The 126,189-nt window shown below is 42.0% G+C and overlaps 1 protein-coding gene, 2 non-coding genes and 1 pseudogene across 6 annotated transcripts; 2 read left to right on the top strand and 2 right to left on the bottom strand.

Annotated features, from left to right (window-relative positions):
- Positions 1–2,753: 2,753 nt before the first annotated feature.
- On the bottom strand, positions 2,754–116,435 carry KLHL6 (kelch like family member 6). 4 transcript variants are annotated; one of them, XM_038583503.1, is made up of 8 exons: positions 116,310–116,435; positions 63,731–63,846; positions 39,968–40,133; positions 23,542–23,991; positions 15,464–15,701; positions 10,030–10,232; positions 8,068–8,281; positions 2,754–6,717 (listed from the first exon to the last, which is right to left on the bottom strand). In XM_038583503.1, the coding sequence occupies exons 3-8, from the start codon at positions 40,127–40,129 to the stop codon at positions 6,416–6,418; spliced, it is 1,569 nt and encodes a 522-aa protein (XP_038439431.1). In that variant the 5' UTR covers positions 40,130–40,133; positions 63,731–63,846; positions 116,310–116,435; the 3' UTR covers positions 2,754–6,415. The 4 variants fall into 4 exon arrangements, with proteins under 4 accessions (XP_038439431.1, XP_038439432.1, XP_038439430.1 ...); XM_038583504.1 differs by lacking the exon at positions 116,310–116,435 and adding an exon at positions 77,022–77,031; XM_038583502.1 differs by lacking the exon at positions 116,310–116,435 and having other exon boundaries at positions 63,731–64,144.
- On the bottom strand, positions 9,320–9,423 carry LOC119867577. The gene has a single exon (XR_005384092.1). It is a non-coding gene; the product is annotated as a small nucleolar RNA U13 (small nucleolar RNA).
- LOC488097 lies at positions 76,822–77,323 on the top strand (annotated as a pseudogene).
- On the top strand, positions 80,973–81,080 carry LOC119867576. Its single transcript, XR_005384091.1, has one exon. It is a non-coding gene; the product is annotated as a small nucleolar RNA U13 (small nucleolar RNA).
- Positions 116,436–126,189: the final 9,754 nt, after the last annotated feature.

Below are 126,189 nucleotides of genomic sequence, written 5' to 3' on the forward strand. Positions count from 1 at the left end.
TTCCTATAGCCCAGGAGTGTCTTTTCCAAGGACCTGATAAGCCATTCCTTTGAATCTATCTAGGAAGTAGAGGGCCTCTACCTGCCAGTCTCTGTGGGAGGACAGAACCCTAACATTGTCAGCTAGCAGACACAGCAGGGCTAATCACATTTACTGACCAATGCTTTATAATTTTTCACTTCTCTGCCTCTACTTCAATGCCCACCTGCTTTCTCTCCCCTGCTCTAGTCAGGGGTGCCTGGGTGGTTCAGTTGGTTAAATAGCTACTTTCAGCTCAGGTGATGATCCCAGGGGCCTGGGATTGAGCTCCAAATCAGGCTCCCTGCTCATCAGGGAGTCTGCTTCTTTGTCCCTCTGCTGCTCCCTGTGCTTGTGTGCTCTGTGATTGATAAATAAATACATAAACAAACAAACAAACAAATAAATAAAATATTTAAGAAAATAGCAGAATGGGGCTTGGCTCTTTATGTCAGTAGTTACTGGATAAAATCTGTTTTCTCTGCTTTAACTGTGTGTCTAGCTTTGTTTATTGTTGACAGTATGTACACACACACACACACACACACACACACACACACACTCCTCCTAAGGATAATGTTGCTCCTCAAAGACAGCTGAATCTTGTCATCCTCATTATCCAGAGTGTTGCTCCTGTTTATGCTTATTTCCATATGTCATCCCTAAGTCATTATTAGTAAAGTCTTATTCAACTGTTTCAGCCTGGTCTGTGATGTCCTTTGGGAAATTAAGAGCCACGTATAGGACTCTTTCCTTACAGAGATGAGAGTTCAGTCTATGAGATTCAACTCTCTGTCCCCACTGGGAATTTCTCCCTCTACTGCAAACTTGGGGGAATTGGGTTAGTTTTACCAGGGGAAAAGGAAAGTTTTCTTACACACGAACCTTTTTTAAAGAATTTATAGGGATGCCTGGGTGGCTTGGTGGTGGGCGTCTGCCTTCGGCTCAGGGGGTGATCCTGGAGTCCCAGGATTGAGTCCCACATTGGGCTCCCTACATGGAGCCTGTTTTTCCCTCTGCCTGTATCTCTGCCTCTCTCTCTCTCTCTGTGTCTCTCATGAATAAATAAAATCTTTAAAAAAAAAATAAAGGATTTGTAGTCAGGAAGTCTCCTATCTTCTTTTGCTCTTTCTCCAAACTTCAGAAATTAGGGGACCTGAGAAATACTAAGGTTCTAGGATAGCTAGAGGTCAACACAAGAAGGGTAAAGAGGTTTCTATGTTTGGAGACCCCAGGGGAGGCAGCAAGTTAGGGACCAGAGATGGGGCAAGCACGGGTGTCCAGGTAGCCTGCCGTGCAGGAATCAATAACAAAGGAGTTATCTGAGCATGCAAGAAAATGGAAATCCCTAGGAGTTAGAACAAACATGGAAGTGAAACCAGAGTGATTGGTAATTAGGCAGGCTGATACTGGGCAGTTTGGGAGTAGGGGGGACCTGACCCAAATTTGCCCCCAGCACCAAGGGTCTTGAATTATGGAAGCATACAAGAATAGAAAACGAGGGGTGTGTGGGTGGCTCAGTTGGTTAAGAGTCCAACTTCTGGTTTCGGCTCAGGTCATAATTGGAGGGTCATACGACTGCACCCACACTGGACTCTGCACTCAGCAGGGAGTCTGCTTGAGATTCTTTCCATCCTCACTTCCCTCTGTTCTTCCCACCGCTGGTGGTCTCTCTTAAATAAATAAATAAATAAACAAATAAATAAATAAAATCTTAAAAAAAAAAAAAAAGAACAGAAAATGTGGCTAGAGCCCACAGGAGGTAGGGGAGGACTGAGATCCTATCTAAAGGCCACATTTCCAGAGAAAAGGAGGCTGGTCCAGAGGATGGCACACAACAGCAGAGAGCACCAAGAGCAGGGAGAGGAGCCAAGGAAAGCGAGGCAGATGCCAGGCCTTGGCCAAGCAGCCCAGGCATCAGATTACCACTTAGTGGGGAAACTGAAGGGGTCGGCAGTGAATATAAGGTCAAAGCCCCATTTTGACTCATAGCCACACTGGCTGTCGCATCTATTGCCCAGGATTAACTCCAGAACACTTCCCACCAGTGAGATGGGGCTCTGCTTCCCATGGTTTCCCACCTAGAGTCCCCGGAGCAGAGGAGCCAGAACCTCTACTTCCAGCAAGGCCAGGATGAATGGTCTAAAGTTATCATGTGACCCTACACTTCTCTAAAACCTCAGGTTTTCCTTTTCAGTGGTGTAGGATCTTTGCAGTGTAATCCAAAACAAACTAAGTTGATGATAAGTCTTCCAGGGGCCAAGAACTCCAGCTCTCTGTCCCACGTGCCAAGTTCCACATGCCCTGATCTGAGAAACCAAGTCGGTTAAGGCTTCAGAGTGAAGTCGACAATGATGTCAGAGAAGGAAGGGTTAAGAGTCAGACCAGATATCAGAAACCTGGAAGGGGTCCTCCTGTAAGAAGGGGTAAGGCAGGGAGAATGACAGTCATGGTTTGTAGGTGGGTTGGTACCAGCATGCTCTCAGAGGCAAGGAGACTCCAGAGAGGGAGAAGCTATCTACCTCTTGCCATTCTGTAGACCACCTCAGGGAATTCTATCCTACAATTTTATTGAAACCCTCTTGAACCAACTGAAATGTTTTAAGTTTCCACCTTCTAAATTTATTTCTACTCAGATACTACTTACTCTATCAACTAAAACAAGCAAAACAAACAAACAAACAAAACTTACCTAGGGATGGTGTACAACATATTCTTACCTGTTCCACACGTTATAGAATAAATACAAACTTTATTTGTATATTTACGTTAAACAGTATCTTTAGTTTGATAGTTTAAAAAAATACAAATCCATGTAACCAAAATGCTTAAAGGATTTGGTCAACTGAGCATTGACTATTTTACCTATAAATATGAAAATTCGGCCTGTCAAGATGGTTTTGCAAGAGCCATATTTGAGATATTTGTGGATTTCTATGAAGGTTCACTCTTCAAACTATGAGATCTAATACAACACTCAAATCAGATATTAAGGGAAAAGTGATTTTGCAACCCCAAGTTAGGACCTTATATAAGATACACACTTGAAAAATTCTGAGTACTTATTCAAAATCAAGTAGGATATGTAAATAACAGTACCTCAAGTGCTTTTATAAATAGCAAACCTATACTTTCACAGCTATAAGCAAATGATATTTGTATTTCCCTGAGAGCATAGTTTGAGCTCAAGGGCAGTATGCAAGTGTGTGTGTGTGTTTCCTGAAGCCACAGATTGTAGACTGTGGTGAAGGCTAAGAAGAGAACATTATCTATTGATGTTCAGGTGAGCTTAGCTCCCTGCCCATTTCAGATCAGCTTTGGCAACTGGGGTTCCTTAGCCTCTCCTCCTACAGTTTTTATGCCATCAGAGCCTGTGGGCCTCATTCTATTTAGGTCCAGTAAAATAGGAGACTCAGCCAAGTAGCTCAGAGGCCCCCCAATAAGTGGGTCTGGTGGCCCCTCTTGTTCTAACTTGTGCCTATATTCTCCTGGAACCCACCTGCCTGAAGCACCTGTTCCTTATCTCCCTTTCCTTCTTGAGAATGGAGTCATGCTCACAAACTCAAGGGACCATGATATCATTTTCTAGATCTGGATCCTTAAACCTGACCTCCTCTTCCTCCTCCTATTTCATCCTCTTCCTCCCAGCCAGGGGCACTCTGTTCACTCACAGGACCTGCTTCAAAATCCAGTCTGCGGTGCCAGGATGTCTCACATGCCGCCCTCAGCCCAGGGCCCTTTGCCTCTGGCTGCTCCTGCACCTATCTGCCTCATCCCCCTGCAGGTGGTATTGGTTATGACAGCTACACAAACTAAAATTTTGATTATTTATCTATTAATGGAAACTAGATTTTAAGAGCTTCCCTCCCTGCCTAGTGCCTAGAAGCTTAAATCCTGAAATGCTTATAATGTTCCCCCAAATTACTTGGACTGTTTTCTTTCCCTCAAAGCTGGTGACTGGCAGCTTTAAGTGCAGAACTCTGTGTTTTAACAGGTGTAAACTGTCTGCCAACTCATGCCATTATTGAGAATTTCTATTTCTAGAGGGCCTGGCATCTGAGATTCTACAATTTACCTATCTGGTGAAATAAAAATCACATAGAATCCTTCTCTTGCCTTCATTTATATATTCTGAACTAGTCCTGAAACTTGGGTCCTGCAGTTACAACCAGATTTATAACACAGAGATCTTAAATCCTCATTTTCCCAGAGTAGGGCTGGTCCACTGAGGGTACAAAATTTGCTGATTGCTCTTATCAAAGGACTGCCATGACAAGGAACATTCTTTTTCCAAGGGAAGCTCTCTACACATGTCATTGATTTTGTCATTTGTTATCTTTTTGGAAGTTCTTCCCTGAAATTGTCTTTGTAAATGTTTCCTCCTATAGCTCATACGTGGTTTCTGAAGGTGATCTCAAAGAAAGTCAAGTATGTAAGCAATGGCCACATCATTGACCCAAGAGCACAGCTTTCCAAGATGACCATTGGAAGGGCAATAAAGACATGGATGTTATCGCATAACTTCACATATATTTCATTTTTCACTAACTTGATGAAAAGAAAAATTAAAATGTTGACTAGAGGCTTGTTTACCAGTTTATTGAGTGCTGGGGGGGGGGGTTTGTGTTTCTCATGGGTGTTCCCAAAGCTTGACAAACAGAACTCCTTGAATGTTTGCTAAATGGAACTAGATTAAATTGTTTCAGTTGAAAGCTTCATTAAGGTTATTAGTGCTCATGAGTACACTACTTACTGTAATGTGTTCTAAATTTCCACAAATATGTTCATATTTTCCCAATCTACTCTTCAGAGTAGGGAGCTCAACCTAACCTGACCCTCAGGCACAGAGCTTTTCACAGACTGACGTGTTTATATTTATCCTCAATGACCTACGTGTACATATAAATCTCATTTGTAATGTTCCAAGTCTTTTTTTAAAAATCAACTTTGAACTTTAGTTTCTTCTAATCATAATGTTTCTATGAAAATTCAACTCACTATCAACTCTAATACCTCTAACTTCCCAAACTACTCAGAATACAAGCACAATCTGCCACATCTAACCTGAAATAAAACTCGGTAAAGAGATTTGAAATCATATGATGAAAATAAAACACTCTGAGTAATGCAGTTACTATGTTGTTACCATTGTTGTTGCTTTTTAAGTACAGCATATGAAACAGGATCTCTTAATCTGTTTCCCCAATTTGGGGATTAGAATGAATTTCCAATGAGCTCATTTGAGAGCTCTACCTCTTAGAGTGAAGGACAGACCCTTTTTGAGTCAAAATAGTGCCAGACTGATCCAAAAACCAAAAAGAAGGGCTTAAAAAGATCCTGAAAACTAAGGTTCCAGGGAGGTGGGGCCTCAGGGACACAGACTCAAATCACAGTCTAAAAAAGTAGTAAGTATACAGTCAAGAAGAGTCAGTCATTCCTGCAGTGGCCAGCAATAGAGGGATGTTTACATTTATTTATTGATATATATCTCAATCATCCTGAGTCTCTGGAAAACCCTTTCTATATTGCAATAGAGGTGTTGGCCATGAAAAGGCCAGGGCACTGGTTTGTGCTGAAGGTACAATTTCATCTGACAATGACAGTTCTAGTCTGAAATGTACCTTCGTGATCATAAGAAATAGAGGTTTTGATGGGGGAACGCCTTTTATCTCTTTCAAAGCACATAGGTCCTCCCAGACCCATTTCCCAGTCCTGTCAGATGGAACAATATATGAGACACTCTTGACAAGGAGCCAAAGGCTCTAACACTAGGGATTCCATATGGTTTAAATGTAAGGAAAAAAGAAAAGAAAAAAAAAGAACTTTATTTCCCCCCCTTGCTGACTGAATCCTTTAGCAAACTTGTCAGAACAAAAAAATGAGCCAGTTTTTGTTTGTTTCCTACTTGGAGATAGACAGCATGACAGAACAGGACTGACTTGCAATGCAAAGACCTCAGTTTACACTCCTGGCTTAGCTACTTACAAACTGAGTGACTAGGGGCAAAGCACTAAGTCTTTCTGAAGCTCAGTTTCCTCACCTATAACACAGACATAATAATATCTGGTCACCAGGTTGTTACAATGGTTAAATGAACTGATATACAGAAGTGCCTGGCACAGAACCTGGCACAGAACAGGTGTGTCCTGAATGTTAAATATTCTTCTTTCCTCCTGAGGTAGGTCATGCAAACATTCCTGGCTGGTCTCAAGTATCCCAAAGCTGTGACTTCCAAGGAACCCCCCACGGGGAGCAGCAGGGAGCCCACGTGAATGGCCTGTAGCTCAAGCCCAGCCTGCTGTCTTTAGTGGGATGAACCTGAGCAAGAGGTGAGGAGGGAGGTCTCCTGGCACCCAGTCCAGAGCACCAGGGGCTCCCGTCCTGCGCCCTCCCACAGTCACACCGACACTGCTCCAGGCACGATCCTCCGGATATGGGTGTAAGATTTCCTGATGGTGACACTGCCATGGTGTGACACCCCCCGGGGCAGAACACACTCCTCCGTCAGTTTCTGGGCCTCTGGGTCCCAACATAGCACGGTGGCGATGACCTCGTTCTTCTCGTCCCGCCCCCCAGTGATGTAGAGCCGGTTGTTGCAGGGCGCGATGCCACAGCTGGCCCTCTCATGGCTGAGCTGGGTCACCAGGCACCAGATGTCCTCCAGAGGGCTGTAGGCGTATAGTGCTCTCATGGCCCCTCCTGAAGAGGAAGGGAAACACAGTGGGCATTCACTGTTTTTCTGGTTTTCTTCCCCTTTAACCACAAAAATCCTACTTCTGTTAGGTCAAATCTACCATCTTGCCAATAGAAAGAGTAGATTCATGGCTCTCCAGAAAGCTCGAATGGATTCCACCAGTCTAATGCTGGAAACAATTCAGAGCCCTTTAAACTTTGTGGCCAGGCATTAGGTTCTAAATGGACAATTAGCTTCACATCGTGCCAAAATGTACCCTAAGATTGCTCCCTAGAAGAAATACCATCTGGTGCATCAGGTGCATTTAGTTTGTAATCTCAGCTCTACCACTGTTTTTATTGTAACCATAAGCACGGATACTGTGGTGGTTTTAAGACATCAAAAGGGACCATGTGCATACAGCCCCTGCAGAAGGTCTGGTGCATAGAAACTATCAACACATGGCAGTGACTAGAGGTGGTGGCATCTTTTGTAGACTGAGCATGCCCTGGAGCACCAGTCCAAATTACTACCTGAAGATGAGCTTTGAAGTCATGAGGCTGACCATAAAGAATCAGGGAACCTGAAGCAAGGGCTTCCTTAATCCATCCCTGTATTTTGCCTCTGGGAAGCCTTCTCCAATTAGCTCTTACTTGCTGAAGTTACATATTTTTGGCATCTCCTAAAATCAGTGACTCTCAATTGTGGCTGCACAGGAAAACCACCTGCACATTAGAAACAACTAGGTGCCTCGTTAGCGCAGTAGGCAGCGCGTCAGTCTCATAGAAACAACTTGCACTGTTGGTCAGCATCCCGTCTCCTTGTGATGTCATTGGTCTGGGGTAAACCCCAGTTATGTGCATTTCTGTAAAAAGCTCCCTAAGTGATTCTCATGAATAGTCAGGATTGAGATCCATCATCCTTAACATTTACATGTCAACTGTGGTCTGGCCAGCGACCCTTTCTTTTTGGCTAAATGCAACTTTTTAGAGCCTTCATATCAAGTGGAAGGAGTAAAATTCTCATGGACACAAAATAAGAAATAATGATAGTTATCATTTATCGGTCACTTGATAAACTGTGCACATTTCAATTTCTGTACATTTCTAAAGTTTACAATACACTTTTTTTCCTGTAGCAACTTCTGGCTTCTCCACTGGGCCCCAGTGTCATGTCCCCTGAAAGTGGGCTGCTTCTGCATCCGGGACTGCCACGGTAAATTCCACCAAGGCCTGGACCAATCCCATCTCCTCTTCCTTTTCAACTTCACCCAAATCACCCGGAATCTGAGTTCCCAGGAGGACCTTATCTGATCTACCTGCATGGCTGCATGGGTGGGGAACCTCAGCTAAATAAGATGCCATTCATTCACTTACCAACAACATAGATGCGATCCCGGAAACTGACTGCATTGATGCATTTAGCCTCCACCGGCATGGATGACTTTAAATTCCATTTATTGGTTGAAGGGTCATAACACTGAGTCTTGTCTGTGGCCAGTTTCCCATTGGGCCCGCCCCCAATCACATAGAGCTTCTTCTTATGGCTTGTGGCTGCGAAGGAACTGACGTGGACAAGAAGGGGCGCTGCCTGCAGAGGCACAGGGCACCAGGAGAAGTTGTCAGTCACAAATTGATGATTGCTACAGTAGCTCACAGGACACAGGCCAGGAGCTAGAGGACATAAACCTGGGCATCCTCTGACTGAAGTCACAAGCCTGTGGAGAGGTCAAAACACACATTTCCCACCCTCCCTGTGGGCTCAGGACACAGACTAGAACAGGCTGAGGGATGGATGTTTCCAGCCTCTGTCTTCTACAGTCCAGCTAATCAGGAGAGGAAAAGTGTTTATAGGAATAATTGTTTCTACAGATGAAACCAGCCAATGTTGGAGGAAAATGCTTTCACAGACATGCATCTTTATATTCATTCATGTGTTCTTTCATTCAAAAAATATTTACTTAGTGCCTACTATGTGCTAGGCATTGTCCTTATTGCTTATGTCTATGAAGAAAAGCTGGTATAAGGGTTTCAGATGGCCATAAGTATGTGGACTCCCAGACTGGGGCAGCATGAAGATTTAGGTATTAAGCCAGACTTGTGCTTCCACCCTGTGAACTCTCTGGCACTCAAGCGGACTTCCAAGAGCCTCTTTTCCATTGATATGGCCCTCTTGAGTCATAGAGCAACTCTGTAATGGGACTTGACAAGTTGACAAGATCTGAGATACACTGCCATAAATATTAAGGGCTATACAGAACCCACAGGCATTAGTCCTCTCAATCCTCTAGAAGTTCCATTACATAATACTTCTGTTCTCTTAGGTTGACAGATCTTGGCTAGATGCCATGATGACCTGGCTACCTTTGCTTGTGTCTCTGATGACCATGTTTTACACTCCCCAAAGTGGAACATATTCTGACATATGATCTGATAGGAAGAAAGAAAATCAAAAAAAAAAAAAAAAGAAGAAGAAAGAAGAAAGAAAATCTGACATTGGGAATAACCTGGAAATATAGGAAGTGAGATCACTTTACTTTTATTACTACTACTACTACTACTACTACTACTACTACTATTACAAGGATACTCAATATGAGATCTACTCTCTTAGCAAATTTTTTTTCCATGTCAGTCAGGTAATGTGCCAAGATCATAACAAAGTTTGAGGGAGGCATATATCACACAATGGTGTGAACATTCTACTATCACACTTATACACTACAGAAGGATTTCTCTAAATAAAATTTTAAGCATAAAATGTAGTATTGTTATTTGTAGGCAGATCTCCAGAGCTTATTCACCTTGGATAATTGAAACTTTATGCCCACTGATTGGCAATGATATACAGCTGAGGTTGAATTGCTAAACAACATATATATGCAAGCAGCGTATAGATGGTTTATCATCAATAGGCAAATAAATAAGGGCTGACCTCTAAACACTACCATATAACTCTGACTCAGTAAACAGTGTAGTAAAGGGATCCCTGTATGCCCACTGTGGCGACAACAGGGCAGATGGCATCTGAGAAGACAAAGACTCTGAACTAAGACATGCAGACTGTGGTTAGGACCAAGCCTCCCCTCTAAATCTGGGGCTTTGGGCTGGATAGACAGGTGTCTACAAGAGCTTCCCCACCTCGAAGGAAGCTGTTTCTATGACCTGATCAGCAATGCCGTAGCAATGGCTCCTTTTAGGAGGGAAGCTCAGAGCCACCAACAATGTTCTCAGTGGGAGCACAGAGATAGAAAGCCATATACCTATATTGTCATATACTTTTTTTTAAAGCTTTGAAGTATTAATAGAAAGTTACTCATAGAAATAAACCTTCTATACCTCTGACCAACAGTTGTGGAAGGGATCATAGGTCTCCACATTGTTGATCCTCTGCAAGCCATCAAAACCTCCAATCACGTAGACCTTGCCACCTAACACCACCATCTTATGCCTCCAGCGGCCAATGTTCAAATACTCAATTTGAATCCATTTGTTGATTGAAGAATTATATTTCCAAACATCGTGCTGTGTTTCTTTGCCACCTAGAAGAGATACAGAACATTTAAGAAACCACCAGGTATGTCAGAAATAGAGCTTCTCCCATAATTTCCCATAGTCCTTAAGTGCTATATCCCCAGGCCAGCTCCCTCTAAACAAAAGAAATCATGAAGGCATGTGTGGTCTGGTTGGGGAGACAGAGCCAATACAGGGGAACAGAGAGAGCCAGTGTAAGGCTGGGGTGAATCATGTACCAGACCGTGTCATGTGTCACCTCTGTGCTCTGAGTTCAGAGAAGAGGTTGCTGAATGAGTTGGGTCCAGAGATGTCTTCAGGGAAGTGGCACCCAAGTCCACATGGGTGGATAGGGGACAACAGGAGCCTGGACTTGGTATCTGTGCAGCTTAGGGACAGGAATAAGGGCAGGACAGGTGAGGCTGGACTACTGTGGTGGGGATAGTAGGGCCTTGACCAGCAGCCAAATAAGAAGGCATCTTAAGTTCTGTTTGCTTATTTATTTAGATAAATACAAACCTGGAAAAATCACCAAGAAATCTTACAGAATTGTCTCAGTTCAAATCTCCAATCTATACAAAAACGTAAGTGGGATTTGTCCTATTGTTAAATAATTTTTATTATAAAAGAATGAGATGCTCACAATAGATAATTTGAGAATGAGCTGGTAAATATTTTTTTCAAAATCACTCTCTTAATAAACAGAAAATACATAATCCAGTTAGGGAAAGAGACCAACACAAAGGAGAACTGACCTTTTTTGGTGACTTTAATAAAATATTTTTACAGCTTTGTATTTCCATTTCCCATCAGCACAGAGTACCACCAACTACTTAGAGTAAAAGATGCACTTTTCAGACTTACAAATGTGCACGAGTGGGGCAATGTGTATCACTGACGATGCTCTGTGTCCTGGGTAAGTGTTTCTCTAGGATAAAGCCCAGAATTGAGATTTCTGTCAAGAGCCTGCTCACGTTGAATTTTTATAGGTGTTGCCAAAGAGCCTTCCATAGCTGTCCTGGTTGATCTTTCTCTACCCCACCCACAGCATATATTAAGAGCATTTTTCGTTTTGTTTTATAAGCTGATGGAGAAAAATAATGTCATAGTTTGGTTTTTCCTGGTTGCTAGGGAGACTAAGCTTCTTCCTCTTCCATGAAATGTTTGTTCATATAGTTTCAACATTTTTCCTTGGGTGTATAACTTTTAGAGGCCTCTATTCAAAATACCATGTGTGATATTGATCCCATTTAGGTAGTGTCAAAAATTATAAAATAGGGGCGCCTGGGTGACTCAATCGGTTAAGTGTTTGACTCTTGGTTTTGGCTCAGGTCATGGTCTCAGGCTTATGAGATAGAGTCCTGTGTTTGGGTTTCACACACAAGGGGGAATCTGCTTGAGAATCTCCCTCTGCCCCTTCCCCCACTCATGTGTGCTTGCTCTCTCTCTAATATAAATAAATAAAAAAATTTTTAAAAGTTATAAAATAACTATGTGCTTTCTTTTTTTAAAGATTTTATTTATTTACTCATGAGAGACACAGAGCAAGAGAGAGAGAGAGAGGCAGAGACACAGGCAGAGGGAGAAGCAGGCTCCATGCAGGGAGCCCGATGTGGGACTCGATCCCGGGACCCCAGGATCACACCCTGAGCCGAAGGCAGACACTTAACTGCTGAGCCACCCAGGCATCCCAACTATGTGCTTTCAAAGAAATATATGCACACTCTATTAAAAAGAAAAAAATCTATGATTTTTACTTCAAGATGTAAAGGAAGACCTGATTAAGTGGGACACGTATCATGTGCATAGATGAGACAACAAGTTATTGCAAAGATGTCAACCTTCCCCAAGTTAATCAATACATTCAGTGCCTTCAGGACTTTTCAAGGAGCTTGAAGAGGTTATTCTAACTTTCATTTGGAAGAGTAAATTTGGAAAAATTTCTAAGAAACTTTTCAAAAAGAATGAATGAGGCTTTTCCTAACAAATATTGAAATAGAAAGCTATGGTAATAAAAGCACTGTGGTACTGACATAAGATGAGACAAAATGATGAAAAACAAGAGTACAGAAGAGACTGAAAGATATAAGGATCATTAAATAAATGGTATAGAACAGCTGACTATTTGGAGAAAAATTGTTAGATCCTTCTTTCACATTACAGTTAAAATTTCAAAAGTAAATGGCATAAAAGTAACTGGAGAATATATAGGAGAAGATGTTGATGATCTTAGGGTGGGTAGGGGCTTTCTAAGCGTGACAGGAAATATAGAATCACACAGGAAAGAAAGTTACTATGTGAAATGTAAATCAAAGTTAAAAGATAACCATAGTCTGAGAGAAACTATTTTGCAATACAAATAGCAAAAGATATATATATTTATATAGATAATAATTTTATATATTTATATATATTTATATATATATTTAAAGATTTTTATTTATTTATTCATGAGAGACACAAAGAGAGGCAAAGACATAGGCAGAGGGAGAAACACGCTCCCCACAAGGAGCCCAATGTGGGACTCAACCCCAGACCCTGGGATTACACCCTAAGCCAAAGGCAGACGCTCTACCGTTGAGCCACCCAGGAGTCCCAAGCAAAAGATATGTAATAAGAGCTCCAAAAAATTAATAAGAAGTCAAACAATAGGGAAACATAGAGTAGGAATAGATGATTTTTAAAAAAAATAAAGTGTTGGCTAATAATATATGAAAATATGCTAACATCATTAATGATCCAATAATGCAAATGTAAATATTCTAAGCTATTAAAAAATTTAATTCACAATAAAAAATGTTAGCAAAGATGTAGAAAATGGGCACTGTCATTCAACACTGGTTGAACTGTAAATTGATTCAAACTTTCTGGAGAACAATTAAGCAATACCTATAATTCTAAACGGACATATCTTATGACTACCTCCAGGAATCTTGCCAAACAGCAGCAGCACAGGTTCATAAATATATGTGTATTAAAATGCCTGCTGCGGAATGCCTCAGTGACTCAATTAGTTGAATCTGACTTTTGATTTTAGTTCAGGTCATGATCTCAGGGATGTGGGAATGAGCCCCATGTTAGGCTCTGTGCTGAGTGCAGAGCCTGCTTGTCTTCCTCTTCCTTTGCTCCTCTCCTGACTTGTGCTCATGCTCTAAAATAAATAAAATCTTTAAAAAAAAAGTTTTAAAAAATAAAATAAAATGCCCATTGCAGCATTTTTTTCAGGGGGAATATAAAAGCTGAAAAAAAACCTGTGTTTTATTCATTCCATAGACTGCCATATAGCTGGTGAAAAGAGTGCCAGTATTGATGATGATGGATAACACTGCTGAGCTGTCCTGTGTGCTTGGGGACTGCACTTTACATGTATTACATCTCTTAATCTATATGATAGATCCATTATATCAACATGTAATGATGTCCAAAATAGATTGCTAGTTAAAGTACAATCTTCCATGATTTAACTGTGTATAACAAGCACACCTTCATGCATTGGTTGTATCATTTTTCTTTTTTTTTTAAAGATTTTATTTATTTATTCATAGAGACACACATAGAGGGAGAGAGGCAGAGACACAGGCAGAGGGAGAAGCAGGCTCCATGCAGAGAGCCTGACGTGGGACTCCATTCAGGGTCTCCAGGATCACGCCCTGGGCTGCAGGCGGCGCTAAACCGCTACGCCACCGGGGCTGCCCGGTTGTATCATTTTTCAACAGACAACAACAAATCTAAGTGAGGGGAAGGACAAGCTGTAAAATAACACAGGTAGTGTATGTGACAAAGACTGACTATGGTTACCAAACCCGTCTTTTCCTCCTGGGCACACAGGCAAACTAAATTTCCTAGTCCCCCTGTGTAGGGGCTGGCAGTGCAGGGGGAGCATGTGGCTAGTTCTTGCCAATAGAAAGTGAGCAGAGCGATGCCTCCTGTCCAGGCTGAGGCTATTATGAGCAGGTGTGCTTTACCTCTCAACTCCTTCAGCATCTCTCTTTCTGAAATGCATCCACCTTTGAAGGTTATGTGTGGAAAATGGCAGCATCATCAGTTGGAAGGAGCCTAGGTCCCTGAATGACTGAGTGAAGCAGATCCACTCTCCCCAGGGCCCACATTCTATTGCAATAAGTCACTATGATTTAGTGTTTGTTATACAAACTAGCATTACTTAGTCTAAGACAATATAAAACTATTTTGTAAAAAAGTTAAAGGTATAGTATTGTAATGGCACAGTTGAAACTGCCATATTTTACTTTATGCTCCCTATATTATTTGAATCTTCTACAACAATCAAAAAATATTTCTACATGATAAACAAAAAGCTATGGTATTAACATACCTAGGGAAGAGCTGATCTGCCCACGATTTTGGATGAAGCCAGTTCTGGGAAGAAGCTCTTCCCCAAACAACCTCAGATTAGACAAAGCCTCTGAGAGAGGGCTTGTCTCCTCCCTTGGGGCCCCAAAAAGAGCTGGGTGGCTTCTAATATCATGGGGAGAGCATGGGACTCAGAGAACCTGGACTGGAGCCCTCCTTGACATTTACCAGTCCCATAATCTTTCAGAGCCTGCGTTTTCTCCATTTGTAACTCTACGTTATAGAGTTGATGTGAGAAGCAAATGATTAAGTGCCACTAAAGTATAAATGCATCTACTGTGCTGTAAAGGTGGTAGAGACTTTGTTGCTTAATAAATATTTATTAAGCATTTACCATGTAGCCAGGTGCAGTGCAGGGTAATGGCAGGATGGTATTGACTCCCCTGGAATTTAAGGACTAATGGGAGTCACATAAAAGTATAATTGCAAATATGCAAATAACTTAGAAGTGAGAAATGACAAAGTACTGTGGCTACTGGAGCACTGAAAAGTATGACAGTAAACTTGAAGTGAGGCTTCAGGTTTGGGCAGAGGAACAGACATTTTTATTCATTACTGCATCCCCAGGGCCCAGTTCAGTGTCCTACATCTCTAGCAAATATCAGATAAATTCTACTATCACTTTCCTTCTTCCTTTTCCATGAAGTACCGGAACTGTCTTCCTGCTCCCCAGATCTCGTATAATACTGCTCACAGGTTAGTGTCCGTTAAGTAAGAATGTGCTTCCAAGATAAGACCACCTGAGCTCCTGGTTTCCACATGCTGACCCAGTCAGAGCTAGACCACTGCCATTCCCAGTAATTCTTCTAAGTTGGTTGCCTGGCTCTCACTCAGGAAAATACATAGTGCCACTGGGGGCTTACTTTGGCATCATGTGGCTCCTGCTTACCTGAGATGTAGACCTCATTTTTTAATGTCACGCATGCAAACTCCACCCACTTCTTATTCTCACTCTCCAGCTCATGCTCCGTCAAGGGGAGCTTGGCCACCTCCAGGCGGCTGCGCCTCAGGGGGTCCAGGCAGGTTACCTCCGCCACAAACCGTTCATCCTTCGTGCAGCCACCAATGATCATGAATACCTCAGACTGAAACTCATGCATCCTGGGCTTGGTGCGCTCCGAAATGATCTGGAAAACCAATGGGAGTATGTAAAGGCAGGAAGATACAGAGGTTCAGAGCCCAGGCTACAGAGCCAGACAGAGCAGAGCCCAGTTCCCAACTCTGCCACCATGTGACTTCACCTTGAAGTTCCATTATCTGTGTAATGGGGACTTTAGTGGTAACTGTCTCATAGGTTTGTGTGAGGATGAAATGATATCATATACGTAGTGTGCCTGGTCTGCAGGCAGGTATACATAGATAATAGATACTGAACAAAGATTACCTATTGTTGCTTTTGCCACTATCTTAGGAAGTCCAGGTTCATTTACCATCAAACGCACTTCCCACTTTACCCTTCCTGCCTGGTCTGAAGGCCTGAACTCTGGAATTTCATTTCTGGCCACCTTCCACTCCCTCCTGGTTTCCCCCCCTCCTCCTGGTTTCAATTTCTTGATGATATCCCAGACTTTGCCCACTACTAGACCTCTTCTGAAAGAGAAATCCTGATGGTAGGCACATAAGAGCACTTAGAGACTTAGGGGAAAAGAGCCAAAGAGAAGCACAGTATGGCTGGGGATGTTGAAGGACTAGACCCCTACATCAAAGATATGACCCTTCAGAGCCTTGAACAAGCAAAGAAATCCACACCACAGATATCTGAACCCAGCTGAAAGAACAGAGGTTTGAAAGTCAAGTACACCAGAGTTTGGTCCTTGTTTCACTACCTATGACTATGTGACCTTGGAGGAGCAACACAATATATGGCTGCAATCACTTCCTTTTTTTTTTTTTTTTTTTTTGCAATCACTTCTATGCCAACAAGTCATTGTGAGCATTCACTGAGGTTTGATGTAGAGGGATGAGCAGAGCACCTGGCATAAGCACAGCCCTTAATAGATAGTCACAGCAGTAGGAGCAGCTAGAGATGTCACATTGGCATTATTAGGGAAAAGGGAGAGCTGCCCTCCTCCTGGTTCCATCCACCCTCTGGACTCAGTGGGGAAGGTTCTGCAGGTGGGCTTGTGGGGAGAGAGCCAGCACCCATTTTCCAGATGACCAAAACAGCCTGCAAGCTGAGGCTGACCTAACACAGGCAATGAAACTTCAATCTTTTTTTTTTTTTTTTTCCGATGCAAACACACGAGGGTTTATTTACAAGCTCGAGCTTGGGTCCAAGTGTACCCGACACAGCGGAGCAGGGACTTGGACACCAAGCTGGGTTTCAGCTTAGTTTTATGGGCTGGTCTAGGGGACCTCCAGAAGCGGGGGGAGGAGGAATTTCTCAAGTTCTATTTACATTCTGATATGGGGCTTTCAGGGGCGTTAAGCTCTGTTCTCATTCTAATATGGGACTGAAACTTCAATCTTGACCACAGATGTGACAAACAAGTTACAGTAGCAAAAACTACCCCCCTCAAGTGGTGAATCTATATTTTTAAGATTTATTTATTTATTTATTCATGAGAAACACACACACACAGGTAGAGACACAGGCAGAGGGAGAAGCAGGCTCCATGTAAAGAGCCTGATGTGGGACTCGATCCCGGGTCTCCAGGATCACATCCTGGGCTGCAGGCGGTGCTAAACTGCTGCACCACCGGGGCTGCCCTCAAGTGGTGAATCTAATCAATGGTCACAAGAAAGCAGATCAGTCAACACCCAAACTCTACTTTTCCATAAGAGACTTTGGTTTTCTGTACCAAAGAGTCCGATACAGTAAATTTTGCATCCTCAATTCATGGCCATAAAGCTTGTCACAGGGCCCCCTTTTGGAGGTTAGCAGAAAGAAGTGGGGTGGGACTGTATGGGGCAATGGGCAGAATCTGAGGGTGTGGACAGTGGAGAAGACAGTTGGGGTAAGAGTGGGAGGGGCAATCCTAGGAACCGGGGGTACTGTGAGGACAGTGGCAAGACTGCCAAGGACAGGATCTGAGCAATGAGTTGGCACCAAAGACAAATTTTGCCACTCTGTGATTTTCTTTCCCACTATCTGCCCTGCTTCAAGGCTCTAAGTCTCTCTTCCCCACAGTTGAAATGCAACCCCCAACAGTAATCTGGTCCTTTCAAAAGGATTAGGGATTATGAAGCAATACTTAGAGGACAGCATTAGCCTTCCAAATTGGTCCCTGTGTGACCCTTATTCAAGCTCTGAAAGCCAGGTCTCTTCTTCACAGTGGCTACTCTCCTGCCTCAATAACCTGCTGGCCAATAGGGGACTGGACGAGTTGTGATCTTACTCCTGATTCCCAGGCTGGTACCCCGTTCCTGAGTCCTGGGTTTTGTGGAAGACTCTGCGCCCATTGACTGAAATCTCTGCATTCCTGCCTGCTATCTAGGTATTCCCACAATATCTGTCCTTGATTTCCCACACCACCTCCCCATCCACTTACCCTTTAAGTCACTGGCATTATTTGTAATGTCTTTTTGTCCTTTCCTCTAAGAAGCCATTCTTGACTTTCGACACATTTCCACAGCCCCGGATTTCCCCATCACAGTACTTTTCATACTTCCTTGTAATTTATTATAAGGTCCCTGGTGGCAGGGACAGCCTTTATTCTCCAATGAGCAAGTGCTTGGAGGTTGTGGGTTTCCACAAACATTTGTTGAATGAGTAAATGAATGAATGACTGGGAGAGCTAGGTAACCCAAGACTTGATATAGACTTTTTTTCCAGTCCAAATCACTGTTGTAACCAGCTTCCACAGTGGGACCCAGGAATTCTCACCTCAGGGTACTTATGTCTTCTGTTCCCCCCACAGTGTTCAGGGTTGGCCTCTATGCGAGTGGAATAAGGCAGAGGTGATGGTTTATCACTGCTGAAACTAGGCTATAAAAAGCACAATAGCTTTCATCTTGATTGCTCTCTCAGTCTTTCTGGGGCTATTTGCTCTGGAAAACCAGCTGCTATGGAGAGGCCCACATGGCAAGAAACTGAGGCTTCCAGCCAACAACCTGCAACAAACCTGTCAACGATCCTGTCAACAATCCTGTGAGTGAGCTTGGAAGTTGATCCTCCAACCTTATTTGAGCTTTGAGATGACTGTAGCCCCTGCCAACAGTTTGACTACAGCTTCATGAGAGATCCTGAGCCAGAACCACCCAACTAAATCATGCCTAGATTCCTGTGAGCTGTGATATAATAAGTATTTGTTGTCTTAAACTAATGAAGTTTGGGGATAATTTGTTATACAGCAATAGATAACTAATATAACCATCTAACTGATGGAATTGCTGGGTATTAAGATCTACCTTATCACTTGGCACCAAAGAACTCCCAGGTGGTCACCATTATCAAACTGTAAATTCAGCTACATCTGACAAAATATTAACCCCAAAGGCACAAGTGCCAGTCTGAAGTGAGATGTGCAAGTTTGTTGCAGACACATGGAAGTGTTTGCTAATGAATCATATGCAACAATCAGGCCTAACCAGTTTCTGTTCAGATTGTTAAAAATAGAACAGACAATTGCACCTTGCTGACTACTCATTAACAGGACTTACACTAGGGGACCAACAAAAGTGACTGTGTTGCTTCAACAAAGCTGTCTTTAGGGGTGAGCTTCTGCTCCACTCAGGAGTAAGAGCTACCACACATGTCAGAGCAGCCTTTGGTATAAATCAAGGTGGTTGCTGGAAATTTAAGAGGCAATAAAATAAAGGAGAAACTATCTCTTCTCCAGAAGACTTCTCCTTTTTTTAAAACATTAATTTAGGGATCCCTGGGTGGCGCAGTGGTTTGGCGCCTGCCTTTGGCCCAGGGCAGGATCCTGGAGACCCGGGGTCGAATCCCACGTCGGGCTCCCGGTGCATGGAGCCTGCTTCTCCCTCTGCCTATGTCTCTGCCTCTCTCTCTCTCTCTGTGTGTGACTATCATAAATAAATAAAAACTTTAAAAAAAATTAATTTATTTATTCATGAGAAACACAGAGAGAGAGATGGAGACACAGGCAGAGGGAGAAGCAGGCTCCATGCAGGGAGCCTGATGTGGGACTCAATCCCGGGTCTCCAGGATTACACCCTGGGCCAAAGGCAGGCGCTAAACCACCGAGCCACCCAGGGATCCCCAGAAGACTTCTCTTAATGAAGGTCCTCGCTACCACTCCTAAATCAAATGTAGATTGACATTTGCTTTTATTTCTCTTAAATATCCCACTATTGCCACCTCCATAAACTTAGAGGAGGAATAAGGTTAAAGGGGGGAGATGATGATAGGATAAAAAAGGTTTAATTTGGAAAAGGAAGGTTAAGGGGAGAAGTATAGTCAGAAAATAGCCTTCAGACTTACACTACTATTAACAGAAGTAAACCCAAGATCATTCAAGCAGTGAGCACACAGGGAGTTTCAGGGAATGAACTGGCAATTAGACCCCAATCAAAGATTACAGTGGTTGGTTGGTTCATTTACCAAGATTGTAAAAATGGAACGAGAAAGTGGCAGCAACCCTAGGACACAAAGAAAAGAGAAATCTTAGCTTCAGAGAAAGAAAATGCTTGGTTGTGTGAGATAAGCACCATAAAGGAACTGTGAAAGAATGAGAACAGTCTTTATTTGTGAGGCCTTACCATGTACCAGACAGGGTGCTAACCACATCTTATTCATTATCTTAGTGAATTCTCAAAACAATTGTATCAGTTGGTGGGCATTATTATCACCATGTTACAAGTCAGGAGGGAGCTTTCAAGCAGTTAAGTGTCTTACCCAAGGTCACACTGTCAGTAAATTGTGCAGTCAAGATTAAAACCTAGATCTGCCTAAATGCAAGCCCAGGTTCTTACCACTGGAAACTCTCCCAGATATCAGAATTCTCTCTTCTCCTAAATCCAAAACTCATAATCCCACTCTCCCCCACACTGCAAATACCAGAGTCAGAGCACATACTTCATAGCAGCAATTTTGCAGAAGGCATAGCAGAGATATTTTACATCAGCAGAAAATCTTTATCACCTGCATTTCGGGGACTTAGGAAACAGGAAGCAGAAATAAAAATAGCTAGAATACTGGAAGTGTAGTTGATCAAGACTCTGTACTTTAAATGCTGAACTGAGATCAGTTGCAGAGGTAGACACTATCTGCAGTTTTATGAGGGCTTTGCTACACAGTTCTGAGCCATCTGCCAGCAACCCATATACCCAGCATAGGGTAGGACTCATATGGTTGCCTGGATTCCCTCCATCAGTCTACTCATCACTGTTCATTTGCTTAGTATCTGGACTTCTCTGACAGACAATAAATTTCACAAGGCAGAGACTGTTTTTGTAGTGCCTGGTGCATATAGTTGGTATTCAGAATTTATTTGCAAAAAATACATACATAGTATAAGTATAGCTTATTAAAATATATGGGATACTGTTGAAGTAGTATAAGGGGGAAATTTATAGTACTACTGACAATACTAGAAAAAAAAGAAAAGTTCTCAAATCTATGACTTCAGCTTCCACTTAAAAAAAATAAAGGTAAACGAAAGTAAGCAGAGAAAAAATAATTCAAGATCAGAATATAGGGACATCTGGGTGGTTCAGTGGTTGAGCGTCTGTCTGTCTTTGGCTCAGGTCATGATCCCAGAGTTATGGGATCCTGCAGGGAGCCTGCTTTTCCCTCTGCCTATGTCTCTGCCTCTCTCTGTGTGTCTCTCATGAATAAAATACTTTAAAACATCAGAATACAAATAAATGAAATAAATCATAAAAACAAATGAAACCAAAAGCTGTTTCTTTGAAAAAACTGATAAAATTGATAAACCTCTAACTAGACTGATCAGAAAAAAGAGAGAGGAGACACAAACTATGAATATCTGGAGTGAGAGATGTGACATCACTATAGATCCTACAGATATCAAAAGGATAATAAAGGAATATTGTGAGCAACTTTATGCTAATAAATTCCACAACTTCTACGAAGCAGGGAAATTCTTTGAAAGACACAAACTACCAAAGTACATTCTAGAAGAAATAGATAGCCCTGTATCTATTAAAGAAATATAATTTGTAGTTAAAAACCTCATAAAGGAAACTCCTGGGATGCCTTGGTAGCTCAGTCAGTTGAGTGTTGGACTCTTGACATCGGCTGCAGTCATGATCTCAGGGTTTTAAGATCAAGCCCCATTTTGGGCTCCCCATTCCGTGTGAAGTCGGCTTGTTGCTCTCCCTCCCCTACTTGCATTCTCAATCTCTCTCTAAAGTAAGTAAATAAAATCTAAAAAAACAAAACAAAACAAAACTCTCCTGACTCTGATAGTATCACTGGTAAATTCTACCAAACATTTAAGGATATATTTGCAGAGTGAATTGATGACAAACACAGAACTGAATTGAGGACAACACAGAACTAGAAAAGGACACACAAGAAAAGGATGAGGCTCCAGGGGCCTCAGACAGACAATTCCTAAACCACTTGTGGCTAGGATTTCTATCAATATCTTAATGAAGGGATCCCTGGGTGGCGCAGCGGTTTAGCGCCTGCCTTTGGCCCAAGGCGTGATCCTGGAGACCCGGGATTGAATCCCACGTCAGGTTCCCTGCATGGAGCCTGCTTCTCCCTCTGTCTGTGTCTCTGCCTCTCTCTCTCTCTCTGTGACTATCATGAATAAATAAATAAAATCTTAAAAAAAATATATTAATGAAGGTTTGGTAGCCAATCTCAGAACTATTGTACAGTGCTATATAGGTGTGTATGTTCATGTGTATAAACTTAACACACTGTCCCTATATTATTATTTCCTGATGGGTTTGTTTCTCTCCACTAAGACTATTTTTGTCTTTATGAAGTTTTGAATAAAACATTTCTTCAGAAATTGTTAAGGAGAATCTGGTACATCCAAATGATATGTATATTCATCATCTTGGTACTCATTTATTCATTCAACAAACATTTACCAACTGCTTACTCTATACCAGGGAGTCTCCTAAGGTCTGGAGATGAAAAGTACAGTAAGACATATTTCTGACCATAACAAGCTCCCAGTATAAAGATGTTTATAAGGAAGGAAGTCAATGGTTACCATGTAGCGGTTGGTGCTATGATAGAGCAATGCACTAGGTACAATGAGAAAGAGAGAGATATAGCTGGAGTAGAAATCAACTAGATGAAGAGGGGAAAAAGGCACCTGAACAGCACCTGCATTAGTGGATAAAAAGGCACATTCACTTTGGGGAACTGCAAGGAGTTCATTAGTAGGAGCTTAGCAGGAGGGAAAGGTTGGAGATGGAGCTAGAGAAGTGGGTGGGAGGTGAAGTATTAAGACAAGGCTCTGGGAGCTCAGGCAGGAAGCGTGTGGGCTTTACCCTGAAAGTCAGGAGTCAGAGGGTAAGCCCAAGAAACAATAATTGGTCTGAGTTTTAGATCATCCAGTTGGTGAATGAATTGAAAGGAGGCCAGACTGAGGGCAGGAAGGTGAGTTTTGAGGACTTTTCAGAAATTCAGGAAGGAAATGACAGAACCAAGGTAACGTCACAGGATATCCATGAGACTTGAGGTTCTCCAGAGTGGGCAAAGTAGGAAAGCTACTCTGGAATGGCAACTGGACAGGGCACATTCTGTCCTGTGTGTCACCCCAACCAATCACCACCCTTATGCACTCGGAAGAGGATGATGTGCCAGGCATGGTGCTGAGTGAGATAGGGAATCACTCATGTCTTCATGAGAGATACAGAATTTCCTATCTCACTCCGTCCTCTCAGTAGCTGTTTATGATGTAGTAATTTTACAGATCAGAAATACAGGGCTTCTGGAACTGCCTGCCTCAAACCATAAACAGTACAGTGTCTTCTTCTCCATACCATAAGGATTGGTACACACCTATGCTTTGGTGAGGCCACTGTCTCCTTTACTTCACTGCTTAACTACAGTGTCACACTTTGTCAACTCACCTCATTGCCTGAAAGGTGATACATCCTGGCTTCCTGAAGCAGTGGGAAGACCTCTGGGCACTGCCTGATAAGAGGATCTGCCTCCACTGTCTCCACGAAGTACCATGGGTCCAGAAGTGGCAAGCGCACATTCTCAAGTACATAGGGGAGCAAGCAGAGCCGTTCTGACTGTTTGTGCCGGACCCAACTCATCACAGTCTCAAACACCTGAGCCTCTTCTGTCACATAAAGGTCATCACTCTTCAAGATGTGGTACAGAGTGTCCACGGGAAGTTCGAGGAACTCTTCAGAGTTCAGAATTTGCACAAAGTTTTGAATGATGTAATTTTGAACCTGCTTTTTCAGACTGTCCAAGGAGTGTGTGTCCGCCAGCCTTAGTATTCCCACACAGTTTTCTGGATTCAAGGCTTCTGTTAGGAAGCTGGCACAGGCATCCACCATCCGCAGGAACTAAAGGAACAGAAGGGAGGCAAATCAGGCCAGAAAACCATTAGTCCACAGGGAGCCTTGTCAGTGAGTTGTGTGAGTGGCAAAAAATTGGAACAACCCAAATGGCTGACGATAGCAGCTTGCTAAAGAAATGATGCTACATTCTTCTTTTCCACAACTTTGTAATCACTAATACAAGTAAAAAAGATTGTTAAAGGATATAGAAAATGTTCCTAATGTATTGAGAATGTATTGAGTTTAAGAATCTTACTGAATCTGACCAAGCCTCTAGATTTAATCAGCAATTTACAAGAAATATAGCAGAAAGAGGAGTATGTTAAATGACACCATGGGAATATACAATCAGCAAAATCTGGACTGTGAGAAACTTTACAGAATAACTAGTTCAGTTTCTTCAATAAGCACATCATAAGGGGAAAAGAGAGACAGGGAGGAGGAACCTAAAAGTGAAAAGACATGGAAGAGATACAACAAACTCGTGCAATGTATGGACCTTATTTGGATCCTTATTTGGATTATTATTCATTTTAAGTGTGATACTGGTATTGTGATTATGTTTCAAGAAGAATCCTTGTCTTTTAGAGATACATACTAAAATATTTGAAGATGAAATGAGAAAAGCACTTCATAAAATCATAGGTACACTATGATCTTATTTTTATAAAAAATATGGAACATAGGCATAGAAACAAGACTGAAGGGTACACACCAAAATACTGACAGGTATTATGTCTCGGTATATCAGGGATCTTAGGACAATTTATGCTGCAATAACAACCCCCACATCTCAGGTGCTGACGAGAATAAATGATTATGTCTCACTCACATTCCATGTCCTACAGGGATCTTCATTCTAAGACCCCGAATAACAGAAAATTTCTTAGCTGAGATATGCCAGTCTGGTGACATAGGGAGAAAAGAGATGGCAGAGCCACATAAGGCGTTTAATTTTAACACTTTAGCTCAGAAGTTGCACATGCCATCTCTACACACACTTAATTGGCCAGAGTAAGTTACATGGCAAAATTTATAGTCAAGGGAAAAATAATCCTCCCATAGAAACAGTCCTGCAGGGGTAGAAAGGGAAGACATTGCATAAGTAACATAAGGTACCATATTTTCTAATAAGACTGAGAATTTCCCTTACTTTTTTTTTTTTTACATACTTTAAAAATCCCCTAAAATGAGTAAGTAGCACTTTCGTAACTTAAACATTCATTTGTAAAAATTGTTGGCTCCTATGTCTTTACTTATTTTTATTTTTTAAAGATTTTATTTAGGGGGATCCCTGGGTGGCTCAGCGGTTTGGCGCCTGCCTTTGGCCCGGGGCGCGATCCTGGAGTCCCGGGATCGAGTCCCGCGTCGGGCTCCCGGCATGGAGCCTGCTTCTCCCTCTGCCTGTGTCTCTGCCTCTCTCTCTCTCTCTATCATAAATAAATCTTTAAAAAAAATAAAATAAAGATTTTATTTATTTAATCACACACAGAGAGAGGCAGAGACACAGGCAGAGGGAGAAGCAGGCTCCCTGCAAAGAGCCCAATTGGGACTCGATCCTGGATCCCAGGATCATGCTCTGAGGCGAAGGCAGACGCCCAACCACTGAGCCACCCAGGTGTCCCTATGTCTTTGTTTTAAATTATCATCATCCTCATGAAAATATAAGTCCCATATGCTTATATAGCATTTAACCGTTTACAAAGCACTGTCATGTCCATTATATTATTTAATATTCATTTTACAGTTGAGATGTCTAAAATCCATCAGTTCATTCTTTTATTGTTTTTAAATTTTAATTCCAATATAGTTAACATACAGTGTTTTACTAGTTTCAGTTGTACAATATTCAAATGCATCAGTTCATTCTTACTCATTGCTCTCTAGAGCTTAGCTTTGAACAAGTCCAACTTCCTATCCTCCCCCCTTGTCCCCTGGGCCAGTAAAGGGTCAAGTTCTCAGTGTTTGTGGGTTGATGAATTAACAGAAGGGAAAGAGGAAGGCTGAGTGGAGAGGACATGGTGGGGAGGGCTGGTCTGAAGGCAGGGCCCAGTGAGAATTTGGATGGGAAAGACCCACAACGGAAGGGGCACAGCCTGCAGAGGAAGCACTTCTATGATGACCTGAGGGTGGTATGGTTGTGGGGCCTGAAGGGTGGGGCAGGGCTGCTCTTAGAGTGAACCATATCGATTTAGGCTCTCACCTTCACTGCAGAGCATTCTAGGGGACCCACATCTCTGAACGTTGGGTGAATCCCAATTGCAACATATTATATTTCCATGTCAGAACACTGGTTCCAATAGTCGGTTTAAAAAACATTGACTGAGGGTCAATGAAATGTTAGAAAAGCTTGAATTCTGCCTCAGACTGCTGTGTCTCCTGGCCTCAGCCATTGCCTGCAGATATATTCCTCGCATGAACAACTGTAGAAACGGTTGAGACTGAGAATTCTAACATCTGTTTAGTTGTTTGCAGATTTTCAGTTCAAAGAGTAAAAATATACAACTGAGACGAAGCCTTGCTGAAGCCTCAGAACCTGTCACCAGAGCCCTATGTGGCCCTGCCCACAGAGACACCTATGAGCTCTAAAAGGGAACTCATTTTTAAGGCAGCCTCCAGGGCAAAGAGCAGGTATGCTATACCAATGTTTGGGTGAGAAGAAGATGATATGAAAATTAAATAGATTTTCTAAATATGTAAACTGTCTCTGGGAGACCACCTAAGAACCTGGTAACAGTGGCTGTCTCTGGGGAGGGCAGCTGGTAGCTGGGGACAGTGTAGAGAGGAAGACTTACTTTTCACCTATTTGTACTCCCTTGCATTGTGTGCCATGTGACAGAATCACCTATTTAAAATACAGTTTTCTCATAAATATAAATGAATAAAATAAATTTTTTTGTGAACAGAGAAAACACTAGAAGGTAACATATCAAAATACTATCCATGTTTATCTCAAATGCAGTTTTAGAGATAAAGTTATTAATTTGTCTTTTATAAACTTTGCTGTTTAGAATAAATGCTCTACACTGCATATGAAGTTTCTTTTTTATTTTTATTTTATTTATCTATTTATTTTTTTGGTAGAGAGAAAGCGCAGGAGTGGGGAGGGTGGGGGAAAGGGAGAGAGAGCATCCCAGGCAGGCTCTAGGCCCAGTGCAGATTCCAACACAGAGCATGAACCCATGACCCTGAGACCATGACCCAAGCCAAAATCAAGAGGTGGACGCCCAACCGAGTCACTCAAGCGCCCCAAAATGGGGTTGCTTTTAAAATCAGAAGAAAAAAAAAAAACCTCCTTGTGATTTTTCAAGTACACAATGAGAAAATTTTAAAAATGTAAAAAGCAAAGAACACTTCTTATATGCCAGCCCCTGTATATTACCCAGATAATTGAATCCTCACAATACTATAAAGTAGGTATTTATTATCATTCCTGTTTTATAGATAAGGAGTTGTCCAGAGAAGGGAGGTAATTTCCTCAGAAACTTATAGCTAACCAGAGGTAGAACTAAAATCTGAGCCAGTCTTATCCAATTCCCAAAATGCATGTTTTAGACCATTTCAAGCTACTTCAGGTAGCTTGTGTGTGCACAGGACAAGGGCTTAACAGACGCCAATGATGATTTGCACACTTCACCATGGAGAGCTCCAATAATCTGATCTGCCAAAGGAAGGCTTGGCCGACAAGGTGTTAATTCCTACCCTTGCTTGATGACTACTGATAAGCAAAAAAGGAAACCATGGAAAAGAATCAAAGCAAGTAATGGAGCTCACATTTGTTATAAACATTGTTCTAAAGTGTCCCTCCCCATCCAGAAACTGTTAATACCCTCTTTCATCCACCTGTTAATTTCCAGAATGTGGGGATGCCTGGGTGGCTCAATGGTTGGGAGTCTGCCTTTGGCTCAGGGCATGATTCTGAGGTCCTGGGATTGAGACCCACATCAGGCTCCCCATAGGGAGCCTGCTTCTCCCTCTGCCTATATTTCTGCCTCTCTCTGTGTGTCTCTCATGAATAAATATTTTTTAAAAAATTTCCAGAATGTGTACTGAACATCTGTTATGTAGCAGGCCATCAACCAGTGCTGGGAGTATAGAGGTGAGCAGAAAGAAATGCAGTGCCTGTGCTCATTGGACCTTACAGACAAGTGGGGAAGGCAGACGTTAATCAAATAATCACACAGTGCCAAATTATAACTGTGATAAATGCTATGTAGCAAAGTTCAGTGATTTCTCTGCTTAAAAGTGAAGATATAGCCTTATTCCTACCCCTGTGCACTGTCACCAGGACTCTCTCTGATATATACAGTCAACCTGTGTACTCACCTTTCCCCCAATATTCCTAAGCTTGCCTGTCCCTTTTTGTACTCATGCTGTTTCATCAGCCTGGACCAGCTTTCTCCTTCATCACTATCTGCCTAAAATCCTGTTCTCCTTGCCCAGGGAAGTTTGACTCCAGAGCTCCACTTTTTTTTTTTTTTTTTAAGATTTTATTTATTTATTTATTTATTTACTTACTTACTTATTTATTTATTTGAGAGAGAGAGAAAGAGAGAGAGAGAGAGAGAGAGAGAGAGAGTAAGCACACAAGCAGGGAGAGCTGCAGAGGGAGCAGGAGAAGCAGGCTCAATGTGGGGCTTGATCCCAGGACCCTAGGATTATGACCTGAGCTAAAGGCAGACACTTAACCGACTAAGCCATCCAGGTGCCCCCCAGAGCTCCACTTTTTAAGAAAGGACTCAGGATAGATCATCCTAATTTCAACCGAAAAGGCTCCTTTCAAGGTAAACTCAAAAAAAAAAAAAAAAAAAGAAAGAAAGAAAGAAAAGAAAAAAAAGAAAGGGGGGCACGGAAAGAGTACCATGACCATCACCTTATCTACACAGGGTTGCTTTCTTCATTCAAAGTGTTAAATCTGGGACTGACAGATGGGCTCCAGAGTCTGTGAAGCCCTATAATGGTTTGCAAACAGATGTTTACACATGTGGCAGTTTCTTTGAAATTGAGTTTGCAGGAGACACTGTGATCTGCTCTCTATTATCCATGAACCCAAGGAAAAAGCCAACATAAGAGCAAAAGCCAAGCTGACAAGACCAGAGAGTTCTAACTAGGCTGTGCTTTAAGCCTTCCCTGCTTTTAGACATTTTTAATTCTGGATCAATATCAATACTTGCTTAAGAACAAAAGAAGAGAATCAAAGAAGGGAAGGGAAAAGAAATGGAGAAATCCTACCTATTCATGAAGTTCTTTCTTAAGAGCTACTTCCTTTTTTTTTTTGGCTTCTCCAGTTGCCCAACATGGAATCAATTCCTCCTTCCTCTGTACTCCACTGAGCAACTTATTTGCCCCTCTGTGGAGCACTGATCACATTTTTCCCCTGTCAAGCATCTCAAGGGCAGATGCTAACAGCACCTAGCATAAACTCTGCCAAAAGAAGGAAAGAAAAGAGAGAGGAGGAAAATAGTTTTCAGGTACCTAGTATGTACCATGATCTGTGCTAGACACTTTCCCATCCATTTTTCAATTAAACTAATTTATTTTTTAATGAATATATTTTATTTAACAAGTTATAATAAGGTAGGTATTAGTACAGACTATTTGCGCAGAGGAAGAAACAGAATTCAAAGAGTGAAGTGCATTGCTTAAGATCATACAGCCAGTAGTTGGTACAGATGACACTCAGGGTCATGGCTAACTCACTCTTCTCACTGGCCATCACACTGTCTTTATAATGTCACAATGTTGAGCTAACAAACTTTCAGGAGAGTCTGAAGAGGCCTTATGAGGACAAAGGTAGTGGGGATCTCCAAGCTGCCTACATTTCCCCCAAAATATGCTTCAAGAAACACTTTTGAGTGTGAGGAGTATAGAGCAGCATCCTAACCAATGGCTTGGAAACTGATGTGTAAGACAATCATGGGAACAAGAATTTGTTTTCTTTAAAATATATAAGCTTTTTGTTTCTTCATATTCAAGATTACTTAGGACTTTAGCGTAAATTTTCTTTGTCAGCCTGTCCTAATGACACATGAACTTGTTTATTAAAGCAGAGCGATGACAGATAATGGCAACAGACAGCTAGCTTCCTGTTTGAGGGGACATGTGAGCAAAAGGTTACAGTCAGGCACCTGACTCTTGAATAGGGAGACTAAAAATACAATCAAAGAAACCACTTGAGACATGGCTGCAGTTCCCATGAGAAGTGTCTACCTCAATGAGAATATACCCCTGCTCCCCATCTTCACTGCCCCTCCTCAGCTTCCCGTCATGCTCTCCAGAATATGAAGTCTTAACAGATTTGACCAATGTAATTCCACATCTCCCTAGAGATGCCTTCAAATCCATTCAGGGAAACTGAAGCCCTATTTTGGCCCAAATCAGCAATTCCATTGACCAGAGTCCCTAAGTGACCATACAATTATTGCAAAGGGTGTATAAAGACATGGGTATTCTTACCTCCAAGTTCAACAAATCAGTGTATGTGAAAGGTATATGATTTGTTGATGAGATTAATAAATCAAAATCATTTGAAAGTGTTTGTGAATTCATGACCCATTGTCATCATTTTTCTTCTCAGATAATAGTTATGAAAAGTAAAGTTGTTCTCCTATGGGGTATGTACTGATTGTTAAAGAGAGGTCTTCAGAGGCATCCAAGTGGCTCAGCTGGTTAAGTGTCTGACTTGATTTCAGCTCGAGTCATAATCTTAGGGTTGTGAGATCAAGCCCCATGTATGGCTCTGCACTGGGTGTGAAGCCTGCTTAAGATTCTTTCTCTGTCACACACCCCCACCAGAAAAAGAGAAGTCTTCATACTTAAAAACTGTAAATTACTGCTGATCTGAATCTTCCATCCCTGCCCCTTTCCCTCTTTCTCAGGTGATATATCTACTTTAGAGCAAGGGGAATATGTGCCCCCAACTCCCAGGATGCCTTCTGCTCCCTCCAAACTTTCAGTCTTTGCTCTAGACTTGGCCAAGGGGTCTGCTGGTCCCTAGAAGCTCGGTGGGGTGGGTAGGAAGACCTGTAAAAGGCCTACTCACTAAGGTGGGGCAGGTGCTGGGGGACAGGTACAACTGTAGAGGTAGATTGACCTCAGAAGTGGAATCAGTGGGAAAGGAAAGGGTGTGGGAAGTTTGGTCAAGATTCAGGCAGCAGACAGCCTCTGAATTTGCAGAGGAGCTAGTGGGGCCCCCAACAGGCCAGCAGCACATAATGAAGGGGGAGACCACATAGGCCATACTAAGATTCAAGGGGCAAGTGCCAGAGCTGGAGCTGTGTGATTCATCCCAGGGACAGGATGAAGGCTAGGGAGGGATTAAATGGAATAACTGTGTCTGGGACATGTTTGATGCTCAGGATATGGGTTAGGGGGTGGTTACAGAAGCAGTAGGTCATCTAAGTAAAGCCACGTCCTGAGAAGCAGGTCCATGAGCAGACAGCTGTAATATATAAAGTAGCAGGTAGAGCAGGTGGAAACTTTAGTCTCTGCTTACAAGTCCTCTCTGCCTAGAATACGTTTCCTCCAACCCAGCTGCCATTTGTTAAAATCCTACCCATTTTATGAAGTCCAGTTCAATGCCACCTCCTTCAGAACCAGAACTTTTTTCCACTCCTACACTCTGCTCTGGGGTCTGGCTGGATTGCTCTGTGGTTTGAAAGCTCAGTGCAAATCCTTGCTTTTGAGGCTTTGGGGGTAATGGTGGGTGGCAGGTATGTTCTGGCTTAGGCCTCAGATCATAGCTTCACTCTTTGATGATCTGAACTCTCTGTGAGCCACAGTTTCCTCTTATGGAAAGTATTGAGAATAATAAAGCCCAAGCTCCCTATAGTTCCACATTGGCCCAGGAGAGTAAATGGAAGTTTCTTGTGTGTCCTTGATAAGGACACAAAAGTCGCTGAGAGGACTGGAAGTCCTGAGGAAGCCTTGCAAATGGGACAAAGAGAATGCAAAGTGACCCCACAGAGACTGAGGGCCAGAATCAGGTGGGCCTGAGGATTTTCAGCTGATGCAAGGGTGCAGGGGTGGGTGTCAACAATCAGAGGGAGACTGATGGAAACACAGATGCTCTACCAGGTGCCAGCATGCACCAGTGATGCAAATAACCATGGTAAGCCTGGACCAGATGCCTCTTTCTACTATGTCCTGGCATTCTGTAAAAACCCCTTGTAACTATGTAAGCAAGCCATATTCTAAGTTAATGAAGCTTTCCTGAAGTGAGATGCCTATAAGTTGACTACAATTTCTATCACTGGTAGAATGGGAAGCTCAGGATACAGATTAAGTTCAAAGTTAGAAAAATAGTAGGTTAGGGGCACCTTGGTGGCTCAGTGGTTGAGTGACTGCCTTTAGCTCAGGTTGTGGTCCCAGGGTCCAGGGATCGAGTCCTACCTCGGCCTCCCTACAGGGAGTCTGCTTCTCCCTCTGCCTATGTCTCTGACTCCCTCTATGTGTCTCTCATGAATAAATAAATAAAATCTTTAAAAATGGAAAAAGAATAGGTTAAGTCATGGCTTTATCTTTGCACACCTGGGTTTCTAACCTATGAGTTAGACCCTCTACTAATTAGAACTCAAGAACAATATGAAATTCAGACAGGCAAAACAAACGTGTGGTGACAGATGCTAGAGTGATAGTTATCCACGGGGAGGTACTACCTCAGGAGGGCACAGAGAACTTTCTGGGATGCCAAGGATGTTCTTGGACTTGATCTGGGTGGTGGTTACATGGCTCCAAACACGTGTAAAAAATAAAAAAAAACTATACACTTAAGATGCGTGCATTTTACTAAATGTAAGTTATACCTAAAAATAAAAGAGAGTAACCATTAAGCTTAAACACAGAACTGGGAAGACTAAAGAGGTCTCACGTGGACAGCAGCAGGCTCACTGTTGAGATGGGGACAGCTGGTGGCCTCAACAGTCCTAGTTTCCCCAGAGGGAGTTAGGCATGAGGGATGGCAGCTGTGCCAGTCTCACCCCCTAACGCAGTTACAGGGCCCAACTGGTTTCCAGATTTCCACTGGGCAGCCCTCTTTGAGGCTGCTGCCAGCCCCTGCTGCCTTCAGGATCACAACTTGTTTTATTTATTTATTTTTAAAGATTTTATTTATTTGTTCATGAGAGACAGAGAGAGAGAGAGAGAGAGAGGCAGAGACACAAGCAGAGGGAGAAGCAGGCTCCATGCAGGGAGCCCGACGTGGGACTCGATCCCAGGTCTCCAGGATCACACCCCGGGCTGCAGGCAGCACTAAACCGCTGTGCCACTGGGGCTGCCCTCATGGCTTATTTTAGGCCTAGCTCCAAGGAATGGATGCAATATATGTAGTGGAGAATACACCAGCTAGCATTAGCAGACAGGAGTGAAATTCAGGCCCCTCTCTCATTAGCCATGAAACCTTGAACATTTACTTTACATCACTGAATTGTATTTTTTTCTCTCTTTTTAAAATATTTTATTTATTTATTCATGAGAGAGACACAGAGAGAGGCAGAGACATAGGCAGAAGAAGAAGCAGGCTCCATACAGGGAGCCCGATGTGGGACTCAATCCGTGGACTCCGGGATCACGCCCTGAGCCAAAGGCAGAAGCTCAACCACTGAGCCACCCAGGTGTCCCTGAATTGTATTTCTCTTATCTCTAAATGGGGAGTAAAAATACCTACCTCATTTTAAATGAAACAGTACAGGCAAAAGAGTGGCCACATAGTGAATGTTCTGAAAGGCACAACAATCACTGTCATGGACTAGGAGATTAACCCTAATTTCTTATCACTTACAATGTCCAAAAGGCAACACTGGTATGCGGGAGACCATGCATCAGTCACAGATTGATTTTATCTAGATAATAGCAAAGAGGGGCAGTCTGGGTGGCTCAGCCATTTAGCGCTGCCTTCAGCCCAGGGTGTAACCCTGGAGACCCGGGGATCAAGTCCCACGTTGGGCTCCCTGCAAGGAGACCGCTTCTCCCTCTGCCTGTGTCTCTGCCTCTCTCTGTCTCTCCCATGAATAAATAAATAAAATCTTTAAAAAAATAAAAAATTTAAAAAGATAATAGCAAAGAAATAGTTGGGCTAGTTTCCTTGCTTAAATCAACTGACTATTCTGATATTCAGTAGATATAATCTGTGGGTCCCTGTCAATGACAACAGAAGTTCATCTATAACATATAGTAATGAGACCTGCTTTTGCTAGGTGCCTGGAATTTAGTTGGTGCTTAAAAATGAAACAATTATTAGTATTAACCTGTGGAATACTTCCTTCCTACAACATTTCTTAAAGCCAGGAGTGGGCTTCTGGTGTCCTCTTAAAGTAGGTCAGGCAATTTCTCAATGGGGTCTTGAGCAGTTTCTGAGGTAGTCTTCATACTCAGCTAGTAATGAAAAGGGGAACATATATACCTTCATTGATTCAAGAAATATTTATATACTATGATCCAGATATTAGTAAGCTCAGAAGCCAACCCAGCCATCAGGGTCAGCCACTGACCACATGGCTACCTCGTCCATACAGATCTCAGCCCAGAGTGTGTTGTGGTCTGTGTCTTCTCAGGCCCAGGCCAGATGAACAGGCTCCCACTCTGGCATCCCCCTATTTTCCCTCATGTCAGCCTACATGACTCACCTGATGTTCTTTCCTCTTTTAAGCTCCTTCTTCTAACCAGCTGCTCTCTTATTTTAGGTATCCTCTATCCCAAAACTAAATGAGGGGTGAGCCTGGTCTCCTTAATCTCACATCTTTTGCTTCCCTGCAGAAAAGCTCACAAGCCCTTATTCTTTCATGAGTTTTTAATAATAAAAATGAAAGTAATGAGTATGACAAAGTTCTCCAAATGAATGGGGCAGTTCTACAAAACTGAAAAATCTTACCAAGTTCTTATAGCCATTGTCCCATCATCTATAGTTTCTACAGTTTCTGACTGCCTTGTTCATCTAGAACCCAGGAGCCTGAAGTTCCAGCTAAGTTAAGTTCTCTGGGGCCCTCACTGGTTGACATTCACCTCAAAAACCCTGCTCCCCATGTGAAGGGTAATTCGGGCCTTTCCTTCTCTTACTCTTACCTTTCTAGAAATTACTTGGAGAAAATATATTTCTTCCCATAATTGACCAATAAATTATGGCTAGGTTATTGCAAAGTTCCTCTAGTGTGTAGTTCATTCAGTACTTGCCCCACCCTAACTTTTCTCCTAAAAGAAACTGTCCCACTCTGTGCTATAGGTGATTGCACCAATGACAACTGACCCCAGGGTTATCATTTTCATGAGGCCAGGAACTCATCAAGTTGCCTCTCATGAAAAGCTCTTTCAAACAGCAATAGTGGTGACTAGCTGGGTTAACTGAAAGATCTCTTTCTGGGAAATTCTGGTATAGAAGCAATCAGTAGATAATAGACCTGAAAAGAGAAGTAAAAAGTGAGGAAGCAGCTTAGGCATAATTATGGTGTGACAACTAAAAACTTTTACTATTGGATGGGATAGAGAACATCAAGATACTCTGATTCCCATTGATTTCAGTCCCACAGAGGTGGTATTGGCTTCTGTGGATGTTCTAAACAACAAATGCCAAATCTGGCACACTTTTCTCCATCTATAATTCTGAGTTAATCAAATACAGCACTAGTCCAGTCCATTCTACTAACCAAGTATCATATGAACATCATAAAACAAAACTTTAAATCATGGTCTCTTATAATACTAATCCAGGAAAAAGCAAAGAATGGGGGATGGCACAGGAGAATGTTCTCACAGCTCAATGCCAGCCCAGTTTATTCAAGGCACAAATTGTCCAAAGTAAAGTTAAAATGAATGGACATATGATGGGAAGGAAATTCCATCCAGCATCTATTATGTGCCAGGTATTTTACAAATAGCATCTCATTAAATCCTCATAATAAGTCTCCCTAAAAGGCAGGTATTGTTATCATCCTAATTTTACAAATAAGAAAGATGAGGCTCAGACAACCTCAGTAACTTGTCCACATCCACAGAGAAAAGAAATGACTGAACTGGAATTTAAACCCAGGTTATGCCTGACTCCAGCACCCATACTCTTTCAACTCTATCACTCTGCCTTATAAAAGACTATGAAGATCTTGACATGTTTCACTCCTCAGGAGAGTCCAACAACATTATGCAGCCATCAAGAAGGCTCTATGCAGGGGCACCTGGGTGGCTCTGTTGGTTAAGCGTCCTATTTGGTTTTGGCTTGGGGTGGGCTCTCAGGGTCATGAGATCAAGCCCCAGGTTGGGTTCTGTGCTCTGCAGAGAGTCTGCTTGGGAATCTTTTCCTCTCCCTCTCTCTGTGCTTGACTTGTGCTCAAGCACGTGCGTGCTCTCTCTCTCAAATAAATATTTTTTTTTAAAAGAAAAGGTTCTACACATTCTGATCTGTTAACAATCTCCAAAATATATTGTGAAGCAAAAAAGCAACATGTACAATAGGGTATAGAGTGTGCCAACATTCGTGTTTAAAAACCAGAAACAATGAGTGGGAGTGATATATGCACATGGACACAGGTGTGCATAAGATATGAAGGACAGTAACACAAGGTTTAAAGTGAACATGGCAAAATGTTCCACTGTCTCATTTTTTGTTTTTCTGAATTTGGAACAAAAGTATGTTCTATCCATTCAAATGAATACATACTTTTTTAAAACCACAAAGTGATTTCAACAACCTATAAACTTCTGTCCCTTGTGGTGCTTTCAAGCATGAAGATATTCCCAGTTTTCTACATCTGAGACTTTAAAGCAAGTCATTCAGAAGCAACAGAAATCAGAAAGTGTTTTTTTTTTAAAGATTTTATTTATTTATTCATCACACACACACACACACACACACACACACACACACACACACACAGGCAGAGACATAGACTGAAGGAGAAGCAGGCTCCCTGCAAGGAGCCCAATGTGGGACTGGATGCCAGATCCTGGGATCACGCCCCAGGCCAAAGGCAGACGCTCTACTGCTGAGCCACCCACGCGTCCCCCAGAAAGTGGTTAAACAGATACCCAGGCACCCAGAGCACTCTACTCTTGTTTTCGTAAGAATTAACACTCATTGGAAAATGAGTAAAATAGCCTCAGAGAGAAAACTTCGTATTTTTTGCCTACAAAGTGAACGAGATTTGGAAAAATTTTGAGGTGAGGGATTACCAGAATAGGGGAATCAATAATAAACAAAGCATGCTCTATGTCTCTTCTGTCTCTGTCTTCCTCTTCATTCCACCTCTGATTAAAATCCAAATCTCTTTTGAGGCTCACCACTTGAGAGAAAATGAGAAGGAGGAAGTGGAGGAGGAGGAGGACAAGGACAAGGAGAGACTTTATGCCAAAATAATTTCCAGATTCATGAAAGATTTAAGTATAAAGCTATGGAGATAGTAAGACTAAAAGAAATTATAAGTTGGTAAGTATATAAGTAGTGGGGAAGGTCTTTCTAAAAACATGTAACAAAGTTGGGGATCCCTGGGTGGCTCAGCGGTTCAGTGCCTGCCTTTGGCCCAGGGCGTGATCCTAGAGCCTAGAGTCCCAGGATCAATTCCCGCGTCCGGCTCCCAGCATGGAGCTTGCTTCTCCCTCTGCCTGTGTCTCTGCCTCTCTCTCTCTGTCTATCATGAATAAATAAATAAAATCTTTAAAAAGAAAACATATAACAAAGGCAAAAAACATAAGGAAATGATCAGTAGGTCTGACTAAACACAAATTTTAGATTTTGTACATAAAAATAGCCATAACCAAAAATTAACAGTCAAATAGCCAAAGGAAAATATTTGCTGCATTATTATAAAACTCTTTACTATCTAAAGAGTTTTTATAAAAATTACCCAAAACTGAAAGGAGAACAAGAAACAGAAACACAAACTCCCTCCTCCATGAAACCAGGAGTTATCAGTAACCCCAAACCACAGAATATGAAAACTGGCAAGTGGCTTTGTTGAGAGCAAAGAGATCAGACCAAGTACCTACACAGGAGTTTGTCCCTCAGAACCCCAGAAAGCAGGAATATTAAAGTCCCAGGGAAAGAGCTAGGCCAGGGCAGATGGGTTTAATAACAGGGATGGGTTTAAGAGCTTAAGCCTCCTGGGACTCCTCCCCACTTCTTGTGATCTAACAACTCCACTCTCGGAAAAGATTTATCCTCTGGAGAAACCAGACCAGAGAGGTTGTAGACTCAGGGACACCAGAAATTGAGGAAGACATGTGAGGACATCACACTGAAAATAAGGAGGCTAAGTAAAGATTTGCACATACACCCACACCCCCAGTGTAGAATCCTTGCAGCTGTCTTATAGCTCCCAGGCAAAAGCTGAACTAGATAGAGGCCCTATCTAATGTGGGAAAGATTTCCCTGAGGTCAGACTGTTGGAGCAGAGTGTGGGGGTGGCAGGTTGGATGAGACAGGGCTGCCGAGTGTGTGGTTGCTGAGTCCTTCCCTCCACAGAAAGAGGAGTAGTTATTTCCCTGCCAGTTAGTAAGGCTGAAAGGGTAAGCAGGTCAGGACAGAGAAGGGGGGAGGACTGTGGGAGGTGGGGGGGGCAGGGGGGGTGTTTACCAGAAGGCATGACCTGCCCTAACAGAAGTACCTTGCTCTGTATCTTTAAAATGCCCCGAGGAACCCGGGACAATAAAACTGGCAAACAATTATTCGGAACTCAGTGTTGTTTCATAGTTTCCTCCCTCTTTGTATTCTCCCTTCCTTGCTGGACTCCACAGGTCTTGCCTAGGCTTCAACATCCCATTGCCCCTGGTCTTGACTCATAGCCCCTCATTCCTCACCTTCCCAAACTTTGTTTTGTTTCCCATCAACTGCTGGCCTACTGAGGATCCAAAAGGACACCACCTCTCAAAGTCCCAAACCATACACAGGATCTGATGTTTGCCAGTTTGTGGGAATGACCGGGCTTGTCCCTGGACTCTGTCATAAATCTCAGTATCCTCAGGGAGACAATCTTTGCCTAACCTGGCAAAACAAACTCAAGGCATACTTTTAGGCCTAGGCAAAGATGGTAACCAGGGCTGGGACCCTACAATAACTATGGATGCATCTGACAGAATCGATGAGTCTAATTATTCTATGAAGCTAACTGTAATCAGATTGAAACAAACATAGTCAAATGGAAACAATAAAACTTAGTCCCCAGGGTTCTCTCTTTCATCTTCCCTATTACTCCTCATGAAAATGCTCTTCTTTCATACTCACCACAAAGTCCTAATCAGGCAAGGTCTTGTGGGCCTCCAAATCTAGACACTGCTCCCAGAGAGGCTGCAATGTACTGCAAGAATGTAGCTCCTGGACTCAGAAAGCCCAGGGTTCAAATACACCCTTCTCTGTGCCTGACTCTTCCCACCTATAAAGTGGGGAGAAGTAACTATGTCCCCAGGTTGTACTAAAGATTAGAAGTTACATATAAGAGAGGTGCCTGGGTGGCTCAGTTGGTTGAGCATCGGGCTCTTGGTTTCAGCTGGGGTTGTGCTCTCAGGGTCATGAGATGGAGCCCCCCCTGAGGCTCTGGGCTCAGTGTAGAGTCTGCTGGAGATTCTCTCCCTCTCCCTCTGCTCTTCCCCCTGCTCAAGCTCTCTTTCTCTTTCTCTCAAATAAATAAGATCTTTTTTTAAAAAAAGTTACACATACAAAAATGATGATTGGAACCCTGGCTCTAATTAGGCTTCTGCAAATTGTAGTCATTGCAGTCCAGAACTAAGTACAGATTCTAGACACCAAGCTGCCCTGGCTTGATGGTATTAAAGAGTCAATGCCACATTTCATCATCTCTCAAGAAATTTCCAAAGGAGCCTTTTCTGACTTTCAAGTAAGTAGAGGCCCAATTAAGAGAGAGAGAGAGTGTGTGTGTGTGTGTGTGTGTGTGTGTGTGTGCATGCGCACCAGATACAAGCTTGGAAGCCAGTCCAGGCAGATTTCTGAGGAGTTGCTGCTTTCCCCTGCTCCAGAGGAGAGCATCAAGATTGTTTGTTCACACACCTGGAAGAGGTTAGCAGCTTCCAGGACCCGTTGCACATTCTGCTTGGTGATCAGCGCCTTGCTGGTGTATGTGTAGTCCAGAAGAGTGTGCATGGTCTCAGCATCAACCCCTTTGATGATGATCCTCTTCTCGTACTTTTCCTTCAAATCATTGCAGAACATGGCCCTGGAAGAGAAAGGTGTGAATATGAGTCCTACCATGACTTAGTTTTGGGTCTAAACAGACCCCCTTCACATCCATCTGCCTCCATGGAACAGCGAGGTTCCTAAGATCAGGATCCTGGGATGATTGCTCTCTGTTCCTACAGCACCCACCACACACTAAACATTTAATCGATACTTACTGAACTGAACTGTCCTGCGTTGCTGTGCCCAACTGTGGTCCCTAAAGCAGTCCCAGGTCTGAAGGGACAGCAGGAGTCCTTCTGGCAAAGCTAGTGGGATCTAGAATTACTTTACTGGCCAAAAGAACTACTTTAATGGCTTCAAGTGCTGGAGATTCATCTGGGAGCATTATGGGGCCTCTCCCCTGCCCAGGCCTTCCTTGTACTTTCTCAACTACTAGTACCCAAAAACAGGATTTCTGACTTCATTCTCAGTCCTCATACCAGCTTTCCTCTGGCCTGGCCACTCAAATGCCCTCCAATAAGACAAAGAGATCCTGCCAGTGTCTCTCACTCCAGAGGCTGGACCTCTGTCTATCGGCTCCTGGTTGTAGCTGGGAGCCTCATATTGCCTTATCTCAGGACAGAACTCCCTAAGGCCATGACTCTGGTCTATGCCTTTTCCTCTCCAGGACTAGGCTTTAAGATATTTAGCCTCTATCCAGGAAGTAGGGGAACAAGATGGAAAAGATGTTGTTTTGACATGAGATAGACTAAGATTTGAACACCAACTCTACCAACTCAGAACTTAGAATGTTAATCTCCATGAGCTTCAGTTTTCTCATCTGTAATAGGAATTTTAATAGGAGTTTAAAAGTTTGTTGTAAGGATTATCTCAATAACTAATAGATAAGTAGAAATAAAGATGTGGTATCTAAACACAATGGAATATTGAGCCATCAAAAATGAAATCTTGCTATTTGCAATGACGTGGGTGGAACTACAGGGTATTATGCTAAGAGAAACAAGTCAGTCAGAGAAAGACAAATATCATATATCACTCATCTATGGAATTTAAGAAACAAAGATGAACACAGGGGAAGGGAAGGAAAAATAAGATGAAAAAAGAGGGAAACATACTATATGAGATTCTTATAGGCAACAAACTGAGGGTGGCTGGAGGGGAGGTTGGTAGGGGGATGGGGTAACTGGGGGATGCTCATGAAGGAGGGCACTTGATGGAATAAACACTGGGTGTTATATGCAACTGATAAATCACTAAATTCTACTTCTGAAACTAATAATGTACTATATGTTAATCAAATTGAATTTTTAAAAAGATTTATTTATTTATTCATTCAGAGAGAGAGAGAGCGAGAGAGAGGCAGAGACACAGGCAGAGGGAGCAGGCTCCATGCAGGAAGCCCGATGTGAGACTCGATTCCGGGTCTCCAGGATCACACCCCAGGCTGCAGGCGGCACTAAACCGCTGCGCCACCAGGGCTGCCAATCAAATTGAATTTAAATTAAAAAATAAAAATAAAGCATCTAACCAATAAAAAAAAGAAATACAGAGATTTTTTTTTCACCCCCTGCCAAGCTCATATGTGAATTTATCATGCTTCCTGGACTTCAATATTTGAACGGTTGATTCTTCTCAGGAAATGTATGAGCAATTTAATTTAATTTAATTTAATTTTTATTTCTTTGTTTTTAAAATGCATTTAAGCCTTACAATGTTTCTGAAAAGATTTTTGGAGTTTTGAAAATTTTAAAGGTATCTAAAATATAATGATTGCATAAATTATAAGCAGGGGGGAAAAGATAAAAAAAATATGAGTAGAGGAGTGCCTGGGTGGCTCAGTTGGTTAAGCATCGGACTCTTGATTTCAGCTCAGGTCTTGATCTCAGGGTTGTGAGTTCAAGTCCCATGTTGGGCTCCAAACTGGGTGTGAAGCCTACTTAGAAAAAATAAATATATATATATATATGAGTGGAGACATGAAGATTGCCTGAATGAGGCTAAAAGTGCCAACTGCAATGTCATTATGGGTGGGCCTCTCATTTGGCCAATGCAAAAAAAAATAGATCAGCTAGTCAGTTACACAATTTTATAAATATATATATATATAAATGCATATTTATATATATATTTATAGTTATATATTTTAAAACAAATCCAAATGCTCAGAAGAATTACTGTTTTCTTAGCACAAAAACTAGATGGAGTTTCTCTTATGAATGAACAGCAGCCTCACAACATTCTTACCATACTATGTTCATGAGTTTATCCTTAATAGTTGTAGTTGAGACAATCCCCTCAGTCCCATTCCCACAAAAGCCTGTTAACTCTCTCGCCCTCCCAATAGCTGTGAGACTCCAGTAGTCCCACAGGCTGGCACAGCATAGCTTACAAAAATGACTACTGAGAAGCTCTAGAATTCAATTTCTTTCAATGTACATGTATTTACTAAGTACCCTCTCTCCATAGGATACTGGGCTAAAGCTGGAAGGGATTTAAATATCAGGCAGTCTCTGGACTTAATTGTGTCCCTCTAAATTCATATATCGAAGCTCTAACCCACCAATATAGAGGCTTTTAGGAAGTAATTAAGGCTAAATGAGGTCATAATGGTGGGGTCCTAATCCAACAGGATTGGTGTCCTTAAAAAAAGAGGAAGAGACACCAAAACTCTCTCTCTCTCTCTCTCTTTCTGCTATATGAGTACACAGTGGCTGTCTGTAAACTGAGAGAGCCCTCACCAGAAGCCCACCATATTGGCACCCCGATCTTGGACTTTCAGCCTCTAAAATTATGAGAAAATAAATTTCTGTTGTTGAGCCACCGTCTATGGTACTTTTATATGACAGTCCGGGCTGACTAATATGGACAGTCTCTCCTCAGTCCCTATTACTTCAGAATCTAGCAGGTGCACATACGCACAAATAATAGTCTACAAGGGCCAAAAAAGACTCACAAAGTGCTATGGTGGCCAGGGATGGCTGCTCATGGAGAAGGAAAATGTTACTATGTACCAGCTATGGATAGGACTTACAGATACTAAACCACAGTAAGTCAATGCAAGAGTGTGGGGAATGCAGAGAATTTAGCAGGCACATGGTTTGGCTGGAGCCCAGGGACTATCAGCGAGGGTGGGGAGAAATCAGTCCAGACAGATAATCTGGGTTCTGATTGTGGGAGGTACTAGAGGCAGGCTCAGGAGTTGGGTTTTTATTCAGTGGGCAATGGGGAGCCATTGAAGGTTTATAAGCAAAAGCAGGACTCAAAAAGAACATTTTTAATAGATGTGTTCTCACTTTAGTTTGCTGGTAACAGGTGCCTTTGGAGTAAAGCATTTATTGCACCCAAACAGAGCTGGGAGGCTTGTGACAATGCCAAAGCCTTACCCCAGAAATACTAATTGAGGCAGTCGCCATACTGCTAAGCAACTGGACTTCCTGAAAGTCAGACACATGAACAGAGCCATTATCTCCCAACCGAGTCTTTGAAATGGGAAGGTCCCAGGGTTGAGCCCTGATGATAGCATGCATTTACCCAAGCTGGGACTTCCCTGCCAACACTGAGGGATTTACCTTTAGGGGTAAATGCTCCTCCTCCCTTCTCCACACCTCCTATTTATCTCTGGAAATCCCTCATCAATTTTTTCCCTCATTTCCTAATCTGCAAAACAAAGGTAACTGCTTCTGGTTTCCCAGGAACAATTATAAACATCAAAAGTCACAAATCCCCAGAAAGAAAGAGACTGAGAAAAAGAGAGAGAAATCACTTCACTAGATGACTTTTTGGAACTTTCTGTTTTAACCAACGAGATCTTCTTCCTCAAGTATCCTTGTGTCCTTTTTCCCAGATCCTTTTAATCCTCCAGTAATCCTTCCACCCTTCTCTCCCTTCTCTTCTCTTCCCTCAACTGGCCTCTTTCTCCTTAAGAATATGACAGCAAGAAAGAATAAATATGAATTCTGCAAAATTACTAAATCCCAACTTGGAAGCAGAAAGGCAATGATGTCATTTGGGCAGATGACTGATTTACAAGCCACTTATGTCAGCCATAAATCTTCTTGGCCAGAGACACACAGAGCCAACTGTAGAACCTCGTGCCTTTTAAAACAGTGTCACATACGACTCACCTTGCTGCCTTTTGATCCCATAAAGAACTCTGCCATCATAGCAAGTGCAGTTTCTTCCCAGCTCAGCCTGTCCAAGATTTGGACAACTTCACTTGCTAAACCTCCCTTTCTTTGAGTCCCTAGAGAAGCACTACCCAATAGAAATATAATGCAAGCCATATGTATAATTTCAGATTTTCTAATAACCATGTTTTTAAAAAGTGAAAGGAGATAAAATTAATTTTATTTAACCCAATATACCTCAAATGTTATTTCAACATGTAATAAATATTTTTAAATTATTGAGATAATCTACATTCTTTTTTCCACACTGAGATTTCAAAATCCCTCATGTACATTAAACACATCCCTTGGCCTGGGTGATCAGTTGATTAAGCATCTGCCTTTGGCTCAGGTCATGATCCCAGGGTCCTGGGATCAAGCCCCGTGTTAGGCTCCCTGCTAAGCTCCCTCTCCCTATTACTCCCCCTGCTTGTGCTTGCTCGCTCTCTCTGTCAAATAAATAAATAAAATCTTAAAAAAAAAAAAAAACCAAACACATCTCAATTCAGACCAGTCATAATTCAAATGTTCAATAGCTGCATGCAGTTAGTGGCACCTTGATTAAGGTAGCACAGCTCTAGAGCATTACCCAGATCTGTAATTGTCTCAGGAGGTAAAGTGAATATCACCCACATAAATATGGAAAACAGGACATTTGGCAGGAGACGATGGGCAGTGATGATAGGGTCAAATGAAGCTTCACAAACTAAGACAACATATTAACAGAGTCCTACCAAGGTAAAATTTAGAAATGCTATTTCACCTACAATGTGATTTTAAGATTAGGAAAAGGTGAATTTTGTTGAATCTACATGATCTCAAACATTCCAATGAAAATTGTAAAAGTCCACAAGAGAGATGTTTTTATATTAAGTAAGATAAGTATATACATTGTCTAATTCAGTGTCTTGCATTTTGAGGGGCTCTTGTGAAGCCTATGTATTTCTCATCTGACATAATTATTGGGGTCTCTGGGATCATCTGGACTCTTGATCAAGCTGTCACTCCTAGACACAGCTTCTGAATTCTCTCTTGGAATCAGTCACTGAATAACATCTTGCTCCAGCTCAGCCCATGCCCAAGTGGGAATTCTGATTACCCAGAAGCTGGCCCTTTTGAGCTAGTGATGTGTTAGGGGTATAAGAATAACAGACAGGGGGAGGGAGGAGACCAAGCAAGATGACAGTCATCCAGAAAGCAATTTCTGTCTGATACTGCACAGGACCGCTGGGGAACACACTCCAGAGTTGTCCCCATAAGAGACAAAGAGGCTGGTCTGTGATTCTCCAGCACCTGCTGACAGTCTTAGTTATGGGCTTCCCCACAAGTAGGTAAATTCTCAGACACTTCTGGCTTTCTGTGTGTGTGAGTGGATGTGCACATAAGCAAAGAGGTTCCAGGGGCCTAGAAGAGGGTAGAAGGAAGAGCGTGCAGGGCTGGCTATTGGAAGGCAAAGGGGGCTGTGGTCTAGTCTACGCTCTGACTTTGTACATGTGAGCAAACCTGTGTCCTCCCATGTAAAATGATATTATAATAGTCCCTACCTCACTGAGTTGTTGAGAAGAATAAGTAGGACAATATAAACAAAGTGGTTAGCACAATACCCAGCACTTACTAAGGGAAGGCGTTCTGGACCAGATCAGAGGAATCTTGGCAGACTAGTGAGAGATACTTGGAATAGGCAGGCCCATCACACTTTGCCTTGCAACTCTTGACTTGTCAGCATTTGGCCTGGTGCCTATTGGGTAAGTGGGTGTCAGTCACCTGCACTGCTGTCCTCCGCTCCTCCAGAATAGAGTTAGGGCTACAGCTACACACAGACTTGTCCAGAGACATTAGCATGGTGCCCGTCACATATTAGGAGCTCAGTAAATGTTCATGGGAGAGAGAAAGGAAGTACCCTAGAGACAGAGTCCTCTCTCTAGGGCTCTTTTTGCTTGCTTTAGCTCCCGAAGTCCCAACATTTCTCTGCTCTCCTCTAAGACTTTGTCACTGATTTTCCACCACTTAAATATACTCTCCTGGGCCACAATCATGCTGAATACAGACAGGTGAAGCTAGAAGAGATCTACATACTTCTCATAGACCAAACTCTCAGGCCTCCTGCTGCTCTTATGGGCAGTCCATGGAAACACTTAGGCCAAGTTGGGACCCCATGAACAGTATATAACCTCTGTAAGGTGGGTTACCCCTAGATTTCCACTTTAATAATAGTAATCTCTTACTGTTTATGTTTGTAGAACTTTGTAGGACAAACAATATATTTTCTTTGACTATTATACCCATTTTATAACTGATAGACTATAGAGGTAGAAGTTAAGTGAACTGCCCAAGGCCATACAGGTTGTCAGCAATAGAATGGAGATGACAATCTAGGACTTTGGGCTCTTATTCTGGAGCTCAACAGTGTACTTGAAACCAAAAAAATCAGCATGAGTTCAAGGCTCTCTTTGAGGGGGAACCGGACCAAGTTTCCCTCTCTGGAAACAAAGCGGAGTTTGTTTCTATTTACTCCTTGGCTTATACTCGAGATAAATAAAATTTCTGTGTAATAAAAAATACTTTCTAGACAGACACTGACCAATTCTCATGAGATTCTTGTAAAACAGAGGTAGCTATTAAGATCCTCATTTTATAATAGAAATAGTCTCAAGCAGGGAGCCAGTTGCCCAATACTCAGCAGTGAGTCACTACCAATCCCAAAATAGAGGTTGGGCGAGTGAGCTGTCTCCCACAATAGCCATAAAAACCTCCATAGGTTTTGGAATGAAGTCAGGGTGTGGTCCCAAACATAACTTGAGCCATACTCTTTTCCGAGCTCTGCCAGCCTTATTCCTCACACTTCATTCAAGTCTCTGCTCAGAAGTCACCTCCTCAGAGAGGCCCTCCCAGATGCTGCCCCAAATCTAGTCACTAATATCTTCACCTCCTTTATTTTTCTTTATAACCTGCCACAATCTGAAATTAACTAGTTTAGCAACTGTCTCCCCACTATAACATGAGCTGAGTGAGGGTACGGATTGTGCTGTGCTCACCTCTGTATCCCTGGGGCTAAAACAGTGCCTGGAGCCTAAAAGGACTCAGTAAATATTTGGGGAGAAAATGAATGACTAAATGAATGAGCAAATGAACTTGTCCTTCCTAATCCCTGTGTGTTTGCCTTAAACAAGAATCTGCCCCTCCAAAATTATCCAACACTCTTGGGAGAATCAGGCCAAGGAGACCAGTCTTATTGTGCCCTCCATCCCCATAGAGAACTCCCATCACACCCCCAAGTCCAGGGCCTGGAGCTTGAAAAGGACACAGCCACACTGGAATGTTTTACTTCGACCTCTGATGAGTGCTAACATGCCCCTGCAGTTCCTAAATGTTACCAACTTAGAATCTTTCACCCAGCCCAACATTACTATAGTTCACCCTTTCCATGGGCCTCCACACCTGCCTCTGAACCCCCTGCCTCCTATACCTCTAACTCCAATCACAGGCCCGTAGACCAATACCCCCTCAACCATCCCCATTATCTCATTCCTAGGCTAGCTCCCCACATGCTGCCCTCTCCTCTATACTTCCTCTAATCCTCTCACCAACCCATTTATATCTGAAACTAACTCTGCATCAATGAGACATTCGGCATTGGAATTGCTTTAACGTTGGTTGACTGAATTAAATTCTATTTAAGAATATAGATGTTGGGGCACCCAGGTGGCTTAGTCAGTTAAATGTCCAACTCTGATTTTGGCTCAGGTCACGATCTCAGGGTTGTGAGACAGAACCCCATTGTTGGGCTCCGTGCTGAGCATGGAGTCTGCTTAGGATTCTCACTTTCCCTCTCCCTCTGCTCACCACCCTCAAAAAAAAAAAAAAAAAAAAAAAAAGAATATAAATGTTGATGTGTATACAGCTGGTTAAAAAATTTTTTTAAATTAGTAATTATGAAAAAAAAACAAAAAAAAACAAAAAAAAAATAAATTAGTAATTATGTGCTGGTCAATGAACACTATTGTTAAGAAAAGATTATTTGGATATAAACCCAATTTGGATGGCCAAAGGGGTCTCTACTCTAAAAAAGTAGAGAGCAGATGCAGGGGTGACCTAGCATGGGATGACAACAGAAGTGTTGTCATCTTCTGATGGTCCCCAGGACCTCTAAGCTGAGAGCACAAACATTTTCACCTGCCACTCCTAACCAAGAAAAAGACATAAACATTTGGTTCAGCCTCATATCTGACCTCAAGGTCCTCACTAAGCCTTATGGTATTTTTTTTCTTTGAGAGAGAAAGAGCCTGTGAGCAGGTTTGAGGGAGGAGCAGAGGGAGGAGAGAGAGAATTTCAGACAGGCTCCATGCTCAGTGCGTAGCCCAATGCAGCGCTCAATCTCACAACCCTGAGATCATGACCTGAGCCGAAATCAAGAGTCTCTTTTCCGAGCTCTGCCAGCTCTGAGCTGCCAACTGCCATCCAAGTGTCCCCCAACACTGGAGTTATGCCCACATCCCTGGCCTGCAGACACTTAGCCTCAAAACCAGTGGGTCTCAAAGAATGTTCACTGGAGACCTGCATTGGAATTCCTGGGGTTAAGTATGCAGAATCCTGAACTCTACCCACTACAGACCCTACTGAATCAAAATCCCTGGCTATGGGGCTGGGAATATGAATTTTATTAGACTCCTCCAACCTCCACTCATAATTCTTTGGCAAACCAATGTTTAAGAACCAATGCCCTAGGAGAGGTCACCTCACTTTCTAACATAAGCTCCTTTGGCTGACCCTGAGGAGGAGGAGATTGCACAACATTCCATGTCAAAGAAATAACTAACTGTGGTGCTGGGACACACGTGCCCTTGAAAATCCTCCCTTGCTGGGCAGCCCGGGTGGCTCATCGGTTTAGTACCGCCTTCAGCCCAGGGCCTGATCCTGGAGAGACCCGGGATTGAGCCCCATGTCGGGCTCCCTGCATGGGGCCTGCTTCTCCCTCTGCCTGTGTCTCTGCCTCTCTCTCTCTCTCTCTGTCTCTCTCTCTGTCTCTCATGAATAAATAAAAAATCTTAAAAAGAAAAGAAAAGAAAAGAAAAGAAAAATCCTCCCTCCCTATAGATTCTCCCTTTCACCTTTTGAGATCTAACCCTCCTAGAATTCTGTGAGGCCTAAGGCTGCTCCCAAACTGGGGGTGGGGTGCGGCACACAGCCTCATATGGAAGCTAGCCTCATGCTGGCCTTTTAGGTCTTTCTCTAGATTAGCTGTATAGATATGGCCACTAGAGCTTATATTCAAGTAATAGTTCATTAGAGCTAGGAGTTCTGAAACAGAATGTGGTGCCAAAGCCCCATTAATAATAAACAGTGGACAATTCTCTGTTCTTATCTGCTGTTCACATGTGATTTGGGGGTTCATGGCCATTTCTAGAGACATGACTCACCACGTGCTGCCATCTCTACCTGGGGCCTGAAGTCAGCTGCCTGAGCCCCCAGCTGCTGGCTGAGGGTGCTCCAAACTGACAGAGGAGCTAGAACCCCAGAGATGCCCCCACTTGAATCTAAAAATCAAGTCCTGAAAGAACTGCATTCTGCCAAACACTTTGCTCAAGTTTAGCACTCCTCAAGGACATTGCACATGGACTCTTTGGGGACCAGAGCTCTAGCTATGTTTCTATAGAACCAGAGTTCCTCCCAGCCCCACTGGACCTTTGCTGAGGCCTCAGCATGCCATGTAACGCAGCCCATCCAAATGTATAACAGGAAGAAGGGCTTGTTCTGTCCTGCAAGATCAAGCAGGCTAGAACATCAATCACAAACATCATCAACAGCAAATGCTTACGGCCAGGATTCAGCAATGATTCAACTACAAGGTTATAACAAGCAGTTCTTATTTTCCCTGTCCAACATCATTCCTAATCTTCTTAGTAGGCATACCCAAATTTTCCTTTGGGAAACTATCCCTCTTCCGGTATCAGTCTAGGAGGTTTGGATGGAGCTAGCCCCACCTCTTAAACCAGGGGTGAGCAAAGTCCAAGTCACATACTAGTCTCCCATACTGCAGGGATCAGTTCACTGATGGGCAAAGGAAGAAGCCAGTCCAATTGAAGCCAATTCTAGAACTTTCTCTGAAACTACTGGGAAAGAGAATTCTCTGCTATCATGGCTGAGCTGGGAGAAATAAAAGTTTGGAGTTGCAGGATATTTTCTTGCCTCTATGTGTGAAGACCCTCCCTAAGAGAGAAACCAACACAGGAAAATAGAGACAAGAGACAGAGAAAAACTGAGTCCTGATGACATTCTGTGAACACAAGGATCAAATGAGACCTAAAATCAATACACTTGAACTTTTAAATTATGTGAGCAAATAAGTTCTTTTTTAAATATGCTTGAACCAGTTTGAACGGAGTATCTGCCATTTGCAATGAGGAGTCCTGACTGACACAATTAGACAAATGGATAATGAATAACAAATGGGCCCAAATGCTACAGATTGTATTTAAAATGCCCCAAGAAATGAAATGTTTATGTACTCTCAATATTGCCTTTCAAGGCCCTATCCCCTGAGGTAGCTATGCCCAACAACTAGCAGTTTCCAGCATGTGCCTCTGTTTACCTCAACACCCTTAGGCTAGACAGGCTTCTCAATGTACACTTTACATAGTTTTCTTTTTTTTTAGCATATTTTTTTAAGTAAGTTCTAGGCCCAACATGGGGTTTGAACTTAGAGCCCCAAGATCAAGAGTCATAAGCTCAACCAACTGAGCCACCCAGGCACCCCTATATAGCCTATTTTTAATAAGTCTTCTCCTCTATTAGATTTATAAGGCTCTGAAAGGCAAGGGCTAGATTTTACTTCTCTCTCAATTCTTATTTTTTTGGGTCATGGTAGACATTTAATATTTGTTGGGTGGTTGGGTAGATAGGTGGTTGGATGGATGGGTGGATGAGTGGATGGATGGATGTGTAAGTAAATAGAAGGAAGCTATGGGATGCCTGGGTGGCTCCGTGGCTGAGTGTCTGCCTTCGGCTCAGGGCGTGATCCTGGAGTCCCGGGGTTGAGTCCCACATCGGGCTCCCTAACATGGAGCCTGCTTCTCCCTCTGCCTGTGTCTCTGCCTCTCTCTCTCTCCCTGTCTCGAATGAATGAATGAATGAATGAATGAATAAATAAATAAATAAATAAATAAATAAATAAATAAATAAATAAATAAATAAAATAAAAAATAGAAGGAAGCTATGCATGCAGTGCCATTCTGTACTTGGTCCTGCAGGCCAAGGGAATTTGCCTATTTTACACCACGCTCTCCAAATCCACATTTCTCCTCTATGGGCCATTAGAATAAATAACAATGAGCTCCTAGAACAAAGTGTGTGTATAGAGAACTATATTATCTAGTGATTCTCTAAATTGGAACCCCAGACCTATGATGTCTAACCTAAGCCCTCCTACCTTAGATCTTACAGTATAAAACATGGTAGTTGTTCTTTACCTTGATTTGCTTTGGCACATCTTCCATCTCCTTGCCAGAGATGAAACCTGGCTTCCCCTAACAAAACACCACTTCCCTCTTCAATAAGGTCTTCTCTGATTCTCACTTCCCACTAGACCATGAGCATGGTCAGCATTTGTGCTTTACTGTCGTCCACTGACACATCCTGACCAAGCTGTTGTCCTGGAGGCTCCTTATCACCCCTTTTTCCAAACATGTTCCATCCCAACCCCCCAGGCTCCCATGCTGACTTCCTTAAGACCTCCATGTCATTATCCAGAAGTCAAGGATCAGCCTCTGTTTTGAGATTTTCCTGAGCATTCTCTTGTTCCGACCACTTGGAAATGTGAACTAGCACTGGCCCCAATCCTCACTCCAAGGAGTGAGGATCACTCTGTATTTGTGATACAGACCCAAAGGGAGAGGAGAGAGAAAATAGATCCTTCAGCTGGGAGTGGAGAGAAGTTTTAAAGCCAAAGGTAAAGAAGGAGCTACCATAGATTGGGCTACACTCAGTGTTACTCAGGTGCCAGAGTTGGGGTTGAAATCCAGCCCTTGTTACACTCTCTAAGCCTCTTATCCTACAGTGGATTGCAACAGTCCCCAAAGAACAGAACATCTATTTCTAATTGGTCTTCCCAAATAGAACTTTTAAAAATTCATATGAAGGTGCCCTAAAAGCTAGCAGTTGTCCAGGTCAGAGATGTAGATAAGAGAGAACAGATTTTAATTACCAGCTGTGGTGTGTATGTCCTTCAAGGTGTTCAAAAAATGGAAGTTCAGAGCTTGAGTTACTATGAAATGACTTGTGTTTCTGGACTTTGCTCTAAAATTGAATGACATGGATGGGTGAAGGATTCATACATAATGTTACTCCACCTTTGCTTTCTTTTATTAGTCCTGAAGCTCAGAGCTGGCCCTCAGCAAAAGTGTAGTTTGGCTTCCAGTTGAGTTTGTCTCCTAGCCTCCATAGCCTTGCCTCCTTCTTCCTCTTCTCACCAGTCAGGGGCTCCCCTCCTCGCAGCTCCTCTGTGGTCTAGCTGCCCTGAGGACTCCGCACGTCACTTGAGACTCAGAGAGGACTTGGAATGTCACTTGAGACTATCTCCCCAAACCCACTGGCTGGGCCACTGCCTGCAACCACCTGAAGGTCTTCCTGGATTGAGGGGGCCTCCACAACACAGCCCAAAGGGTTATTCTTAACAGAGATCTTGAATCCTTTCCTGTTTAAAAACTCTACCATGGCTTCTTGCTGCCTGAAAGATACATATCAAACTCTCACCCTAACCCAACAAAACCTTCATGGTCTGACCCTGCCCATCTTTCAGGCTTATTGGTCCAAGCATATCCTTACTCCAACCCTATTCATCCACCTCTGGTTCCCATGCTTACACTGCATGATACCTTACCAGATGCATTTCCTTTTGCCTGGAATGCTTCCCTCCTTTCTCTCCCTCACTTAGTGCCTTCTGGTCAATGGCGCCATCTTTTAAAACTGCTCAGATATCACCTTTCCCAGGAAGCCCTCTGATTGCTTCTTCCCCCAGTCTGATTTAATGCCCCTTCTGTAAGCAGAACTCCATCATAGTACTTATCACTCTGTACTGAAACACTGATTTGCCTCTCTCCTCTAATTGACTGATTTTGAAGTCAACAGGAAATCAGAATTCATTAATCTTTCTAAACTCAATATCTAGTAGAGTGGTTTAGTGAAATTCCATTTATCTATCCATTCATGTATTCATTCAATCAACCCAGAGTGCTGTGATCCCTAACCCCACCTTTCAAGAATTATTCACTGGGCATCTGCCCCTCCTCTTACGCCCCCACATAACAAAATGCCCTTGACATCTACCTCTGACAAGCCTGAGCTTGCTCTGCGTGACACATGATCTCTTGAATGTCAGTGAATTCTTACTAGACCCCGGACCTGATACATTATACGCAAACCTGCTGGTGGGTAATTTTTGTAGATCCTTGAGTGTCACCTCAGAAAGAACTATGATGCAACTTTTGGTTTGATCGTGTTTTAAAGTCAGAGCAGTATCAGCACTCCTGTAACTACTGTGGCCTTAAAGCTTTCCACAGAAGTTAGATGTAATAAAAGAATGCCTACTCTTACAGCTTGCAGAGGATAGGTAGGTTGCCTAAATGATATTTTTTCCATAGCAAGGAAGACTTATCTTTATGCAAAAGTGGCCTCTCTAGGGGCACTTGGCTGGCTGTCAGTAGAGCACGTGACTCTTGATCTCAGGGTTGTAGGTACAAATCCCACATTGAGTCTAGAGCTTGCTAAAAAAAAAAGCCTCTGCAAAAGAGCAAAAGAACTTAAAGTGGCTTATAATAAAGCTTCAGAGGTTATTATAAAATACAAACCAGTAACAACAAAAAGTAAGAAGATAAGATCTAAGTAATTAAAGTAGGAGAATGTATCACTGAAACCTAAGCTGAAGTAATAAGCTCATGCACTGAGCCTCCTGATAGCCAAAGCAAAGACAGAAGTACAATAAGTTAGCTAATAAAACAAAGTAAACTGGGATTTACTATCCCTCTTTAATGTACATTTATTTTTCCTTTTGTCTAATGCTTTCCCCTTCGGGGAAATGCTCTCTTGAGTCCCACTCAAATCATGTGGCTCAAATAGAAACTCTCAACTTTTTTACCAATATCTCTCCTCTTACTGCTCCCTCCCCATACCCTTTTTGGCCAACCTTGGATTCCTAAACTAAACTGGGCTGATCATTGCACCCCACTTCCCTGACATAGTGATTGGTCTAGGATTGGGTAATTGGATGGAGCTGAGCCAATCAGTCTTTCCAGTCTTTCCTTTTCAAACTGAAGCTAGCCCCTCAGTTTCTCTCTGGAACCAACCAAAGAGAAGTGAGTTTCAGAGCTGCCAAGAAGCAAGCCCCCAACCATGTGGCAGAAGTCCATCTGAGAAATCCCACCTGAGAAATAAGCCAAGCGAGGGTTGAAGAAACACTGACTACATTCAAGGCCCTAGTTCCTTTTCTATACAGTCTCTGCTGCATCCTGGCCCTTCGTATGAATTGGCTATGTGGCCAAATACCTTCCTCTTTTGCCCAAGCTGATTTGACCTCAGTTTCTATCCGTAGCAACCAAAAGATTGCTGACTAATATGGGAACATTGAGCAACGTGATGGATGGTGAGCTCCGAGGCAGTTTTACCAATGTTCTACATATGAACAACTCTTCTCGTGGACTGCTTGGTGTTTACAATATTAGAATCTATTACAAATCTGTATACTTGACATAGGGGTAAAGCTCAGAACTTGAGATGTGAATGATGAAAGTATTTCTCTGTTGTGTTGTAGTTGAGAGCTCCATGGAGCATTATTCAAAACAGGAGAAGAATGGATTTTCTGAACTTGACTGAAGGACAAGCCACACACCCCAGACACTAGGGGTGGAGATGACAGAAATGAATTTTTGTTGTTGTTGTTGTCAGGTAGGCTCCACACCAAGTGCAGAGCCCAACACAGGACTCGAACTCACTATCGTGAGACCAAGACCTGAACCAAGGTCAAGAGTCAGACATTCCACTGACTTTCAACCAATTGAGCCACCCAGGCACCCCGACATGATATTTTATTAAAAATTCAGGGGATCCCTGGGTGGCACAGCGGTTTAGCGCCTGCCTTTGGCCCAGGGCGCGATCCTGGAGACCTGGGATCGAGTCCCACGTCGGGCTCACGGTGCATGGAGCCTGCTTCTCCCTCTGCCTGTGTCTCTGCCTCTCTCTCTCTCTCACTGTGTGCCTATCATAAATAAATAAAATTTTAAAAAAATTAAAAATAAATAAATAAATAAAAATTCAAAGGACCCGACTACACTTCTACCCTGGGGCACCAACTCCTGTCCAGTACCTTCCAATGCTAAAAAAAAAAAAGGTCTGCAGGAATCACTATGTAGGCTTAGCACATTTGTGTCCAAATAGTCGTGTGAGTAAACTGTTAAATCCACAACATTCTGCTTTGACCAGGATGCTACCTAATTAGTGACAGAAACTGCAGGAGGAATATCAAGTTTTTATTGACATCAAATTTTACAAATTGTTTGCTGAATGCCAGCCATTGCAATGGTATCAAGGATTCTCTCATAGCTCATACTTTCAGCCAGTTTCTTGACCATGCATGATGGATGGTGTGTCTGCATGCCACACACTCTCACAGGTATACTGGGGGCTAAATATTTGAAGGGAGAAGAGAAGTAAAAAGTGCAAAATAATTTTTAAAAAAGATTTTATTTATTTATTCATGACAGAGAGAGACAGAGAGGCAGAAACATAGGCAGAAGAAAAAGCAGGCTCCACACAAGGAGCTCGACACGGGACTTGATCCTGGGACTCCAGGATGACGCCCTGAGCCAAAGGCAGATGCTCAACTGCTGAGCCACCCAGGTGTCCCAAAAAGTGCAAAATAATTGTCCTCTTGCCTGTAAGACCTCAGGATCCTTCCTCTGATGCATTTGAGACAAGAGTCATGGAATTCTCTAATACTTGGTATATTTTTCATGATACCTTAACCCTTATTCTGCACCTTATGTAGGCCTGGCACATAGTAGCTGCATGTAATGGACTCTTGCCAGCTTTTGGTTGCCCAGCATCTGAAGCCCTTCATAGGTATGGCAAACTCTACCTCTGAATGAGACACAGAGTGTGGCAGAGGCCGCAGAGGCCCAAGGCATGCTTTCCCAGCCTTTGTCACAGTTAATGAATTGGCATGTGTAACTCAGCCTTGACCAATCAGATAAACTAACTCCAGGCTAGGAACTGGGAGCTGGTAATGCAAAGAAGGAGGGACAGGGGAAAGCCCATTATGGTGGAGGCAGCAGAAGCATCAGCAGTCTCCAGTTTTCAGGAACTGCAAGGGCAACAGTGCCAGTGGCCAGAACTGTGTTAGCTTCCAGGATCCTGAGTAGCAGGAAAGTCCTCCCCACATGGATTCTGATTGGCTTTGGGCTGTGGTCCTGGCCACTGCCTGCTTTTTTCTAAGTTTGGCCTTCCGAGGGACTCTGCAAGTTACCTACATAAATCCAGTTGATTTCTCTTAAAATGAAGAAATCTGAGTTATTGTCATGCATAAAATGTTTAGGCAAATAAATTCATAAATAAATCAACTTTATTATGTGTATTTCATAAACTTACTGGGATAGCTATACATAAATCATTAGCTTCATTGTGTTGTCTAACAGCCCTGAGCAATAAAAAGGCCAAACAATTCCTCTAAGATGCACACAGCCAATAAATGGAAGGGTATAGACTCAAATGCCAATGACAAGATTTTAAGATGGTGTTTTCATTACACCAAGCAGTTACTGGTGCCTGCCTCAATGATGTCCTATAGGTTCTTGAGGCCCTATACTTTCAAAGTGTACTGTCTCTTCACTTCACCTCCTAACCTGCTTCCTTATTTTGTATTAAATCCCCTGACCAAGGCAACCCGGGTAGCTCAACGGTTTAGTGCCGTCTTCGGCCCAGGGCCTGATCCTGGAGACCTGGGATCGAGTTCCACATCAGGCTCCCGGCATGGAGCCTGCTTCTCCCTCTGCCTGTGTCTCTGCCTCTCTCTCTCTCTCTCTCTCTCTCTATCTGCCTCTCATGAATTAAAAAAAAAAAAAAACCCTGACCCAGACTGGTGTCCTAAGCTATGCTGAGTCTTTGCTGCTATGAGGGCATCTGTCAGATCAGGCCCCAGACACAAATTGGCTTGAATGTTCCCATAGTACTCTGCTTACCTGTGTGTGTGTGTGTGTAGGGTGGGGCTTACAGGCACAAAAAGGCAATTTTTACATTTTCTCCTCATTTTCAGCTTAGGTAGACCATACTAGTATGTGGTAGGGAAAAGGAATTAATGGTCTTACACAGGAAATGTCCCAACAGCCACATTTCTGCACCGTGGAAAGATCTGTTTTCAGTTTGGGTCACAATGGGGAAGCCATTCTTCCTATGAAGTGAGTTCCTTGGAGGGTAAAATTTTAGGAGACAATGTTATCTACTTGTTGTTACCTAATTGTTGACATTATGAAGATTAAACCAAATGAAAAAAAAATCCAGCAAAGTTCCTGGCATGCAGTAAATACTCAAAAAATGTTGGCCTTTCCAGACTGCAAATTGCAATAAATACTTAACACAAATACGGTTACTACCATATTATTTTTTAAAAAACCCAGAATATTAGAAGAAACCTGCATTCACAATGAGAGAATGATTTCCATACTATGCATCTATTAAAAATGGTAACAAAATAAATAGAGTCATGAAAACTATGGAGGAAAGATTATAATGAAAAAAGATACAGAGCAAGATGCAAAACTGCATGTAAACTATGTTTACAAGTATGTGAAATATTCCTGTGAAACAAGGTAGAAGAATAACACCAAAATGAAAACAAACTGTACCAGAAAGTTCCATAATCCATTACCCCCAAATCTTGCAGGCAGAGGTGCTCTGGCATTCAGAATTGTTTGGATATTACCATATCCTGAATATTAAATAGCACCCTCAGCACTCCTTAATCCAATGCACTCCTACTTCAGCAGGAATATATGGATAGTGGCCCTAAGTGGAATAAACAGACTCTAAGTAGCCTTCCCTCAGTTCAGGACAGATGTCTCCATCAGGCAAGAGCAGTTCAAGACACAGACTCATCCACAATAAGTTATAAAAATCTTTCCAATTATCAGCACTTTGAGGATTTTAGAATTGCAGATAAGAAATTACAGACCTAAAGTACGTAAATATCAGTCACCACATTGGTTCTGCCAAACGAACAATATTAAAAGCATAAAATGCTTGACTGGATGCTAGAAGTATAATCACCAGTTTGCTTGAGTTCACCACTACGGCAACAATAATCTTCAATGCTTTCACCATTAACCAGATTTCTAATCCAGATCCAGATGGCCTTAACTCGTTGTTTTCTTTTGCACTTATCTATTACCTGTGCTTACTGGCTCCTTTGTAGACACCTTACACTATTATGTAGAGAAAGCAAAGGCTTATAATGTTTACACATGGTTTAAGACTAGCCTCTCACCTCACTTTCTGCCTTACAGTAATTGGTTGATATATAACAATATATAATAATAATATTAATAGATTGGGCCCACAATGCCATTCCCATGCCTGACCTGTGCTTGCTTTTTGTAGCCAGTGGTCAAAGTCCCTTCACCATGGCCTCATAGAACGAAGTACAGAGGTACGAGACAGGAGCCAAGGTTCAGGCAGATTTGGGCTATCAGCAGCAACAAAGGAGTTTGCCGTTGACTTAGCCACAGCCTGTAAGTTTTTTTATACATGTAGGAAGGCCGGTCATCAGGTAGGACTGTGAGAAACCAGATGATCCCTCCCTACATCACCATTCCTCCTCTCAGCCATCCCTGGGACTCACAACATGATTGCCCTCAGGGGTCAACATCACTTATGGAGTGTGCGTATCCACTGTACCCTGCCCCCTAAAATGGTAAGAACCACTGGTTTAGATGGAGATCTTTGGGAGATGGGGTTCAGCATGCAGGATACACAACTGGTTCCAAAGACTTTGATCTGGGGACACGTCCAGAGGCATAACACAAATGGCAGCTTTCTTAGCAGTCTTATAAAAGACACTAGCAGTCTTATAGCATTTTAAAAAACATTACTATGAATGTTAAGTTACGCTTCCCTTGATATTCCTGCCATGAGAATATTCAGACACCTTGCCATTTGGTTGTTTGACATTTAATGTATGCCATGAGCTACTTTTAATAAAGCTTTCTTCTCCTTTGCCCTTAACTCAGCCTCAACACTGTGTATCTTCCCAAATTCCTCACTCCACTCAAGACTTTTAAATAGGTCCCCAAAGGGAACTATATTGTCTGAGTTACTAATACAGTCCCTGTTTATAGCCACTATGGCTACATATGCAGCTAGACAATAGCTAGGCAGTGGGTCCAAAGAACATGTATAAAATGATGTCAGTGAGCAAGATTCTGGGGGGGGGGGGCGCGGGGGAATGGAACTGGGAGATTCTTTGATTCACTTGACCACATGAAAGATCATTATAAGAGGCTGTGAGTGAAAGACAGCCCCCAAATTAAACAAATGGGGGATGCCTGGGCAGCTCAGTGGTTGAGTGTCTGCCTTTGGCCCAGGGCATGTGATCCTGGAGTCCTGGGATTGAGTCCCACATCAGGCTCCTTGCATGGAGCCTGCTGCTTCTCCCTCCACCTGTGTCTCTGCCTCTCTCTCTCTCTCTCTCTCTCTCTCTCTGTCTCTCATGAATAAATAAATAAAATCTTTAAAAAAATTAAGCAAATGGAAAAAGGAATGAACTATTAACTTCAGGAAAGATAAAAAGCTTTATAAGAAACAAAGTGTAACATTATCACACAACTTGGCTCAGCAGGAAACAATGTTTTCATGGACATAATGTAAATTCTTAGTACAAATTTCACCAAAAAAAAGTGATAACATTATATTGAGAGAGTGTAAGGAAGGGAAGTGTGCGGTAAGGGAGTTAGGTGTAAGGGCTAACTAAGTCCTTATCAGACATACAGGAAATCAATAAATGATGTAAAATTGAGAAATCAGGAAATAATAGTATAACCATATTTTGAAGAAATATAAATATTAATACCAGAAGAAACAGCTAAATGTCAAAAATGGTGGCTCTGACAAGGAAAACTGAAGGGTAGAGGAGGTGAAGAGGAACTTTTTTTGTTCATTATAAGCCTGTAATATTTGGCTCACTGTTAACTATCTGCACATAGTACTTTTATCAAAACAAATTTTAATTTTAAAAAATATACACGAAAATTTGAAAGGCTATGAAGAGAGGGTTCACAGAAAAAGAACTATAGATGATCCTTAAGCATATAGAAAGTTTTTTAAAAAAGATTTGTTATTTACTCGAGAGACACAGAGAGAGAGAGGCAGAGACATAGCCAGAGAGAGAAGCAGGCTATGTGCAAGGAGCCTGATGTGGGACTTGATCCTGGCACCCCAGGATCACGCCCTGAGCTGAAGGCAGATGTTCAACCGCGGAGCCACCCAGGCATCCCAAGAAAGATGTTTAAGCTTATTAAAAATAAGAGAAATACAGAGTGCCTGGGTGGCCCAGTTGGTTAAGTGTCTGACTCTTGGTTTAGGCTCAGGTCTTGATCTCAGGGTCATGGGATCGAGTCCCAGGCTTAAGCAGACTCCCTGCACTCAGCTTGAGATTCTCTCTTCCTCTCCCTCGGCCCTTCCCCACTCAAACAAATAAATCCTTTAAAAAAAAATTAAGGGAAATGCAAATTAAAACAAACTGAGATACTGTTTCTCATCTGTCTGGGAAAAATCCAAAACTTGGAAGCCATCTTCTTTTGGCAAGCCTATAAGGAGTGTAAAATGATCAAACCCCTATCAAGGAGATTCTGGCATATCCACTTAAACTGCAGGTACATTTCTCCTTGACTCAGCAAACCTTCTTCAAGAAATGCACCCCCAGGTACTCCTGCATGCATATAAAATGACATGTAGAAGGTTATTCATTATGACATCGGTGTATAGTAAAAGATAAGAAACAATCCAAATGTCGGTCAACAGAGGACTGGTTAAATACACTATGGTTCAATCATTCCATGGAAAATATTTATGTTTTCAATGAATAAAGAAAAAAAACCTTACATAATTTAACAGGCCCTCCCAAGCACAGAGGGCTGTGTCGGAAGCCTCTCAGACACAGCAGACTCTCTGCCCTTCCGAAGTGCAAGCATAAAAGGAACTTGGCTCCCAACCCCTTTCAAAACCTTAGAAACAAAAGCAAGACAGGCTGTGAGGCAATGTCTGATTTCATGTGAGTCCTAGGTCAAAATCCCACTTGGTCACTTTATGAGATACTCTGGGCTTTGGTTCCTCATCTGTAAGTGGGGATAAAACTACCCCACTCACAGGGTTGCTGTGGGATAGTGCATGTGACACAGATGGCACAAAACTTTGCTCACAGTAAGTGTTCAATGACAGAAATTATTCTTCAGAGCAGTACTAGAAAAAAGAATCCTGTCTCCAGGACTGTGTTTATTATAGGAGGAAAGTCATCTTAGAAATACCAAGATAAGAATCAAAAGTCACTGCTCTGAAGAAAAGAATAAAAGGAATTTCCCTCCATAACCAGGCAGTTTTGGAAGAGACGCTTCTTACACAGGCGTACATACCATGTATGCAGCCTCCAGCATCTCATTGTTACCAACTCCTCTGAGGACCAGTAGACACTTACCCTAAGTATCCCACATCAGCATGGTTGGAAGGACCTGGGCCCAAACACCTTCCAGTTAGGATGAGAAACCCAAGGACCAGAGGAACCGGTGATCTACTTGAGAGCACACAGTCAGTAGTCCTGTTCCATAAGCAGGACAAACCACTAACAAAATTGCTAATAGGGTATAACTTTGTGTGACAACCATTTTCCAGTGATTAAAAACAGAATGAATAAACCTAAAAATGGGTACTCAGGACATTGATCCAAGAAGCTGACTTTCATGTACTTCTGAAAGTGATTGTGATCGATATAAAGATATGCTCAAAACTGGTGGGCAAGTAATGTGTTTATCTGTGTCAACTTGTCTTTATGACTGTGCCTACACATTACCGTTTATATAGTTCCTATGGAATGAAGCCTCAAATATAGTGGCAATTTGTATTTTAGTAAAAACAAGGATTTCTAGAACATGCCCAATCCCTGCTCTAGCAATGATTACATATGTGAAGTTGGGTTTCCATTTCCTCATTCGTAAAAGGGAACATCAGCCACCTTTACCGCACTACTGCAAAAATAAAATCAGATAACTATGTCTGTCTGGCACATAGCAGGCACTACTTCTGCAAACCCAGGTGTCCCCTTGTCTTGTATACATATGGGATCTAATCATTCCACAACAATTCATTGACCCTGCTCTCTGAATTCCAAGGAAAAATTTCCCTCTAAGCATCTTAGAAAAATGAAAAAATAAAACACTTTCCATGATATTTACATCTGTAAATACTTTTTAATTTCCTCAGTCAGAACCAAGAGTTAAGAAAAATCTTATTAAAAAGAATGATAAAAAAACAAAAAGAATTATAAAGGTGTTTCTTTTTCAAGTTTTCCAAATACCTTCTTCATCCTCATTTCCCTTGGGGACTGGTTCCCACTATGTCTACACTGATCTGGAGAACTCTGAATCCAGCCCTGTTCACTTCATTCCTGATTCTTCCACATTCCTATCCCAGGCATTTGCTTGTGGTAAACACTCAATAAATGGTTCTAAGCTGAACCAAACAGAATGAGGTGAAGACTTTCAGCAGACATAGTGAGCATCTACTATACTGTAGGCACTGTGTAAGAGCCTTTTCCTTCTCATATTTAATGATCACAACCCAGAAAAGTAATCATCATTGTCCCCAGCTTACAGATGACAAAACTCAGAGCATGCAGTGACTTGCCTCAAATCCCAATGTCAGGAAGGGCAGGACAGGATGGAACCCAGGTTTCAGAGTGTGTTATAACTGGGAGCCCCTCACTGCTAAAGCACCTTTGTTACTGCTTTCTTTTCCAATCCACCCTCTAAGTTTCAGCAAGTCACTCATAACTCCCAGAGAGGGGCCACAACCTTTTCTCTACATCTACTGGTGAACAAAGACAACATCATGTTTCCAACACACTAGTCAGACCAAGGGGGAAGAAATCCCCATGACTTCAATAATTTTCCATCCTTTGGAACAAAGACACATATCCAGAAGATTCCCCATAACATATAAATATTGCTTTTAAATTATACCAATCTCTCTTTTAATATGCCTTAAACCCTAAAATCTATGGTTTAATAGCTTCCTTCCTTTTATCTTGAATAGACACACAAATGTAAATAGATATCCAAAATGTACATACAACAACAGCTACCTAGTTAGATCAGGCTCTCACATCAATACCCATTTTCTTTAAACCTGCACCCAATTTGACTGTAATCCTAGGCGCGCTGACCTGAAATAGTTGCTGGCTGCAGCAAGCACCACGCGGTGGCAGGAGAATTCCTGAATGTCCACACACAAGATGACATCTGTCAGAGCATTTTCCACACGGAGGGTGTCCAGGCCATTCTGCAGAATTAAGGAGAGTCCCGTGTCATCGAATTTTACCTTATCCCCATTTAAGATTTCTACCAGGTCTCCCCTTTTCTGGGAGGGCTCATTTGTAGAAGGTGCCAAGGGCTCTTCCAAACTCTTCTCTACCACGTCGCCCATGGTCCAGGAGCCCCTTTGTCCTGCCATCTACATCCAGACTGAAGGAGCGCCCAAGCTTCAGGCAGGTCACATTGCAGAAGCTGGGCGGATTTCCTGTGCAGAGCCCTCCACTTATCACCAGCTGTCACACACACACAACAGGAAGTCTTGTACTTTCTCATCCTGTTACTACAAACGCCAGTAACTTCTATTCTTCTTCTTTCTGTGAGTCAACAAAAGGTTAGAAATTACTTAGAAGGGTTGTGTAGAAAGGGGCTCCACGAGAGAAGGGGTAGCTTCTCAGAGTCTGCTATTAGTGCTGTGGGGTTATTTTGGTCCATCTCCCCCTCATATCCGTGAGCAGGAAGCCTCTGATTCTGGTTATTACATTTGTACCTCTGGCATTTTTATAACCCAAGTCCTCAATGATAGGATGGGCAGGGAACATTATGCAATCTTCCCCCTCCCTCTTGTCAGGAGTCTGAGACCCCACGATAAGCCCCCACCCAGTCCCTTGGGAACTCTGGAAAACCCACTTATTGCTGGCATTCTCATTTATATCAGCACCGCACATATTCTGCCCTTGTCTTCCTCCCTGCTCAGGGGAAAACAATGTCATAGCAAATATTAATGTTCTCCCCCCGCCCCAAGAAAGTCTATTGTTTCAGATATGTCTCTGGGGACAGAGAAAAAATGGTCTCCAGAAACTCCATCCCCAGGGTCTTCTCTCTTAGTAGACTAATCAGGGTAGGTCAACAACAGATTACCCTAGCGAGTCTCCAACTGGTCTGATCTCACTCAGCATCTATTGGTCATGCATCTGATGGTACACCACAAAGTGTCTTCAGTACCTCTGCAGGTCTCTGTTAAAGAATAATAACTACCTTTTCATAAACTCCCACTATATTACAGATTAAAGAAGTTAATTTATTTTAATGTATTTTAATCCTTGTAAGAACCCAAGGGGGCAAATATGATTTTCCTCATTTTACAGAGAAGGAAACTGAAGCTCTGCTCAAGTGAGTGGGAGAACCCAAAGCCCGTTTCTTCCACCATCATCAGGCTAAGAGAGCTGTAATATCATGTTGGTCCTGACTCCTAGATCTCCCACAGAGAACCACAGGCCTTTTCTGCCGTGGCTGCTCCAGTCCGCAGCATCTCCCCAAAGGGGCCTTCGAGGTCTGGTTCCTGCTCTCATGAACCATCTAGCAGTGGGAAACACTGGCTGCTCTGATCAAAAAGGAGTCCCAATCCTTTCTCTGCCCTGGTCAGTAACTGAGCCCTCTTCAGGGGTCCTGGTTCTGCCTCAGCTCTTCTTCTCTTCCATGGATACTTATTCCTAATGTCAGCATCTTTGTTAACTCCCCTCTACCAGACTTGTGCTATATCCAGAGCTCTGTCAATCAAGACAGTTTGGTCTCAATAACAGAAAAGCCCATCAAAAGTGGTTTAAACAATAGAAGTCTCACATTATAAGAAACCAGAGATATGGAGTCCCAGGTTAATCCAGAAACTCAGTAATGTCATCAAGGACACAGAATTTTTCCATTTTCCCATTCTGTCATATTCTCAATGTGATGGAGATGCCACCTCATGATGACATAATAGCTGCCACAATACCAAACAATCCAAAAGCAGGACAGGTCTCTTCCTTCATCTCTATCAGACTTCTCCTAAGTCACTTGACCACTCGGCCCAAGCTCCAGAAAATACAAATAAAATAATGTGATTGCCTTGCACCAAACATGATTCATCTACTGCCTCGATTCCACTTTCCCCAAGATCAAGGGTCTAATAGCCAAACAAAATCAGGGCCTCTTAGCACAGAGGAGGGGCAAGGGCTGGTGTGCAGTTAGCCTCCTGTGCCCACCACCAGGACATGCACAACCCTGACTCTTCCTGCAGGCCTCAACTAGGAGGAGCTCATCAGCACTTCCACCTCCATGACTCCAACTACCACCTCTGTTGCAACTAAGGAAACACATAACCCAATCTTTCTCATGGCATCTTGTCACCCAGAACCTCTCAAAGTTTAAACAACACTGATCATTCCAATTCACCCTCCAATAAAACAAAATAAAAATAAAACTCAATTTTCCATTTATGATGGATCCTGTTTACCAAGTTCCCTTATTATTTTTCATATACCTTCCAAGGCCACCCACCCCATTACCTTGACGTAAGCAGGTTAACTGTTACCTTGCCCCCACCCTTACATTTTCCTAGTAGGGATGCACACACAGACTTGTGGCATAGGTGTGATAATGCCTACAATTGGATTTAGTGCAAAGGTAAAAAACACAACCAGTTTGGCATCCAAGTCAACCTGGATATGCTCTGAGATTTTAGTATGAACTGATAAATATTCTTTATAGCTACAAACAAAATAACCCTGTTCTGTGGAAGTTTTATTTTCCCTACCAAGCAACAAAATGTACAAGCCACTGGCAAAAGCTTTAATACTGAGAAAACTATCTTAATTATATTTTACTAGGCCAGTTAGCTTTATAGTGCTTGAAAGGAATAGATTCTATTATTAGGCAAATGAGTGGCTTTACTCAAGGGAAATCTCTCTTCCTAAAACCAACAGGTTGCCCCTTCTAACCCTGTCAACTGTCTTCTCTGACACAACTTATAGTGTCAGAAGTAAGTCTTAAGTCCCCTACAAAAGAAGAGCCACTGTTCTGTCATGTTAACTTATTACTACTAAAGCTACCATTTACTGAGTATCAACTACATTTCAAGAACCGTGAGAGGCTCCTTGTGAAGCCTGATGCACTTCATCTTCCCACCAACCCAGGGCAGTTAGGTATTATGATCTCCATTTTAGAGACATGAAGACAGAGAAGATCACATAGTAGATATCATGTCCATGTCCCCTCGTCCGTCCTAGAGGTCACCCACAGATAGTTCCTATAAGCACACTAAAAGCATCACTGTGCCTGAGAGCATTCTCCAGCTACAAGAGCATGTGGGCTCATTAGAAGGGACCTGCAACTGAGAGCCAGGAGTTGACAGATAAAAATGCTGGCTTTCTGTCTCTTTGTGGGACAATGCTGAAGTGTGTTGTCCCCATCGAAGACTCTCAGAGGACTTAGCTCTAGTTGTCCACAGTAGTGGACACATTCATCATTCATCCTCTAAGGGAGGGAAGCCTCTGATACCATTTGTTTATATCTCAGGGTAGAAAAGGAAAAGTAAGGATTCCCCCCCTCCCCAGAAGATTTGTTTACATTCCAGAATAAAGATTTCTCTCTCAGGAGGAGGCCATGTGCCACCTGCCCTATATAAGCTCTAAGTCTCATAATTTCAGCATTCAACTTTTATGGTGCAACCCCATTGCACATTCAGGGTAACATCAGGCTTTCATCACATTATCTATAGATATAGGGACATAGGTAATTGGTAAGAAGATGGTCTGTGTGTAATAAATGATCTTTTCTCAGGTTCAGAGATTTTGTATTTCCTGTCAGAAAAAAATTTTGAAATGTATACATACATACACATTTAACATGCAATTCATTCTATTTATTTATTTATTTAAGAGCGGAGGAGGGGAGGGGCAGAGGGAGAGGGAGAGAAGGAAATTTAAACAGGTTTCACACTCAGCCTGGAGCCTGACACAGAGCTCCATCCCACAACCATAAGATCATAACCTGAGTCGAAAAGGTTGGAAACTTAGGGGAGCCTGGATGTCTCAATTAGTTGAACCTCTGACTATTGGTTTCAGATCAGGTCATGATCTCTCAAGTCCCACGTGGGGCTTTGCATTCAGTGTAGAGTCTGCTTCAAATTTTCTCTCTCTCTCTCTGTCAAATAAATAAATATTTAAAAAACCAGAAGTTGGAAGCTTAACCAACTGAGCCAGGTGCCCCAATGTGCAGTATATTTAACTTGATTTATCCAGAACGAGCAGCAAAAAAAAAAAGTGTGGGAGGGTAGAACCAGCAGAATGAACAAAGACTTGCTTTACTGTCTAAATGCAACTGAAGGAGATCTGCACTTCATACTTTCCTGCTGCCTGCAAAACTTATCCTTCAAGATAAGTGTCCTTCTCACCTTCATAAAGCTTCCCCAACATGCCTACACCTATTGCAAACCTTGCATGTGTACATACTGCACTGCTCACACTTCTGTGGATGCATTAAAGCACTATACTCTCATTATCTGGCTGCTCGTCTGTCTTCCCCAGTAAGCTCTGAGTTCACAAGTCAAGTCATATACCCCAGAAGCCCAATTACGTATGATTCAGTCAAGAAATATGGGGTAGATAGGGATCCCTGGGTGGCGCAGCGGTTCAGCGCCTGCCTTTGGCCCAGGGCGCGATCCTGGAGACTGGGATCGAATCCCATGTCGGGCTCCCGGTGCATGAAGCCTGCTTCTTCCTCTGCCTATGTCTATGCCTCTCTCTCTCTCTCTCTCTCTCTCTCTCTGTGTGTGTGTGTGACTATCATAAATAAATAAAAATTTTAAAAAATTAAAAAAAAAAGAAATATGGGGTAGATAGATGTCATGGTTGGATTAAAGAATAATCAAAAGCTGGAAGAAGAGCTCTGCCTTGGTAGCTAGTGGCTCTCTTAGCAGGAGTGCCGGCATGGCTGAGCTAATGTGTGAGTTGACCTGGGAGAACAAGAAGAATTTATGAGAGTAAAGGGAGAGGGTAAAGGCTTTCCAGGGAAAAGGAGTGAACACACCAAAGGGGTAAGGAACAAGGAGTATTTGGAGAACTATAAACCATTAGGTACAACTGGAAGACAAGGTGTGTGAATGGGATAAGGTTGGAAAATGGTGTACAACAGTAAGACACCAGGTCAGAGGGGGCTGCCCCTGCCCCCTAATCCCCTGCCAGTCGGGGTTCCTGAGCCACTGCAATGCAACCCCCACACCCCTGTGAACATGGTGGTATGAGCCTGAAGCCTGGGTACCACCTCCGCACCCACCAATCCTGGGGGCTCAAGGTAGGTGCCAGCTGGAGGCTGCTTGGGCTCCACTCTGCATTAGCTCCCAGACAAACATGAATGGATAGCAATGGAAAATGGTATTGGAACAGTGGGAATCAGCAATTTTGTACAGGAAGCTTCGGGGGATGTTATTTACTGTAGTCTGCCTAAAGTCGGGGCAAAACTGGACAAACAAGGTTAAGTTCAGTGTTTTGGAAAGTGTGAAAGCTGCTAGTGAATGCTATTTTCCTCTATAAGGAAAAGTAACTGAAATTAATGAAGTTCTTGAAGAAAATCCAAAGTTTATCAATAGATATTGTTATGAAGAATGTTGGCTGATCAAGATACATGCAGTAATCCTTCAGAACTGGATGAATTAATGAGCAAAGAAGCATATGAGAAATACATAATCTATTGAGTAAAAATGGAACCCCTAAATAAACTAGTATGAAACAACTTAATCTAGCATTGTTGTCTTAAATTAGTGATGGATAGGGGGATCCCTGGGTGGCTCAGCGGTTTCGCGCCTGCCTTTGGCCCAGGGCGCGATCCTGGAGTCCCGGGATTGAGTCCCGCGTCGGGCTCCCGGCATGGAGCCTGCTTCTCCCTCTGCCTGTGTCTCTGCCTCTCTCTCTGTCTATCATAAATAAATAAAAATAAATCTTTAAAAAGTTAGTGATGGATAGAGGATTTAAAATTGCAACTTCTAGCAGTGCCAATGGGTAAGAAACTACTTGTAACAATGTTCATGGAAGAAAATACCCCTTGACTTTCTAATGATTGCAGATAAATATAATATGCATCTTTTTTGCAACACTCTATGATTTTTAGGCTAGGCTCCAGTTATAATATTCAGAATCCTGAAATTATATGTGGTTAAAAACTAGTTATAAAAATTATGTAATTTAAGAATAACATTGTAATCTAAGCCTTAGGGAATACTGTAACTTGCTTACAACTATCCCTGTATTGGGGTCAAAATACTTAAATGATCTTTCCATTGGAAATAACTGGCAGGGTTGAAAAATTTGTTAGTTGTATAGTCTCAGATAAAGAACTATCTTAATTTTGCAATATACTGTGCTTGCTGGTGCTATTTTTATACAATGAGGCAACAGCCTTGCAAGAAGATAGTTTAATAATAAAACATTCAACTTCTTCCTTAGAGAGAGAGAGAGAGAGAGAGAGAGAGAGAGACCAGGCCAGTGAGGGGATCTGGACGCTTGCCCTCTGGCAATGATGCTGAAACTGGAGCATGCATCAGTATAATCTGGGCCCCAACCCTAGACCTTCTAATTTGGTGCGTCTAGAGTGGTGACTGAGAATTTGCATTTCTGACAAGCTCCAGGTGATACAGATGGTGCTGGTCCTGGTACCAGGTTCATTCTTTGAGAACCACTGTCATATGTGAATCTGTTGGAGGCTCTGCAGGTATTTAACAAAGGAAAAAAGGACTCTGATAAGGGATTTGAAAGGCCATCAGGTGGAAGAAACTAGAGGATGACTCCAGTGAATCAAATCAACAAAAAAGAGTTACAGGCAGGCCACTTGGAACCCAATATGAAGAATTCTCAAATCCTTAGTGTCATCTCAGGCCGGCCTCCAACTACTTCAAACAAATAATTTGTAGATCATGAAATAAACCCGGGTAATTAAGTGACTTCCCTAAAGTCACACAAGTAGTTAGTAGCCGAAATGGGGCAAGAATTCAAGACTTGCAGTTCCTGAGCCAGTGCTTTATCCACCCCAGGCCCAAGTAGCATGATCAAGACTTTGTATGTATCTTGCTTGTAAGTGGGAGATAACCGGAAATATCCACTCATCCCTCAAACAAGAGTACCTTACTTTCTGTTCTGTGATCTTCTTCCAGTTCCAGTTAATACATGAGGATCCAGAGGACAAAGAACCTCCAGCTTCTACTTCAGATCAGGTTCACCTGTGTATCCCCCCTCATGAGTGGAGCACCCCAGCCTACCCCAATCCCATCCTGCAGATACTGTGGCCTGGTCTCTCTTCCCTGCCCGATTCAAAGCTACCCAAGACTCCTAGACTCCTGCCCATCAAACACTAGCCCTGGGCCCCTGAAACCAACTCCCTAGACAACCTTGTCCCAGCTTAATAATAACAAAAGATAAATGCTTTCATAAAGAACAATGAGCTGGGGGCCTGCCTGCATCAGAAACAGGAAGTTGGGAAGTTGCATGAGAAGTAGCATAAGGCTGATCTAAGTGAGGAGCTCAGACACCAAAATCTGAGTATAAGGCCAAGTCCAGACCCAACTGCTTCATTTAATCTGGAGGTGATTATTTTTTAAAAGATGTGTCAAGGTTTTATTTTCTCTTACAAATGCCACATACAGAACTTCCCATAGCATAACTTCATTTTTTAGTCACCATATTGAAAGACTTGTCACATACTGGTTATGTTTTCCTATACTCTCTTCAGAGCCACCTAAACAGGTTTCCAAACATCACTCTGAAATGTCCTCTGCAGAATTCTGAACATAAAGGAAGGTCAGGTGTTCCTAAGACCCGCACCAGGTGGTTCTGAGCAACCTCTCTCTGAAACAATGTCCACAAAATAGGGAGTCAACATTTAGAAGTGAGCTCAACCAAACCTGCTGCAAGCCCCTGGGTGGATCCAGAGGCCAATGGCAAAAGTTAAGAATGACCTTCAACAAATGGCAAAATCAGAGAAGCTTACTCATAATACATCTGTCTATATCCTGCAGATTTCTATTTCTTTTTTAAAAAATAACTTTTGATACTTTTTTTCTGATTATAAAACAATCATAAACCAACTTCTTGAAAACTTGGAAAGTTCAGGAAAAAAATAAAAGTTAATATCTGGTGTGTTGGAATAGACTTAAACTGACTAGAGAGATAGAGTTGTATTTCTTCCCATCTTCAAGTTCAGTGATATTATGTTGATTGAAACTGGCCATAATAAGAGTATTTACACTACAGAAGTTGGTAAATGCTATAAATCATCACTTTTTTGTCTGAAATCCAGTTATGAAACATTTACCAACACACAACCAATGTACCACCTTCCCCTTTCACCTGTGGAGGTCCTGAAGTTACCTTGAATCTGGACCCCCCACCCCCAGCTCCAGTTAAGGCTCTACTACTGGATTTCAGAGAAATTCTGCCTAAAGCCCCCTTTTCTCAAGGTAGCCTGATTGATCCTCTGCTCCTTACATCCAAATGGGCTTCCCTGGAAGAGAAACAGCAGTACCAGGATGTTCCTCTCTCTGACCCTCACACTTACCAGCATATCACTCTTCCTCCACAGATGCTAATGTTGGCCCCACCTCATGGAATCATATCTGCAGCCCTTTGAGCTTCTACACCTGCCCTGATGACAATTCCAGCGTTCTCATAAAGGGAATTTCCCAATACACACTTACTTTTGAACCACTTATCTTCATATAGCCTCACTCACTGTCCCATTATGATTCCTGTCCCAATTTGCCTCTCAGCCAGGGTTGCTCAAGATATTAAAAGTTTCTTTCTTTTCTTCTTCTCTTTTTTTTTTTTAAACCAGAGCCACCATATTCCAATAATTCACCAAAATTACTATCACAAAAGGAAAGAAGAGAGGCACCCATTATATGTTCTCTAGGCCTTTTAGAAAACATGGACTTGTTCCTTTTAGAACAATGCTTTCCCTTATGTCTATAATATTGTAGATTTGGATCTTCTAGATTTGGATGTATGTGGCTAAAGGCATGACACTGCTCCAAAAGGGGCATGTGCCCATGGCAAAACTAGAAGAGTCTACAATATTATCCAGCATGCCATTGATATTTCTGTAAACAAACAAGTTAAGGATAATATCCTTGCCAAGAGAATTAATGTATATATTGAGCATATTAAGCACTCTAAGAGCCAAGATAGCATCCTGAAATATGTGAAGGGAAATAATCAGAAAAAGAAGGAAACCAAAGAGAAAAGTACATGAGGGGGATCTCTGGGTGACGCAGTGGTTTGGCACCTGCCTTTGGCCCAGGGCTCGATCCTGGAGACCAAGGATCGAATCCCACGTCGGGCTCCCGGTGCATGGAGCCTGCTTCTCCCTCTGCCTGTGTCTCTGCCTCTCTCTCTCTCTCTGTGTGTGACTATCATAAATAAATAAATAAATAAATAAATAAATAAATAAATAAATAAATAAATAAATAAATAAATAAATAAATAAATAAATAAAAGAAAAGTACATGAGTTCAACTTGTTGAGGATGAGGAAAATTTTATCCCTAGCCTGCTTGGTTCTTTTGACTTGTGTAATAATTGAACTGACATAAGATAGATTAACAGGAGAAAAAATAAATTTAATTCATGTGTATGGAGACTCATAGACATGGGATCTAAGGAGTATACATGGCAGGCAGCTTTTATACTTTCTAGACAAAGAAACAATAAATTTCTGACAAATTGGTAAGATAAACTTAGGTTTGGGTATTAACTAGTGGAGAATCTATGCAGTTTGTTCACATAGTCTTTTTGGCCTTCAATTTCCAATCTCTAACGACAAGCGTGTCTCTATACTTCCTGGTACAGAGACAGTACCTTTCACATGAAAGACTTATTTCCTGCTTTCTGGAGACAAAGGAAGATCAGAGTGTTTCTCTAGCACTGGCTGTTTCTTAAGTAACTTCAGTTCAGAATAATCAATATGTCACTGTGGCACATCTTGGTACACAGCCTGCTCTGAGCCCCAACAAACTGAAATGCCAGGCTGCTTCAACCAGAGAAGCACACTTTGTGAAAACCAATGGAAAGGAATCTGAATTTCCAGAACCCATTCTTTATGAATTCATGCCATAATGGGCATAAAAAACATAAATAAAAGATCTCTGGACTGTTAAAAAAAAAAAAAAAGGGTATTAGTGGCTCTGGTGGCAGCCCTCAGGTTTGAAGTTTATGGAAGAATGTTAGTCCTGCGAATAAGCTGGAGAAGAGAGGCAAAACCCTAGTCTTGAAAGAATAGCAATATGAAACGTGGTACACAGAGGACTAAGGACTAGAGATAGGCATAAGATTAAAGCAAGGTCAGTTGATTACAATTTATTGAAAGGATTTTAAAAACAGGTCAATGTCTCAGTATCTTTATCTGTAAATTGAAGAGAGTAATAGTCTCCACCTCAATGTGATTGTGAAGAAAGGGTAGTGAATGAATATATGTGAAGCCTTTAAAATGATGTCTGGCAGGGATGCCTGTATGGCTGAGTTGTTAAGCAACCAACTCTCAATTTTGGCTCAGGTCATGATCTCAGGGTCTTGAGATCAAGCCCCACATGAGATTCTCTCTCTCTCTCTGCCCCTTCCCCACCCTCCTCTCTTGCTCTCTCTCTCTCAAAAAAAATTAAATAAATAAAAATTTTAAAAAACTGATGTCTGGCATATATGAAATCCTATGTAAGCATTAGCTATTATTATTCAAACCTTTCTATAAAAAAGAAAGTATGTGTATTTTAGTCTAAATCTGGCTTCTGGCTTCAGACCAAAGACTGCTTCAGCACAATGGCCTTTGTTAGTACCTACAGGCAGTCTATTGTCCCCATCTTGGATAATTTCCATATAGTCAGTGTAGAGGGGCCCATAGACCATCATCTCCCCAGGGAGATAAACATTCCTATCCCTCACTCTGTACATCAGAAATATTATTCTCCCCAGAGTCACAACAATTCATAGAACTTATCCATTGGGAAATTCTTCCTAGAAGTAACCCAGTCTAATCAGAGGTAATTAAAAAATATGTTTCAATTACATATATATGTAATAGATATGTTAATTATAAATACAGTTGACCCTCAAACAACACAGGGGTCAGGAACACCAAACCCCATGCAGTTGAAAATCTGTGTATAACTTTTGACTCACCCCTAAAACTTAACTAGTAGCATACTGTTGACCAAAAATCTTACCAATGACAGAGTTGATTAACACATATTTTTGCACACTATATATATTATATATACATATGTATTATATTCTTACCATAAAGCAGCTAGAGAAAGTGTTATTAAGAAAACCATAAAAAAAGAGGAAATACATTTATAGTACTGTACTACAAAAAATCTGCATATCACAGATATGCAGTTCAAACCCATGTTGTTTGGGTCAACTGTATATATATTAATACACTATAGATGACACTAACTAAAAGAGCATCATTTGTTGAGATGCTTTAGGTTAAGTGCTCTGTGTGCTTTATGTCACCCTATTTCCTTTTATCGACACCTTGATAAAATGGATTATTTTTCTCTTTTTACAACTGAGGAAACCACAGCTCCAAAATAAAGTTGAGTACTTTGTCCCAAGTTTCACAGGCTGTAGTAGGTAAGTCAGTTATAGTATCTGATTTGTCCAGGCTCTAGTCTAATGGAAAATTCCCAGTCCACATCTTCTGCTGCCCAGGAAGCTATTTGTGATACAACATGACTCGGCTACTCCCCTTTGTTAATTGGACTACAGTGGGTGCACCCATCCAGACAGTCAAGTGTATACAGAGATTAAGTTCAGGGACACATATAGCAAAGATCCTATGGGACAATTAAAGACTCTAATTTCAAATAAACACAGTCATTCAAGAGCAAAAACAGGAGGCAAAAGGAAGCATCAAGAGATGCCAAATGATAGAATCAGAAACAAACTAAAGCTATTTGCAAGTCAGCTTCTGAAGAGAAGAAACCTGGAAGGTAAGTACGCAGGGAGACCTGGAAGTAAGAAGACCGAAGCTAACAGGAAGAGAGTAGCTGAGAAAGGTTACCACCTAAACACTGGGTAGAAAACCATAGGTTCCTGTTGCTTAAGTCATGAAACTACTCTGATCTGAACCACCTTCTAGCTCTAGTTAGGGCTCTGCTCTTGGATTTCAGAGAGATTTCTACCTAGATCCCACATTTCTTGAAGTAGCTTGATTGAGACTGTTTACATTACAATGGACCTTAGTGGATCAGAAGCAGAACAGTGCCATTAAAGCTCATCTGTCTGATCCCACATACTAACCACCATGCTACCCTTTCTCCACAGACCAGGGATGTTGCTAGGTGCAGAGATGGGCCCTGAAAAAAGATCAGATGTCACAGCTGCAGCCAGTGCTAATTCAGGTCTGCTATCCATATCCAGCTCTAAAGTGGACTTTCCAAATGAAGACTCAAGGAGTAAACTGGAAACAGCAAAAATTCCAGGGAGTGGGTTTTGCAAAGATGAACAGCCCCAGGGACGCCTGGGTGGCTTAGCGGTTGAGCGTCTGCCTTTGGCTCAGGGCATGACCCTGGGTCCGGGGATCAAGTCCCACATCAGGCTCCCTGTGAGGAGCCTGCTTCTCTCTCTGCCTGTGTCTCTGAGTCCCTCTCTAATGAATAAATAAATAAATCTTAAAAAAAAAAAAAAAGAACAGCCCCAAAATATTCACTTATTGCTAAGTGGGGAGAAAAACTATAAAATAGTAGGTAGACCATGCTCCCATTTTTGCAAATATGAGTGTAGTAAAATACCAGAAGGAAATGCATTTGCTTATTCATCTAATGTTTAATGAGTATATTCCAGGTCTCAGGATACAATAATGAGCAACTATTGACACGGTTCCCACCGTCAAGGAGCTCACAGTCTAGTGAGGGATGACCAACATTAAGAAACAAACAGGGGCAGCCTGGGAGGCTCAGCAGTTTAGCACCGCCTTCAGCCCAGAGTGTGATCCTGGAGACCTGGGATCGAGTCCCACATCGGGCTCCCTGCATGGAGCCTGCTTCTCCCTCTGCCTGTGTCTCTTCCTCTCTCTCTGTGTCTCTCATGAATTAATAAATAAAATCTTTAAAAAGAAACAAACAGAGTTGGATCCTGGCAGCAGTTGCAGCAGCTCTCATCTCTACTGACCCTCTTTGTTATCTCCCTTTCACTTCTGGAAACATGACCTCTGGCATGGTAGTCTCTGATGGAGTTATCAAAGTGTTCAGTGACATGAGAGTGTGTAAATCCTCAACATCAGAGGGGTTGTAGAAGTGCAAGAAGGCAGTACTTTTCTGCCTGGGCGAGGACAAGAAGAACATCATCCTGGAGGAGGGCAAGGAGCTCCTGGTAGGTGATGTGGGTGAGGCTGTAGAAGATACCTACACCACCTTTGTCAAGATTCTGCCAGACAAGGACTGCCACTATGTCCTCTATGATGCAACCTATGAGACCAAGGAGAGCAAGAAAGAGAACCTGATGTTTATCTTTGGGGCACCTGAGTCTGCACCCCTTAAGAGCAAAATGATTTTTGCCAGCTCCAAGGATGCCATCAAGAAAAAGCTGACCAGGATCAAGCATGAATTACAAACAAACTGCTATGAGGAGGTCAAGGATGGCTACACCTTGGCAGAGAAACTGGGGGGGTAGTGCCGTCATTTCCCTGGAGGGCAAGCCTTTGTGAGCCTCCTCCAGCCATGTCTGGAGCATCTGGTAGTCCCAGACCTTCCCATGGGGGTTGTAGGCTTCCCTTCCTGCCAGACCAGAGGGACTGGGGGGATCCCAGCAGGGGGAGGGTAATCCCTTCACCCTAGTTTCCAAATAGCCCCCTTCAGCCCCTGGACCTTCCTCCTCCCTCTATCCCTGATGGTTCTGGCCTTCCCAAACCACTTTTGATCTTCTGATTCCTCTTGGGTTGAAGCAGACCAAGTTCCCCCCAGGCACCCCAGATTGGAGAAGCCTGTATTTTTAATGACACCCTAATTCCTCACCTGTTACCCTTTCCCATGATGTCAACTTCTAACCTCAATAGTGACTCTGTGCTTGTCTGCTTAGTTCTGTGTATAAATGGAATGTTGTGGAGGTGAAAAAAAAAAACCACATGTATGGAGTGTGTAATCACTATATTGTACACCTGACACTAATATTATACTGTGTGTTAACTAACTGGAATTCAAATAAATCTTTAAAAAACAAACAAAAACCATGAATGCACTGTAACCATTCTAAGTGCTGTGATGGAGATGCATTTGGTAGAAAACCTTTATCAGGGGCAGTTTGACCTGGTCAGGGAGGTCAGGGAAGGCTTCTATGCTGACTGAGCTGTGACGGACAACTGTACAATAACTACATAAAGAGTTGTCTAAGCAGAGACTATGAAGTGGGCAGAGCCCAGTGGTACAAGGGACTGTGGCAAAGATAAGGAGCTGAGAAAAAGGCCATGTGGTTGGAGTAAAGTCAGCAGGGCAGGGAATGGTATGGGAGGGGCTAGAGGGGTAAGTAGACCAGGTCAGGCAGGGCCTCATAAGCCACCTTAAGAAGTCATTACCTCTGGGGGTAGGAGGTGGTGGGGAAGCAAGGGAGGCTGGGGTACTAAAGATACCATTGGATTTGCACTGTAAAAATATTTGTCTCTGTATGGAGAGCAAATTACTAGAGGCCAGTATGCATAAGCTAGAAGAGAAAGGGACCAGTGTGGAATCTCTCATAATCCAGATGGCCTGTGACTGCAGCATGGACAGGGGAGTAGTGCTAGGGAAAGAAGTAAGTAATGAATTTGAGGCATACAGAAAAGTTAAAAGCAAGATAATTTGCTGAAGGATTGGACATGGAATGTAAAGGAAAAAGAATTTTCGAGAACAGCATAGGTTTCTGATGTGAACAGCTGGAAGAATGGAGATACCAACACTCTCACATGGAGAACACCACTAGGGAAACAGATGTCGGGGGAGAGGAGCAGGAGTTTATTCTTGGTCATGCTGGGTGCAGAGTCTTAGACATTCAAGATACGCTATCAAGTGAGATGTTTGATACACGGTCTGGGGCTCAAAGGAGAAGTGTGGCTTGGAGATAAAACTGATGTACTAAAACATGAAAAGTGGTTATTTCTGGGTAATGTTTTTATATCTTTTGTTTTATTCTTTGTGCTTTTCTGCTTTTCTCCCTTTTTCAGCAGTGAAAAAAAAATTTTTTTTCTAAAGAGAGTGTTTAAAAAGAGTAAAATTTTTCCCGTGCTTGTAGCAAACAGGATTACTCTACTTCTCATCACTGGCATTAGTAACCTCAACAGGAAGGTCCCTAGAGTGGGGAAAGCCAAATTTGTTTGACACTAATATCTCTTTGGCAATATCATATTCCTTTCACATAGGTTTACAAAGAACCTGCCACCTTCCAAATTGTAACTTGTTATCTTGAGCAGGTTTATGCAACAGGAGAGGGTTCACTGTGCAGGTAGATGTCGAGTTTGGTATTCAGGTGTCTCCCTGATAACTGAGATGTTTTAAGAAGTCCAATAAAAAGCAATGTTTTCCCTCTTATCCTGGATGAACCAACTGATAAATAAAACAAAGAGTCAGGAGATGAGGGCCAATATTTGTGTACTAGCTGAGCTAGGGAGTCAAACTGTATAATCAATATTATCTACCCAGTTGTAGCAACAATGAAACAGAGCTAGCTCCCACTCCTACCCTTCCCCTAGAACTGCAAAACAGAAGGCACATGAGAGTAGACAGCAACAAAAGGAAGAGGAAAGGAAGACTCTGGGCCATGTATATACATAGTTTCTATCTCCTCACTCAGCATTTTTCCTGAGGCAGAATGAGGGAGGGATGTAAGGATGGAGAAAAGCCAGGACCTTAAGGGTAATCCCAGAAACGAGGTACAGTCATACCAACACCCACTATGACTTACTGTAGTTAGCATCAGGTTTATAAATCGAGTTCAATCATGTACAAGATACTATCCTATCCATATGCATTTGGATAGAGTTTGCATCTCTGATGACTAGCAGTAAGTCAACACCAGCTGATTTTTAGCAGAAACTGAACTTATTAGCACAATATTGAGTGTATAATTCTCGTCTGGATCCTGGATTCAAAAAGAAAAACAACACCCATATTCACGGCAGCATTATTCACAATAGTCAAAAGGTGGAAGCAACCCAAGAGTTCACTGACAGATGAACAGATAAACAAGATGTGGTATTTACACAGAATGGAACATTATTCTGCCTGAAAAAAGAAGGAAATATTGTCATATGATACAACATGGAAGAACTTTGAGGAAACTATGCTAAATGAAATAAGCCAGTCACAAAAAGATAAATGCTGCATGATCCCATTTATATGAGGTACCTAGAGTCATCAAATTCATAGAGACAGAAGATAGAAGAGTGGCTGATAGGGGCTGGGGGAAGATGGGGACCTATGAGTTAGTGTTTAATGGGTACAGAGTTTCAGTTTTGCCAGATGAAAAGAGTTAACTAGACTGGTGTACAACAATGTAAATATATTTAACACTACTAAACTCTACACTTAAAAATGGTTAACATGGTTAAAAAAAAAACAACAACCCAGCAACAAGAAACAAAAACAGCTAAAAGAAAAGAGTTTTCTTTCTAGTTTTAACACACTGGGAATTGGGGGCATGGGTTATTCCAGAGTCCCAAAAGTATTAACACCAAATGTCACGTTTTAAAATATCCTTAGGTGCACAAAATAAATAAATAAAATAAAATATCCTTAGGTGAAACTCTACTGAATACGGACTTGGGTTTGAAATAGAAAATTAATCAAACTTGAGTCCTGGGATATTTGAGATAATCTAAGATTTTTCAATTATGTGTGAATTCATCTAGCACAAAAGTGGTATTAGTGGTTTGATTACATTGCCCAAAAATGTAGCTACAAATGACATTTTAAGGACTAAGGAAAATTCTAACAGAACTATACTCAGTGATTTTATATCAAAGTTAAGTTCCTTGCATGTGATAATGGCATTGTGGCTATGTAGGACAGCATCTTTGTACTCAGGAGATACATGTGGTTTTCAGAGTGAAGCATCATACCTGCCACTTACTTTCAAATGGTTCAGCAAAAGAAAATATTGGACAAAAAGAGAGAGATAAAGCAAAGAGTATGTGGGAGTTCACCATACTATTCTTTTCCTTTTTTTAATTCTTTTTTTTTTGATCTTTTATTCTTTTATTTTTAAGCAATCTCCACACTCAACATGGAGCTCAGACTCATAATCCCGGGATCAGGAGTTGCATGCTCCACCCACTGAGCCAGCCAGGTGCCCCATATTCTTTTATATTTTAAATTTAAAATGTTTGGATCCTTTTGTAGTTCATATAAGAATGATGATTGGGTGCTCACACCATTGTGTGACATGTACCTCTCCCTCAAACCTTGTTATGATCTTGGCACATTACCCATCTGATGTGAAAATAATAATAATAATAATAATAATAATAATAATAATAATAATAAATTTAAAATGTTTGGAAAAAGTATGAGGAACACAAAATCTCCTGCTTAGAAAGAGAACGAGGCTTGAAAGATGCAGTTAAGAATTGGCTTAGGGATCCCTGGGTGGCGCAGCAGTTTGGCGCCTGCCTTTGGCCCAGGGCACGATCCTGGAGACCCGGGATCGAATCCCACGTCGGGCTCCCGGTGCATGGAGCCTGCTTCTCCCTCTGCCTGTGTCTCTGCCTCTCTCTCTCTCTCTCTCTGTTACTATCATAAATAAACAAAAATTAAAAAAAAAAAAAAGAATTGGCTTAAAATCACTCTGAAGAATCAGCCTGGCAAGGACACCACTTTCCTCATCCCCAAGCAAAAGATACTACAGCTTTCAGTACTAATATTGCTGGTACAGGGCATGGGGATACCATCATGACACCCATGCCATGGCTTCCCCCAAGGACTCGGTCTTAAAACGACCTCCAAATGAGTAAGTAAGTCCAGCAGAGATGGTCACCTCTGGATGTACCATTAGAACTGAAGTGTGAGCATGATAAGCTAACAATGTAAGAAAGGCAAGACATAGCTTGGGGCAGAGGAGTTGGGGGACGGGAACTTCCAATCAACCTCATTCTGAAACAGCCAGGTGGCCTTCTCACCCTTAAGATACTTTGTCCAGGGTAAAGAAATGTGATCAAGTCTGTTTGAAGTTTCAAGCTATTGAATTTCAATATACTTTTTTTTTTAAAAGATTATTTACTCACGAGAGACAGAGAGAGAGAGAGAGAGGCAGAGACACAGGCAGAGGGAGAAGTAGGCTCTTCACAGAAGCCCAATGCAGGATTCGATCCCAGATCCTGGGATCACAAGCTGAAGGCAGCCACCCAACTGCTGAGCCACCCAGGCATCCCTCAATATACCTTTACACAACAGATGAAAAATAAGAAAAATACTGGATTAATAAAATCTATTTTTTCTATATCTCCAGTTCAAGGAAAGTTTTCATATTGTTTTTAAGATTTATTTGAGAGAGAGTGTGTGTGAGAGAGTGCAGGCGGTGGGGACAGGGGGGAGGGACAGAGGGAAAAGGAAATCTCAAGCAGACTCCTCGCTGAGCCCAGAGCCCAGTGTGGAGCTCAATTTCCGCATGAGATTGAGATCATGACCTGGGCCAAAACCAACAGTCAGACACTTAATTGACTGAGCCACCCAGGTGCCCCAGCTCTTATCTTTTAAAAATATGTAGATATATTTTAACACATTCCTAAGCCATTCAGGAAGGACTTCTACAAGATCCCCAATTTGGGTTAACAACACAGCTGCTCAGTAGCAATGGATATATCACATATAAATGAAAAAAGGAAAATATTATATGTGCCCTACATAACCAATACTCTATAACACAGTTAATCATCATATCAACCCTTCCAAGTACAGATATGACAAGAGATGTTGAAGGGGGGCACACAAAGTAAAGCTCCCTGCTCATTTCTGTATCTCACATTGCCACTTTGCAAACTGCCTCCTTCAGCATGGTGTATAAGAAAGTAAAGGTGTATTAACAAGTTCAAACCGGGGACTAGAAAATTTAGCCATCACTTTCTCAGAGGAATAATTGGGATTTTGAGTTTTTAATGCCTGGAGAAAGAATCCTGGTGTGAAGAGTCAGGAGATCCATCATTTCATTCTAAAGGTCCAGGAACTCTGCTTGACCAGGAAAGACCACTCTAGAAAGGGTCAAACTCTAGAGTCAGAGACCTGGATTTTAATTCCAGTTATTGCATTTCCCATAGTGTGGCCTTGGACAATTTGCTTAACTGCAGATCTACAGATTCTTTATCTATAAGATGGATTACCCATCTCAGAGTATTGTAGTTATTGAAGGAGATCCCATTATGTAAAGCCCTCAGCACTGCACCTGACATGCAGTAGTGCTAAATAAATAGCAACTATTATTAAATAACGAAAGTTTCAAAACCTAGGCAAAGAAGAGCAGAGACATAAATTCCCTCCAGACATAGGAACCATTCTGGCCACTGACTGACTTGACATGTAAATTATGTCTCACCCTCTCAAAATAACCCACCATAACGGAAAGTCATTTCTATGTCTAAATTGGACAAAGTACACCCCTTTCACTGAGCGGCCCCTTTCTCTATGGGCTGGATCATCAACAGGTCTGAGAGACACTGACAATAAGGACTTGAAACAGGCCTTTTTTAGCACTTAAGTTTAAGTTTGATCAATTTGCATGAAATGTCAAGTATTTGTCCAGCTACAGTGCTGGAAACTAGGAGACATGAAGTAACTAAATATCCCCCAGCATATCCTCACAGAGCTCCCAGACTAATGAGGCTAACATGTGAACAGGAAAACTGAATAGCATATGGAACATACAGGCTACTGTGAGAAAATAAGACACCTTAAGTTTTATGTAGCCTTTTTAACCCAATATTTATGTATCTTCAATATTTTATTCTGTTCTGTACTTTATTTTCCTTAACAATTACTCAGAAAATAGGCCTAAGACCAATCTACATTCAAATGAGAAAAAATTCACCACTTTCAATTTGCTTAAGAGTTACCATCTGTAGAGTACCTGGGTGGCTTATTTGATTAAGCATGTGACTTTAGTTCAGGTCATTATATCTGGGTCCTGGGATCCAGGTCATGGGATCGAGTCCGTCCTTAGGCTCTGTGCTCATCAGGGAGTCTGCTTCTCCCTCTCCCCATCCATTTGTCTCTCCCGCTGCTCTTGCTCTCTCTCAAATAAATAAAATCTTTAAAAAAAAAAAAAAAAAGAGCTGCCATCCTTGCCTGGATTATGCAAATTCGTGAACCATGATTCTTGTCACTAACATCAGAGCAAAGGTATCAAATACAGTATGGACAAGTCTACACCAGAAAATATCTCTCTGTCACACCATCTGTGAGAGTCATACTGGGTAAGATTAGGGCTTTCAACATATGAATTTTGTGGGAACACAATTCAGTCCATAGTATTGTGACTCTGGTCCCCCCAAATCCATGTCCTTATTGCATCCCAAATACATTCATTCCATCCGAACAACCCCCAAAGTATTAGCTTATCCCAGCATCAACTCTAAAGTCCAAACTCTCATCTAAATATCTAAATCAATTATAGGTGAGACTAGAATTGTGATTCGTTATGAGGCATAATTCCTCTCCAGCTGTGACCCTGTGAAACCAAACAAGTTATATGCACTTCCCCAATACAGCAGTCAGTCAGGTATAGGATAGACATTCCTATTCCAAAGAGAGGAATAGGAAAAACAGAAGGAATGATAGGTTTCAAGGAAGTACAAAACCCAGCAAGCTAAATTCTATTAAATCTTCAGCCTTGAGAATAACTCTCTCTGATTCAATGCCTGGCCTTCCAGACCCACTAGGGCAGCAGCCCCCCACCCTACACCTCTGTCAGGCCCGAGTGTCCCCTCAAGGCTCTGCCAGCAGCAAACCTGCCCCCTAGGCTCCAGTTATTTTAACAAAGAGAACTTAAAAAATGTTTAGGTAATAAAGAATTGTTAATTGAAAAGGCAAAGAGAACACTAAGCTATAGCAACAGCAGGAAACAGTTCATAGGGCGGGAGGAACAAAGGGAAAAGATAATGATTAAAACTTAGAAGCTTGGAGGAAAGTCTCAATGGTTTGGGACACAGGTTTCCGAAAGGGGTGCCTGCCAGCTGAACTGGTGTCTCTGCAGGGGTATGTTAAGTGTGCCTTTGCAAGGTGGTAAAACTCAAATTAGATCAAACTGTATGCATGTTATTTGCTAGGCTGCCATAACAGACTGGGTGACTTAACAAAAATCTATCATCTCGGGGTCACTGGATGGCTCAGTCGATTAAGCTAAGTGTCTGTCTGGCTCAGGTCATGACCTCACGGTCCTGGGACTGGCCCCCACGTCGGGCTTCCCTGCTCAGTGAGGAGTCTAATTCCCTCTCTGCCTCTGCCCCTCCTCCCTGCTGATGTGGACTCTCTCTCACAAATAAAATCAATCAATCAATCAATCAATCAATATCTTTTTTAAAAAATGTATTGTCTCATAGCTCTGGAAGCTAAAAGTCCAAAATCAAGATGCCAGCAAGGAGGGTTCCTTCTGAAAGCTATGAAGAACGGATCTGTTCCAGCCCTCTATCCTTGGCTTGTAGACAGCCATCTTCCCCCATGTCTCTTCACATCGTCTTCCCTTAATGAAGATCTTTTTTTTTTTAAGGTTTTATTTATTCGGGATCCCTGGGTGGTGCAGTGGTTTGGCGCCTGCCTTTGGCCCAGGGCACCATCCTGGAGACCCGGGATCGAATCCCACGTCGGGCTCCCAGTGCATGGAGCCTGCTTCTCCCTCTGCCTATGTCTCTGCCTCTCTCTCTCTATGTGTGTGTGTGACTATTATAAATAAATAAAAATTTAAAAAAAGATTTTATTTATTCATCTGAGAGAGAGAGAGAGAGAGATAGAGATAGTGAGAGAGAGCACAAGCTGGGGAGGAGAGCGAGAAGCAGGCTCCCCACTGAGCAGGGAGCCTGACCCCAGGCTTGATCCCAGGACCTTGGGATCATAACCTGAGCTGAAGGCAGATGCTTAACCAACTGAGCCACCCAGGGGACCCTATGCATATCTTCTTATAAAGAGATCAGTCATAGTGAATTAGGGACCACTCTAATGACTTTATGCTAATTTGATTACCTCTTTATTTTTTTAAAAGATTGTATGTATGTATGTATTTGAGAGAGCAAGGGAGAGTGGGGGGAGAACCAGAGGCAGAGGGATAAGCAGATTCTACACTAAGTGCAGAATCCAATGTGAGGCTCAACCCTATGACCCTGCAATAATGATCGAAGCCGAAACCAAGAGTCACAGGCCCAAACGACAGAGCCATCCAGGTGCGCCTTGATTACCTCTTTAAAGATTCTATCTCCAAATAAGGTCCCATTCTGGGGTACTGAGGGTTCAAACTACAGCACATAAATCTGTTTCGGGACACAGTTGAATCCTAACAAAGTGCTTCTGGAATGGTCTGCCTCTGGTGGAGTGAAGCAGCGGCATTGCTGGACAATGATGACAGGAATAGGAAGTAAACCAGAAAAATACCAGAAGCAAACAGGAAAGACTAAGTCCCTTCTTCCTCATCTGGCCAGTCAGCCTCCCTCCAATGTCCCTTATTGACAGAACCTAAAAGGAAGCAGTTGGTAAAGGAAAAATGTGGTTGATAGAGTCCCAGTCCCGGCATCACAAAATAGAATATAGAAGAATGGATTTGGGGATGTCTGGGTGGCTCAGCTGGTTAAGGATCTGCCTTCTGCTCAGGTCATGATCCCAGAGTCCTGGGATCAAGCCCCAGGTCAGATTCTCTGCGTGGTGGGGAACCTACTTCTCCCTCTCCCTCTGCCTACCATTCCCCCTGCTTCGGTGCTCACATGAGCTTGCTCTCTCTCTCTCTCTCTCTCTCTCTCTGTCAAATAAATACATAAAATAGTTTTTAAAAAAGAATAGATAAGAGGAGTGGGTTTGAAGCTGAGAGCCAACAGTTTAGTAACCGGCACAGTGCTGAATAATTGTCAGTTATTCTTATTACTCAACAGCATCAGAACTTTGATTTTTCATTTTCCATATATTTTTATAATATAATAAGAAAAGTTGCAATAAAATATTTAACTGAACAAACATACTGGCTACACTGCTAAAGGTGTCCTGACCACTGGTGGGCTGGAACATCACCATATTGTAGTGCACATTCATTTGTTCATTGACATACAGCACTGCACAGTGACCTTCCAATGGGAGGCCAAGGTGTATTGTGTATGGTGTGTAAGTAAACTAAAAGTTTGGAATCCAAGTTATCAGCAAGTGTTTTTTCAATTTATGGCTGAGAAGATGAACATTCAGAAGAAGTTGCTTGACCCAGGTCACACAGCTAATAAGTGACAAAGCATCGATTTGAACTGAGGTCTGATCCACATGCAGAAGAATGAAACTAGACCACTCTCTTTCACCATACACAAAGATAAACTCAAAATGGATGAAAGATCTAAATGTGAGACAATATTCCATCAAAATCCTAGAGGAGAACACAGGCAACACCCTTTTTGAATTTGGCCACAGTAACTTCTTGCAAGATACATCCACAAAGGCAAAAGAAACAAAAGCAAAAATGAACTATTGGGACTTCATCAAGATAAGAAGCTTTTGCACAGCAAAGGATACAGTCAACAAAACTAAAAGACAACCTACAGAATGGGAGAAGATATTTGCAAATGACGTATCAGATAAAGGGCTAGTTTCCAAGATCTATAAAGAACTTCTTAAACTCAACACCAAAGAAACAAACAATCCAATCATGAAATGGGCAAAAGACATGAACAGAAATCTCACAGAGGATGACATAGACATGGCCAACATGCACATGAGAAAATGCTCTGCATCACTTGCCATCAGGGAAATACAAATCAAAACCACAATGAGATACCACCTCACACCAGTGAGAATGGGGAAAATTAACAAGGCAGGAAACAACAAATGTTGGAGAGGATGCTGAGAAAGGGAACCCTCTTACACTGTTGGTGGGAATGTGAACTGGTGCAGCCACTCTGGAAAACTGTGTGGAGGTTCCTCAAAGAGTTAAAATTAGACCTGCCCTACGACCCAGCAATTGCACTGTTGGGGATTTACCCCAAAGATTCAGATGCAATGAAACGCCGGGACACCTGCACCCGATGTTTATAGCAGCAATGTCCAAAATAACCAAACTGTGGAAGGAGCCTCGGTGTCCATCGAAAGATGAATGGATAAAGAAGATGTGGTGTATGTATACAATGGAATAATACTCAGCCATTTGCTGAGACAATACCCACCATTTGCTTCAACATGGATGGAACTGGAGGGATATTATGCTGAGTGAAGTAAGTCAATCGGAGAAGGACAAACAGTGTATGTTCTCATTCATTTGGGGAATATAAATAATAGTGAAAGGGAATATAAGGGAAGGGAGAAGAAATGTGTGGGAAATATCAGAAAGGGAGACAGAACATAAAGACTCCTAACTCTGGGAAACGAGCTAGGGGTGGTGGAAGGGGAGGAGGGCGTGGGGTGGGGGTGAGTGGGTGACGGGCACTGAGGGGGACACTTGACGGGATGAGCACTGGGTGTTATTCTGTATGTTGGTAAATTGAACACCGATAAAAAATTAATTTATTAAAAAAAACTAAAAAAATAAAAATTAAAAAAAAATGAACTGAGGTCTGATTCTCTGAGCCTCAATTTCCTTATTTGCCAAATATCTATCCAATAGAGCTGTTATGAGCATTAGATGAGATAATACTGTAATGTGCATAACACATATATGGCCTGGCACTTACTAAGAGCTTCAAAAAAAAGTTGGCCAAGGGGATCCCTGGGTGGCGCAGTGGTTTAGCGCCTGCCTTTGGCCCAGGGCGCAATCCTGGAGACCCGGGATTGAATCCCACGTCGGGCTCCCGGTGCATGGAGCCTGCTTCTCCCTCTGCCTATGTCTCTGCCTCTCTCTCTCTCTGTGTGACTATCACAAATAAAAATTAAAAAAAAAAAAATTTGGCCAAGTGGTACCTGGAAGGTGGGGCCCTCGGTTAAGCATCCATCTCTTGGTTTTGGCTCAGGTCATGAGCTCAGGGTTCATGTCAGGCTCTATACTCAGGGCGGAGCCCACTTGGGATTCTCTCACTCTATCCCTCTGCCTCTCTCATCTGTGCTGCCTCTCTCTCTTTTTCTAATAGATAAATACAATAAATACATAAATAATAATACAAATACATAAATATAATCCTAAAAAGGATAATAATAAATAAATAAATAAAAATTTTAAAATAAAAAAATTTAAAATTGGCCAAGCCTGGGGCTTTTACTACCATACCAGGCTATCCTATTCCATGTACTTGTCAAAACTTCACAGTATTTGGAGGACAGAACTGTAAAGAATAGAGATAGGGTTGGGAATAAAATTCCTTTAAAAATGTTTTTATTATATTTGCTATCAAATTGTTCTGAGGGCATTCAACCATTTTTGGACTCCCACAAACTACAGACAAATGTTTATTGAGCACCAGCCACAGGGTAATTCCTAGAGATACAACACTGAGACACAGCCCCACCTTGAAGTGTCTCATCAACTACAATGACAGCACACAATCAGGCCTATGATCAATGACATCCAGCATAGAAACCTATAACAGTGAAACCTGATGTAGACTTGAGGAAGTCAGAAAAAGCTTTCATGGAGAAAGTCACATTTAAGTTGAAATCTGAAGATTGGTTAAGCATTTCAAACATAAGCAAAAACACAAGAAAAACCCATAGAGGCAAAAGGGTGTAAGGAATATTCAGAAGGACACTAACTCTGGCATGGAAATCAGGGTGGGCAAAAGACAAAGCTGGAAAGACCCCCAGGACCTTATTCCTGGAGGGCTATGTGAGCCAGAGGACCCTGGACATTAACTGGAGGCAGTGTAGGACCACGGTAGGGTTTTAACAAGTGAGGGAGTATTACATGTAAACTTTATGAAGATCAGCTTGGACGCCATGTGGAAAATGGCTTGGAGTGAGGTAAGGAGGGAGGGGGAGAAATCAGAAAGCTGCTATCTGCCAGCAAGCCAGGTGAGAAATGATGGAGATCTGAGAGCAGTGTTCCTAAGGATGCAGGAAAATGGATTCAAGTAGCATTTAAAAGGTAGAGCCATCTTTTATTAGAACTACCAACATGGGCCACATTCGCCCATGAAGAAGGCAAAATCATGAAGAAGGCAGCCTGGGTCATCATTGAGAAGTACTACTCATGCCTGGGCAATGACTTCCACACCAAAATGTGTGTGCATGAGAAGATTGTCATTATTCCCACCAAGAAGCTCTGCAACAAGATAACAGGCTATGTCTCACATCTGATGAAGCAAATTCAGTCAGGCTCGGTGAGAGGTAGCTCCATCAAGCTGCAGGAGGAGGAGAGAGAAAGCAGAGATAATTGTGCTCCTAAGGTCTCTTCCCTGGATCAGGAGATCACCAAAGTAGATCCTGACACTAAGGAAATGCTGAAATTCTTGGCCTCTGGCAGTCTGTCGAACCTGCATGTCACTCAGCCTAAAGTTGAGATGAATTTCAAACACCACATGGAGCCTTTGAATCTTTCTGTTGTGCTATAAAATCTTCAATAAACCTTGGACAACAAAAAATAAATAAAAATTAAAAAAATAAAAGATAGAGCCAACAGGCTCTTAGTAGGTGACTAGAAGTAAGGAGTGAAGAGCAAGAGAAAAAAGAGAGAAAGGAAAATGCCCAGATTTCTACTTTGGGCAACTGGATGCCTGGTGATATCCTTTACCAAGACAGAGAGTGCAAAGGCAGAGCAGGTTTAAGGCAGAAGCTGATGGGCTTAGGTTTAGGTTTAGGATTGAGTTTAAAGTATACAAGGGTCATCCAGTTGGAGATGATCTGTGTGTAACGGCAAACCATCACAACTTCTTTTTCCATTTCAACTGTTGACCACAGTACTGCCTCCCCAAGCAGTAAAGCTGTCTGAACCAACCGATAAGTGTCTTGAGTACCACCTGCTGTCTAGATTATTATTAGTCTCGTTTTAATAACCAATGAATTAAAATTTTTCCCCCACCAAAATGCATCCTAAGTGAGAACAGGATGTGGATGCAACCAACAGATAATTATATACATACTATGAAATCTGTTTAAAATGAGACCATTCTTATTCAATTGATAGAAACTTTCAAACCCAAGTCAAATTTTTGCTCTTTATTTATCACCTACAAGGATAGAGGGTCCATTTTTTGTAATGTCATCCTGTCCTACTGTTCTTCACAAAACTCAGCTCTAAGGAATGGAACACAAGTTATTTGCATTTTTATTCCTGAAAAGAAAATCCTAAACTTTGCAACATCAAATAAGATTTCTTAATCTGAGAATGTAGCCAGTTTAGAATCAGAAAACGTTATATAGCTAAAACATTTAAACAGCGGTTATTTTTCATTCAGAAATCCATATATACAAGGTTCTTTTCAACAAATTTTGGCCTGTGTTGGAAGATACTAAGTGTAATTCTGATCTCCTCCACAAGGGTTATGTCGCAGCTGCAGGGGAGGAAATGGTGAAGTTTCTTCAGGTATAAGCTTCTCCCAGGTGGGAGCTGCTTTCCATGGAAGGAGGGGTAGCCAAGTCTAGGACAAAACCTCAAGCAGGACAACACCGTTGAAGACTGAGAAAACAGAAAAGCCACAGCCCACCTAATCCAAAGGAATCATATATATTGAGAGGGATTCAAAAAGGCCACTTCCTCCAGGAAGCCTTCCTTTATCCTACTCAAGCTGGTTTAGATGTGTCCCAAATGTGCTCACATAGAACCTTGGCCATTTCTGCCGTGGCACTTGTTACCGTTATTAGAAATATTTGTTCCAGGGACCATTTCTGTACTACACATGCTGGTGGAGGACAGAAACTATGTCTCATATATCTCTATCTCCCTAGGCACAGTAGATATTCAGTAAAATCTGATAAATAAAATAGTGAATGCCCTACATACATTTCTCAGGCAGCTATATCATCAATAAAAACACCTGAATGTTTAGAGTTAAATACAAATAAGCATGTAATTTTATAAAATCTTATTGACTCTTAGTTCTTCTACTAACACAAAACCCAGCTCCCTGAAAACATATTTTAAAGAAGGACTTGTTTTAGATGTGTCCCCAAATAAATATGGTTTTGCCTTCGATCAGCCACTACATGAAATCTGTCTTTTCTCCTTTGCTCTGGTCCACATCCGCGGGCACCATTCATACATCCTTTAATTCAAATATATTTATCCAGTGCATACTCAACAGCAAGCACTGTGCTAAAAGCAGGATATGCAGCATTAAACATGACAGAACCAGGCCCATGTCCTCATAGAGCTTATAGTCTGTTGTCCACTACTCACCTCGAAAACTCGAAAGAGTCTGAGAATGCCACATGGGCATAATACATTTTTATCTTTAAGCTCTTGAAAATATAATACATTGATAAGGCTAGCCCAAGTTAATTCAGAAGCATCTGGAGGCTTGCTGTCTAGAGTTTAACAAGTCTGTTAAAATATTTTAATTTTCCCAAGGCAAGTGAGAACTGATCAGTCCAAAAGGATCCATTCTGAGGCACATCTGCATTCAACATGGGCACCTGGAGGCATATCCCACGCTGACTGCCATCTCAGAATAGCCAAAGGGAAACAATGGTGTCCTGCAGCATCATTTGCTAAGGTCTCTCAATTGCCTGCTTATAAGGCAACCTTGTGTGAATTAGGGAAAGGCGCCCCCTCTAGGCAGGTGCATTAGAAAAAGGCATCCCTTCCTCCCCAGCAGATGTAGCCTCACTCAGGGATGCACAGTTGGGTAAGAGGAACTCAGCCAGGATTTTTTTCTTTCTTTTTTTTTTTTTTTCCAGCCAGGATTTCAATCCCAAAGTGAAATTTCCAGACTAAAGCCCTGCTACCAACTCCCTGGTCTATGCACTGGGTGCAAAATGCATTAGTGCATTTATATTCCATGTGTTTTAAATTATCCTTATAACTAAGGAATAGTTTTTCTGTGAAATTTCTGAACTATATGGAAATCCTTTTGTAAAACCCAGCAGCAGCCACAGGAACTTGAAATAGGATTCAAGTTTAATAGTCATTAAACTTTTTCCAAGAATGCAACTTATTTCTGCCAAATAACTGCAACGCTTCAAAACCTGTGACTTCACTGAGCTCTGAGCAATTCAGAAATGGAAAATGAGCACAGTCTCCAGCCATGTGGTTTGGGACTAAAGCCTTGCACCTCCCTGGACAAATATCAAGGTCAGTGTTCCCACAACTTGCCAAAGTCATATCACTGAAGAAGTGCAGTATAGTTTTTGAGTCTTTCAGAGTTTATACTCTCAATAAGTCATTTTTCTCAAGCAGCAAGTCAAGAAATCCTCTCATCCTAGCCATATATTATATTAAAATAACCCACTCCCTGTACCCTTTAAGTTCAGCTGCTTCCAAATAAACTTTAAAATAACAGTTCAAAGCACAGACATAAGGAAAACACACAAACTTAGTCATTTTTTCTATCACATCATTCAATAAACCTCACTTGAAACGTGGCCCTAATGGCAGCTGGGGTAGCCATGCCCCTTTGAGATCTAGATAGGACAGGTTCAAATCCCAATCCTGGGTCCTATGGAATGTCCACACTCTCCTGAGATTTCTGCGAATGGAGGAGGACAGGGCTCACAGCTCCTTCAGCTCTGATTCCCAGCGTCCCTGGCCATCCATGCTGCGCCCCCCTCCCCTGGGCTTGTTCACTTAGGACCAGTACTTTCACCTGGGACCCCAAGATGTAAACACAAGGCTGCTGGAGGGAGACACTACAGAGTTGCCGTATATCAGCTGACACTCATATAGACAACCTGTTCTCAAAGGTCTCTTGGACACTCAGCACTGGGCACATCTTAATACCCCATACCTAGCCTAGGACAACCTGGCCTTGCTCATGCCTCTCCCCCCTGCAACTCTCCCCCTTTTCTGTCACCACCACATCGTAGGTCCGGATTTTCCACACAATTTGAGGTGAGCCATTTAGCCCCTGCTTCCCAAGTTATCCTAGACCCACTTCCAGTCAACCCTTCAAGTTGTTCAACTGAACAAACAGGCCATTTACTCTCTCAACAGAGGCCTTAACTTACAGGTTTTGTTTTTTTTTTTCAACAATATTCACCATCCTTGGGATCCCTGGGTGGCGCAGCGGTTTGGCGCCTGCCTTTGGCCCAGGGCGTGATCCTGGAGACCCAGGATCAAATCCCACGTCAGGCTCCCGGTGCATGGAGCCTGCTTCTCCCTCTGCCTGTGTCTCTGCCTCTCTCTCTCTCTCACTGTGTGCCTATCATAAATAAATAAAAAAAAAAAAAAAAAAAAAAAAAAAAAAAATATTCACCATCCTTGAAGACTGCTGTGATTTCAAAGAGCCATTTCTCTTTGCTTTTGCTTTTCTAATGAATGATGCAATGGAAATCAGGTACTTGAACCTCTTTCTTCAGCTTGAATAAACAATGGAAACCTTTTGTTCCTCCCTTTTATTGCAGGTGTTTGGTCTATGGTCAATGCATTCAAATTTTCCAAGCTTAGAATAAGGTTCCCAAATCAGAATAGGGCAGGTGGTTTAGTCCTACTGGTTTATTGAGCTAGCTACTTAAGACTTAAAAGACAGAGTTTTCATGAAAAATCTTGGTCAGGCCATGGTCCAAAATCTGACAGGCCTATTTGGTTGACAAGCTCTGTGTTAGGCAGCCTTTCTAAGCAACACTGCCATACAGTGGCTCACACCCCGCCTGGATGTTCGACGGGTTACTCAAGGCAAAGGACAGGCCTTGTTTACTTTTGTGGCTACTTTGTCTAACAGTCATTTTACTTTTTCCTTTGATCCTTCTCTGTCATTCCTACTCACATATCAAAAGCAGAAAGGGAACAGATTGTAATTTTCTACATTCTTTGAAAAAATGAAAAGGAACACTCTCTTACCCTGTGTAAGTGTATAGTCATACACATGTATATATCTGTATATATGTACATATATATCCATCTATGTACATGTTTGTGTATATACATTTTCATAGACTCCTACAGCTCATCATCTTAATACCAAACCCTAACAGCATATTAGAATTACCTCAAAAGCTTTTTTAAAAAGACTTGTGCTTTGGCCCATCCCAGACTAATTATATCATTGGAAGTAGGGCCTGGACCTGTAGTTTCTGTGAGTCCTTTTTAAACTACCAAGAAGATTCTGAGGTAGAGCCAGGATTGAGAACTCCGTAGAGGTCTTCTAAGCCCTAGCTATTCAACTCTGAATGACAGAGCAGCATCACTCAGACCTACTGAGTCAGCATCTGTATTTCAATAAGATCCCAAAACTCTACCTGCATGCCACCATTTGAGAAGCACTGCTCTGGTTGTTCTCTCTCTTTGATGCATGAGGCCCCAAGACACTAAATGACTTCAGGGGTCGGTCTGTAAAGTGGAGACTCAAATGAGACCTCTACTACTAGACCCTTTATTTTCATTATATTAGTATTTTTCAGATTTAACTAATAGTTAAGTATTCCTCAAAATATGTGTAATACAGTCTTTCTCAAGTTTATCACAGCTCTCTCTGACTTGCCTCTATTTTTTTAAGTATCAAGTTTAAAAAAAATTTAAGCCTTTAGAGGCTTCCTTTTCTACTAGTGGAGGACAAAATGATGAGATGACATAACAAAAAATATTTCAGAAAGACATGGTGGAGCAGTTGCAGAGAAAAAATGGAAGACATTTAACCAAATACTTGCACCTAAGCTGTGAATTATCAGGTTGCAGAAGCCAACTGATGTTAATAGGAGAACAGACATTGCCTATAAGCTAGCAAGGCTATATCCTGTGACAAACCAGAACTCAGCATTAGGGGGACACCAAAGCCTTCATCTTACATCTGAGAAAGAACACCTAAAAGAGGGGAGGTTTTAGGCTTGTGAATTTCATAGGTGCCTTTCCTGTGAGAACAGTCCACATTATGGACAAAGGAAGTTGACAAAATTTTACAAATCCATATAAGACAAAGTTTTACCATCAGGATGGCCAACCATATGAGGAATCTCATCAATACCACCACACTTCTATAGCCCTAGGAACTTGCAGGATTTCCCTTCTACCAGGTTCCAGGCTCTGCATTCCATTTGCATCGTGAACAGCTACTTTAAGCCCTCATACCCATCCCCAGAATCATACAGACCCTGCAGGGAAAGGATACTCCTTCACAAACTTGAACCAGTTCTCATGCTTTCTTCCATTCTGATTATGCTACTTGTTTGGAAGATGATTCTGATTGTCCAACCTGGCCACATGGGCTCAAGCTGCTTCAAGCAAACAGCTCTCCCCCCATCTGATCTGCCTATGACACTTGTGTCCTGGCCCCTCTCCTATAGTAGAACTATCTCCAGTCTTGAGAATGGCATCAGGCCATCAGAAATCCACAGTCTCAGGCCCAGGAGCAGCTGCTCCTCCCTGGTACCCTTGTCCTACTCCCTTAAAACTCCTAGCAGTACCGCACCCCAAGACTGCTGACAGAGTCCCGAGAAAAGGCCTCACCCCTGTAGACTGAGCACTGTCCCAGGACCACTTCCTACCCTAATGTTTTTGCTGGGGCATTTTCTGGCATATTAATATAGCTGCTTAGCTTCTCCATGTAGTTTGTGCTTTCATGACTGTGACTCTCAAGAGACAGAATGAGTAGTATTTTGGTTCCTTGCCTGATGAAAGTGATCCATATCCAAGGACACATTCTTTATGTGATCTGCACTGCTTTTCCAACTATCTCTGGCAATGGTGGACTCAATAGCAGAAAATGCCACTGCTAATAGCAAGGATAACAGAAGAGAGACTCCGCAACTCAAAGAGGTCAGGCTAAACACCCCTCTACAGAGACATGGGGAAATTTTCTTCCAGCTTCTTGGATGCCTGTTCTCATGAAGCCAGCTGGAAGCAAGGCCGGGTATGGGGCAGCACCAGGGAAGGAGGCAGCAGCTGTTACAGGGTAATTAAAGTCAGGCAAAATGCAGAGGTGGCCAGAAAGCTGATGTGAGGTCAGGCAGGACATGGATCAGCTCAGGCCTGTAGCTGCTGTTAGAAGCCGACAGACAGGAATGGTTCGTTTAAGCACTGTCCGAAGACAAGAGAACTCTAACTGAAAGGAGCTGAGAAGTCTTCCTTCATGCAAACACCATGAGATCCATTCTCTCACTCCCAAGTGGCTTCTTTTAATGGGGGCTCCTTAGGAAGATTGAAGAATCCCTGTTTCTTGTTAGATGATTTGACTGACAGGAAACTATTTCCTTACTTTGTGCCACCCTGGATGGATGGATGGATGGATGGATGGATGGATGGATGGATGGACAGATGGATGAATGGAAAGAGAGACTTAGGAACAGATGTATTCTGTAGATAGAACCAGTTACAAAGATTTCATTTAAGGCCTGGATTTACTACCCTCCCCAAATATCTCTGAGGACTGCACTGACATTTGAGTTTCAGAAATGCCCCCCAATAAGGCTGAGTATGATCCTCAAGGAGTGGTATCAACAGCAACAGTAATAATAATAATGATCATTTTTGTCAGAGAGCTGCTGCTATGTACCAAGCATTGTGTCATGTATTACTCAGGACTCTTGCCTGTTCTGTACAAGATACTTTGAGAAGAGTGTTCTTTCAGAGAATGGATGTGATAGCTCTTCTGTAACACATTTCAAGAAGTGTTTAAAAACACTTATAATAGGGACACCTGGGTGGTCCAGCAGTTGAGCATCTGCCTTTGGCTCAGGGCATGATCCCGGAGTCCCAGGATTGAGTTCCACGTCAGGCTCCATGCAGGGAGCTTCCCCTCTGACTGTAGCTCTGCCTCTCTCTTTCTGTGTCTCTCATGAATAAATAAAATCTAAAAAAAAATACCCACTAGTAGTAATAACAATGGTTATAAAAGTGGTACTCACATGGGACAAATAAAACAATGCTATTTAAATGGAAAAAAAAATATTCTTCCTGTCACAAGTAACAAAACCCAACTCAAACTGACACAGGTATGAAAAAGGAAACTGTTATAGATACACAGAGATCACTTTGACCCCATCACCAGAACATTCTTACTTAGGCTGTCCCAGGGCAGGGAATGAACCAGGAAACATTCTCTTAACATCTGATTTACTATTTTTCTCAGACTGGCTCTTTTGGCTTTTTCATCCTTATGACAAAACATGACTGCTACCCCCACATACATTTATGTACAATTGTCTCAACTGGCAAACGATTACCCAGTGCTCGAGGGGATATGTAAGATGTCATTGGTAAAGGGCTAGAAAACACAGGCCTTGAAGAAACTAAATGACATGTGGAGTAATTAACAGAGTCTCATGGCCTTTTGATTAGAAAACAAGTGGTTTCCCATTTGTCTACTGAGAAATTGAACGAGCCTAGATTGTCATACCTCTATTTAGATTTCATCTCTTAAATTATGATTCAACCTGCCACTTTATAACCCTGCTACTTCCTGATCCTCCTATCCCTTGGAATTAGATTGCCTTTTGTTTCCAGCATGGATTACAGGTGCCTCCATGTCTTAATATGCACTTATGATATGTTGGATGTCAATCTTGACTCAAATTCACTTGAAATCAACTTCTTGCTTTACAACATTCAGCTTCTCTAAAAGGCTCAGATCCTCCAAGGTATAGAGACGGGAGGAGAAAGATAAGACAGGCTTTGCATTTTATTATGCCTATGAAGTATTTTAGCACATTGAGATATAAGCAAAAGATCTCCCACCATAATGATATCATCATTTGTCAGGCCCTTTCCATGTATCAGACCTTTAATCTTGAACAACTTAGCAAAAATTATTCCTTAAATGGAGAAATTAAGATTCAGAAAGTTTAAATGATTTGCCCAAAATCATCAAGCCAGTAAGTGACAGAGAGAATTCAAATCAGATGTCTGACCACATGCTCATGTGTTTTCCATCATACCATATTGATAAATATTTAGCCATCTGTTATTTGCGATTTGAATTTGGATATGGAGGAGGAGATGAAAGTTATGAACACAGGGGCAGCCCCGGTGGCCCAACGGTTTAGTGCCACCTTCAGCCTGGGGTGTGATCCTGGAGACCTGGGATCGAGTCCTGCGTCGGGCTCCCTGCATGGAGCCTGCTTCTCCCTCTGCCTGTGTCTCTGCCTCTGTGTGTGTGTCTCATGAATGAATAAATAAAATCTTAAAGAAAAAAGAAAGTTATGAACATAGGATGGTATCCCAGAATTTCTCATCACTTCTATGACTCATAGCACCTTATCCAAGTCACCTTGGACCCTCTATTAGTTGGGTGTACACTAAATAAGTTTTCTGCTGTAGAAGCTCTTGAAGGCTCCAGTTGAGGTAAGTACTCTGTTCCTGAGGAGGCAAGTCTTTACCTGGGCTCTCTGTACTGAAGGATTTGTTACTCAGTCTGGCCATTACAGACTGGAATGCTTAAAGTGTTGCCCTTTTTTGCCATTCTAATAGGATTTTGTTGAGGAGAAGCTGCCCAAGCCTTAAGTAAGTTTCCTTCTCTATCATCTTCTGGCTCCAGAAAAGAGAAAACTAATTACTGGTAACATCTATCTTCTCCAGACCATGAGGATACTATATCCCTCTTCCCAGGTAAAACAGTGGAGTGGGGGAACAGCCCAGTCAGCTGGACAAAACCCCACCTGGAAGCAACATCTTCTCTTCTGAACAAACTTTAGGGCCCCTGTAATTTCACTCTGGGCTCTTCTAACTCAGGTCCACCTGATTCCTTCAGAGGACACCTACTCATTGATGGATGTTTCCCTTTTCATTCATTTATTCACTGAATATTTATTGAGCACCTACTACCTGCCATGCACTGTTCTAGGTGCCAAAAATACTGGTGTGAACAAAATGGAAAGGTATTGGTTTTCATGAAATTTCCACTTTGGTAAAAGAAATAGGAAATAAAATAAGTAGGGATGCCTGGGTGGCTCAGCAGTTGAGCATCTGCCTTTGACTCAGGGCATAATCCTGGAGTCCTGAGATTGAGTCCCACATCAGGCTCCCTGAATGGAGCCTGCTTCTCCCTCTGCCGGTGTCTCTGCCTCTCTCTGTGTGTCTCTCCAGAATACATAAATAAAATCTTTATAAAAAAAGATAAGAAGTAAAAAGACAAAATAATTTATATTTGTGATAAATGCCATGGATACAAGAAATAAGGTGATTAGACAGAGGTTAATAGAAGACTTAGAAGGAGCTACTTTAGAGAGGGTGCTCAGGAAAAGACTTCCCCAAGAGGTGATATTGGAGCAGAGACATGAAAGTTGAGAGGGATCCAGCCTTATTAGAATCAGTAAAATAACATTCTAGGCAGAAGGAAAGGAAGTACAAAGTCTCTGAGGTAAGCAAAAGACTGGGCCATTCAAGGAAGAGAGTGACTGCACCTCAGTGAACAAAGAGGAGTTGGTCAATATGGTTTTTTTTTTAAAGATGTTATTTATTTACTCATGACACACACACACACACACACACACACACACACACACAGAGGCAGAGACACAGGCAGAGGGAGAAGCAGGCTCCATGCAGGGAGCCTGATGCAGGACTCAATCCCGGGACTCCAGGATCATGCCCTGGGCCAAAGGCAGGCACTAAACCACTGAGCCACCCAGGAATCCTGGAGGTTGGGGGGTCAATATGAACTTAAAAAAGGAAGACAAAGACTAGATCATAATGGCTTCTGTAGGCCAAAATTCAGAGTTTGAATTTTATTTTTATGAACTAGGAAAAAAAATAGAACATTCAAGCAGAGCAGTGATATGCTTGGATTTAAATGTCTAAAATTCACTCTGGTGATGTAGAAAACAGAATAAACAGGGATAGGGTGGAAGAAGAGAGACCAGGAAGGAGGGCTTGGAGTAGTCCAGGAGAAGCTGATGGTAACTGGGAGGAGGGGATGACAGTAGAGATGGAAAGAAGAGGATGGACTAGGGATATACTCTTCAGGTAGAACTGATAAGGGTCGGTTGATAGGGGATAAAGGGGAAAATCCCAAGTGACCTTAAGATTTAGGAGTTAAGCAATGGGTTGATAGCTGATGCTCTTTATTATTATGGGAGGGAACTGGAGAAAAACAAATGGTGGAGATGAGACAGGGAAATCTGGGGCATGTTAAGATGCCTATTAGACTAGCAATAAGTGGAGTTGCCAGTACATTGGATTCATGATTCTGGGACTCAGAGAAAATGTTTTTGGGCTAAAAGTACACATTTGGTACACATTTGCAAGTCAGCATAAAGTAGGTCAAAGCCATAAAATGGAAAAGGACAACATATCAAGAAAATATAGACAAAGATGAGGAGAGGACCTGAGACAGGTCTTGGGCACAACCTCATTTAAAGGTTGGACAGAAGAAGAAAAAGTCTATCTTAATGACACATTGAACAAGGGCAATGCATTTGGTATGATCAGAAAACCGTTTTATTCTTTCTCCACTACCTGTTCAACTCATCCCCTCAGTGGAACTCATTATTCCCTGCTCCTTAAATAAAATTAAAGGCAATTTTGTGACTTTTCTAGACATTCTTCAATAATAAAAATCCATCAAGTTACCTTTGGTCAGACACACACATACATATACATACAAACACAGTTTCATTTCAGTAAGTATTACAAGAAGTCCAAAGTAATAACTTCCAAACTGATGAAGAGTTAAAGCTTCTCCGCCACCCCACAGTTTGAGGGTGCTCCAACCTGGCTGCCTCTGGTGGGAAAAGGGTAGAAGGGGCTCTTTGTTTCTCTTGCCTAAAACCTTCAGTCTCCTTTCTCTGCTTCTGCTTTCTCAGGATTGAAACAAAACGGTGAGGGAGAAAAGGTATGTGGCAGGAAAGATCTTAACTGACATATGAACTAAAGTTACTTAGGTTTGGCAGGTATTTAGAGCTTATTCTCAATCTCATGGGACTTTTTTTTTTTTAGATTTTATTTATTTATTCATGAAAGACAGAGAGAGAGAGAGAGAGAGAGAGAGAGAGAGAGTGTGTCAGAGACACAGGCAGAGGGAGAAACAGGCTCCAAACAGAGAACCTGATGTGGGACTCAATCCTGGGACTCCAGGATCACACCCTGGGCTGAAGGCAGGCGCTAAACCACTGGGCCACCCAGGGATCCCCTCGTGGGACTATTTTATGGCTTTTTCAGAGCTCCATCATCTTGGGAAATCTGGTAATGGTAGTTCCCTCATTGTAACTAAATACATCTCCTAGGGCTAGTCACTTAAAATTATCCCCTCACCACCCCAGAATCTAATAGTATAGCTCCAGGGTTTGTTTGCTTGTTTTTCACCATGTGGCAATCTTGGGCGGGAAAACTCCCATGTGTGTACTATATGATTTCTATGGGAAGCTCTGAAGCTCATTTGACTAAGACTCTGGGAGAGCAGCCATCCCTAAGACAGCATCATCTCTTTACCATGCCATCAGAAGAGCTAGCTAGCCACAGTCAGACTCCAGTCCTCTGTGTCCTCACTCTCCAAATACTCCTCAATAAAGCCGCTTTCACTAAACTGGCAGAGAAGAGCAAGCATCCCCACTGCTTCCCCACTGTGGGGGAAAACGTATATTGCAGATCTCTAAAGTAACTTTCTCTCCAATTTCCTATGCACTTTGGTCTCTTCAATCTCTTTTATAAGATAGATTTTTAAAATCAGCTAATGGACATGAAACCCACTCTTTGCCACCTCCTTTGCAAGTCCTGGCTAATTGTCTCATTCCTTATTTTGAAATACTGGAATCATCTGATTGTGTTGAGAAGATAAAGCTGAAGACAAAATAGAATGAGTCTTGTTTTACAATCCCGTGTACACAGAAGACCAAGAAAAAACAACTAGAGAGAATAGAAAAACCAAGAGAATGTGATGTAGGAGAAACTAAAGTGTACACAAGTAGTGAAACGTTGCTAAAAGGTGGAATAAGATGACGACAAAGAAATGCTCACTGGAATTTGGTGCCTTGTGCAGTTCCATCCCAGTGTAGTGCTGGGGACAAAAGTTAAACTCATATGTTAAATACTTCACCAGAATTTGTTTTCCCTTTCTTCCTTCAAACAGCGTCCTATGGCCAGCTCCAGTGTAAATCCTGACTGGTCAAAGCCAACTATTATAATCTACTTTCCTCTAGTGATATGTTTAGGAATGGCCATGTGATCTAATTCTAACAAAAACGTGAGGGGAAATTTGTTGGAGGATTTCTGTAGAGGTCTTTTTCCTTAAAAAGAAACATAAAGAAAAGACAGCTTCTCTTTTTCCACTGGCTACTGTCATTTCTGCATTTGACACCTAGTTCTGTAGAAACCATCTTGATACCAGCCTGAGGATAAAGCCAATGCCAAAGAGAACAGACTCAAGAGAATTGCCACAAAACAGAGCTAGAACTCATGCATGAAGCCTGCTCTGTAGGGTTCTTGTTATTTCAACTTATAAATCCCCAACTGATTCAGAGTTTTCTGTATTTTTAAAAAGACTTTATTTATTCATTTATTTATTTATTTGAGAGAGAGAGAAGGAGAGAAAGAGGGAGAATGCATAGCAGGAGGAGCAGAGGGAGAATGACAACCAGAGCCCCATGTGGGGACCAATCCCACAATCCTCAAGATCACCATCTGAGCCGAAACCAAGAGCTGGATGGCCAACCAACTGAGCCACCCAGGTGCCCCCAGAGTTTTCTGTTATTTAATGCGAAAAGCATCCTAAAGATAAATAATAGTCTTGGGATCCCTGGGTGGCGTAGCGGTTTGGCGCCTGCCTTTGGCCCAGGGCGCGATCCTGGAGACCCGGGATCGAATCCCACGTCGGGCTCCCGGTGCATGGAGCCTGCTTCTCCCTCTGCCTATGTCTCCGCCTCTTTCTCTCTCTCTGTATGACTATCATAATAAATAAAAATTTAAAAAAAAGATAAATAATAGTCTTAAGGGAGATGAAGAATTAAAAGTAGAGTGTAGGTAACTCTTTTGAGATGTTTTTCTGGGAAGGAAGGCAAAGAGATGGTCTGACAGCTGAAGGGGGTTGAAGGATCTAGTGAAGACTTTTTTAAAGATGAGAGATACTATGTTCAGTTTGTAAATAGAATGAAGATGATCCTGTGGAAAGGGGAGAGGGCAGAGCTGCAGGTACAAGCATCTTGTTGCCACCTCACTTAATGTGCACAGCCATTCTTGGAGTCTTCATCACTGATCTTGCTGTTACCCCAACAAGGAAGAGCCACCAATTCTCACATTATTGTTTGCACTGTCTGACTACAACTACTTGCATTCTCCCTCCCTGGAGTCTGTTGGCAGCATCCCTCTAGCTATCCCTGAACTGTTTCTTTTTCTGGAGAAAAGTAAATGGCTGATCCCTGCAGGGCTGCGCTCTTTAGGACAAACTCTGGACTCAAGTGAGGCTAGCAAGAGCCCAGCTTTTTACCCTCTTGAGGTTCTTCCCAAGGAAGAGCCAATTCTCCAAATTTTTACATCCAGTCACAAAGAAACTTAAGACGTCAGGCTACCCAAGAGCCTAGACTGCAGTTATTTGTCAATCCCCAAAGATGAGCCTACCCCTAAGCCCCGTTTCACCCAGGACTACAGGCAGATCAACTTAATGAAGCCTGTTGTTACTTAATCCCCCACCCTCAACATTCCTACTTTCTAATTATAATTGCACAGAAGAACATGCACCCATGCCTGTTGGAGAATATAGCCCCTCTCCTCAAATGAGGGAAGTCTAGTCCCCAAGTCAGCATTCTCTCCCTTTCCTAGCCACCTGAGTCATATGCAAATTAACTCAGGGTATAGGGCCTTTCCCCAGCAGAAAAGACACATTCAGTCCCACCTGGGGCTTCCACTACATCAGACATCTATTTACTGATCAACTAAATGGTGATCCAAAAGAGCATTGCTATAAAGCATTTCCAGTAAAAATATATATAAAAACAATGCAAAGGACCAAGTCAAGAACAATGTTGATTTGCCTTTCTATTGCTTCCTGTCCAGAGTAATGATTTGTTCCTCATTTTACTTCCCCTACTCAGTTAGTAGTGAAACAAGATACGTAGCTTAAAACATTTAATACCCATGCTACAAGGTACAATTAGCTATAGTCATATAGATAGAAACACCTGGTAAAACCAGACAACTGGGTTTCATTTCCTTATGAAATTTCAACAATTCGTTAACCAAAACATTATAATTGACCAAGATATTTTAAATATCTAAAACTAGGTCCCTCTGCTGATTACATTCAAATTGATTTACTAGTTCTTGTTTTATCATATTTTCTTGCTAATGTAATTTTGGCTAAAACACAGACTGCATTTAAGCAAAAAGAAACAAACCAGTCAAACTTTTAAAAATCTCCATACTTATCCGTAATCATTACAAATAAAACTTTCCACTCACAACAATAGTGTAAATAGTTTAAGTTTCCACTTAAACTTAGTCACATTTGAAATTCTTAATGATTCTATGTTAAAGCATTTTGATACTTATTTATGCATTTTCCAGGCTTATTAAAGTCTGCACCTGTACAGACTTTAAGAATTCTTTAATAATTAGCTGCTTCATATCCTTTCTCAGAATAAGGCAGTTACTAACTATTTTGTAGTGATCTTTCTCTTGTTGATGAGTCCTTGCAATGATCATCAATGATATATGGTTATAAGAGACTTCTTTTGGGATTCTCCTCTGCGAACTGCCCTTTCCTATGGGGGTAATTCTCACAGGTATGTTCCTATTGATTTCACTCTCCCGGTCACATTTGATTGGTCCAAGGATAGACACTTGGCCAAGCTGGGCTGATCAGATTGTCTTTTATGGAAATTTGGAATTGGATAATAGCCATTCTAGTCAGGCTATATGGATACTTAAGAGGAAGGATGAGAGGCTGATCAGACAAAAAAAAAGCAAAGGAAAGAAAAGAATAAAGCACCCTCTCGGTGAGAAAATAAATAAAAGACCATGGGGCTTCAAAGAGAAAGGTAAAGAGGAAGAGACAGTTTGGTTTCTGGTGGCTTTCCGGAATCCAGTCTGGTACCTCATGAGGCTCTCTCTAGACCTTAAGTTCTGTGAAACATGTAGTCTTGTGTCTCTTTTTAGCTTATGTAAGTTTGAGTGAGGTTCAGCACCTCTGAATTAAGTCTTCTCTAAAATAACCAAGAGGCCCCCCAGGGCCTACTAAATTATGAAGAACAACTGGCAACAACAATAACACTAAATTTCCACAATTTATGCTTTCTGAATTCTTGGGTCTGTTCTTTCTTTGATGTGTTAAGCACCTATGTAGGCTGAATATAATGCTTTCAAAAGTTTCTGACCACAACATACATAGTGAAGTCATCAAAATGGTGAAGTAAGAGTTTTCCATCATCTTATTCCTAAAGAACACTGGCTAACAATCACTCATGGACAAGAGTGTCTTTGTGGAAGCCCAGGAACCCAATGGAAAAGTTCCAGCACACTGATGGAGCAAAAACATTATCTGATGTGGGACACATCGAAGACAGTAAAAGGAAACAGTTTCTAGAACTTTACCCATGTCACCCCTCCCCGAGAGAGCACATCTCAGTGCCAAGAGTGACTTACTCAGACCATGATTTTTCCCACAGAGAAAAGTGAGAGTGGGTAAGTGCCAAGCATCCCTAGTTGTCCATGATGGTGCCAAGGGGACTTCTTTCTCACCTATTCAGAAAACTGAGGAGTACTGCATGATGGGGGCGGGGGTGGGGTGAGCCAGAGAGTGGCTAGTAGACTAGCAGACAGCATTCTTTTTTTTTTTTTTTATGTATTTATGATAGTCACATCAGAGAGAGAGAGAGAGAGAGAGAGGCAGAGACATAGGCAGAGGGAGAAGCAGGCTCCATGCACCGGGAGCCCGATGTGGGATTCGATCCCGGGTCTCCAGGATCACGCCCTGGGCCAAAGGCAGGCGCCAAACCGCTGCGCCACCCAGGGATCCCGCAGACAGCATTCTTAAAGAGCATCAAAGGACAGAGATTTTATTAACTGTGTCATGTATTCAATTAAGAAGCCCATGTATGAGCCCCTGGGGATGCCTGACCTGAGGATCCCCCAACTGGCCCATAGGGACCCACAAGCTCTACATGCCTCACCCATATACCCACATCCCATGGCCAGCTCCCTGTGTGTGTCCTGAAGGGCAATGAGAGTGAGCCTTTGCAGAGAACCAGTGAGCACACCCAGAAAGCTGGCCAAGCCCTGCAGGATTAGGTGAAAGTAAACAAATTTAAGCATTCAGCACCACCCTAGGGAAAGCAAAGAGTCAGCACCCAGCCTGGCTTTGCATACAATGTTAAGAACCCCACCCACTCCCCAGAGGGAACAAGAAAAGTGAAGCAGGAATACCCATAGTAAAGATCTGAGAAAGCCTCAGAATCCTTAAGGGGGTTGACAAAGGTATGTCTCTCCCAAAGCCAGTCAGTAAAGGCTTTAGGTGACTGTTTCTTCAAATGTGGAGGCAGTAATGTAAGACTTTAGGAAACATTTTAAAAAATCAAGGTAACATAATACTAGCGAAGAAACACAATAATTTTCTAGTAACTGACCCCAAAGAAATGGAGAACTATGAGTTGTCCAATAAAGAATTCAAAATAGTTGTTTTAAAGAAGTTCAGTGAATTATAAGAAAACACAGAGAGACAATTCAACAAAATCAGGAAAATAATACATGAGAAATGAGAAGTTTAACAGAGATAGAAGTCACAGAAAAGAAACAGAAATTCTAGAGGTGAAGAATACAATGAATGAAATGAAAAACACAATAGAAGGCATTAACAGCATGCTGGATCAAACAAAATGAATATGTGAAGTAGAAGATAGATCATTTGAAATTATATAGAGGAAGGGCACCTGGCTGGGTCAATGAGAAGAGCATGTGACTCTTGATCTCAGGGTTGTGAATTAAGCCCCATGTTGGGTGTAGAAGATTACTTAAAATAAATAAAAATTTAAAAAAAGAAAGAAAGAAATTATCCAGAGGAGAACAAAGGAAAAAAGAATGAAAAATAATGAAGAAAGCCTAGGGGAACTATGGAACAGCACTAAGGAAAACATTCTGTGCATTGTTGGAGTCCCAGAAAAAAGAAAAGGGGGCAAAAGGGGAAGACAGTTCACTTAACTAAATAAAGACTGAGAATTTATTGGATATTAGGAGAGATGGAGATACAAGTTCATGAAGATCATAGGTTCCCAAAATATTTCAACTCAAAAATATTTTATTCAAGACATATTATAATAAAACATTCTAAATTCAAAGACAAAGTGAAAATTTTAGAAGCATCAGGAGACAAAACAAACAAACAAACAAACACTTCACATAAAAGGGAACTCCCATAAGGCTATCAGTGGATTTCTCAGAAGAAACTGTGAGGGCAAGGAGAAAGTGGGATGATATATTCAAAGTGCTAGAAGAAAAAAACTGCCAACCAAAAATACTTTACCTATCAAAGCTGTCCTTTAGAAATGAAGGAGAGAGGGGCACCTGGGTGGCTTAGTCAGTTAAGCATCCCCCTTTGGCTCAGGTCATGATTCCTGAGCCCTGAATGGTAATTATGTAAGATGATAGATGTGTTAACTAACCTTATTGTGGTAATCATTCCAAAATACTTATGTGTATCAAATCATTCCATTATACACCTTACACAATATTATTTGCCAATTATATCTCAATATAGGTGGAAAACATGTTTCTGACCACAAAAACACAGTAAGAAATATAATGCGTATCATGATTCTCTTCATATATAGGTATACACAAATATGGTATTGAAATGAGTACTTGTCATAGTCCCTGACCTAAGGTGGTTGTTCAATAAGGATCTGCTGAAATAGTTACCTAAAAAAAAGAATGCAGGTCCAAAAACAAACAAACATGACCATGAATTCTTATATTGACTTCAGAAAAGAAACAGACAGGTACCTGGCTGGCTCAGTCAGCAGAGCATGTGACTCTTGATCTCAGCATTATAAGTTCAAGCCCCATGCTGAGTACATAGTTTACTTAAAATAAAAACAAATAATCTTAAAAAGAATTAGAAAACAAGCAATTATTAAACTGATTTCTTAAAAATTTTTTCAAAAAGAAATGGAGGGGCACCTGGGTGGCTCAGCTGGTTAAGCATCTGCCTTTAGCTCAGGTCATGATCCAAGGTCCTGGATCAAGTCCCGAGTCAGACTCTCTGCTGAGAAGCCTGCTTCTCCTTCTCCTTATGCTGTTCCCCCTGCATGTACTCTCTCTCTCTCTCTGTCTCCCTCTCTGCGTCAAATAAATAAATAAAATCTTAAAAGAAAAGAAAAGAAAAAAGAAAAGGAGAGGGGTGCCTAGGTGGCTCAGTTGGTTAAGTGTCTGTTTTGGCTCAAGAAGTAATGCCAGGGTCCCTGGATCAAGACCCCTGGGCTCCCTGCTCAGCAGGGAGCCTGTTCTCCCTCTCCCTGACCCTCCCCCTGCTCATGTTCTCTCCTCTATGTGCTCTCTCTCTCTCTCAAATGAATACATAAAATCTTTAAAAAAAAAAAAAAAGAAATGGAGAAAATCAAAATAAAAGTAGTAAAGAAAAAATTTAAGGTAAATAAAAAAATAGAATGTGAAACTATAGAAATAAAAACTATAGGGGCACCTGGGTGGCTCAGTCGGTTAAGCATCTGCCTTCAGCTCAGGTCATGATCTCGGGGTCCTGGGATCCAGGTCCTGGGATCTCGGGATCAGGCTTCCTGCTCAGTGGAGAGTCTGCTTCTTGCTCTCCCTCTGCCTGCCACACTGCCTACCTGTGCTCTCTCTGTTAAAAAAAAATAATTAAAATATTCAAAAAAAAAAAAACCCCAAAACTATAGAAATCATCAATATTTGGTTTTATGAAATATTTAGCAAAATTCAAAGTTAGATGAATTTTATAAGAAAAATCACAAATGAAAGGAAAACACTTTTTTTTTAATTTAGGAAAAACTGGTGTGCCTAGGTGGTTCAGTCAGTTAAGCAGTCAACTCTTGATTTCAGCTCAGGTAATAATCTCAGAGTTGTGAGATCCAACTCCATAAGAGGCTCCATACTGAGCGTGGAGCTGCTTAAATTCCCTCTCCTTCTCCAAAATTAATAAATAGATATGTACATAGATACATACATTTAAGAAGAACTATTATTTATATCCTATTAAATGGAAAGACAAATAGGAAATGTATAAGTAGTTACAGAAATAATAGTTTCTAATAAGAACTTTACTCTCAATCTTACCTTTGTTCTTCTTTTTTTAAAAAAAGACTTCTTTTATTTGAGAGGGAGAGTACATGTGCATGCACAAGTGAGGAGGTGGGCTAGGGAAGAGAGAGGGAGAAGCACACTCCCCACTGAGCAGGGAGCTCTGGCTATTTATTCATGAGAGACACACACACAGAGAGAGAGAGAGGCAGAGACACAGGCAGAGGGAGAAGCAGGCTCCTTGTAGGAAGCCTGACATGGGACTTGATCCCCGGTCTCCAGGATCACCACCTGAGCCAAAGGCAGACACTCAACTACTGAGCCACCCAGGTACCTCCTGATAATGTTTTTTATTGGATGCCTGACACTATAAATTTTATCCCTCTGGTGCTAGATTGTGTTAAATTTTCTCAATTAATTTTGGATTGTGTTCTGGTGTAGTCATGTCACTTAGAATCAGTTTGATCTTTTCAAAGCCTCCTTCAACACCAGAGCAGCCTTTAATTTAGTCTAGGGCTAATTTAGCCTTACTACTTACAAAGAAATACCTTTCTGAGATGTCTACCCAATGCCTTGGAAATTATGAGATCCTTCCACTCTGGCTGCTGGAGCACAAACTATTCCCAGTTCCATGTGAGCTCCAGGAATTGTTTAATGTACAGTTTGTGGTAATCCTTTCATGGCCTCAGTAGTTTCCTCTTCAACCAACCAAAGACTTAAGGGGATCTCTCTGTAAATATCCAGAGCTCTCTCTCTTTGTGCAGTTCCCTCCTCTCTTTACTTAGCCCCATAAATTCTAACTGCATTAACCTCTGCCAACTCCAATTTATATTTAGAGCCTGGAGCATTAGTTGCTTTTTCCTGCACTGAGTCCATCCAGGCAGTATACTGGGTCAATTGTAAAACTCACCTTATATGTTTTCCTTCTCTCAGGGATCACAGATTTGTTCTACCTGCCTTCCACATTCCAATAACTGTTATATATTTTGTCCAGTGTTCTAGCTGTTTAAGGCTGGAGGGTAAATCCACTCCCTATTAAACTCTATCATATCTGGAAGCAAAGTCAGCTCATTTTTTAAAAAAGATTTTATTTATTTAGGGACACCTGGGTGGCTGTGGTTGAGCATCGGCCTTCAGCCCAGGGCGTGATCCTGGAGACCCGGGATCAAGTTCCACATCAGGCTCCCTGCATGGAGCCTGCTTCTCCCTCTGCCTGTGTCTCTGCCTTTCTCTCTCTCTCACTCTCTCTCTCTTTCTCTCTCTCTCTGCGTCTCTCATGAATAAATAAATAAAACCTTTTTAAAAAAAAGATTGTATTTACTTACTTGAAAGAAAGAGGGAAGGCAGCCCAGGTGGCTCAGTGGTTTAGCGCCGCCTTCAGCCCAGGGCGTGATCCTGGAGACCCTGGATCAAGTCCCATATCAGGCTTCCTGCATGGAGGCTGTTTCTCGCTCTGCCTCTGTCTCTGCCTCTCTCTCTCTCTCTCTCTCTCTCTCTCTCTCTCTGTGTGTGTGTGTGTCTCTCTCATGAATAAATAAAATTTTTTTAAAAAAAAGAGAGAGAGAGAATGCACAAGAAAGCGCAAGTGAGGGGGTGGCGAAGGGAAGAAGGAGAGGGACCAGCAGGCTCCCTGACATGGAGCTCCATCCCAGGACCCTGAGATCATAACCTGAGTGGAAGGCAGATGATTAACTGACAGAGCCACCCAGGTGCCCCAAAGTCATCTCATTTCAATCAAAAACAGAAATCAGACAAGAATCACTCCTTTTATTTAATTTATGCCAATTACTAGCACAAAAGAAGAAAAAATATCAAGGTAACACTATTATGTGTTTAGCAAATTTAAACAAACTACTTATATTGTGCCAAGACTATTCCTGGTCTTGCAAGTCTTAATGTGGTTCTTTGAGAGCTGGTTCTTTGTGAACATAAAATGTTCCTGCCCTCAACAAACAGGACAGCTTGGTAAATCTATGTAAAGAAACCAGTGAGACAATGACCCACATTTCTCTGCCCATTTCAATCAATGCTTAGTTATGAAATTACAATGATGCTTCCTCTTGCATTTCATTACCACTAAAGACCCTTTATATCATATTTTTCTCATTTTAAAATTTATATTATTACTGACGCTCACTATAGAAAAAATTAGTACAGATAAACAAAAATAGGATGAACATTCACCCAATGGTTGGTTGCATACAGATTACAAGAGATATCAATTTATATCATATTCCAAAAAACTAAAACTCTATGGTGAATTTTAATAAAATAAAACTAGCAAGAATATGAGGGCACCTGGGTGGCTCAGTCGGTTAAGCATCTGCCTTTGGCTCAGGTCATGATCCAAGAATTCTGGAATGATCTTGCATTGGGCTCCTGCTCAGTGAGGAGTCTGCTTCTCCTTTTCCCTCTGCCCCCCCCCCCCACCTGCTTATGCATGCATGCTCTCTCTCTCAGATAAATAAATCTTTTTTTAAAAACCTAGCAAGAATATGAATGACCATTTAAATAGCTGTATCATAATTAGGAAATCTGTTTGACATGAGGCTATAATCAGAAAAAAATGACGCTCTCAAATAAATAATCTTTAAAAAAAAAGAAGGAAAAAATGACAAATAAAGTAGACTCAAAATACCAGACCATAAACACCTACTGTACAAATAAATAACACATATAAAACACTAGGTAATAGATCTTGGCAAATGGACTAATAGTAAGTCTTTAATACCCACTGTTAACACTTTAAAGCTGCAGATGTGTTAGAAAACCAAATATTTCTAACTTTTCATTTTAATGCACTATACATAAATTTATTAGTAAAGAAAAATAAAATGCATTTTCTATTATAAGATAGATATATTTTAAGAAAGATCCATACAAGAACTTCAGCACAATGAAATGGAATAGGACTCTACCACAAATAACAGACTGTTGAAAATTATGCAAGGCAAATATAACTGAAAAAGGTCATAAAAAGCATGAAGATTTGAATTTTATATAAAAGAGAAGGTCTTATCACTCATCACAAATTTAAATATTTTTATTTATTTTATTTATTTTAAAGATTTTACTTATTCATGACAGAGAGAGAGAGGCAGAGACACAGGCAGAGGGAGAAGCAGGCTCCATGCAGGGAGCCAGATGTGGGACTCAATCCTGGGACTCCAGGAGCATGCCCTGGGTCGAAGGCAGGCACTAAACCACTGAGCCACCCAGGAATCCCCACAAATTTAAATATTGTTAAAGTATCACTATTGACCAGACCCTGGGAATAAACACACCCAGGTATTGCATTTGCACTTCAAATTGGTCCAATGCCTTTAAGCACCAACTTAAATAGTTCAGACAAATAAATAGTTCGAATAGTTGAAATAGTTGAATAGTTTAGACAAATAAAACTTAGAAACCTTAGAAATGTCAAAAACTACAGCTACAGAACTAATTATGATATTTTAACACAATGGAATACTATACACAATATTAACAATTTTATTATTGAGCACTTGCTATGTGCCAGGTACGATGCAGGGTGTCTTAAGCAGTCTATTTTATTTTTTTAATTGCTTAATAATCCTACCTTAGGTAGATAGCTATATATGGAGAAATTAAGGTTTAGAGAGATTATGTAATGGGCTCAAGTTTGCAATTAATAATAGTAGACAGATAACTCAGATCTGTCTGACTCCAAAACCTTTCAAAAATTCCTTCTACTTTATCATACAGCTATAGGATCCAAATAGGGCAAATCCCAAAGTTCACAGAAAAAAATCAGGAACCAAACCTTTGAGAACACAGAATGTAGTGATCAAAATTATATGCTCTTTTACTGGCCACCTATAGAGATCTTTCAGGAAGATTTGTAATTGTGCTTACAATACAAATTTTCAACACTGTACTCTTTAAGTTCTCAGTGTTTTAGTCTATGTAATACCATTTTCAATCAAAAGTTTCATGTACCGGGCAGCCCTGGTGGCGCAGCGGTTTAGCACCGCCTGCAGCCCGGCGTGTGATCCTGGAGACCCCAGATCGAGTCCCACCTCGGGCTTCCTGCATGGAGCCTGCTTCTCCCTCAGCCTGTGTCTCTGCCTCTCTCTCTCTCGCTCTCTCTGAATAAATAAATCTTTAAAAAAAAAAAGTTTCATATACCTGTCTTGATCCTCTTTCCAAATCCTTTCTCTATACCTTCTGTCTCCTTGACACTCTTGTCACAAACCCTTCCTCTTGTTCCATCAATTCCTGGACAGGCTCCTGTCCTCTCTTATCTCTTCCACCTATCCCCCATGCCTTCCCTGTGAAGAGGCCCATCTCTCTGCGTGGAAGGGACCAAGCACATCCCTCCAGAGTTGAGAAAGAAAATTCAAAACTGATTAAATCAGTAGCCCTGAAGCTCATTCTTGAGTGCTAAACAAAGTAGACAGATACTGAAGAGGGTGGACCTGGTGACTCCAAGCGACCACCATGACCACTAGCCCCCATTTCCTGACAGAGGGGACTGAATTCCAAGGGACAACCCATACCAGGAGTGACCAGAGGAATGATACACAATGAATTTAATTTTTTCTATTGAAATATAATAAATGTAGTTTCCATGGGTTTTATTTTACAAATTCTGAGATAAATACAAATACATATATTTATAAATATAAAAATACCAATATTGCCATCATGCTATCACTAACTTGTACATGTACTGCTGATTAATATAATTGCATCACCTATTACAAAGGGGCCCAGGATGCCTTTGCTATATGGAAAGCATGAATTTACAACTCAACTAGTGGGGCACCTGGGTGGCTCAGGTTGTGATCCTGGGGTCCTGGGAATGAGTCCTGCATCAGGCTCCCAGAGGTAGCCTGCTTCTCCCTCTGCCTGTGTCTCTCATGAATGAATGAATGAATGAATGAATGAATAAAGGAACTAGTGGAAGAACTATAGGTTTTTAAACAGTGTCATCAGGAAAAGCTTCACAAACTGAATACTCCAGTGATTGATAATGCAAAAGGAGAGAGAATCTGGCATTTACCTAGGGCTGTCCTCACAAGAGAGGCAGGACCCAGTGAGTTCTAATCTCTGGAAAAATGCACCTTATAGAGGACGAGACATTCACACTCTGTCACACCCCAGCTGAAGCATAGGGTACACACACACACACACACACACACACACACACTGGACTGCATTCAAGAGGTAGAAACAGGAAATGGCTTTGCCTCCTAACAATGTCTTTTAACTTGCCTTTTTAAGCCCCTGGACAACCAACATCCCAGGAAGATCTTGGAAGTTTTCCAGGGTCTCCAACGGTTACATGAATAGCTTCACCTGGGGCCCTTTATTTATTTTTTTTTTAAAGACTGTATTTATTTATTCGTGAGAGACACACAGAGAGAGGCAGAGACAGAGGCAGAGGGAGAAGCAGGCTCCATGCCGGGAGCCCGATGTGGGACTCGATTCCAGGACCCCAGGATCAGGCCCTGAGCTGAAGGCAGATGTTCGACCGCTGAGCCACAGAGGCATCCCGACCCGGGGCCCTTTAAAAAAAAAAAAAAATCCAGTCCATAGTAAATCAACAAACGCCTCACATCCAGTTGAAGACTTCTCCCGGTCCCTCAGCTCCGACCTGACCACCGCTGGAGGACCCTCCCTGGGGAAGGAGGCGCACGTGTGGTCAGCCATTTCTCTCGCGCGCGACCTCACGACCTCGCCCACCTCTCCTGGGCTAGGGGAAGGGAGAGGTCTCGCAACCTTCCTCTGGTGTTTATGATCTCTTGACTAATAGTGGACGACGTTCAAGCGATCGGTCTTTTTCTCTTTTCTTTCTTTTTTCAGGCCCAGTACAGCGCTGGGCCGCACCTGGCCGGGGAACCCCTCCCGGGAAGCAGGGGGGTCGGCCCCCACCGAGGGTAGGCGGTGACAGGCGGCCGTCTCCGCAGAGGAGGGCAGGCACCCCAGGGCACGCCCTCGCCCTCGGGTCCGTAGAGAAGGCTTCTTTGCGAGGGCAGGTCACCGCCACCTGTGGTCCCCCGTCGGCGGAAAGGCATTGCGACGCCAGGGCGTTGGCGCTTCGGGCAAGCCTGGGACACCGCAAGCCAAGCCTACAGCCTCCCGCGGCTCCCCGAAGTTTTATCCCATGCTGCCTGGAAGTTCGTTTTTCCCACAGGAAGGGAACCAAAGCGCACACACATATTGGCCCCAGGGCCACCGTCAAAGATGGCCCAAGCGGCGCGTGACTGGCTCTGCCCACCACCATCGCTCACACAGCCGCGTGCAACACGGCCCAGGTGACACGCGGTGCGCCCGGCACACGGCGGGACGATGCCGCTGCCCTCAGAATGGGACTTGGGTCCCTCGCTTACCTACACCACCCCCTCCGCCGCCGCTCTGCCGCCGCCGCCGCCTCTGTGGGTCGCTGGGAACCGGAAACCACGCTTCCCCGGCCTCCCGCACCCGAGGGGTCCCCAGCGCGCGCCAAGTGAGTCGCGCGCCTGCGCCAAGGCTGCGCGCGTGCCTGCGTCTGCGCCTGCGCCTGCGCCTGCGCCTGCGCCTGTGCGGCCCTCACTCCACCGCCTCGCCGCCGCCGGGAGGGCGGCACGCGGTACAGCGGCCCGGCAGGCTGAGCGCTGTGATCGAGGACCCTGGCTCCAGCTGCGCGGCGGGGAGGAGACAGCGCTGGACAACTCCACCTCCTCCTTCCACAGGCTGCCAGTGCGGTGGGCAGAGCGAGAAGAGTGGCCCAGCTCGCCTGAATGCGCGCCCCTCCTGCATGTGGCTCCGCGGGAGACAGCGGGAGTGTTTCAAATGCTGGGTCTTTAGAAGAGAAGCGTTTGTGGGTTCTTCAGAGGGTCCTGTGGTACCTTTGTAGTGCACGGTTCCCAGAGGTGGGTGATGTGCTCTCCGGCTAATTTATTGTGATGCGACCCCTGGAGATAACCCCCACTCTGTCATGCTGCTAGAGTCTTGGCAGATAGCTCTGTGGGACAGGATCCCTTCAAGGCAGCTCAAGGCCAACCGTTTACCACAGAGTCCACGTGGTCAAGGAGCTGACCTATCCTGGCCTCGCCAAACGGTTGCCCACTCTCCTTGCCCCTCCATCAAGAGCTGCTCTAGCTTGCCTTCTACTTTCAGAATTCTCCAAGCAAGAAGAAAATAACCAACATCTGTTTCACTAGGGCCGCCCCTAACACCACCACCATCCTCCAGCTAAAACTTCCGGGTCTGTATATCAGGCTTCTCCAAAAACTCTCTTAGCCTGCAGCTCTGGCTCCATGGAAGTCACAGGTGCTGTGATTACTTGTCAGCCCATCAGATATTCACATCACGTCCTAATGGGCAGATTCTGAAATAGCCACCTTTGAAATTCTAGCTTCCTATGAGGCTGGAAGCGGACAGCAAATGATAGTCTCAGGACCCGCTCTTTCGTCTTTTAGGAAGTCCTGAAGGTATGTATAATGACATTCTTTAGAAAGGGAAGGGTACTTACCCTTATTACCAACTTTGAGAATTTAGCCAAAATTTTGAGACCGTAGAAAAATTCCATTCCATATCCTTTTACATTAACAACAATTCAGTTCTATTTCTTGACATAGTTGCTGGTTTCTTGGGTGTATCCATGTTGGGAAAAATTCATTGAGCTGTGTATTTGTCTTTATGTAGGTTATACTTGTCTTTATGTAGGTTATACTTGTCCTTATGTAAGTCATACTTGCATAAAAAGTTTGTGTACAGGAAACAATCCTGAATCCACTGTGCATTGGATTCTGTACCAGGTGTTTTACATATCTTATCTCATTTTATCAGGGTGACTAATATTTATTAAGTGACAACTGTATGTCAGCATCTTTTTTGTATGTCAGCATTTTGTTACATTCTTCCTTTAAATTTTTATTGTGATATGTAACATTTACCCAGAATATGTTCAGTTTAACAAATAGTTGTGAAATGTGGCCACCACTCAGATCAAAAAATATATTGCCAGTGGGATGCCTGGGTGGGTCAGCAGTTGAGCATGTGCCTTGGGCTCAGGGCATGATCCCAGGGTCCCAGGATGGAGTCCCACATCAGGCTCCCTGTGGGGAGTCTGCTTCTCGCTCTGCTTATGTCTCTGCCTCTCTCTCTCTGTGCCTCTCATGAATAAATAAATAAAAACTTTAAAATATATATACATTTTATATATATAAATGTATATATACATTTATATATGTACTCTGGCACTCCAGAAGTCCATTCATGCATCCCTTCCTAATCATAATCTCCTGCAATATTCTTTTTTTAAGATTTTTTATTTATTTACTCATAGAGACACACACACACAAAGAGGCAGAGACACAGGCAGAGGGAGAAGCAGGCACCATGCAGAGAGCCCGACGTGGGACTCGATCCAGGGTCTCCAGGATCATGCCTGGGGCTGCAGGCGGCGTCAAACTGCTGCACCACTGGGGCTGCCCTGCAATATTCTTTATATGCATTATTTAAGTTAATCCTCACAGCATCCTGGGAAATTATAATCATGGATGCCATCTGAAAAATTACCAGAGTTTACCTAGATCTGAGACACATTCGAGTTCTGATCAGAGTACAGAAACTTCATTGAGCACCTGAGACACTCAGTGAAGATCCCAAAAAGGTCACATCTCACTAACAGGACATTAGTCTAAGAATAAAAGCTACTCTAGACCTACAATAAAAAAACTTTAAGCTTCAAGCGGTACCTGGGTGGCTCAGTCAGTTAAGCATCGAACTTGATTTCAGCTCCATCTCATAATCTCAGGGTAGTGAAATCAAGACCTGCTGGACTCTGCACTGGGCATGGAGCCTGCTTAAGACTCTCTTTTCCTCTCCCTCTATCCCTTCCCCCTGCCACTCACATATGACTGTGCACGCTCTCGCTCTCAATAAATAAATAAATAAATAAATAAATAAATAAATAAATAAATAAATAAATAAATAAAATAAGCTTCAAGAAGATCAAACTGATCTTTTTTTAAAAAAAGAGATTTTATTTATTTATTCATGAGAGACACACAGAGAGAGAGGCAGAGACACGGGCAGAGGGAGAAGCAGGCTCCATGCAGGGAGCCTGACATGGGACTTGATCCTGGGTCTCCAGAATCACACCCTGGGCTGCAGGCGGCGCTAAACCGCTGCCCCAAACTGATCTTCTAATAATTCAACTCCTACCAAATCAAAGGTCAACATTCTTTAAAGGAAGAAAGAAAACTCCTATACTCAACAAATGTCAAATTGTCCAACATCCAATCATATATTATAAATAAACTAATAAAAATGATTAAACTATGGGCCTTGTGGCTGGCTCGATAAGTAGAGTGGGTGACTCTTGATCTCATGGTTGTGGGTTCAAGCCCCTGTTGGGTGCAGAAATAACCTTAAAAAAATAAAATCACAAGGAGAAAAATCAGTCAGTTAAAAACAATTTAGAGGGATGTCTGGGTGGCTCAACAGTTGAGCATTTGCCTTTCGCTCAGGCCTGATCCTGGATTCCTGGAATCAAGTCCTGCATCGGGTTCCTTGCATGGAGCCTGCTTCTCCTCCCTCTACCTGTGTCTCGTATGAATAAATAAATAAAATCTTTTTTAAAAATTTAGAAATAACAATGGTAATGGAATTGCCAAAAATATATGCTGAAACAACCATTATAGCTATGTTAAAGTATTTAAAAGAAGAATGAACCTAATGCACAGAGAAATGGAAGATAAAAACAAAACCAAATGGAAATTCTAGAGATGAAAAATATAATGTCTGAAATAAAATTTACTGAAAGGGATTAACAAAAGGGGCACCTGGGTGGCTCAGTCTGTTAAGCGTCCAACTTTTGATTTCAGCTCAGGTCATGATGTCAGGGTTATGAGATTGAGCCCCACATAGGCCTCTGTACTCAGCAGGGAGTCTGGTTGTGATTTTCTCTTTCTCTGTCCTAAACCCCCCCACCTCCACTTGCTCTCTCTAAAATAAATAAATAGGGGCAAGTGGGTGGCTCAGTCAGTTGAGCATCTCCCTTTGGTTCAGGTGATGATCTCTGGGTCCTGGGATCAAATCAAATGGGTCTCCCTACTCAGCAGGGAGTCTGCTTCTCCCTCTCCCTCTGCCCCTCTTCCCTACTCCTCTCTCTTTCTCAAGTAAATAAAATAAAAAATCTTAAATATATATAAATAAATGTGGGTTTTTTTAAGATTTTATTTATTTATTCATGAGAGACATGCAGAGAGAGAGGCAGAGACACAGGCAGAGGGAGAAGCAGGCTCCATGTGACATGGGACTCCATCCCGGGTCTCCAGGATCACACCCTGGGCTGAAGGCAGCGCTAAACTGCTGAGCCACCCAGGCTGCCCTACATCCAGGAAGATGGAAGTATGCTGTTCAATATAAAACTATTTGAAAATAGACTTCTAAATTAAAGATGGATATTGTAAATCTTATAGCTAAAAAAAGATTAGTGCAGAAGAAAAGATCAGCAACCTTGGAGACATAATATTGAAATGTATCTAAACTAAGCACACAGAGAGAAAAAGGCTAGAAAAAACTGAACAGAGTCTCAATGACCTATAACAGCAAGTAGTCTAACATATATATAATAGGACTACAAGAGGAAAAAGTGGGGGAGTCACAGAAAAAAATTAAATGGAAAACTTACTGAAATTTTCCAAAATTTAATAAAGGCTCTAAACCCATAGATCCAAGAATCCCAACAAACCCCCATGCAGGATAAATACACCACACAGAGACATCCCCCACACATACACACATACACATTTAAAAAAAAACAAAAAAGCAAGGCATATCATAATCAAATTGCTGGAAAAAAAGGTGATAAGAAAATATTAAAAGTAGAGGGAGGGGTGCCTGGTTGGCTCAGTTGGGAGTGTGAGACTCTTGATCTCAGAGTCGTGAGTTCAAGCCCCACATTAGGTGTAGAGCTTAATTAATTAATTAGTTAACAAATATTCTTCAAGCAAAAGGAAAATTATGCCAGATAGAAACTTAGATTGACAAAGAATGAAGAGTGCCAAAAATGGTAAATATGTGGGTAAATATAAAAGGCTTTTTTTCTTTCATGTTTTAATTCTTTTTTTTTAATTTTTATTTATTTATGATAGTCACACACAGAGAGGGAGAGAGGCAGAGACATAGGCAGAGGGAGAAGCAGGCTCCATGCACCGGGAGCCTGACGTGGGATTCAATCCCGGACCTCCAGGATTGCACCCTGGGCCAAAGGCAGGCGCTAAACCGCTGCGCCACCCAGGGATCCCTCATGTTTTAATTCTTATAAAAGATAATTAACTATTTAAAGCAAAAAAACTCCACAAGTTGTAGAGTTTATAATATATGTAGAAGTAAAATGTATGACAATGGTAGCACAAATGACAAAAGGGGGAAGATGGAAGTATGCTGTTACAAGTTTCTAATATTATACATGAAGCAATATAAAACTATTTGAAAATAGACTTCTAAATTAAAGATGGATATTGTAAATCTTATAGCAACCACTGAAAAGTAAGCCAAAGAAAAAAGATATAGATAAGAAGCTTATTGTGGAAATAAAATACTCAATCCAAAAGGAAACAGGAAAAGACAGGGGAAAATGAGCAAAGCAAATGGGACAAATAAGAAATGAATGGCTTATTGGTAGATTAAAATACAACATATCAAAAAAAATAAAAAAAATAAAAAATAAAATACAACATATCAAGCATTACATTAAATGCAAATTACCAATGTACTTAAAGGATAGAGATTATCACACTTAATGAAAAAGCAAGACACAATTCTCACTGTATGCTGCCTATAAGAAACTCACTTTAAATATAAGGATACAGGGCCACCTAGCTGACTTATTTGGTGGAGCTTGCAACTCCTGATCTCAGGGCTGTGAGTTCAAGCCTCACATTAGGTGCAGAGATTACTTCAAAACAAAATCTTTTAAAAAATAAATGAATAAATAAAAGGACACAATGATTATAAGTAAAAGGATGTATCTCAAAACTTTTTAAAGTAAGTCAGAAGTAGGGCACCTGGGTGACTCAGGGGTTGAGTGTCTGTCTTTGGCTCAGGTCGTGATCCCAGGGTCCTGGGATCAAGTCCCACATTGAGCTCCCCACAGGGAGCCTGCTTCTCCCTCGGCCTATGTCTGTGCCTCTCTCTGTGTGGCTCTCAAGAATAAATAAGTGAAATCTTTGAAAAAAAAAAAAGAAAATTAAAGGTAAAAACATACCATAAAACACTAACCAAAGAAAGTTGGACAATGGAATGTCCTAAAATTAGGTTTTATTGATGATTGCACAATCTAAATACACTAAAAAACATCAACCGTACATTTTAAGTGGGTAGTTATGTAGTATATGAACTATATCTCAAAAGAGCTGGGTTTTTTGTTTTTTTTTTTAAGATTTATTTGAGAGAGAGTGCACTGGGCGGAGGGGCAGAGAGAAAAAATCTTGGGAACAGTCCCTGCTGACCGCAGAGCCCTATGCAGGCTCCATCTCTCGATCTTGAGATCATGACCTCAGCCCAAGAGTCAGACACTTAACTGACTGAGCCACCCAAGTTCCATTCAATACAGCTGTTTTAAAAAAGAAACACAGAGGGGCTCCTGGGTGGCTCAGTCAAGTAAGCATCTGCCTGCAACTCAGGTCCCGGGATTGAGCCCCATATTGGGCTGCCTGTTCAGCTGGGGAGTTTGCTTCTCCCTCTCCCTCTACTCCTCACCCACTTATCCGCTCTCTCTCCCTCTGTCTCTCTCAAATAAATAAATAAAATCTTAGAAAAGGAAAAGAATCCAGAGAGACTATATTAATATCAGATAGAGTATAGCTCAGAACAGAGGAACATTTCATAGTGATAAAGTGATCAATTTGTTAAAAACACATAACAATCCTTGGTATGTCTGCAGCTAACATAGCTTCAAAATACATGAAGCAAAACTAATTGAACTGAAAGAAGAAAGATAAATCTATAATTATATCTGGAGTTATAAATACTTGTCACTCAAATAATGACAGAACAAGTGAACAAAATCAGTAAGGACATCAAAGAGCTGAACAACTCTGTCAATTAACTTAGCCTAATTGACATTTATAGAACACACCATTCAACAACGGAAGATACCTTCCTTTCAAGTGTAAGTGAAATAGTCACCAAATAGACCATATATTTAGGCCATCAAACATGAATGGGACTGCTAATGTTTTAAATCTTGTTTCTTGGATCAAGCATCTTTTTTGGGAACTCCATGGTTTAATGGGGTATCTATTTTGTGTCACTCTGTGTATACAGCAGAAAATGAAAATGCCAAATACTACAAATTTTAAAATATTTAAATGAATATTCTCTCAAATGATGTTAAACACAAAAAGACATCACAAATATCTTTTATCCAGAACAATAGGAAGTTCCAAATTCCAGATAACAATGTCCAAACTCATGGCCACATATTATGTATACATTTTTTCTTTCTATCTTTTGACCACCTTTACCCATTTCTCCCACCCTACCTCCACCTCCCAGTAACCACTAATCTGTTCTTCGTATCTACAAACTTGAGGGTTTTTTGTTGTTGTTTTTAGATTCCCCATATAAGAGAGATCATATAGAATTTTTATTTCTCCATTTGACTTATTTCATTTCACATGATGTCCTCTATATCCATATATAGATCAATCGTCTTAATCAGAAATTGAGTCTTAAGTCCTTGCTCAGTTTCTATGATACTGGGTGCTGCCCTGTTCTCCAGACCCCAGGGGGTGGACCAAGCCCCTAAGGTCCAGTTCCTGTACCTATAACTCCTGCATTGCTCTGTTTATCTCCCAGGCACTGAATTCCTAGACTTGCCTGACCACTGGCCACTAGAACTTATTCTCTTTACCTATCTCACTCACCCTCATGAGTCTCCAGACTGGTTCCAATTACCCAGGGTCCAGCTCATTCATTCATGTACTGGATACTGACCAAGGTCCTGGAAATACAACCATGAATAAGACAGACATAGTCACTGTCCAAAAGTAATTACAATCTATTGGGGGAGATATAGACAAGTAGTAAGACAATGACATTGTGGTGAGTCTTATGAGCTGGCAAGCCTAGGGACCTTTGAAAAGACAGAGGATAAATGCTTCATTTGGACTTTAGGTTTAAGAAAGACTTTCTAGGGCAGTGCCCGGGTAGCTCAGTCAATTAACTAACTTCAGCTCAGGTCATGATCTTGGGGTCCTGAGATAGAGCCCCACGTTGGGTCCCTGCTCAGTGGAGAGTCTGCTTGTCCCTCTCCCTCTGCCCCTCCCCCTGCTCATGTTCATTCTCTCTACCAAATAAATAAAATCTTAAAAAAAAAGAAAAGAAAAGAAAAAAGAAAAGAAAGAAAGACTGACTTTCTAGGGACACCTGGCTAGCTCAGTTGGTAGAGCATGTGAGTCTTGATTTTGGAGTTGTGAGCTTGAGCCCCATGTTGGGTATAGAAATAACTTAAAAAATAAAGCATTAAAGAAAGACTTTCTAAAGGTGATAAAATCAAAGCTGGGACCTAAAGGATAAATAGGAATTAGCCAGAAGGATAGGAAGATTAATATAATGTCTTAGGCCAGCACTTCTCAAAATGTGTTTCCAGACCAGCAGCAACAGCATCAACTGAGAACTTGTTAGAAATACAAGTTCCCAGACCCTTCCCCAGACCAACAGAATCAGAAATTCTAGGTAACCAGGCCCACCAATAGTTGTTTTAACAAGTCCTCCAAGCAATTCTGGTCCCTGGTAAAGTTTGAGAGTCAGTGTCCTAGGCTAAGGAACAAAATGTACAAGGGCCTGGAAAAAATATGTCCTTCTTGTCACATTAAATCATACTCCAGTCATGAGAATGTGATTCCAGTGCCTCATCTGAGATAGTAACTCCAGGCCCAATCTAGGCCCTTCATAAGAAAAAAAAGAATAGAGAAGGACTAACATTCATTAAATACATCATATACATGAGATCCTATGCTTCACATTGTTTCTTTTATCTAATCCTCACTATATCTCTATTATTGTGCCCATTTCACAGATACAGAACCTGAGGTTCAGACACATCGAAGAACTTTTGTCCAAGATCACTCAGCTAGGTTAAGTACCAGAACTGGGACTTGAATCCCATTCTCTCTGACTCCAGAATCCAAAGATTTTTCTATAGCGCACTGTTTCCAGGGAAAAGAATTTAAGAGATTAGGACAAGATCAGAACATGGGTTGGGCTCTTGACGAAACAGTACCAGCTAGGGTAGAGGAAGGAAATTACAATCTCTTCCTATGTTCCCTTCTCTCACACTCTCCACTCCACAGAGAAGAGATGACCAATTGGCAAGAACAAGGAGGCCAAGGGGCACTTTGCTGGCTCAGTCGAAGGAGCATATGATTTTTGACTCCAAGATTGAGAGTTGCACACTCCTTCAACTGAGCCATCCAGGTGTTCCTCATATAAAGTATTTTTGTGACCATAAAAATAATCATGATATATTATCAGGGGGAAAATGGATAAAAATTATATATACAGTGTGATTCCAATCATGTTAACATGCTTAATAAAAAGACTAGAATGAGGGGCACCTGTGTGGCTCAGTTGGTTAAGCATCCAACTCTTAATTTCAGCTCAGGTGATCTCAAGGTCATGAGATTGACCACATTGGGCTCTGCACTCAGCAGAGTCTGCTTAAGATTCTTTCTCCCTCTGCCTCTCCCCCACTTCTGCTCACACACATTCTCTCTCTCTCTCAAATAAATAAATCTTGTTTTTAAAAAATGATGAGAAAGAAATGTACCGAAATGTTAAAATAGCTCTGCCCTCATCTGATATGACAATCCTGTTATAATAATCATATCCACTCCACAGATGCAGAAGCAGAGTGACTGCTTTGAAGGATGGACTTGTGGTTGGCTTATTCCACTTCTTTACACTTCTTTCTGTGTTTTCTCTAATTCCACTCTTTGTATCTATCCCAAGAGGTAGGAGGCTGGATCTGAAGGAAAAATTGAAAGATGATCCCTGAGGTTCAAATGAATTCCCTTTGCCCAGTGACACAGCCTGTCATCTGTCATGAACCTCTGGGGAAGTGAATGAAGGTGGGCATTGGGGTCTAGTCCCTTGAACTTCTAGAAAGACCTCTTGTGGGTACAGCTGTCTGTAAAATTTAATTTAATTTAAAATGTAAAAACCTATGGGATCCCTGGTGGCTCAGCGGTTTGGTGCCTGCCTTCCGCCCCG

This window comes from Canis lupus, chromosome 34 (assembly GCF_011100685.1).
Source record: "Canis lupus familiaris isolate Mischka breed German Shepherd chromosome 34, alternate assembly UU_Cfam_GSD_1.0, whole genome shotgun sequence".
Taxonomy (NCBI): Eukaryota; Metazoa; Chordata; class Mammalia; order Carnivora; family Canidae; genus Canis; species Canis lupus.

Excerpts from the sequence above, each read along its gene's own strand:
- KLHL6 (XM_038583502.1), bottom strand. The coding sequence starts at position 64,017 with ATGGCAGGACAAAGGGGCTCCTGGACCATGGGCGACGTGGTAGAGAAG. Across the intron at positions 23,992-39,967 it reads AAGCTGCTAACCTCTTCCAG|TTCCTGCGGATGGTGGATGC; the intron begins GTGTGTGAACAA and ends CTGTTCCTTTAG. Across the intron at positions 15,702-23,541 it reads ATCACCTTTCAGGCAATGAG|ATCATTTCGGAGCGCACCAA; the intron begins GTGAGTTGACAA and ends TTGGTTTTCCAG.